General features: G+C 40.1%; 5 protein-coding genes, 1 long non-coding RNA gene and 1 other non-coding gene across 9 annotated transcripts in view; 1 reads left to right on the top strand and 6 right to left on the bottom strand.

Annotated features, from left to right (window-relative positions):
• Nucleotides 1-1000: 1000 nt before the first annotated feature.
• rhpn2 (rhophilin, Rho GTPase binding protein 2) lies at nucleotides 1001-32869 on the bottom strand. The gene is made up of 15 exons (XM_029428582.1): nucleotides 32804-32869; nucleotides 26735-26850; nucleotides 21127-21255; nucleotides 15434-15509; nucleotides 14391-14468; nucleotides 13396-13520; nucleotides 12792-12958; nucleotides 10752-10939; nucleotides 10455-10611; nucleotides 8545-8664; nucleotides 8169-8363; nucleotides 7733-7809; nucleotides 5660-5806; nucleotides 3959-4114; nucleotides 1001-3312 (listed from the first exon to the last, which is right to left on the bottom strand). The coding sequence occupies exons 1-15, from the start codon at nucleotides 32867-32869 to the stop codon at nucleotides 3046-3048; spliced, it is 2064 nt and encodes a 687-aa protein (XP_029284442.1). The 3' UTR covers nucleotides 1001-3045.
• A 15526-nt stretch (nucleotides 32870-48395) lies between these two features.
• On the top strand, nucleotides 48396-72989 carry slc7a10a (solute carrier family 7 member 10a). Its single transcript, XM_029462407.1, has 11 exons — nucleotides 48396-48568; nucleotides 54163-54367; nucleotides 56810-56961; nucleotides 64581-64706; nucleotides 65879-66032; nucleotides 66436-66559; nucleotides 67421-67524; nucleotides 68380-68476; nucleotides 68582-68731; nucleotides 70031-70208; nucleotides 70814-72989. The coding sequence occupies exons 1-11, from the start codon at nucleotides 48463-48465 to the stop codon at nucleotides 70912-70914; spliced, it is 1497 nt and encodes a 498-aa protein (XP_029318267.1). The 5' UTR covers nucleotides 48396-48462; the 3' UTR covers nucleotides 70915-72989.
• LOC115028561 (uncharacterized) lies at nucleotides 64620-67107 on the bottom strand. The gene is made up of 3 exons (XR_003834575.1): nucleotides 66976-67107; nucleotides 65826-66050; nucleotides 64620-64698 (listed from the first exon to the last, which is right to left on the bottom strand). It is a non-coding gene; the product is annotated as an uncharacterized LOC115028561 (long non-coding RNA).
• Nucleotides 72990-73781: 792 nt separating the features above from the next.
• Nucleotides 73782-91120, bottom strand: lrp3 (low density lipoprotein receptor-related protein 3). 2 transcript variants are annotated; one of them, XM_029426765.1, is made up of 7 exons: nucleotides 90882-91120; nucleotides 82667-82805; nucleotides 82339-82544; nucleotides 81340-81956; nucleotides 80327-80799; nucleotides 79987-80119; nucleotides 73782-79115 (listed from the first exon to the last, which is right to left on the bottom strand). In XM_029426765.1, the coding sequence occupies exons 1-7, from the start codon at nucleotides 90940-90942 to the stop codon at nucleotides 78255-78257; spliced, it is 2490 nt and encodes an 829-aa protein (XP_029282625.1). In that variant the 5' UTR covers nucleotides 90943-91120; the 3' UTR covers nucleotides 73782-78254. The 2 variants fall into 2 exon arrangements, with proteins under 2 accessions (XP_029282625.1, XP_029282633.1); XM_029426773.1 differs by having other exon boundaries at nucleotides 82667-82802.
• Nucleotides 91121-92118: 998 nt separating this feature from the next.
• On the bottom strand, nucleotides 92119-92192 carry trnat-agu (transfer RNA threonine (anticodon AGU)). The gene has a single exon. It is a non-coding gene; the product is annotated as a tRNA-Thr (tRNA).
• Nucleotides 92193-93398: 1206 nt separating this feature from the next.
• On the bottom strand, nucleotides 93399-102031 carry dnaja2a (DnaJ heat shock protein family (Hsp40) member A2a). Of its 2 annotated transcripts, none has more exons than XM_029426092.1 (9): nucleotides 101823-102031; nucleotides 100464-100523; nucleotides 99107-99336; nucleotides 98834-98914; nucleotides 98581-98714; nucleotides 98281-98477; nucleotides 95520-95664; nucleotides 94743-94870; nucleotides 93399-94543 (listed from the first exon to the last, which is right to left on the bottom strand). In XM_029426092.1, exons 1-9 carry the CDS (start codon nucleotides 101898-101900, stop codon nucleotides 94355-94357), a joined length of 1242 nt encoding a protein of 413 aa, XP_029281952.1. In that variant the 5' UTR covers nucleotides 101901-102031; the 3' UTR covers nucleotides 93399-94354. The 2 variants fall into 2 exon arrangements, with proteins under 2 accessions (XP_029281952.1, XP_029281953.1); XM_029426093.1 differs by lacking the exon at nucleotides 101823-102031 and adding an exon at nucleotides 101519-101593.
• A 3467-nt stretch (nucleotides 102032-105498) lies between these two features.
• Nucleotides 105499-121896, bottom strand: part of neto2a (neuropilin (NRP) and tolloid (TLL)-like 2a) — an 18866-nt gene continuing 2468 nt past the window's right edge. The window contains exons 2-10 of the mRNA XM_029428769.1: nucleotides 119051-119107; nucleotides 118641-118784; nucleotides 115683-115931; nucleotides 115135-115182; nucleotides 114469-114596; nucleotides 111695-111923; nucleotides 108418-108531; nucleotides 108121-108251; nucleotides 105499-107403 (exon numbers count right to left, since the gene is read on the bottom strand). Of these exons, the coding sequence (XP_029284629.1) occupies nucleotides 106666-107403; nucleotides 108121-108251; nucleotides 108418-108531; nucleotides 111695-111923; nucleotides 114469-114596; nucleotides 115135-115182; nucleotides 115683-115931; nucleotides 118641-118784; nucleotides 119051-119107 (1838 nt within the window). The 3' untranslated portion in view covers nucleotides 105499-106665. The remainder of the gene's footprint in view (nucleotides 107404-108120; nucleotides 108252-108417; nucleotides 108532-111694; nucleotides 111924-114468; nucleotides 114597-115134; nucleotides 115183-115682; nucleotides 115932-118640; nucleotides 118785-119050; nucleotides 119108-121896) is intronic.

Here is a 121896-nt window from a genome sequence, read left to right as displayed (position 1 = left end):
TTATTGCACTATATTTAGTATTTGGGCTCATGGGCCTACTGGTTTTTTCCTAAATTATATTAAAACATTTTATTTATTTATAAATTATACATATATAACAGTGGTCCCATCATGCGTACAAAAGACTAAATAAAAAAAACTCACTTTTCAGTGGTTTGACCAATTTTGAAAATGTCTTTAGATTTGTGCTTAGGCAAGCCTGTGCAGTTGCAAGAACAAATGGGTTCTATATAGATGCAAATCTTGGCATATAAACTAAAATAAAGACTGTTTATAGGCGCTACCTTTCAAACCTCAAACAAATATCCCCATATGTATCACAGCTGATTGATAGAAATTAGGTTTTCAAAGCATGAACAGATAGGGAAAACACATTTTAGCACAACATCCATACATCTAGTATTGTATAGATTGTAATATACTTTTTTTAAACGCATGTCATTTCAGTCCTCTTTATCTATAAATTGGCTGAGAATTTGTTTTATCAAGCCTGCCCTTTGCCCTTTGGAACGGTGGAAGTATGAATCCTATAACCATAAGTCAACATATATGGCTCCTGCTATATCAACTTTTCCTGTTAAAATAAATCTAAATACTGATGAGAATTTGACCTTAGGGGGAATTCAATCTACAAAGTTCAACGCTATGACAACAAACCATTAGCTCTTTCATTTTGGTAAAACGCCCTACCTACCACACACAGACAAGTGCCCAGATATTACACAAAGAACATGAATAGTATGGGTGAAGAAAGGCATGATGGGTAAAACTTTATCACATGGCTTTTCTTTTCCGTTTTCATGATGGCAGATTAGGATGTCATGTGATCCCAGGCTCTCAACGGTTACGCACCCATGAGTGTTGACTTAGTGTGTTGGCTCACTCAGGGCTGTGTTCAAACTTCATTCCACTCATACCCAACACAGGTAGTTGCAATCACTGACATACACAGAGCCACACATTTCAACATACATTTAAAAAATAATCATAATCAAGGAAATGATTTTTGTCCCCCTTTTATTGAGATTTGAGTTTATACATATGACACAGAGACTTACAGACACAGCTTTCACACCACAGTTGCTATGCAGCACACAATACAGAGAAAGATAGAAAGGCAACCTGAAACTTAGAACAGGAACCACAGACCTAGGCATTTAGGATCAGTGTGTAAGGTGAAATGCATGTGAAGATCTGTTAAGGCGACAACATTCTCTCTGTTAGCACTTAGTAATATTCATCGATTACTGCACATACACTTATTGTGACATCTTCCTTCATAATTAAGCACAAATGGCACTTCAGACACCACATTAGGTAAACAGAGACAGTAAAGAGCATTACATCTTCTCAGTGTTACCATTTTAAAACATTTAAAAAATATCTTTACATAGATAAAATGTACCAGTATATAAGTTCACCAAAGGATTAAGCAAGGCTAGTAAAATACATTCCTCCAAGAAACCAACCAAGAAACCAACCAAGAAACCAACCAAGAAGTCCAACGTGCAAAAATTCACAACTTGACCATTCACAAACTAGATCTAAAACCTACAAGTTTATATATATTTTTTTATTTTTGCGTATTTTTTGTTACATAAATAATTTGATTATCAAATGTGTATAATAATAATCTACTTTGTAGATAAAGAGAAAGTCCAACACTGCAAAGTGTCAGTAAAAGTGTGGGATGTGACTAGGATTAACACAGGTAGAGACAAATAGTAGAAACCTGACTGCGGGCTTTGATCAAAGTCACTGTTGGGTGACCGGCAGTTGTCCAGGTACGACGACAGGAATGTCATCGCCCTGCTCACATTCTTCCCTTCTGGAGACAAAACAACCTTTAAACTACATCAAGATTCACATTAACAGACATGCAGCTTGTGCTCTTCTTACAAATGGACAAACTGCCAGACGGCACAAGCACTGATAAAGAGGGCCAGAGCTGGGTAAGATGAGTCAGGATGGTCTACGGTACATCCTGGCATATTGGGGACATGGAGGCATTTTGGTCTTGGGGCATGGCTGGTACATTAAGTAAACCTAAAAACACCAATATTCCATTTACACTGTGTCCCAGGCATGACACTCAGCAGAAACAACAATCCTCAAAGGCTGAGGATTACAAATACAAAAGTGACAATAATACATAATCAAGGTATATATATATAACATTTGTTTAGCAGCTTATAGAACCTTGCATTCAACTCTCCCCAGACAAGAACAACAACTGCGCAGCACAATTAGTTTTCCCCTCAAATCACTGTTAAACATACTGCAACAAGGTTCATAACATCTACATATCTATTCAGAAAATGTACATATTTCCAACACCAACGCTGTTCCACTGATTGCAACAAATATTGTGGCAATGACCTAATCCTTCACATATACAGTATGAAACATGACATGATACACAGAGAACATGAATGTGCACAGCTACATCCGTACACAATGGAACTAACAAGGGATTGCTGGAGCCACAGTAAAATGACCCCCTTTGCAGTCGAGTAGAAACCGACACTGGGTGTGTTTGTACAACTTTGTTTTTCATCCTTCAATTCGTCTGGAGCCTTTCTTCAAGAAAACATACAGAGATGACAGTTTAACTTAGAGGCCTGTCTCAGTGCTGTGTGTGTGTGTATATATATATATAGACTGGCAGTTGTTTTCCCACAGTGCAGTTGTACTGTGCTGTACGCATACTGGCATGGTCTAGAATGATTTCCCATTATGTTTTGATGTGCGGCCCAGTTTACTTCAGGTACTCAACTGTTCTGGGAAAGCCCCCGTGTACCAACAAAAGGCACCTTATATACAGTGTTTGCCACAGCTACTTTCCAAGGTAGCTGGCAGAAATGTCTTGAGTACACTGGTGACATACAAGCTACATACACCACTGCTCAGTTTTCAGTTTGGAAACACCAAAGGGCACAGGTACTGTACCATAGCAGGTCCAGTATGGGTACAACACAGTACTGTAACACAGCCATATATGCATACGGCACGATGCTTGCAGACAGTAAAAAGTCTGCAGCTTGCTCAGTAGAGGGCACTGTCGTTGTTGTAGGAGCTGGAGCTGGGGAACGTAGGACAGGGTTTATTCCAGGGAAGGGCACCGGAGTGGTCCGCTGTGGGAAGGCTGAGGGTGCTGGCACTCTTCAGCCTGTTCTTCAGACCAAAGTTGAGGAAGGATGACTTCTTGGTTACTTTCCGGGACTTGGGGCTCTTGTCTTCGTCGTCATAGGCCAGACAAATCATGGAGTAGGTCTTAGGCAGGTTTCCACAGAAGGTGGCACTCTTGGTAGGCTGGCAAGAGAGAGCGACGGTGACATTCAGTCATTGTTTGTTCAATCAAAGAGTACAGTACAGAACAATCTCACTCAATATATGGGGTCAATAAGTTAGACGTTTTCTCACTGTTTTCACACAGACCACCTCCTTAAAAACATTTTCAGTCAACGGTCACATTCCAACATCAAGGGGATTGCATTTAGCTAAACATGGCTTTTACTAAAGATGCACAGGTTGCAATTCTTCAGGCCAATCCACATTTACAATTTCTGTTTTTTTAAAAGACTGACCTGCCGATTGTATATAATAAAACATTGACTATTAAACACAACAATTGTTTGGCGGCCAATCAAACAGCTTTTTCTGTCCTCAGAAACTTTAGGCTACTGGCTCCTGAACCATTTCTTACACAATCCATTATGAAATATAAAAACAAATGTGAATTTTCCATCTTATTCTCTGGTTAGGTCATCTTTTATTTAAATCATACCGCAGTAATCTGGCACTACATCAAATGATTTTTCATAAGAAACTATAAAATAATCCATTCCAACTGCTGTGTAATCATCAGATACAAAGACCAGCTTTGCTGTCAATCAAAGAAACTAGACAGATGACTTTTCTTTCTCAGCTAAAAGGAAGGAAAGAGGGCGTGGCATACCATCGGAGGGTTGTTGTCCATAATGCTGACCACCTGGATGTCAATCCCTTCCTCGTTCACATCCTTCAGCAGCCGCATCACATCGCTCACGCCCATCCATTTGCAATCTGTGTCATCCACGGCAACAATGTAGTCGCCCTCTTTTAGACCGTCGGCCTGGAAAAGACACGAGAGAGAACAGGAGTCAGAGAGGAGGGCCGAGTTCACCTACTTTCCTTCAACACCCTGAGGCGGCCGGGATCAGCAGAGAAAACACGGAGGTTTAGTGCCGAACAAAGCTTTTTTTACAGCCACACAAAAACTTGGTAGAGTGTGTGTTTACCAGCTGTGGGACTTAACTACATGAGCTCAGCTATTTCTGTCTGATAACTTGATCTGTGTTTCCCAGAGGCAGATCCAGAGAATCAGTCAGTTCCAAAATAAATCCAGTCGAATGCAGTATTAAAAGTTATAAGGAGTTTGACCTAGTTACACTTATGTAATACTATTAATCTGTTTCTCTGCATCGCCTGAAGAGTCTGCTCTTTGTCAGCACCGCTTAATGAGCTGTCAGACTGAAAAGGATTGCAGAGAGTAAATACTCTCTGATTCTTAATTAAATTAGGGGGGGGGGGGGGGGGGGGGGGGGGGGAAGCGCGCCTCCTCCAAACATTCTTCGAGTCTAAATCCTCCTTCGGTTTCTGAGAACATAAATCAAACGGTTCTCGGTGCAAGCAAGACTATGTCTTTTGAACTTATTTGATATTCAGGGAGCAAGCAAGCCTGAAACTTCAAGCTGTTAGTTCTCCCGTTGTAGACAAAGTCTAGTTAATCCTGTTGAAGGCAGTTCATAATGAGCAACCTATGCATCTGGCCTTTGTTAAAGCTTTTGTAAAGACCGTGCTGAACGTGCCTCTGACATATCTTCTGTGCTTCAAGATATCATATTTTGTTAAATATGTTTTACAGCCTGCAGATGATGTAAACTCTTCCCTTGTCCTAACTGACTCATTGGCTAATAATGATGAGAGTACGCTATGACATCAGTTTACCATCCTATTACATCCCTTTATTTCAATAACGGGATAGTTTGGATTTCTTGGAGTGGGCTTGTGTGAGGTACTTATCCATTGTCAGTGTGTGAACTACAGTAGATGTGGGTCGGCTGGGCCACAGTTTGGAGAAACAGACCAGTATGGGAGCAAAGCAATGTACTTCTGTGGCAGGGGCAGCAGCAAAACGTGTCAAAGCCACCTACACAAATCAATATTAGTTTAAGTGTGCTCGATATTTAAAATATTTTTACTGCTTTACGTTGCTGTCCTTTCCGACAGGGAACTGAAGTAAAAACATTTAGTTGGGCCTTTCTTTAAGGTGGCCATGTTTTTCTGCTGCCCCGTCCACAGCAGTGCATTGCTTTGCTCCTGTGCCTGTTTCTCCAAACTGGGGGGGTGCCAACCGTCACTATGGAGAAGAACCTCATACAACCCCACCTCAAAAAGATCCAAACTACACCTTTAACTACAAAATCCTTTAGAGAATTTTGATATAAATAAATCTGATGATGACATTCGCTGTGATGGATTACCTATCTCTAGATCATTTCAAGTCTCTGCCGATTTGTACACCACACTGATATTCATTGAAACCAAAGGCTGGCTGTAAAACAGGAGCTCTCTCTTCACGTGTTCAACCAAAATTAAGGCATATAGGTTAACTCACAGCAGCTGGGCAGAGGGGGTCCAACGACACCACCTGGACTGGTGATTCTCCTTTTAGGGTAAAGCTCAGGTCTCTGTCTTCTGGGTGAAGCTGTATTGTCCGTGGGGCTGTCCACCGCTGCTTTGCTGAGAAGACTGACAGAGGGCCCTGAGTGGAGACAGTGTGGGGATGCTGGGGTTAATATGGCTACAGCATAATATCCTCTCCTTTAAGAGTTTCAGCAATTCAAAAATGTCGGTGACAGCCTAAAGGGAAAATCCAGCATAATAATCCTTTCTTGTGTCCTTACAGGCTAGTTAAACATTTAAAGTCCACATCTGTGATCCGTTAGTACATCACTACATATACTGTATACCCCACGGAGTACATATTTAAATGATTAATTTCTCTTACACCAGCACTTTTACCAGGCCAGTCACATTTCCTTTTAAAAAGGCACACAGTCCTTAGTGTGCTCTTTAAACAAAGTGATTCATATGGAAAACATAAAAGATGACTTCTGTCTCCTTTAATGTTGGGCAGCAGACATGCAGTATCTGCCCTACTGTACAGTTATAGCTGCATGACACAACCATGGCTGTAATTATCAATTCATTCTAATTAATAAAGACATATTTTAGTATATACACAATGTAAACACTTGGGTTAAAAGATCCTGAAGTGCTCATGTTGTCAGTTAAACAGACAGCAGTACAGAACATTATTAAATGAACCATGGTTTGAAAGCAGCTTTATATAAGAAGCTGTAACCTCCATCTCTATTTGTTTACTTGTGAAATGACTCAAATTTCCTTTCTGTTGATCGTTTCATTATTAGACATAATTGTTCACAAACATGTCATACTTTAGACAAATGCCATCTCCCATTAATACCCTTCTTATCTGATGGGAAAATCTCTTTTCCACAATTAGTCCTATGCAACAGCATGATGACGCCTCCGCCCTGCTCCTTTAATGATCACGCAGTGGTTGTATGGAGAGATTGTGCTGGATTTAACTTTCCGTCTCTTTTCAGTCTCTGTGGATCCAAAAGGATTTAAACACGGCCGTACCGAATAGTTCGAAGCTTCATTCATAACGGTGACATTTAAATAGTAAATCAACATTTGAATGCTTCTTCTTTTTGCATGTCAATTCATTCTGTTTGAACCCGGTATCTTTGCACAGTTGCAGATAAGGATCAGGCTACGTACTATTTATGTATTATATACAGTGGTGGTAGGATTGTTTCTGACTCGTGTGATCTAAACATCTCCAATAACTCCAGAGCGTTGTGAAGTCCAAAAGTCTACATTCATTAAAAAAGGATATCCAATGAATACATTATGGAAATCCACCAGAATACCATTTATATAACAATAACAACAAATCTATTTTGGCTCCAACACTATTATAGTAAATTACAAAAGTCATCAGAAAAACAGACAAACCTCAATAGAAACTTCAGATGTAAACAAAAAGACATTGAGTTCAGCACAACACTGGAGTCTTGTTGCTGAGACTGTTAATGAGGAGCTAGGTTGGAAGCAGAGCGGTACTTCTCCACAGACTCCTCACACCTGCTGTCTGGTCGTCAGAGCTGACCCTTTACTTCCTCACCAATCATTTGCTTCCACGTTTGTTAGTGTTGAAACTTTTTTGTTGTTGTAGTAGTTGTAAACTGTGCTAGGTTAAAGAAATGACTTGCAAGTGAACGCCATGAGCGGAAGATTCCAGTCCCAGTGATAAAGGATGCCATTACCCCCCCCCACCCCCCCTCTCAGCCACCACCATGACAGTCAAGCCAAGGTCCGAGCACCTTTGTCCATAGTTAGTGTTAGTTTTGCATTTGTTGCTATGGATGAAAGTCCAAGAGGCTTTGCAAACAAGATAGTGCCAAAGCTTCAAGGAGACTCAGCCTTGGTTGGTTGTATTCAGAAATAACAGAAAATACTCTCTGGGTGTTAAAAAAACACTTCCAACATCTAAAAACACAAATCCAGAGCCATTTTATTGTCCTTGATGAATAAACCAACCATCATGTATGAAAGAAAAACAGCAATGTGAGTGGAAGAATATTAGTAACCCACATACCAGCCTCTGGAAGAAGTCTGTGACTTTCACCTTTGTGGTTGGGGGAACCTCCATCTCTGCTTTGTGCTCCGTTTTAGCTATGGGAAGAAAAACAAAGCGGTTATTCTACTGCTATTCTGTTTACTGTCACAACCTGGTTTCGACTGTGGCCCTGTAGAGCGGGGAGCAGGGAGTTTGCAGTGTAAACATTACATCATATGTACCTGCATATAAATGCCATATGTGATTGCAGCAGGTGTGGTACACAACACTGCAGCCTTTTTTACGAACCGTTTCCTGAGAGACAAATCAACACATTGACATTCTTTGTCATTTGTTGTGGTGACACTAAGGAGAGTTTCTATGTCAACCACATCAACACAAGCTGTCACCTCAGAGACTCAAAATAAACGTTACAATTGTTCACACTCTTCTCTTAAAAAGAGTAAAGACTCACAGATGATGTCTGGGGCCTCCGTGTAGTCAGCAAACTCCTCCTCATCTTCGTTTTCGGTACACTTGTTGAGCGAGCGCTGAAGGCTGGCTCTTAAAATGTCCTGCAGGACCTCCAGCTTGTTCAGGTGGTGGCACAAACTATAGATCCTCAGAGCCTCCTCATGACCCAGTATGGCCCGGCGAATGTGCGCCTTACCTGGGAGGGGGGGGGAGAATTTACCAAAGGAAGCAGGAGAAGAAGTGGGTAGGGGAGGAGATGAGTGAATCAGATAATAAAGAGGAGAAAAAGGGGGACAAAGTTGAACAGGGAGTCAGGTCTGGTGTTATCGGCACCCTACTGTGTTTTATTGGCTTCTTCTGCCTGTGCTCGCTCTTACCAATGCGTTCACGTTCATCTTTCCTTCTCAGGATGTCAAGAGGAGAGCGTCCCTCAGGAAGACGATCATAGACCTGTGACAAGGTCTTCTCCTGCTGGTCCTCATCGTCACGGAGGCCCACTGAACACACAGCAAACGTAATCATTGTTAAAAATCAATAGAAAACTGAATCCGTCCATGTCCCTCCGTACACTGTTGGCCAAACGCCTTAACCTACAGCAGTGGAAGTCAGCGGATAACGCTTTATCAGAGGCTCAGGGATCTGGGGATTGTGCTTCATATGCACAGACTTCACTATAGGTTTACCAACCTATCTATGATAAGCCTCGCATTTAGAATGGCACCACATGCAATTGAAAATATAACCTACGAGACTTTATGATTTAATCCAATGTATGTTTTTGTTTAGTTTGATTTCCTTTTATAACCATCATTATTATATTATATTATTGTACATTGCATGACTTGCATCTGTCCTTCAATAAAATATATATACAAAAAAACTAATGGCTAACACTCTTGTAATGCCATGATTGCCTTTGAATGTAGAACATATGAATTTGAAACACAGGCAGGACACTATATGCATACTTTGGTGTACTCTTGTAAACTGTCTCTGTCCTTCATCTCCTGGTTCAGCAGATTTTAAAGGTAAATCTAAAGCATCTTTGTTTCCCCTGACTAGTCTGCGTCTTAGATCAACTGCATAACTAAATAAACGCTTCATGCAGACGGCATGAAGCGTTTATTTAGTTATGCAGTTGATCTATTTACTCCAGCAATCTTCAATCGGTCCTGCTTCTGGGCTAAATCCTCTCTGTACAGTCCTGCAGTTAATTGCTCCATTCTCCTCATTCACACAGGAATCTGTTAATGAGCAGCCAAACTCAAAGCTGCTTCGCTCCGTTGTTCCTCTATTCAGTCCTGTCCCATTCACTGGGTGAACACTATGGCCATCCACTGTTAACTTAAAATAATCTGCTGTTTTCAGTTTAATCTCTCCTAAAATTGCGATTATTAATGTGTAGGAAGAAATAAAAAGGCTAAAAACAAGACCAAACAATGTAAAAAGACAAGACAAGCCATCAAGAGCTAAAGCAGTAGGATACTAAATTAGCACTACTGGAGGGTTTTTGTTCACTCACAAAACATCCTTCCCTTCCTCTCTCACTCGCTCTCTCACTCCGCATTAAGAGGCTACATAACCGTAATCCCCCGGCAGTCTACAGTACTGTGTGTGTGTGTGTGTGTGTGTGTGTGTGTGTGTGTGTGTGTGTGTCTCTAAATAACTGTTATGTAATAGCATTGTAGCTGGATGTGCTTCGGTCCATCTGACATGAGCAACCCAGTGGCCCATACGGCACTTTAGGAGGATCAGGTTTTCCAAGGTGTTCAACATCAGGCAGCTTAAGTCTTATAACACCAATGCCAGATTAGTTTTACACCTTAACAGCAAATCAGGCTGATACCATAGAACAAGTAGATTGAAACTTGTACAGTGGCTGGAGGTTGTTGGTGACCTGAGTGACTAAAACTTTGCTGACGTAAACTCCACCTGTGTTGTTGTTAAAGGAGAAGAGACGATATTTGATTTGACCACTACAGTTAGAAGAGTATTAAAGGACTTTGTGTTACAGTACAGTATGTCTTTGAAAAGCACACCTGTCTCTATCAGACATCGAAGGCACTACTGTACCTGGTGCAAATAAATATGCCTTGCAAAGATATAGTCCTGCTCTGACAGTTGTGCTTCTCATAAGGAGAAAACAAGTGTACATGCTTATGTAATGTAGCTTTAATCTATAGTTACTAGCAAATAATAGATGCATTTTGACATTAGCTTTAGTTTTTATAAACTCTAAATAGCTCTGTCATCTTTTACACAGCAAATATGTGTCAGTTGTTCTTACACTGGTGGTCCAGGAGCGCTGAGGCTACAAAGTAGTGTGCCATGGAGCGGTAGTGGTTGGTTTTGACTTGCGACATGGTGGACCAGAAGAACGGGACATTGTCTTTGATTGGCGTCTGGATCATGGACTGATGGACTTGGTCGTAGATTTCTGAGACCTGGCAGGAAAAGGAGGATAGAGTTACTGAGAGAGGACATTAAAAAGCACTGATCTGGATACAATCACTACGAGAAGTGAGGAAAGAATACTGTGCCTAAATGATGTGAGGACTGTGTGTGTCTGTGCTGTTTTTTTTACCTTTGCAGCCTCCTGGGCCATTTTCATCAGGGAATAGAACTGGTTTCGGATCCCAGGCAGTGCAGTCTTCTCAAACAGGCACTCCTGAGCCTGAGCAAGCATCATCCGAATCAACATACTGAGCATGGCTGGGCTCATGTCGTAGCTGGGAGTGTGGGTGAACGTCTCCTTCAGGTGGTTCAGGATACCTGGGGAAGAACAAGACATCAGCACAGCTCCAAACCAAACTATTCAAAGGACTCTTCATTTTCTATACCTAGACTTTCCCAGCTTCTCTGGCAATCTGAACTAAAGATCATTTGGCTGGTTATCACGCCTTATGTATCATGAGAGACCTTTTTTTGGATTCATAAATTGTAATGTTTTGATCATTTTGGTTGTGTTAATGCAAATGTCATTAATTTTGACAAAAGTGTGAGTTTTTTCCCACAGAATTTCCTATTCTAAGTTTATAATAAACGGTGTAGCCAAAATACAGAAAGACAGTCAGACCCTTAAGGACAAAAATATCTCCATCTGGTTTTAAATCTAGAGCCCTGGATTCTAAAATGTAGTTTTTTTCTCATGTTTGCTCTATGGGGCAAATACATGCTATTTTCCTGCAAAATCGACTACATTATCCCAGACCTGTGAAAAAGACGATTCTCCTAGCATTTAGTATACAGAACATAACTGCATTTAGCATACAGTGGTAGTTGGTACTACGAGTAGTAGTCTGATAGTATGGTAATGGTTTGGGCAACAGTGAATATTCAAATGGTCCATTTGGAAGAGGCATAGAGTTTGCTGGTTCACAAAATAACTTCAGCATGCCGATACATGAACCTTAATTACTGATACTCTCTTACATATGTTGTAAAAGCTTCCACAAGTAGAATTAAGTGATTCCGTTTGTCAGACTACTTCTTCCTTCCCTCGGGCCGGCTGCTGTCACAGTACCCAGTGCAAGCATTGAGATCAATGTCTATGTGCTTCTTTAAAGCTGAGCCAACACACAAACTCTTCTTAAATTAGTTTTTCATGTGCAATGGAAGCAATAAGACCATGTGCATTCCAACTGAGAGCGCCTCACTCTTATTTTACAGATTAATAAACTAGCAGCAGAGAGATGTAGACAACTTAATAACAGAGTACTGCCTCGCTAGTCTTCATGTAAGGTTCTGCCATTGTTGGCTGGCTCCTCCCATCCAAAACCTCCTGTGTCCCTGGCTAAAGGGCACTGCAGCAGCCCTTCTACAGACAGCATCCCTGTCTACAGTATCACCTTCCAGCTTAGTTTATTACTGCCTCTTCATACGGGTGACACTGTTCCTCATAACAACATAATAGTTTTTACTTAGTACAAGCCTAAATTATAGACATCAAAGCATAAGCACAACCACGGCCTGTTTAGAGCTGTAATTATACTGCAATACTCTTCATACTGCCAAGTCATAATTCTATCAAGGCTGGTCTGAGCTTCCTGAAACCTCAGAGGGGTTGGGAAACCAGTCCATGTGATGGGTGCTTCTCTGGAGCTCAGCCACATGACAGGAAGCCAGAGAAACATGGAGTGCATTCATTCTCTGTCACGGAGCAGAAGTCAGAGGGTGGAGGCTGGCACGTATTTTGAAAATAAGCCTGTGTTCATACCACTGCGTTTTCTTTCTGAACAGTATGTTCCTTTTTAATGTTAAGGTAATTAGGAAGGGGAAAGGAAAGTTCTCAGTTTAGATAAACCACTACAGCTGACTATTATGTGGCCGTAGTGATGGGCTGACATACATATCAAATGTTTAAATTAAACTATTAAGAGAAGGTGTATACGTCACTGTCCGTCTGTCCTATTATTTATAATAGGAGCTCTCTGGGAACGGTTTCTGTCAATGGAAGCATTTCAGAAGCTTAGATTCTCCCATTATTTCTCGTTTTAATTACTAAAACCAGATATCACACAGGAAAACAGATCTGTTTTTAACAAATACAGATGCTGCTGGAAATTACACTATAAGGTCATTTCTAGGCTGTTTCAACTAGTTCATAACTCCTAGCTCTTCCTACCTGCAGCTTTCTGGAAGGAAGAGATGGCCTCCTCCAGGCCGACTATCGTCTGTCGGTCACTACGGGTACCGATCTGAGAGTAAAGGGCGGCCATGTTGAAGAGGATGCTGGCCTTCTCCAGGGACAGGTTCTGTTGGCACACCGGCACTCCTGTGAAGGAGTCATACCTGAAGGAAAGAGGCGTAAGCTGTCACCATTTAGTTTTCAAAGCAGGAATCAAACAATCATAAAGTACCCTATAGATGAGAAAATTATGTTAAGATAAAGCCAAAAAGGATAAAAAAGAATCTAGTAATATAGAATATCGAACGTGGTATTTGGAGTTTAGAAGAAATATTCTCTGCAGGAATTAAACCGGTAAATACAGCAAGATTAAAAGCCTGTTTGCCACAATGTGTTGTAAAAACATCTAAAGGTTGTAAGGGTTAAGCCTTTAAGCTAATCTTCTTCCTCTTCTCTATCTCGGCTGCATGAATGAATAAAGTGCATTCAGCATGAAGTCAGTAGGGGGTCAGATGCTAGTACATTTACAAGGTACATTTTGATAATTGCTCTTAAAAACGGTTAATCCTTATTATTGCAATTATTTTTATTTGGTGCGTACCAGGTGAAGAAGATGCCAGTCTGACGGGTTGGGGAGAAGAATCGGCTCTCCATCAGAGGAAGATGACTGGAGTATTTTGCTATCAGTTCCACACCGGCCTCGTTTCGACTTGGTGTTCTGCAAGCCTAAGACATGGAAGTAAAGAGATCTGATACCGTGGCAATAATGGAGAACTTCTTGTAGTAAAGAAGCACAGCGCTGTTGTCAGAGGGAAACCTATTTAAAGGATTAATTCACCCAAATCACCAAAAGAAAAAAGAAATGTATAGTGGTATGTAGCTATGTTGATAGCTTCACTCCAGTGCACTGAGGTTATCAATTGGTTTATCTACCATGAACAGGGCACATTGATACACAAGTTAGCCAAGAGGCTTTTTTCATCTGTAGTCGCTGGACTGATGTTACGAAGTCTCTCACAAATCCCAGAGACCAATATCTCAAAAGCTCAGAAAATAAAACTGAAATTACCACCTCACAGTTTTTTGACTCCGCCAACCAACGGAGTTGCAGTTTATCCATGTCTGTCCAAAATTTCATCACTTCAGAATATTATCATATTAGACGTCTGTGTGAAATTGTCCTATTGAGCATATGAATTCTTTAGTTATGGCCAAAAACGTGTCTTTTTGAGGTCACAGGGACCTTGACCTGTGACCACAAAATTCTCATCAGTTGATCCTCGAGTCAAAGTGGACGTTTGAAGAAATTCTCTTTGTGCGTTCCTGAGATATCGCTATCACAAGAATAGGATAGACCACCTGATAAAAGGTGTCGCAGAGTTATAACTGCATGTATGGCTATAGAGGATGTTATTGTGATTTGCATGAACCAACCCTTTAACTCACAAAGGATCGCATGGGCCTTTGTGTGGTAGAACATTTTATGGATGTTGAGCATATTCATTTTATTATATTATTATTACAAGAGTAATAAAAAAGCCACACATTAGAAAAGATTAACACATAATGTCAGATCAGACTATGTGTGTACGCTACCTGTCGCAGGTCCATCAGGTCAGCAATCTCATCTTCAAAACTGTTCCCGTCTTCACTGTAGTGCTCCAAGATGATGTCCTGTCAGAAACACAAACGTCTCAATACAACTTCTCTCTGGCCAGTTATTGGAGGAGTGCTCTGGGGCTTCACTGTGGGACCTTTCAGTTACAGGGCGGCTTCTCTCACAACTGATCTCCTCTGTCAACTCATCCTTAACTGTACACAGAAGTTACGTCCAACTGTGCAGTGCCAAGCAGGGCGGGTGAGAGCTGTCATACTGTCAGAGCCAGAAGTCACCTGCTCATTTAGACTGAGGCGTCATTACAGTCCGTATAAACATGCTCATCAAGTCAGAAAGTCTCACAATCCCTGCACACAAACCAGAACCGGATGCTGCGCCGTGTAAATCTACTGTCAGGACATTTACGCGAGTGTTTCCCTGTGTTGGCACATACCTGAATCGTAGCTCTGCTAGTCTCATTAACTACGCTAATCTTTTTATGATGATTTATTGTTGAATGAATAAATAAACAAATAGTGAATGTACAGGGCACAGACACTGTGACCCAAATACTTCATGAAAGGACACTTTAATTTTCCAGTAACTAAATCCTACCACCGCCTACCAATATGGGTCAAATGTGTTGCATGCAAATTAGCAGCACTTCTGGATTGGATTAAATAAAAAAGCTTTTAGGATGTTTCAGACTGTTCTTGTTGACATATAAAGCTTTGTTTAACTTATGACATGCAGGTGAGAACCAATCCTTCGACCTCTTTGGAGCTCATGAGATGTCAGTTGTTGCTTTTGAAAGCCAAATGTCAAAGTGCTATCTTAGCACGAAACCTTCAAATTATTATAAAACACACTTTAGCAAAATCACATTATTATTTGCTCTCAAACGTCATGGACGCTATATCATATTTACTTTGAGGCAAATATTGAAGTGAAAATGCCTGCATTACATCACATGGACAATTCTGAAAGTCAACTATTTATAGACATTTGCTGAATGATGTAATGAAGGGCGGTAATTCTGTACCTTGAATAGACTGGAGAAGTCGATGTCTTTTGTCTCCTTCAGACCCAGAGCAATGAGGGGGATGCTGGCTGTTTCCCTGTAAGCAAAACAGAAAGTAACGTTGTATGCTTAATATAATACATAGTGTTCACAGATATGCATTTATTTATTTGACCATATTTTGTTCTACCTCATTTATTAAGGCATCGATAAGGAGGTTGCACATTTAGTCTTGTTGTGCTTGCACAATGACAATAAAGATATTCTATTCTACATTAACAATAACTCAGTAAATGCTGACAACACACGATACAGCAGGACTTTACATACAAAAGGACAATGCAGTGCATATCTTAATGTAAGTATAATGGACGCATGGCCAAACAGAAAAGCACTGATACATTAAAAGGTTAATGCTGAAGAAAAACAGGCTCTAAGGTGTGGTGCAAGATATGAAGCAACAATAGACTCCCTTTGACAACAGACCAAGCCTTGTTAGGGATATCAGATTATTAGTAAATAATGTACAGTGCCAGGATCACACCAGCGACAGCTTTGTTACTTGAGAAAGTTTACACTCAAGTCTGATCTTCATAGAGGGGAAGTCAGGATTAGACAGATGGTGCTGTATGAGGATTTAAAGGTGAATGGGGCCCCCACGTCTCCTCGTATTGTTAAGCCTCACATCTCTCTGTTGATAAATCATTCTGGAGTTGCAGCCCTGCTTAAGTAACACTAACAAATCTTTCTTCTATCCTTCGTCAAAGCAGGCTCTTTAACTTCTTTTACTTCAACCCAGTAAAAAGTAAACAGAGGCTGCCATAAAACAGCAGGTTCACCTTCCCGTCTGGTCTCAGCTGTAGCTATAAAGCTCTAGAGTTTTTCTGGTTGTATGAACCTGGAGGTCCTTGCTACTGACAGATGGAAAGCCGGTTCAGCTTGTTATCAGAGCTGAGAAATATAACCTGACACATACCGGCTGATGATCAGACAGCCTCTATGGAAAACAAAACCCTCCCCCTAATTAAAGCAGGAGAATGAGGCGTTATGAAATAAATGGCCCTTTTTAAAAAACAAACTTGGGTTGTGACTGGATTTAAGAGGCACTCGATTATTAAAAAGCAACTTCCAAAGAGGGCAACGGTACCACAGTGCTGTTTTCCCAAAGCTGTTTTAATCAGAGTGCTTTCTATCAAAGGGCTCAGACATTTGGTACAGTTTTTTCACGGCACAAGACGTCAAAACCACAGGGTTCGGAAAAACAACTCCTCACACTCATTCATCACTTGATGATAAGGCAGCATTCCTCTGGCATACTGGCTCTGTGAATCACAGAAAACCTCATTCATCAGTAACACTGACGGAGCAAGATAGAGGCTGCAGTGTAATCCATTAGTACTTGAAGATGAGATCACTCTGGGCTTTTCTCTGGTTTGGCAGAGGGAGGTGTGTGGGGGTGGGGATATCTGTTCTGCAGGAAATCTGAAATGTTAAAAGCCTCTCAGAAGCTCACTCCCCCCTCCCTGCACACGCACACGCGCACACATTGTTCAAGTGCCAGTGTGCAAGACATGGAACAGATGACCATTGCAATAGCAGTCAAGCGACGCTCTGGTTTTAGCTACAGAGAGCCCAGCCCAACTTAAGCACTTTACTAAATATCAAAACCATGCTGGGTCACACATTCAGCTCATACATACAGTAACAATCTTTTAGTTTTCTTACACTGTATACTGATATGTTATAGCTATACCTATAGCCAGCAATACTGGCTTCTTTGTCTCCTATAAGAAGCCAGGTTCCCATCCAAGTGTAACACCCATTTTAACTGATTATTCATCGGTTCATGGAGGTAAGAAGTGTGTGGTGCCAATTCTCCAGTCTGAAAATCATATGCTATACCATTGCAGAAGAAGAGGGATCAACAAGATGACGTAAATAAAAGAGCGCCAGTTGAACCTCAAACGGTGAAAAGCAATATAGGAAACTTGATGGAAATATGAAAGTTCTGTTTGTGTTAATGTGAGGAGGCTTACATCAGAGCTGTGTGGATTGATTCAGTTAGCCACAGGTTGAGTCTGTTTTAAAGGAAAAGTTACACATCTTGCGAAGTACAATTATCTGCTTTCTTGCCCATAGAAACATGAACACATCTACACCCTTCTCATGTCTTTCAATAGAAATATGGAGCTAGAGCCAGAAGACTGTTAGCTTAGATTAGCATAAAGACTGAAAGCAGTGGGAAACTAGTCTGTGAGAGCGTCTCGTCTCTCAAACGTAATCTCAGATAATAACAAGCACAAATTATTCTTTCCACGCCATCTCAGCAGGGTAGAAAAGTTAACGCCGCATCCTGCAGTGCTGATATCTTTATCTTTTCATTTGTCATCACTTTTTACACATTACACAGAGGGACTGAGGAAACATTTACTACATCACAAATCTGAGAGCACGTAACATTTTGGTACTGTGAGTGACACTGAAGGATTATCCCACTCATAGATGCATGTAGCATAATGTTCAACAAAGTGCTAATGAATAAGAATTAGTGATAAGATTGTCAAGAATACAGTTAGTAGCTGCTATGTTTTCCAACGGGTGGTTCAAGGAGGTCACTAACATTATGTACAGCACGTGCACTGCACCAGTCACATACATGTGCTTTCTGTTATGCATTACCTCATGACAGAACTAGCTGACTCTGGTCTGAATAAGAAATAACCTCAGAGGACGGTGAACTGGTAGGAAAATAAGTTTTTTGTTTCCGTGCATAAGACGGAGGTTGTATTTCAGGCTGAGGGTAGGAGACTAACTCTCCATTGTGGCTGTACAGCGTCATCCCACCTGCTCAGACTCTCAACATATCCAATATTCCTGTGTGCTTGTTACCTGTACACCTGTGTGTATGGCCTTTTTGTAGATCTGGTAATGTGACTGTGATGATGTGAACACTTTGGACTTTGCACGCATATAGTTTTCTTTTAAAACAGACACACAATGGTGGACAGATGATGGCAGTTTCCCAGCATGCCCATTGTCTGTGGATGGAGCAGGTGTTCCCATACTCGAGTCAGTCTGATCCCATGTGACAGAGAACACTTGGGCCTTCATATTGTACCGAGAGGCAGCTGTTGAATTTTGAGGACTAATTATGATTTAGTACTAAATGTCTTTTTTGTAGCTGGTATTCAAAGTCCAATAACAGAAAGTTGTTTCTTGTTTTCTTTGAGCAGGACACCTAACCCTTTACAGCTCACACATTGTAAGCATCTGTGTGTAGCAACATCACTGGGGCACCAAATACATTCAAAATAATAGTATTACTATGGGTGTTTTTTGTTTTGTATATGTATTCATATGTTTGAATCAGGGAGAGTCTTATATGTGTGCATAATGTGGCAAATGTGTAAAATCAATGAAAATACATTTCCAAAAAAACAAACGGGTTAAAGCCTCCTGGTACTTACAGCACAGAGGCCTTCTAAGCTAAACAAACCAACCTGGGTGTGCCAATGAAAGTTGTTTTTTAGGGTTTTATAACATCATCTGCAGATTTAGATCAGAATTAAAAGAAACCCCTAACTAGGTCTGGAGCTCATTAAAAATCCATAATAAGTGTTTTTTAGAATGACAAAAACAGCCTGATAGTAGCAGCTTGGTGCTTTGGAAAAAACATGCAAGATTTTTGTCAATGGCCCTTAGAACTGTTACCATAGTTACCACCATACAACACCCCATCACCCACAATCCCCCTACCTCTGTACTCTGTTGTGACTTGTTGTTATGGGCAACATGGCATCCTCTACAGAAGAGTGTGTGTGTGTGTGTGTGTGTGTGTGTTGTACAGTATTGATTATATGCATCATATGTGAATTTGTATAGTGTATGTGGAACACCCATGCCTTTGGTGTATATGTATATGCATTTTTGTTTTACCTAATGTGCACCTGTGTAAATGTATAGTGCAGGTTCAGTGTGTGTGTGTGTGTGTGTATGTGTGTGTGTGTGTGTCAGGGCAGATGGTTCATGGAGGTCTTAAGTGTACTTAATAAGAGCCTTTCAATCATCAAGTTTTGTATAAACAATACTATCTGATACTTAGAATGCTATGAATAAAAGGCCGTTGCTATGGACAGACTTCTGATCTCCAAACACAGCGGAAGCAGAAGCGATACAATTATTTTCAAACAAATGAAATCACTCTCAAATTAATATTTTTGTCAAATTATTGATTTCTTGAGGAGGTAGTTGTGTAATAAGCAGGATAATGACAGGTTTGGGTGAGATTCTCTCTGTATATTATCCCTTACAGAGGTGATAAGGGGAGACCGTGAGGCTGGATATGGGTTAGAGGTCTTGTGTTTTTCTTCAGTATGTAGGCAAGAACATTTGATGGTGAAGTTGTACAAAGAATATTATTATAAATCATTATTATTTTTATTTATTCATTAAAAAATAAGTGTTTTTCCTGTGTCTTTTGACATGTTTGTTTATATGAAAAGGAAGCTTGATAATACCATGTTTTGATATCTTTGACGATTACGCTTCACAGTAAAAACATTTGAAACATCAAGTGTAATATGTTATACGTATAGTGGGAAACCTTTATTTCCTTCAGATCATCATTTAAGTGCTGTCCTAGGTCTTAGGTTTGCTAGCGAGCTATTTAGTTGTTTTTTTATGGCATAGACAGATGCCAATTTCCATATCAATGTCATAAAGTCCTTTGTGTCTTACTAAAGGTTACTTGGCACGTGACTGAGACAACGCGTGCATCCTCATGACATACAGTATATACTGCATTTTCGTCCACACCCCATAAACTTGGCTTGACTTTGAAGAAAGAAAACACCAGAACCTATCGCTGTCACACACTCCCATACACACCCAATCATCAGACCGACGGAGGGAAGCATTGAACTCCATGCTCATCTTAGTTTGCATACAAGCTCAGCTCACAGCTTCCTTGTTGCGTTGTGACTCACAAAACAGCCGGTTCAGTTAAACAACAACAACAAACTCTTCCACTTTGTCTTCATGTTTTTCTACATGTCTTGCTCTTCCCCCATACACCCATTTTCTCTGCTCCTCTGTCATCGTGTGTCTTTCATCTGAAAGATTGCATGATGCCTTAACCACAGCGCTTCAGAGCCAGGGCAGTCTCTTGTTGACTGCCAGTCAACACTGTGTCGGTGTTCTTCTACTTCTGTATGAATAGCAGTCTGAGGTTTAGATCTCCAGATAGAGGACTTGTTTGCATACTGATATCACTTTGAACAGCCCTCCCACTGCAAGTTAACACGCAAAGTATTTCAGAGCCTCATTACAGGCAGTTAGCATGAAAGTAAACCTTTAATTAATCGGGAAAATGTACGTACGTAATTACATTCTATTGCCTGCGGGTGCACTGCTACTGACAATCAAACCGCATTCTTTTGCATGTCAATGTTGTACCAACAGCACAAAATAGCTGTGTGGCAAACACAGTATACACAATAGAAGTTGCGGCGTAACAAGATCTTACTTTATGGTTTCATTTTATGTCCATTTTACAAATTCCCTAAACGAGCCTGTATGGCAGGTGTAAGCATTTTGCGCTGCCACAACTTCACACTTCCTCCTTTTTCTGATTTTTGTAGGATAATGCTCGACAGTTAGAAGTGACATATTGCATTAGCTGTGGCATTAGTACAATCAGGAGTAATTGGACTTACTGGGTGTTCTGGTAGACCTCCACTGAGCTGTTGAGTCCTTCCAGCTGTCCCATCAGCAGCTGCAGGTTGGAGTTAACATAGCTCAGCTCCAACAGAACCATCTCTTTAACCTTGTTGTTAGATGTAGCCCTGCACATGGGGAAGATTGGAGAGAAATAAAATATTAAAAGACATAAAAATTGAGAGAAAAAGTCATAAAAACATTAAAACGGAAGAGAAGAAATATTAGCCTTGTTATTAACCACTTTGACGTAGCCAAACTTTCCTGCAGCTGATTATTAAAAGGCGAGTGCCTCCCCTGGTATTCTGGACCACAGACCTGCGTCACTGTGCCCTGCTGTGCATTTACTAACCGCTCATTCCCATGGGAAAATCATTGTATTAAATCAAAATTCTTAGTCGATTTAATCGACATGTTTGTCAGATCGTGTACACGGGGTGTACGTGTGTGTGTGTGTGCGTGTGTGTGTGTGTGTGTGTGTTTGCACAAGGGGTTAAGGGCTCACTGCACAGCAGAGATAAGGTTGTATTATTACATGCAAGTGTGTATATTAGCATACAAAGACAAAGTGGATGGATCCTTTGTAAAGCACAATTTATAATGCATTGTCAGTATGTGACAATGCAAACTGCAATTTACATGCATCCATGGTGATAAAAGGTAACACACACATCAGTGTTCTCACGTTAACCTTATCTCTTGTTTTACAGTGAACACATTCTGTCGTAACTAATGGGAGACATTACCCAAACACACGTGCACGCCCCCAAACCAAACTCCAGTCTACAGATGTTTCACTGTCCCTGTCACCTGATCTCTCTCTCTACCCTGTAATTACAGAGGATGTGACAAATTTGAGAAAGAAAAAAAAATCAGTCAAGCTGAAGGTTAAAGAGCTGAAATGAAAAAAAACTAGGTTTAACCAATAAGTGGTTTACTTCAATTTCAACATTTTCACATAAGATGTTCCAAAAGTTACAACTTTAAAAACTAAACCCTATAATGTTACCTTACATACAGTATAATGGAGCATGTCTCAACCCTTTTTAGCATTTCACTGCAAGCATATGCATCATCCAATAGTTTGCCCTTTAAGAAGGGGTTCACTCTGCTCTTCGGTCTCTATTCATGCTCTTAAATTACTGACTGTAGTTTTACTCTCCGTACAACATACTGGAACATAACAGGGAAGTCAGTCGCTGCTAAGCATCACTTCCTTTTGGCCTGCTGAGGGTTTTCTGAGGAGGTTTGGCCTGGGGAATCCATCAGGGTGGAGGAGGTGGAGGTGCTGTGGTTTGGACAGAATAGATGGCAGCTCACCAGCCCAGAGGCTGTTATTAATATCTCATTAATATCTAATATCATCCCACAGAGCGTGGGAATGGGACTGTAAACCAGCAAGTGTGGTTTCACTGAAGTTTCCCCATCTTTTCTGGAAAAGTTGTTTTTATGTTTTTGGCAGATTGACAGTTAGTTGTACTCATTATTAGTTACAACAAAGTTGTATATTGTCTTCTGTGGCTCTGAGGGAGATTTCTAAAGTTTGAAAAACACCTAAAACGCTCAGTAAAGACTCTATTGGGTTACATTATAGGAAATGTAGGATCCAAGGCTTTTGGAGCTTGACCAATACTATAGCTTGGCCTCTGCGGCTTCAATTTTGAACATTCATAGTTTTGTCCAGCTAACTTTATGGAAGTGCAATACTAAAATCTATTTAAATGTGTAATACTCATTTAAAGCACTACATATGGGTGATGATGGTTGCAGTTTTGTTTTTGTTGTATCCCTGTCAGTCTTTTTCTCTCTCTCATCACTGTTAAGAGCAGTGAGAGAAGAGGAGAAGAATAGAGGAGAAGAAGAGAAGAAGAGAAGAATAGAGAAGAGAAGAGAAGAATAGAGAAGAAGAGAAGAGAAGAGAAGAATAGAGGAGAAGAAGAGAAGAGAAGAGAAGAGAAGATAGAGGAGAAGAAGAGAAGAGAAGAGAAGAATAGAGGAGAAGAAGAGAAGAGAAGAGAAGAGAAGAAGAGGAGAAGAAGAGAAGAGAACTGGTCTGACCAGACTGACTCCACCTGTTGATAGACACAGGAATGCAGAACAAGAGAAAAGGAGAAAGAAAGTGAGGTTGGGGAATTGACGGCACCAAATGAGGGAAAAAAGCAAAACAAAAACACAGTGTCCTCAATAAAAACAAGGCTTTTGGTTCTACATGGGCAATAATGACTAACTGTGCTGCCATTTTGTAATATTCTTTCTTAAAGTGAGTGGTACATTGGCACAAGACTATATGAAATATTTGGTTTATTGATGCAAATCTGTTTTTGACATGACAATCCAGGTGTATGTCCAAATAGGTAGGATAACCATGGTAACCCTGTTATCCACACACAGATCACAGGTATGCACTACAGTCAGACTGCATGTGATTTAAGAGCAAAGAAATAAAGCTAAGAGCATACCTGCATCTCAAAAATGCACCCAGGCTGTTCTCTGGGCTGCAGCTGGTAAGGACACTTTCTCTCTCACACACACCACCCCCCCCCCCCCCCCCCCCCCCATTTGCCGCTGGCCTTGGCTGGCAGACTATGTGAAGTACTAGAGGAATGTGGGGGGCTTCTGAGGCTGACAGTAGGCTTAGACAGGACACACACACACACACACACACACACACACACACACACACACACACACACACCCTAATGCAGTCCAATACAGTGAGTCTGCAATAAACAGCACTTTGTTTTTAAGCTTATAGTTTTCCATTTCTGCTTACACTTTGAGAGCTGTTGATTCAACTTGGTAACGTAGTTTTCCCACAGGGCTTCCTGTAGATTTCATACAATTAACTACAATAAAAAGTCATAATAACATGACTTGCGGCTCCAGATGTTTTCTAACTCCTAATTTAAACATTTAAAAAGTGTTCAGAGAAACACATCATCCACCTGTCACAGCTTTGTAATGAAATAATCACCTTCATGAGACTTCATTTGAGGAAATGTGTGGAAGAAAGTGGAAAATTGATGAAGTTTTAAATTTGATTTATGGTTTGAATTTTTATCTCAAATGGAAAACAACACGCCATGTTCTCTATGTTCGAAAGTGCTAATTCCGTTGAAAAGCAATAACATTTGCTCATTTAAAATAATCAGGGTTGATCATCTGAGGGTCTTTTGCACAAATGTAAAAAACATTCATATGTTTGTCTTTCATTTTATAAGTTATATGATCGCCCTATACCCAGAAAATCAGTTGTCCCCAGACAATCTATAAATAAATATATATATATATATATATATATATATATATATATATATATATATATATATATATATATATATATATATATATATATATATATATATATATATATATATATATATATATATATATATATATATATATATATATATATATATATATATATATATATATATATATATATATATATATATATATATATATATATAAAATGAAAGAGTAGAGTCCAATATTTCTTTAAAACTAAAAGCAATGAATGTTCAAATATATTCACTTTATTTTATGGTTTCTCAAAATGTGTCCAAGGTTTTTGTCAACACCGTCAAATATTCATAAAAAAAGCAATAAAATCAGGCGACCACATGATGACCTGTTCTCCTGAGGACTCGCTGCCCACCTCCACATCTGCTAAATGCTACAAGAGCATTCAGACTCCTGTAAGTTTGATATTTTTTCAAGAATGTTTACATATTTATTGATGTTGCTACTGTCACAACCATGATGTGTCAACACTGTCTCTTTTGTATAGAAATAATTACTTTATATTATGACATAAATGTATACATATATACATGTATGCATTTGAAGTAAAGACAAGAGGCAGCTAGCAACAGAGAAAACAAGATGGCTGCTGTATACAACTCGTGCATCACATGTCAAAAAGTGAGTTTTTGTCACCACCGTCAGGTTTCTGTCTTATTCTTATTTAAAACATTGCAGTTGTACTGTAGTTTTTAATCTTGCTGTTCTCCATTGTTAATACCGTCAGATGGAACTTTCTTTGTTTTAAATGAAGACGACTACAATATGTTTGTCCAATGCAGTTGATGTATTGGAAGTAAATGTATATTTGAAATCAAAAATGTGATTTTTTTTATGTCCACAATTATTATTTTGTATATTTAATGCTAATGATGAAAGTTGCATGATACTAAGCAATGACAGGAAAAACACATCATTTATGAAAAAATGACATAATCAGGAGGTTGCCCAGAAATATTGCTCAATTGCTGAGGCCTTGTTCTATAAACACATACGTTTAGAATTCTTAACAATAAATCTTTTATTTAGTTTTTAAACCTGTTTTATCTGAATTCTCAAGAATCAGTGCTATATTGTAAAAATCTGAAAAGATGGATAATTCTGTAAAATAAAGCTCATTAGAGGAAATTAAAACTTCTGTCTACAGTTTACACAGGTCAGCACTAGGAGATAAAACACGGGGGGGTCTGTATGTTACAAAGTATTTATGAGAGTCACCTGTTGTTCTATATCCCAAGCTGAAGCATTTGCCTTAAAGGCTACAGAAGACAGTAACAACAATCATTCAAGAGGTACACGCTGCACTGTTGGTCAAGTGCCCTTAAACATTCTGTAGATACTGTGCAAACATGCATATCATTTTGTGACTGGTGGAGCAGAGCTCCAGCTTGGCTTGAAGCTGCCTGTCCGTGGTAAAAAATAAAGAAATACATTTGTTCTGTCCAATGAAAATATATCAGAAACCAAGCCTATATTTTGTTTTAACAGGTGACTGTATATCATGATATGTATTTATGAAAAGACAAGAATTTAATGTAAAAAGGCCTAAATGTATGAAGAAAAGCAGGGAACAGCATTAAGAACACAGTGAACTTCCTCATTTTTCTCTGTTGCATTGTACCTGCGGAGAAATCTGATCTTAGATTTGGCTATTCAATCCTACACGAACAGGTAATTCAGCAGGAAAGAGACATTTCTCTAAGCATTTTTTAAATCCCAGAGAAAGGAGTCTGAGAGCTGTTGACTGCGTCACATCTTCCTCACTACACACGCACACAACAGAAACTCTTCTTCTAGTCACAGAAGAAAAAGTATTTTCTGTACGGAACAAAATGTAGCAAGTGGACAACAAGTGCAACATGACAAAGATGTTTACACTTATTCTGAGGTTTTTTCTAAACCACACATCACAACAGCGCTTTGTTTTCATGGTACATGGAATGCTCCTTTTCAAGATTGTTACCTAATATCATCTACCCGCTCTTTGTTGTTAAGTCTCACTGAGAATCAACTGATGACAGAAGAATGACAACATGAAGACAAACTTGTTCCAAAATCAACAGACCAGCTGGAGTTTACTAGAGGCCACATTTACATTACTGACCAGCAATACGGACAGATGAATAATAAAGTATGAATGGCGTAAGCACAGAGAGAGAGAAACTTTCTCATATGTCATGAATGCAAATGAATAACTAAGTTTAGACCACTCTGCACTTCACACTGAAATAATCCACATTGTAGAGAATGATAAATTAAGCAGACACATATGCATGTATCATCAGACACACGTTTAGTCCTTACTTGAGCAGGTTCTCAGCTCCGGCCCTCATCCTCATCTGTTTGATGATCTGCTGGTTCAGACTGGCTCGTTTATTCTGCAGTTTGCTTCGTCCAGTCGCAGCGAACGGGTTACAACCCTAAGACAAGGAGATGAGGGAACCAACATGTCAGCAGAAGATAATATCTTGTGTAAATACGTTTTTCTTTTAACTGCATGGGCATCAAGAAAAATGTACCTACTGCAACAACAACAAAATTAGGAATATTTATTTTATGCTGCAATGATTTGGTTAATAACATCAGAAATCCTCAATTTCCTTTAATCCATGAAAACTCTGTTTTTTCTTTATCTATATGTATTAATACCAGGAAGTCCCAAGCATTATTTTCCATAGAAGATTGAAGAGCTGCAACAATTGGTCAATTGACAGAAAAATACTTTTTTTACTACTAACACTATTTTGATAATTGATAAAGTCTTAAAGTAATTTTTTATGCAATGATGATGTAATGCTGTTTCTCTGTTATCAAATCAAAGTGAATATCTTTGGGTTTTGGACTGACAAAACAAGACATTTTAGCAACAAGATTTATCGATTAATCGATAATGAAAATAATGGTTAGATTGTTGCATGAACAGTGATGGAACAAGGGTCTGTGTTCTTGATCAGAGCATTCAGAAAAAGCTTTTGTTTAAATTAGAAGAAACTGACACAGGTTTGTTCTCAAATCTTTCACCCAGATACATCTACTCACTATATGTTAATTGGACTAATGGAAATATTTTGTCAACATGATGTCGGATGTCAAAAAGAATTCTAGATTTAAAATGAATTGATGTGAATGTTTACTTTATCTTTACTCGCTGTTGTAACGGTAAGAATAAACCCAAGGGTGGTGTGGATGGAGCGGCATCTTGTTACACTGTGCTCAACTCAAACACTTCATGCTCTCACTCTCTGGTTTACACGTAGCGGCCTCTATGTGGCTGTGCTTTGTGTCCTTGTCCCTATCACAATCACAAGTGTCCCAGCCTTACTAAATCAACAGGCTGTCACTCACACCAGCACAGATACACTGGCCTGACATTCATACTGACTGACTCACAGCAGAGGTGTGGTCTGTGCGTTACTTCAAATGGCAGTGAACAGCATGATGCACAGATACCTGTCAGCTCAGTAAAACCAGTTAGTTTACAGTCCACAACTGAGGAATCATTAACATTGTATCTATTTATCTGACTAAGTCTGAGGTTAGAAGCACAATGAGCTTCAGTTTCCAAATTAGCAACAGCAAGGTAAAGAGTCAGAAGTCAACATCAATATACGTAACAATATTCCTGTTAGCGAGGAATGGCCATAGATGACACAGAATCAAAGAGTACATTTAAATGTTCATTTTTAAGATTTCTTTTAAATCAGCCTTTCACCTGACATCAGACGTTCCCGCTGATCCCCACCGCACTAGTGATGAGACAAGGATACAATCTCTAACTGGCTTCCCACATATATATATAGACACCAGAAGTATACAGATTGATTCTTATAAATGTTTGTCATAAAAAACACACTTTGTTTTGCTTCTCACGTGATCGGCAACATGTGTGCACATTAAGACCTATTGTAACAACTGGAAGATAATTGCAGTGACAAAAACAATGTCGTCATTTCTCACTATATTTAAATCTACTTAAAAATATCTACAAAACAACATACAGGATTCGTCAACTATTGATATGGGGGTGCTCCTGGCAGCCAAATGGTTAGAGGTGCATACCACATAACTGCAACATCCTACGTTTTGATCCAGCTGAGGACCTTTATTGCATTTCATTTCCCCGTCTCTCCTGTTGTTTCCTGTCTGACTCTACACTGTCAACTGTCCAATGAAAAAGAATGTTTTTATATAACAAAACAATTGCTGATAGTTGTGAGTGAGTGTTTTGCCCCTACATCAGCTGTCACATCTTTTACACTTACATCCGAGTCCTGCTGCTCGTCTAGAAATCTCCTGTAAAAGACTAACTAGCGACAGTGTCCTTCTCAAGTACAAATGTCAACATCTCAGGTCAAATAGTTGCAACATGAGTCACATTAAATCTGAATTTTGTTCCTACAACCACCTCACTGTAGTCACTTGGGTGTTCCTGTACAAACACTTCAGTGACCTGAGAGTGTAATGATTAACCATTTACACAAATGAGAGCCTTGTTGATTACACAATAGAGCCGTATCGAGGCTGCCGGGGGGGCGTGTCCCAGCCGGATGCAGCAGCAGCTATTCTTAGAATGACAGCAGGGCGAGGCCTTTAGCGTACGTCTGGAGAGGGCGTGGACTTATAGTATGTTGTCACGGCAATCATTAAATTAGAAACTGAGGTGTATGTTTGTGTTAAAGAACAAGGGAGTGGCTATTGATTGATAGTAACCATATCAGTATGTTCCGTTTCCATTTTTTATATGCAGCACACTATGAAACTTCAACCCATGCATTCCAAAGTGATGATCCTGATTCCACGTGGCAACGCCACTCTTTTCAGTGACCATTAGGTCGTGTTTCATCAGCAAGAATTACAATAAGGCTAGTCCGTAAAACTACTTCTGGTAAACTGATTATACATTATGAATTTTGTGTTTTGGATTCTCTTGGACATTGTTTTACTACTTTGTCTCCAGCTTGTCTGTCTGCTTGAAAAAAGTAATCCTTCATAGAGCTAGGCCACGATCACGATAATTACGTTATCGCACAATATATGGACATGAAATTGATCATTTTTATGTCATCAACTTATTGTACAATATATGGAGGACTGTGATTTTTGCTGACCTAGATATTGCCAGTTGTGTTTTCATTTGGCAAACATGATGCCTGAATAAATAGCAGGGTTTTCCCTAATGTTATGAGACTTAGACATTGCGCAGACATTGAACATTTTTGTTAACAGAGCCAGAGTCCATTTAGTTAATTTTTTTGGTTGTATGGTTTCATTTATTATTCCATTTAAAAAAACATTTTTTTTCCAATTTCAATGTCTGAATATTCTTCAGAATTAAAAGTTTATTGCTCTTTGAAAGGTGTATTTGCAATATTATGCTATTATGTTATAATTATGTCAGTGGCATAAAATGGTCTTAAAACGACAATAATAATGTTTATCGCAATTATTTCTTAGACAATATATCATCCAACAAAAGTAGTTTTTTGACAGGCCTTCATGGAGCTCAACTGTCAAGTGACACATGGAATTGAACCACTAGCTCTGGCTATGCTACTGCCTTGCCTAACCCACTGAACCACTCACTACTCCCTGGCAAACCCAAACAGTACAGCCTTTCTCTCTAACACAAAGACAGTCCTGTCTGTTATCATTTCCATCAAACAGCCAATCATTCTGCTGTTGTATAACCGGGGCTTCATAAAGAACATGTAGAGCAATGGTTCATGGGATACTTGCTTTATAAGACTGGCAATCGGCCAAGCAGAGTCTACAACCCCTATCCACTTTTGGCAGAAATAATGGACGCACAATTGCTTGTTCACCCTGTAAATACTCATATCATATCAATATTCACACCACTTCATGATGACGTGAATGTCAAGCTTAATTCATGTATGTTCCCAAATTGACTTCATACATTGAATCTACTCCAATTACTGAGGTGGCGCTTTGACAGATTGCTCAAAATTAAATGCAGGCGGACCTCATGATTTAGGCTTACCTTATTTAAGATTGTTTTCACTAAAATAATGTGTATTCTATCAGTAATGCAATAAAAAAACTATCTCTTTCTTAACGGTCTTTTAAATTTAAAGATGATTGGGATAATAGCGTGAATCGCATTTACTTTACTTTGGATAATCATGACGTGAAGTTTTCATATCTTTCCATGCCTATAGCTGAATCTCTCATTTGTCTTTTTCCAAAACAAAACCTGCTAAGGGAATCTAAGTGTGTTTCCAAGTTGAGGGAGCTTGTCTGGTTTCTGAACCAGGACACATGTTGTCAATTTGTGTCTGTGGTCTGGCTGAAGGACGGCCTCGGGCCAGATGCTACGTCAATGCTCTCGTTGGCCGAGGAGGATAAGGAGACGAATCATGCCGAGTCGGCTTTTTGTTCTACCATCTTTCCATCCTGCAGCCTACCAGTCGGACCTCAGCCAGCTGGAGGTGAAACAGTGGACGGCTGGGAAGGCAGCCCTGAACCACAACAGCTCCCCGGAGCATCGGCCTTGTAAATCATTAAACCCATTTTCACCCATGAGAAAGTGGGGCACAGAAAATGGGAGCAAAGATCATCTTTGGCTCCACTTGGTTAACATTTAACCAAAAAGTTTTCAAATTGCAAATCTCTTTAACATGACAAAATGAAAACTCATTGCTTCGTGGTTTCAGTGAAGTGCAGGCCTTCTTAGACTGAGAAGGGTCTCTGCAATGAGAGTAAAGACTCCTGAGTGTTCAACACTGAGAAATACAGAGGAAATGAAAATGAAAATGTAGAGAGAATGAAGGAGAAAGTAAGATGAGTTAAGTTCTAAAATGTGTGCTACAGTAGTAAAGGAAACAGTTTGTGATTGAGGTATTAGGCTCCATATTCTCCCATCATGTCCTGTGGCAGTGCCAGACTCTGGCTCCCACTGACCTTTATATAGACACAGGAAGTGCAGCACAGGGCCTAAATCCAGACAGCGTTCAGAGGGGGATTCGGGGGATTGAAAGACACAAAGGTCCTGTTCAGATGCCCATCTAAACAAGCTTGTCTATAAAAACACTCTGGTTGAGGACACTAGTACAAATGTTAAGGAATGAGACATGGACTACAGCATGGCAGACTGGGAACTCAGTAAAAACGCATTATCACTCAACCACTGCCAAGTGTTTTTCTCATAGCCTCAAACTAGACACACTCACAGCTCTTAAAAATGTAACAGTCGCAGGAACATGAAACGTAAAACTGGTTAGAGAGGTTTCTCCTGGTCCCTATTCAGTGAATGTTAATTACTTAAATAATGATAACTCATCGGTCTATTTGCATGATGAAAAAGGCGTTAACTTCAATACAAACACCGGCAGGGTGAATAGTCCTCTTATCTGATCAATCAATTTAGATAACCAGGCACTCACATTTACATTTCAATCGTTTAGCTGATTCAGTTATCCAGAGCGGCTCTCTTGTGTGCAACTGTAAGATACAGTTAATCAATAAAAAGGTGAGGGCTTTAGAGGCCTTACAATGTTCCCTTAAACACAACAGTCATTTGTTGTGATTATCTAAGGCATGAGGCTAATCTGACCTAGGTTTACCAGAGAGGCATATCCACAAAGCTTTTGAGGAATCCCTCAACCACAACACTTCCTGTTAAATGTCACTCACCATCCCACCTCTGTCACACAATCAGCAGGGCACTGATGATGTGAATTATGGGATGTTTGCAGTCTCTCTCGCTATCAGTAACTGTAGGAGATACAACTATTCTTGGAGCGATCTCTCTCTCTCTCTCTCTCTCACACACACACACACACACACACACACACACACACACACACACACAGCTGAAACCGACAGTGGTGACACCTCAGGAGCTGCAGTATTGGGCTAAATTTAAGACTAAACCATTTTTTTTTTTATAAAAGGGAACATTTCAAAGTGTATATTACTTTAAGTTTTCTCTACTTGGTGTTTTATATACACCTTCGATTTCGTTTATGTTATATTGTATTTAATACTACAAAATAAAGTTTCCCTCGTCAGTCAGTTAATGTAGCATATAGCTTGAAACTGTGATAAAATGGGTAAGCTAATGTATATCCTGTAGTTAAAAAGCAAGACAAGACCAGTAGTTAAGCAGCCAGTAAAAAATACAATATAAGTATATGATGAGGGCTCCGTTAAATGCCTTGGTCGCAGAAAAATATTAAAACATGTAAAAGCTCCAGTCAAGCCGTAACATGTCAGAAACAGTCAGCTAACAGTAAGCTAAAGTCATTATTTGACTACTTTCTACTGTAAAAATGTGCGCTGGCATCTCCCTGTAAACGTAGCCGACATGACGTAGACGGATATATTTAGTTAAACAAGAGAAACAAAACTCACCTTTCTGAAGAAGCTGCCGGCTCCTCCGCTGTCTTTGATGCCGTTTGGTAAAAGAGTGTCCGTCATCCTGAAGGCTCTCTGACTCCGAGACTCTCCGAGGAACAGCAACTTATTAAAACTGTATTTAAACCAGGCGACTGCTGCTCTACAGGTGGGTATCCTCTCTCCTCCAACAATGTGTCTGCTCTCACTCTGCTCAGACAAACAGGGACTTTTCCAGCAGGAACCAGAAACTCCGCCCAAATGGAAAAAAAGAAAGAATGGGTGGTGCGTTCACAGCCCAAAAAATCTCACCGCCAGCACCTGTGTCCTTCAGGTTATGAACTCTGCTAACGTTATAGTAGCCTACTTAAGACGGCGAGACATGACTAACAAGCTACCACATTGTTGTTCACCGATACAAATGTTATAGACGTTTTACCTCGACTTAGGTCTTGCTTACAGTCGCTAAAGTTGGACCATCTGGTGCGCCGTTTATCCCTAATAATAGTGACTGCTAAAATAACTTAGTTAAAAGACTGCTGGTTTTGTTCAAATCTTTACATTTTATATGACCTTAAGGTCTTTTTTAAATCAAAATGCTAATTTTGAAAGTAGAATACAAGAAAAACACAAACACACTGAGATAAAAGCCTAATTATAGGCTACATAATGATAATGTGTTAATGTACAGCTTTAAAAAGAATGACCTAATAAGAATGGTACTGATTTAATATTGTTATTATCCAGTGGATTTTATTTTCAATCTAGTGCTATTTCATCTTATTTTCTTTATGCATTATCTTTATTTCTTATTAATCTTTAAGTCCATTCTATATCTGTTTTCCCTTATTGTAAAGCAAACAAAAACATTGACAAGGGCACTTGCGGAGTAGTTTTCATTTATGGCATTTTTCTAATTTTGTTGAGCAAATAGCAGACGTGCCAGTTATACAAAATTATGCAAAACGGCTGCTTTCCTTGAAATCCACAAGGAAGCTCCTGGTTTTGCATCAAATCTGTCTTTCCATATTCCTGCACTCTGGCATTGAGGCTGACATTGCAGTATTTCAATATGTTGAAGAGCATGAATTTAAATATGTATGTATTTTAATACCATATCATATATTTCAAGAATATATTTCTTGGAGTTGTATGTATGAGTGGTATGACAAGATTTGCAAATATTTAGCATTGTTATGAGGCAAAGACTTAATTGAAAATAACCTACGCAGAGAATTTTTCATTCTGATAATACTTTCACTGTTCAGTGTTGAGCATGTTTTTCCTTTGCCGACAAAGGTCATACACTGACAAGGGTGTGCACATCAGCCAAATGTGGGGACAAAAACAGATGGTCGGAAAGGTAGTCACAGATCGATGCAACACCGATGACCTTTAAACTGCAGTGAAAGGATCAGTGGCTGAACTGAACTCTTCCACTGAGCTAACATTAATAATTTGCAGTGCTTTGTTTAAAGGTACCTCAACTGTGCGTTATGTTTTAAGTGTTTAGCACATCAGTTTGTTTGTGTCAGAGGTGAAACAAGAGGAGACATCTGCCTGTGTGTGGCTGGTTTTGCCAGTTGGAAAGCAGGTTACACTCCAGTTTGTGAAAGAGGTGCTTATTAATATCAGGAGAGGATTATTGATAACAACTAAACAGCGGTGGAGCCATGAGAACGAGGGTGTTGCAGTGGCTGTAAACTAGACCAAGGTTGTCTTCGTCTGGGACAGTTCTGCATCTGAAAGCCAGACATTTTTATTCCTCGCCTCATTTAACATCTGTGTGGTTGAATAGTTTTGTTTCCTTTTGACTCAAGAAACAACACAAAAGCTCATACATATTTTCTTTCACTTGAGCCTTTCAAGAACCATAGTTTAAAACTGAAAGTCAGTCATATTGGGACAATCTTAAAAGTTCATATTGAAATAATTTCTGCTTTCATATCTGAAAAAGCAGTTCATTAAATAACTATCACTTTGTTGTTAATACCACACAAGTAAATCAGTTTCAGCACAAAACCTCTGAGGTGAATCAGAACTACTGTTTTAGAGTTCAATAAAGACATTCACATTTGTACAATTACCGGTTTATACTCCTGTGCCGAGAAAACTTAATGTGTCACAATAAACATTAGGATTGGAGATGGCTCTTTTCAGGTGTGACACTTTCCGACAGTACTGAGCTAGAAAATGTCACAACCCTGTACCATACCGGTCGAGCTGGTTTTGTTTGTGACTAGCTCATGAAGACAAGTGGGGGGGTAAAACAAGCAAGAAGAGCAAGTTTGTGTCACTTAGTCAGCACATGAACCGTTTCTGTTCACAGTCAGAAAATATATCCATCAACACAAGATGTGTTGCTTGTAATGTTTGACAAATTACATTGACATCAACATGATGGTCTGAAAAATTGTACATGAAGTGACAAAGTAAGTAACACTGCCTATACTTCTAATGTGATTACAGAGGTCTGGACTTTGGTTGCACAGAAGTATAGCAAAACTAAGGTAAAAGAGTGTAGGAGTTTCAGTATCTGTGATTAGGAAAATATAGAGCCACGTAAAGAGAGTGTAACAACAATTTATGCTGTAAAGTAGTTCTGATACAATCACTATATTTAGTATAATACCATAATAATAGATCAAGAGAAAATGAATTGTGACCAGTTTTGATAATTGACATCAGGGAAAATACAAAAACATTTGCTGATTTGACCGATGGCGGTTGTTGTAGTACACACCATTGGCCAATAGATGGAAGTAGAGATTAATATTTGAGCATTGACATTGTCCATTATTTATCGTTCTACTCTTTACTGGACGATCTGCTTTCCTCTTGTGGTTTTCTGTTTGCTTTCTTCAAATAATTCAACCTAATTCCACTTTACTGTTACCAGTTCACATTTATGTATTTGTTTGACAGGCTGCCTGTTTCACCCTGTAGTGTGTTTGTGTTGAAGGAAGTGCTTTATTTGATCACATCTCCACAGTTCAAGAAGTCCAAGCTCTCTTTGAAATATAAGTTAAATGTGTTTTTTCTGTAGTTTTGTTTATAACTCTAATAACTATAGATAACTATTTATAACTCTATGCTCTAAATGTGTATGGTACTGCAAGTGTGTAGTGAATGCACACAATAAGGCTTCAGAGCATGCCACAGTATCGAAACTGCTTTGACTAAAATAATTAGTGACCTCAGACTAAACTCTGGCACAAACAAGGTCTCAATTCTTATCCTGCTAGACCTAGCATTTGACACGATCGACCATGACATCCTAATTAATCGTCTAGAAAAACTGGTTGGTCTTTCTGACTGTGTATTAAACTGGTTCAGAACATATATCAAAGGGAGAAAGTATTTTGTCAGGCTTGGAGATCATGTGTCAGAGAAGCATGATGCCCACTATGGAGTTCCACAAGGGAGCTGCCTCGGTCCATTACTGTTCTCCCTATACATGCTACCACTGGGGGACATCATTAGAGAACACAATGTGTGCTTCCATAGCTACGCGGATGATACACAACTGTACATCTCTGCTGAACCAAATAATCCATCCATCCATCCATCGTCTACCGCTTATCTGGGATCGGGTCGCGGGGGCAGCAGCTCCAGTAAGGAACCCCAAACTTCCCTTCTCCGGGCCACATCCTCCAGCTCTGACTGGGGGATCCTGAGGCGTTGCCAGGCCAGTGAGGAGATGTAATCTCTCCATGCCCGAACCACCTCAACTGGAACCTTTCAATGTAAAGGAGCAGCGGCTCTACTCCGAGTCTCTCACGGATGGCTGAGCTTCTCACCCTATCTCTAAGGGAGACGCCAACCACCCGTCTGAGAAAACCCATTTTGGCCGCTTGTACCCGTGATCTCGTTCTTTCGGTCATGACCCAGCCTTCATGACCATAGGTGAGGGTAGGAACGAAGATCGACCGGTAGATTGAGAGCTTTGCCTTCTGGCTCAGCTCTCTTTTCGTCACAACAGTGACTGTAGTACCGCCCCCGCTGCTCCGATTCTCCGGCCAATCTCTCGCTCCATCGTCCCCTCACTCGCGAACAAGACCCCGAGGTACTTAAACTCCTTCACTTGGGGTAAAGGCTCATAAGGACCACATCATCTGCAAAGAGCAACGATGAGATCCTCAGGTCACCGAACTGCAACCCCTCTCCTCCACGACTACGCCTCGATATCCTATCCATGAAAATCACGAACAGGATTGGTGATAAAGCGCAGCCTTGGCGGAGGCCAACATTCACTGGAAACGAGTCCGACTTACTGCCGAGTATCCGGACAAAACCGACCAGGACGGAATCCGCATTGTTCCTCTTCAATCAGAGGTTCGACTACCGGCCGAACCCTCCTTTCCAGTACCTTGGATTAGACTTTACCAGGGAGGCTGAGAAGTGTGATACCCCTGTAGTTGGCACACACTCTCTGGTCCCCCTTTTTAAATAGGGAGAACCAAAACCCCGGTCTGCCAACCCCTAGGCACTGTACCAGACTTCCACGCAATGTTGACGAGGCGTGTCAACCAAGACAGCCCCTCAACACCCAAAGCCTTCAGCATTTCTGGACGGATCTCATCAATCCCTGCGGCTTTGCCACTGTGGAGTTGTTTGACTACCTCAGTGACTTCCATCAGGGAAATTGACGATGATCCCCCATCAGCTTCCAGCTCTGCCTCTACCATAGAGGGCGTGTTAATTGGATTCAGGAGTTCCTCAAAGTGCTCCTTCACCGGCCGATAACCTTCTCAGTCAAAGTCAGCACGGTCCCACCCTTGCTGTACACAGCTTGGATGGTTCCTCGCTTCCCCCTCCTGAGGTGCCGGATGGTTTTCCAGAAGCACCTTGGTGCCGACCGAAAGTCCTTCTCCATAGCTTCTCCGAACTTCTCCCACACCCTGAACCAAATGATGCTACAGCTATTAACTCCATCACCACCTGTCTGTCAGCAATAAATAAATGGATGAATCATTCCTTAAAATTAAATGAGAACAAAACTGAAATCCTACTAGTAGGTCCTGTAACAAAAAGAGAGATGATGCTGAATAACATGGGGAAACTTACTCCTGAAGTCACAAGACTTGGTGTTATCATAGACTCAGATCTAAGCTTTAAATCCCACATAAAAAAGGTGACAAAAACATAATTCTTCCATCCTTAGAAATATAGCTAAAATCAGACAATTTATAAATCAAAAGGATGCTGAAAAACTAATCCATGCTTTCATCTCAAGCCGACTCGATTACTGTAATGCACTCTTTACCGGCCTTCCAAAAACAACAACGGAGAGACTTCAGCTCATCCAAAACGCTGCAGCGAGGCTGCTGACTAGAACCAAGAGGAGAGACCAGTGTTAGCCGCTCTACACTGGCTTCCAGTAACTTTTAGAATTGACTTTAAGGTCCTCCTTCTTGTATACAAAGCCCTAAACGGAACCTGCACCAAGTTACACTGCCAACTCTCTAATCAACTATGTGCCCCCAAGAACATTACGATCATCCACTACTGGTTTATTAAATGTTCCCAGAAACATCCAAAAGAAAATTGGGGATGCAGCCTTTAGCAATTATGCACCAAAGCTATGGAACACTTTACCTGCAGACATTAGGGAGGCAAGCTTCGCTCAATATCTTTAAAAGTAAGCTAAAAACATTTCTCTTTACTTTAGCCTTTTAATAGTGATACTTAATATATTTTTATCTTAGCCTTTTAATGGTGAATTATTACTGGTTTAACATTGAATGTGCAAAGGTAACTAGGATACATTTTCAGAGTGTGTATTTTTGAAAAACTTGAGATCAAATAGACTGTTTTATCATGGGAAAAAGAGGTTTCTCTGATAAATGTGTTTACATGTTCTTTACACAATTAGTGGAAAAGTGAAAGATTAAAGAATATATTGGAGAAAAACTGGCTTCAACCGATAGGTTTCATAAAACTTAACAAACAGGGGTTTGTTTATGAAGCGGGCTTTAACCAAGATTTTGCCAAAAGAATCTGGACTCACGGAGACGTCTGTGTTGTATACGTTAAAAGGTCAATAAAGAGGTTGACACTGTAAACGTAAATATAAAGACTACCAGGAATGGGTAGCAAAGGGAGTAAACCAGTTGAAGGGCCACAGGGGCCCATTGTTGATCTCATGCTTTCAAAATATGGCCCTGATAGTTTAAAACATTTACAAGAATGGTGTGCCAATGTTATTTTATACTATTTTAATTCTGCTATTTTTATAATGGTACTTCAGACTCATTTACATCAACACTGTAATGATTGTACTGTAAATGGTCTTATTCTGTCCTTGTACTAATTGTTATGTTTTTGCTGTGAAGCACAATTCTTATATGAAAGGTGCTATACAAATAAAGATAATAATAATTATTATTATTATAATAACCTCTCTTTGCACTGATAATCAGGCTGCAAGGCAGATTACACAATATTTAAACTAATCAACCTGGCAATGTGTTATGAGTAAGTAAAAACTGTGTGTGCATGTTTATACAAAAACCCACAAGGTACCTTTAAGTGTCCCAGTAAGTCATGCCACTGAGCCAGCATGCACAACATCAGGGCTCTGGGATGTACACACCAAGTAGAGTGAAGCCTTATTAATTATGAACTATTATTAAATATACCTGTGACATTATAGATTCCATTTAGAGCAGGGGTCACCAAGCTTTTTGATACTGAGAGCTACTTCAAGGGTGCTGAATAATACAAAGGGCTACTTGTTTGAGACAAACTTCCTGAATAATATAGTTGCACGGTTCACCTTTAATGATAATATTATCATTAATAATAATAATAATAATAATAATAATAATAATAATAATAATACATATTCATATATGTGAAGAGACTGTCTGATCACATGTTAATGTTAATTATTCCTCACAATGATTATTAACAATGATTTACCATGGTAGGAAACACAGATATATTTAAACGTGCAACATTATTTATTTATGTTCTCAATCTATTCAACATTTGAAAGTCAGAGTTATCACATCTGATATTTTTGTAAATATCTTTATTGACAGTTTTGTATGAATGAGCACATTTGAAGCAGTTTGTTAAAAATCACACCGGTTATATTTTAGTACAAAGTATCACTTCTGTAAAAAAAATTCAGGAAATCATTAACTGTCACATCTTCAGATCATATCCTGTTTGTTCAAACACTAACTTTGTAAAATCGGAACCTTTCTTCTCGTCTTTGAACAGTGTTTTCAATAACCATCATTGCACCTTTCAAGACCTCTCCGTCCGAAAAGACTTTCTTGTTCTTTATTTAAAATGTGCAGCTCTAAATGAAGCTTCCGTTGCTTTGTGTGACTTGTTCCCCGGCCTCGTGAAAACAGATGCTGCTGTCCAAAGCTTTAACTCACGGCTTGTTCTGCCCGCAGTGCTGCAGGTGGGGAGTTAGTTAGTTAGTTAGCATGGTAGCTTTGTGACACGTACCGAAGTGTCTCCACAATGTGCCGCTTTGCCGTTGCCCCGCAAATGAGACATACACACTTTTCTTTCACTGTTGTAAAACATAATTCTGCCTCCCAATCATTGTGAACATGGTTCATTTTCTTTCGCTTTTCTGACATGTTTAGTGTAAACAACGCACCTCGCGCCCCATCGTAGCTGCTCCCGCTAGCTGGTCTCAGCGAGGAGGGAAATGGAGATTTAGCTTTCGCGTGGAATTGAAACCCAGACAGGGTACAGAGTATACATAAACTTTTTTTTAAATTCTATATTCAATATTGTCATTTTAAAATAAAGAATAATTCAAGTGTTATTGATTTAAAAACAATTAAATACAATTTTTAGATAGAGCTTCATGGTAACTAGTGCTATTTTTAGAACATGCTCTGCTGGCGACTCACGCTGTGGAAAGGTTGGACGTATTTGGACTTTTGAGCTAATTTTCATATACCTCAGCATATGTTTCTGCCATAAGGAACTGTGTGACAGGGCCGTATGTCTGGCATGTTTGGCGTATCGTCTGCGTCCTTCAAACGATCGCAATTTACCCTTAATTTATATCAACCTATTGCAGATATTTCGTATGAGTTCAACAATGCACCACAGCGTGCTCTTAACGGATACTACTTATACCTTACCTTATATCAACGTATACCAGCGTGTTGCCGATATTTTGTATACGCCATATTTTTGTATAAGGTATGCATTTGTTGGGCATTCGTCTGATACATTTTGTATAAGTAAGTGACACTCTATCAATAGGTTAGACACGCGTATCTGTATACGTTCACTTTTCTGATCCGATGAAAGATTGGACGTATTTGGACTCAAATTTTCATATATACGTTTCTGCTATACGGATATGTGTGACAGGGCCTTAACCAAGTTTATGTGAGTTAACCCAGCAGGCGTCGGCAGTTATGGCTATAAAACCACTTTAAGCTTTTTTCCTATAATCGTAGGACTCTGCAGTGTGGTGAAAAACTGAGCGTATTTTCTATTTACAACATATTTTACTGTGTTTTTCTTCTGAAAAGGGGGGGTCCACTTCACCAACACATGCTTTAAATATTTTACAATGTTTTTTTTCCTGAAAAATGCAAACAGACACATTTAAAGGTACTGAATACTGATAGCAATGCTCAGCTATCATCACCATCATTCCAAAAAATCTAACTTTCGGCCCTCAGAGACCCATATTAGTTAAACCATATAGAGATCTCTGTGTGTTAAAGGGTGAAGTGAACTGAGGGTGCTTTGCCTTTCCGCTCATTTCTCTTCTCCTCACAACGAAGCACAAAGCTGATTGTAAGTGAACTGCTTTCCGGCTGCTTTTCTAAAGGCAGAGGGGGCACTGCAGTGAACAACAGGCACTGCCGTTCAACCCCCGGCCCAACAGGAAGTGCTGTAGGGTTGCTATGCAGCTCTACTCCCCAACAGCAAGAACTCTGGGTTTCCTGTTAACAAATGATGTGTGGTGCAGGCAGTATGACAAACCATTTGAGCAGGCACTCCAGAAGCTCTACAATAAGAATAGATCAAGGGTGTATTGAAAGAGAGAATGAGTCAGAGTGATAGTTTATCCTTGGCTGTAAAGTGGTGTTGGGTTCATGGCCTTTTCTCTTTCCTTTCTCTTTCTGCCCCTCTTTCCGCCATCCTCCTTTTATGTTTCCCTCCACCACTCCCTCTCTACCTGCTGCGGCTCTCTCATTGCTTCATCCTTTGCTTGTCTGTAGTCTCCGCCCAACATTCGACCCGCTTTCTCTTCCTTTGAAACGCTTATCTCCCCTTCCATCTTTGTTTTATTTGTCGTTTCCTCTCTCTCGCCATTTCTGCCTCTGACACTTGCTACATACTAATCAGTGTGTCAACAGTATGTATTGCTGTTTTATGAAATTGAAAGCTGTATATTTTAACTACACGTTAAAGCCCAACTAGGGACAACAGTTGAAAATGAGCTATAGCTATAAACTCTCTGTGCAGCACATCAGTTTCATGTTCTCTATTGGAACTATGTTAAATACCATCGTCCCTATCAAATACAAAAAACTTAAAATTCAAATGCATGCTGTACATCCATTGATTAGGCCATACTACAGTGGAACACAATACAAATCAACCTTCCTACCCTTTTAAAACTAATTATGGACTTCCGGTTACATCATTGCGATGATGGTTGAAGATGATGATAGTTACTGAGCTTTCCTAAATCGAAGGGAAAATGTACCCTAACAATCTGATATTAGAACGGTTAACATCAGTTTTCAAAGACATGGCCTATGACTTTTTTTTTTACCTGCTCTTAAATCGTAAACACAGGAGACAAAACTATTTAGATCTGACTTAGAACCTGGATCATCAGAAGTTTTGCCTCTTAGGGCTTCCGTAGGTAAATGTGTAGCATTGAAAAGAAAATATTGCCATAACCAAAACATATCTTCAATTGCTCAATTTGTTTGTACAAAAACAAATACATAGTAAATATCAGATTAAAAAAGACTCCTCTTTAATCTCTTTTTTATTTATGGTATAAATCATTATTTTCGCCCATATTTCCTCCTTTAGGATCTTCTTCCTCTAATGTCTACCTAAGAGCCAGCAGGTGTGTCTTTTACTGTTTTCTTTTACTTTTTCACAAACAAAGTTTACTAGTAGTAAAGCCACAAAAGCTTTATAATACCTGATATTACAGTAAACAACAGTAAATTCCCTCAAATGTAGACAAAGGACAATTTCTTGGCTGCATTTAGATTAGTCTTTAAAATGGCACAGGACTTATCAGTTCATTGAGCAGACTTTGTAGGATCCAGCCTCTTAATTGGAACACAGGTCGAGTGGGCTTTCATCAGATGATGTCAAATGCATCCAGGTCAATGGATAAACCTCTTTTCCTGGGGTCAGAAGAAGCTTCTTATCAACACACAAATAATTTGATTGATCCTCCGTTGCACCCTCCAACCCTTGCCTCTTCTTCTTCCTCCTCTCTCATTATGCTCCACTTATTTCTTCTACTCCTCTTCCTTCTGTTCTCCCTGTCCTCTAGCTTCTCCTCCACCATTCTGCTCCTTCTACACTCCTCTTCCTCCTCCTGCCACTGTACTGAAAAGCTGTGAAGTATTTGTTTACAGCACAACTCCTCCCCTTATCCCACCACAGTATTTTGGCTATTTCTCCCATCCATCCCCTTCTCTTCCTCGTCTCCTCCTGCCATCACACTGAAGCCAGTGTTTCAGCTTGCCTTCCTGTCGCCAACAAAGTATCTCCTCTCTTTGTTGGGGCCTCTTTTTGGAGAGGGAGGCGGCACTCCAACTTAATTGTGCATGTGTTAGCATTCTCCTGCCGCAACTTAACAACTTAACTCCTTAAACTGTAGATGAAGTGGTGTGGTGTGAGTGTGTGTTTTTGTGATGTTTGTTATTCTTCTCTGCTTAAGGCTGTAGACACATATAGATAGATAGATACTTTATTCATCCCGATGGAAATATATAGGGAAACGCTATCAACAATATTGAATATTGAATTGCATATTATTCTGAAGAAACAAGCGGGAAGGAAGCTCAAAGAGGTAGAATTCTTCACGTCCACACTCAAAAGAGAAGAATATTGTTTATTTATTTTCCCCATCAAGTTGTACCTGCTACTGTAAAAAGTCAAGAAAGCTTTCAGTTACCTATAAGATGAACTGGTAAGAAAGTTGAGCATGTTAGCTAGCTAATATTAGCTATTTAGCACGAAGTGCAGCTGAGGCTGTTGGCATTACTTGTGCAGGTACAGGTCACAAAGAAAAGTATTGATACATTTAAATGTTGACTTGATGGAAAGAGATCCCCAAAGTTATGAGACATTTCACTCAAAACCACGTATGTGACACTCATTGAAGAAATCTGAGGTCGCCAAAATCATAAATATATGGAAAAAATGATATTGCAATATATTTAATATTTCAATACTTTTGAGCCAGGCAAATTTTTTAAAGAATCACAGACAAACATTTCCTCTCACTTTGTGTATCTATTTTACTGTCTATGTGGCCTCAGAATTGTGGATGATTCAAAGCCGGAGTCAACAAACACAAAACCATCAAAAGAACAAAAGCCAATCATATCATCACTATTATCTTTACCATCTTAAGCTTCTATACTTTTCCTCTCTGATGTATCATCTCAACAGTCTTTACAATCTGTTACCTCTTCTTCTCTACCATTTATCATTTAACGTATCATCTATCTGGTATTTATTTATATATATATATATATATTATTTATATATATACATGTGTGTGTATATATATATATATATATATATATATATATATATATATATATATATATATATATATATATATATATATGTATGTGTATATATATATGAGCAGGGAAGGAGGTAGTGCAAAGAGATTGCAAACGCACATAAAACTCAGAAGCAACTTGTTGATATAGGACAGATCTAGGATTGTTTTTAAACCTGCAATGCACCTTGCATGTCTGGCAGTGGCTCAGTCAGTAGGGGCTTGGTCTGTGGACTGTGAACTGTAGGGTTGCTGGTTCAAGTCACTGACCAGACCTAAAAAATGGAGTGTGACTGCTACATGGAGAGGTCCCAGTTCACCTCCTGCCCTGCTGTGGTGCCCTTGAGCAAGGCACTGGACATCCCCCTTCCCCCCTCACTCCCATTGCTCCCCGGGGGCTGTCCTATGAGCTGCCCACTGCTCCTAATACTAGACTCCTGGTACTAGGATGGGTTAAAAGCAGATAACAAATTTCACTGTGTGCTGGTGACCATTAAAAAGAGGGTTTCATCCCTCCAAATCTTAAAACAGGCAATCTACTGGAAATCATTTATTTGCAAGTCTGTGCCAGTCATGCAGGTTCAGGTTATGGTTACCTTAAAGTTTACTATTGGCTTAATAAACTTTTATTAACTTACTTATTAAGTCTCCATCAGACTCTTCCTTAATAGTTCATAGAGAAGGTTTGGTTATTAAAGCCCCTTCATGTTGAATTTTTATGAAACAAAATTATTTGAATTTAACAACGCAATACATTCCTATTTCTGGTGTTTACTTTGCATGAATAGATCATGGCATATCGATGAGCGTTTCCAGTAAGTAAATACATTTAATGACTCCCAGGTACAATAAAAGAAAATAGAAATGCAAATTATATAAACAAACAAAATAATTAAATAAAATCAACAATTCAAAAATCAGGAATAAATTAATGAATAAATTAGGATCAGGAATAAATTAATGAATACCCATAAACAGTTATTGGTAGGAAGGACGCCAAAAACTATAAGAATGACACAAACATTTTCATTTTAAACTTGGTTAATTTGCATTACCAAAGCATACAGATGGGGAAATAATACAACAGTAAAGAATGCGCAGAAATGCACTCGTCTGCCATGAGTATGTGTGTTTGTGCGTGTCCCCATGGGCTCTAAAATATAAAAAACCAGGGGGCTTTATGGAAAACCAGGAAGTAATCATTGAAAACTAATTCACCAAAGGGGAATTAATTAATCATTCTGGGGTAATGTTTCACTCTCTCTGTCTGTTTGGCACATATATGCCTATTTAGCTAATTGGTATGAGTGTGAAGTTTTTCTGAGGAGGAGACCAGGCGACCTCCCCTGGGCTGCACACAAAGCAAGAGTCATGTGCTGGTAACTCCAACAACACTACTCTATCATCAAAATTTGGTTGGGAAAAGAATAGGACTCCAAGTATTACTTAATTACTCATTTTAAACTTCGACAAGACACACAAAACTATTGTTTACCTTGCATCACTAAGTGTTCCAGTAAGCCTCCCAGTGAGCCAGCGTAAACAGCACCAGGCAACTAAAATGGGCACACATAATTGTAATGCAGCCATTGTTAATATTTGTTGATTACACCTGTACCTTCCTCCTACTACATACAAATACATACGAAAAAGGCCTACTGCAGTGAGGGAAATGTGCATTGAGCAGTAGGCCTACACTCCCAACCAAATTTAAGAAGAGCTCTAATCAGACACAGTAAGTGGGGGTGTAGGGCACCCAATGGTTTGTGGATTACAGCTTTGAAGCCTCAAAGGGCCGTCGCCATCTTGTTTTTTGGAGCCAGAATTGAGCATATTTAGACGAGAAGGTGGAGCTGTTGGAGTGAGTTAAGTTACCTGCTATGTTAATGCTAGTGAGTGTTTGCTGACATTCTCACAAATGGCAGAGGCCATGGAAGTTTGTTTTTCGGTTCATAATAAGGTCATATATTTTAGTCGTATATATCAAATGCTACACTTAGATAATGAACGTATGCTCTGTCTCAATTTGCGTACTTCGGTACCTACGCTTGCTGTTTTGAGTGCATAAGTGCATTCACTGAGCTATTGGTCTCAATTTCCCAAGATCTTTTGTGTCAAGACCCTCCCTCACTTCCTGCAACCTGACGCCACCCTTTCGCACCTAAGTGGGAAAACAGCTGATGAAACTAAAACACAGACAGACAGAGTTCCATGCACACTAACCATCTTCTTAACCCGGCCCCATTATCATACACGTTACGATCTCACAATAATTTGTGAATGTGCCCTTTTGACACAGAGACAAGGACTCAAAGCTCCTTCTTCATATGTCCCCTTTGTTCTCCACACGTATGTGCACGCGTACGTAGAGCACATAGAGACTTTCACAGGACCGGACACACATTATTTTCAGCGCCCCCCCGACAGGCGCACGCACACACACACACACACACACACACACACACACACACACACACACACACACACACACACACACACACACACACACACACTCTCACATTTGTGTACATATTCCCATTTGATTGCTTAGTATTAGATATTGTGTGTTTTGACATTGTGTATTACCTTATTAATAAATGCTTTGGAATATACATGCTGGTTTGTTTAATGTTGTACAACGGTGAGTATTGCCAACCTCTACTTTCAAATAAATCCAAAATCCTTCAACCTTCACTAGCTACTGATATGGTCATTTTGTTTATAATTATAATTGCTTAATCATTATTTAGATTTCCTAATTCATGTCTAGTATATTTTATGAGAATACATTAACTGGCTTTGTTTTAAAGTTGGTGCCCCTAGAGGTGACTTTGTGTAAATTAAGTCATACTAATTAATATAATAAAATATTATATTAAATATAATAATGAATCATTTGGATAATTATTCATTCCTTCTGATAGCCATGTTAATTTATTTTTGAGCTAATACTACTACTTAATTGTAGTGCCGTTTATCATTAACCCCTATTTATGATTTCTATGAATATTAATAGTTTTATTCATATTATTATCATTAATTTGTGTTAATAACCAGACTTGCTCATAACAGAACCCCATACTTTATGGTGAGTAGCAGTGTTCCAACATAGTCCTGTTTTTTATCTATTCAAATGATATAACTCAACAACAATATTTGTTTCTGTATTCATCACACAGCCTGTCAGTGATATTTGTTGTAATTGCCTTGTTTTCTATTTTTTTCAGAAAAACAGAATGCACGTGTACAACAACACAAAGGAAAATAGTAAATAAATAAAGAGCATCTGACTGTTAACTCAATGAATTGTATAATGTGGGAAGTTTGTAGAAGAGTATACTGTTGACCCTCCACTTTATAAGAATAGACAGAGGCTGAAATGACAGCAGCCCAAGGGGGAAACAGACTACTAGGTGGCTAATACTTATGAAATTTCAAGGAAGAGTTAGATTTGTTTGTAAAGTTGGGGGAGTTTGCAAGACACGCAAGAGTTTTGTTTTTTTTATTACAAAAGAACGAAATTGAAGTAAAACATAAACTGTAGGCTTGCTAAGAAAACTACAAGTTAGTAAATACATTTGTTCTGTTAGAGATTTGGGGCACGTCCGAAAGCACGACACATAGAAAAAGAATGGATACAAAATGAATTTTTTTAATTTGTTTTACTTGGACAGTTTCCTTATGCAGCTTGATCGTATATTCATTACTTTCTCATCGTTATGTGATTGTGTTACACGGTGACGTCATCTTACCTGGGACAAGGTGGAGGCTTCAGTGGTAAGTCGTGCGCATGCGCGTGTCCTGTTCATCATATTAAAAGGGAAGCCCGGGGAGCGGAGCTTGGTTAAGGCTACAGCATCTGGACCGGACCGAGGCGGGCAGGAAGCATTCTTGCAAGGTGGAGGAGATGGGGGACAAAGAGAAAAAGAAGAAGGATAACAACTCATCCAAGAGCGACAGAGTCACTCTGAAAAAAGAAATTGGACTTTTGAGCGCTTGCGCTATTATCATCGGTGAGTGTGTGACAGCTTTTGTCTTAAATCGTGTATTTATGAGAGGGGGGTCGAAACTATGAAATCAGAGAGAAACGTGTTTGGCTGGCGGAATAACTATTGTTACTTGGCTGTACTTGGAGGATGTGCAGCATTGTTGCTAAAGTTACAATATCATGGCACACAATATGAGACATTTACAAGAGGGGTCCGATTTTGTTCAGGTCCTGATCTACTTTAAGGACTGTATGGACATTCATTTGTCTTATCGTTCAGAAATTGTTTAACAGACAGTCTGAGCACAAATAGCCTAAATACGCACAGATTGAGTCGCTTTTACGCGCGGATGGTCCACCTCTGATGTCTCGGTCCAGTTTTAGGCTTTGTGTGGAAACTGTTGCATCAGTCGGGATGATCTGACTCTGAATATGGACATGCCTACGTGGCTGGATCTCCTCAATTTGAACTTGAAAGGCTTGCGGACAAAGCACAGCCTCCATATGTTTCTGTTGGACAGTTGAGCATTACCACTGTTACACTTCCAGGGTTAGGGGATCCATTTCCCGAGTAGCGAACTGGGTAAAGCAAGGCAGTAATGTGTTCGTTGCAATGATCCTATTATTATCCGTTCATACTACAAAAGCACTCGTGCTGCCGGACAGCACATTTACACGAGAGAAAAGGCGGCACTAAGAGAAGGACTCCAATAAAACAGGAAGTTACGTTGCTGCAAACAGTTTCCTCTTAATTATGATGTACAGTGTAAATGTTCTCATTCATGAGCAGTAAACTCAACAGGTTATGCAGTATGTGCTATTATATTCTGACAGTAATGTAGAGGGTTCCCCAAGCACCAGCTGCCGGCTGATAACCAGCCTCTGGTATATATATATATATATATATATATATATATATATATATATATATATATATATATATATATATATATATATATATATATATGCCTATATTTATGGAGGCAGGGGGAGAACACAGCTATTGGCCTAATGACATGAATGCTGTCGTGTGAGACATTCTGTTCTTGGATGTTATTTTATAGGAGATACTTTTAAAGGACAGTTCACCCCAAAATAAGAAATGCATATTTTCCTTCTTACCTGTAGTGCAATTTATCAATCTAGATTGTTTGGTGTTAGTTGCCGAGTGTTTGAGATATTCGCAGTAGAGATGTCTGCTTTCTCTCCAATATAATGGAACTAGATGGCACTCGGCTTTTGTTACATTTGTTACTAAAGATAATACAATAACTTGTTGTGAACAGTTTCATGTCAGAACTATTTTCATTCTCCCATATCACCGCGCAGAAGGAAGTGCACACCTATTCATGGATGAGAGGCTTGTGACCGCGAGATGTAAACATTATTGGCGTCCTCCTCGGCTGAACTGCAACGTTAGTTATCTCAGGTGAGCTCTTGAGAGCCTCTCGTCCATGAGTAGATGCACGCTTCCTTCTGTGCTTTGATCAGTGCTATGTGGTCCATTTATTGGCACTGTGGCGCAGCCCTTCTTGCAATTCCAATTGTAAAATACATATTTCAATGAAAAAACGTTTTTGTTATTATTGTGCTGTGTATGTGTATACATTTCAGTTGTTACTCTCCACCAGATAGCGGAGTGACTATTTACGAACGCACCGCGGTAACACAAACTCAGCGCTTCAGCTAGCGTTATCTGCGTCAGGCTCGGGTCGAGTTAGACATAAAACACTGAAAGCCTGTCGGGTACGGGTTGGGTTTGGGTCTGGTTCAGGACAGACATATGCGACTTGAGCAGACACCACAAGCAGAGTGCCATCTAGTTTCCTTATTTGAGAGAAGGCAGATATCTCTACGACATATATCTCCAACACTCTGCAACACGCACCAAAACAATCTATATAGATAAATAACACTTAACACAGGTAAGAGGAAAAATGTGTGTTTTTGATTTTTGGGTAAACTGTCCCTTTGACTAACCTCTTTTTGTGTACACTACGGATCATTGACTTACATGTTTAAGAGCAGGGAAACTCTAAATGCTGGCTGGTAATCAAAATATAAATCTATAAAGACTTTAGAGTCAGATTATTATATGAACCAAGAGCATGCAGAATGAAAGGACTGGACAGATTATGAAATGATGATACATCATTTGGTAGACTGGATGAATGAGAGAGAGAAGCTGCATGTCAGGGAGAGTGAGGAATGTGCTAGTGAAAACTGACAGTACTGCCATGATGACTTATCTTACTCCCAAGTGTAGCTCTGCCGACGAGATCTCCAAATGATAAGGTCTGACACCACGAGTAGGCGGACCCCTCCAAGCAAAAGGGGTGTTTGAATGAAGATGACTGGAAGCTGAAGACACATGTTGAACATTAAATCCTGTTGAAATGTGGTTTCCACAGTAATTATGTTCTCCCTGTGCTCGCAGCTCACAGATCCTCATGTTTGATATAGCCTATTTATGGTGATAAATATGTCAATCAAATGGATAAGTATTTCGCAAATGACAAACAAATCTTTCCCATGAGATCTCAAAGGGGGGCGAAGTATGAAGCACAATCTGTGAGGAGTGTTGCATACAAAGTGCAACAAAGTGGCACTTCCAATAGCCAAGGTTACGTGTATTGTGCTTTGATAGAGACTGATACAGTCCCAGTTAATACTCATTCTTTAGCCTGCCCATTTAACTCAGTGTTTTGTTCATTTGGCAATCAGGAGCTGAACAAATCCTTTCCTAAACTTTCAAAGTACACCCACAGTTCTGATTGTGCTTTACAATATATCCAAAAGCTTCAAAGGGTTACAACTTGGTCTAATTCAATATGGCTAGTGTGAAATGAGTTCTAAAATCACTGACCACTTGCCAAGCCTTTTCTGTGAAGCACAGATGGAGTGAAGCCTGCACAGCTCGTACACACATATTACTTGAGTCATGATACTACCCACCAGATTCAGCCTACTCACATATCCAACACTAGTCTAGTAAGGCTGCTGTTTCTCTGTGTGCAACTACTTCTGCTTACACATTATTCATTATAAGTATGATAATGTGGCTTCTAAAGTTAACCACAAGTTCTTAGGTACACGTCAAATCCAGCATGAACCTGCACCTTATGTCCCCTCAGGGAAAGTCTGTTATTGTCACTCCCTGTTTCATGCTTGTTCTTACTAGAGAAAGAAAGAGTCAAGGATTGTGGTTTCTGGGTTTGGCCCAGGAGGGTGATGACAGGGATTTCTTTCTTGTCTCCACGATATGAATAAAATGGTGATTAATGTGAGCAGAACTTTTGAGAACATGTCTCAATGATATCTCAGGGAGGCCGAGAGGGTCACTAGGACTCTGAAACACACTTTCTGCTGTGGTGCCAAACTTTATGACATAACAAACACAGCACAGGCGTTATGTAACGGCTCTGCATCTCAGCACAGCCTCCACAATCAAATCTGACAGAGATAGATCCACGGTTCGGACCATCTCTCTCCCTCCGCATCATTAGGGAGCATTCAGTGCTGCTCCAACGGGGAAGCTGCAATGGAGTGCCTCACTGGGTTTTAACAGCTGAAGTGTTTACAGTGGACAGAGTCATATTTTTTTGCAGAGACTCCTTTGTCCCAAATTTCTCCAAAGAGCAGAAAAACATGGACGACAGTGCAAAACATGTTTTGCTTGGACAGCTGCTGTTTGGTTACTTTCTCATGCTTGTTAGTTTGTGTTATGTATTTTCTTCTCGTAGGGGTGAGTGCCAGGCTGCATTAGAACTCATGACATGGTAGTTTATAAGTATGTGCCTTAGCCAACTGAGCCACCAACCTCCTGTTTTGAGGGACAACTGAGCTAGATCCTTATGAGCAACGTTTTTATTACACCACAAAGGCTGAATTGGATTAGCCGGTTCTTTCAGATATAACGGTTGTGAAATTACATTCCTGGCTCTGTCACCTCTATTTTCTCTCGATGGCAAATAGATTATAAAAGCAGCCTAACTAGTTAGCCAAACCAATTCTGCTGTAGCCGTACTGATGAGTTCCTTTCCCAATTTATGTAAATACATCATAGACCGATTTTCTATTTATTCTGGTCACCAGGGAGTTAATTCAGGGTCCAGGGGTTTTCCACCCAATTTAGCTCCTTTTTAATTCATTTAGAGGAGAAAATGTTTTGGCTGGCTTGTGATCATTTAGGCATTTTTCAAAAACATAGACTATATTCCAAACCAAAAAATCCCATCTTCTCCTTCTGAGGAGTGTGATTGAATACAGGATAGTTCAGCAGTTGGAGTTGAGGAGGTTTGGTTTTGCCACAACACACAATGACTTATCATCAAATCATTTCAGTTCCTTACAGTGCAAAAACATTTTCATGCGTCCACGTCGACAACAGAGGTGTTATGTTTTTGGGTTGGCTGTCCATTCATACGGCCGTCCAATTCTCTTGAACCCGATATCTCAGGAACACCATGAGGAAATGTCCTTAAATTTGGCACAAGCGTCCACTTGGACTCAAGGATGAACCGTTTAGAATTTGTTGTGTCAAAGGTCACTGTGACCTCACACAACACGTTTTGTTTTTACAACTCAAGACATTTCCACACAAATGTCTAATAGGATAAAAAGTGATGACATTTTGGACAGACATGGATGTAAACTGTAACCTGAACCAGTTGAATCTTCTAATTTCCTATTTAAATTATTATTCAGTTATAGCTATGCGGTATAAAAACTTCTAAAAGTTTCCATCAATACATGCAGGCTGTAATGTCATAGGTAGAGCTGCCATGGGGTTCTGCATCTTTGCTCTCTCCATAGGAAAATAATGACTCACGCCAAGGCAAATTGACTGTCTTGCAGTGTAGACGAGGAACATGAACTTCTATAAAAACACTGATTGACAATTGACAATATTGACAGCCAATTTAAAGAGATAACCTTTAGCATTCGTCCTTTTCCTTACATGTGTGTAGAGGTTTCGATGTTATTACAGTTCATTCTACCTGCATCTTCTTTCTTTGCACTAGAGTTGAGTGTCATCCAATATTCAACATAATAAAGTTGCAATAACTTCTGTGGTTGCTTTGACCTCTGACCCCTTGACTTGGTTAATATAGTATAGTCAATATAGTAGTCCAAAACTTAAACCAGATCAAAACCAGTTTCAAAGTGCATGTAATAACCATAAAACAGACATGTTGATTATAAATATATATTTATATTATATATATTTATAAATAAATAAAGAGGTGTTCTTTGGAAATTGCACAAGTCATAAAATGAAACAAAAGTCACTTCAAACGAATCCTTAGGGATTTCTTGGCAGCTGTTTCTTTTCTCTATCTAAGCCGGTTGTTGTTTTCAGCCTTTGAGTTTTTTGATGTCTCAGACAAAACCGTATATGGATATCTCTAATAATTTAGTGGATGGACAAGCTTCAGAACTATTAACTTAACAAGAATACTCAGAAATAACTTGATTCTTTCTCAAATTCAAATATGATGGCTTTGTGTGTAATAGGTAGACTGGTTCTGGAGAAGTTTTTGCTCTCGGAGTACCTTCTCATTAAATATTTAAACCTTTACAGGTAAGTGTAATAACCTTCTTTGTTTTTCTCCTAAGGAAACATCATTGGCTCTGGAATATTCATCTCACCTAAAGGAGTGTTGGAGCATGCAGGCTCTGTGGGGCTTTCACTCATCGTCTGGGTTTGTGGAGGGGGGATCTGTGCCCTTGGGTCCATGTGCTATGCTGAACTGGGTGTCGCCATTCCAAAGTCTGGAGGAGACTATTCATATGTGACAGAAATATTTGGAGGGCTAGTGGGGTAAGTACGGTGTTTTTTGTCCGATCACCTTCTTATTTTACACTGCTCTTTCTACTATACAACACTTTAAGAAGTTTCATGTTGACTGTTAGTTTCCAGCATGTTTCCTTACTTGGTATGGATTATACCTCAGCAGCCCTGGGTCAGTACACAAGAGGGTTGTTGTTGAACCAATTGGCTCTGAAGATCTTGTGACCTTCATCTGGTCATGTGACATGTCAGCTGATCACAGAGCAGCTCTGTAAGATTGAGAAGGTCAAACGTACCTTCCACTGTACTAGTTAAGTCCTGTGTGGCTCATTTATTTGCACATGGGGCTGAGAACATAAAAGAACAAGAAAACAATAAATACAAAATAGGTCACAGTAAGATCAAAATACTTTTTATACTAAAACTATAATAAAATACTGGTTTCAGCAACAGTTTCCATCTGCTATATAGTGCTTTGTTCACTGTCTCCTCCGCACCAGTCTCTTATAACGGATGCCAAGATTCCCTTAAGCAAATCATCCAACCCCAACCGCTGCAGTGGAGCTGTATAGTACGGAGCCCGGGAGTGGCCATAGAGAGAAAAATATATTTATATATCGAGGCAACGATTTAGTAATTTGTGCGCACAATTTATAATTTGTGGCCTCAATTTCATTTCATTGTTCCAACATTTTGATCAATGACTGGGCATAAATTGAAAAAATAAATATATTTTTTTGTGATCCACTTTGTTATTTTTCTTTTGCTTCAAATATAAACAAAGCACAAAAACAACAACAATATGACACAAAACAAATCAAAACAAAAAGCAAAACCAGGTGGCGACCACCCCACGGTTCTTCACATAATATTTGCAGAACACAAGGATCCAAAATTTGACATGAAAGAAATTTTGTAAATCAGATCTTTCAATCCTTTGAGGGTATGTTAAATGACTCTCTATACAATATACATGTTTCAGACAAGTAAAAGAGTCCTGATTAAATGATAAAAATATTGTTTAAAATCAGGAACTGAAAGTTCACCCTCTGATTTGGGACGTTGGAGAGTTGCCAGCTTTATGCTCGGTCGTTTCCCACACAAATAGATTTGGATACCAAGGAATGAATTTTATCCCAGATATCAGTTGGGTGGTAAAGGTATCATGGAAGAGAAGAAATTCACCCTTGGTGTTATGTTGGTGTTCTCAATTGACATGCAAGTTTGTTGTCATTTTGGGAGGTAAAACCATTTATCAAGATCAGATTACATTTTATTATAGATGCCCTGAAATAATTAATTAGTTTTGGCAGTGCACAAGGCTAAATCATTCAGTCCATCCGCCACCTGCTTAAGTCACGTTGGGCACTGTATCAGTGTTGCAACCGTCACAAAACTTTACAGCAGTGTAGTTGTAATCAAAATGCAGGGTGAGTTTGTCTTACCCCCCCCTCTTTATGCCTCGTCGTGGTTTGACGTTGTGGCTATTGAGATCCCATCGCAAGGTGGTCTCTAGTTTTCACCTCGTGAGTTTGTGTGTGTGTGTCATCATGGAAAAATGTGACCCTGGAGAAACATACTTTAGCGGACACGAGCACAGAAGCAGTTGTGAGTACTTTGCCAGGTGTTTATTTTTATTTTGTGACGTGCGTTTTAACCGTGCAAGATACATTCACAACACTTTACAGATGTGTATTTGAGATCAAAATGAAGGTCGAGTTTGACGATGGGTGTGGGCCGAGCAATGGCACCAGAAGAAGGTGGGTAGGAAGTGGGGAAGGGGCCATTGCCCCCCACACTTCACGCCCCTGGCATGATTTGGTGTTGATGCTGGTGGGATCCCAGCAAAAGATGGTCTCTAGTTAAGCTTTACTTTAGCTTGGGGATGAGTTATCAAGGCATGTTGACAACACTTGCTTTGCAAGGGAGTTAGTAAAAGGCAATTACAGAGGATATTCAGAGTTTGTGGATTATAGCTTCGGCAACATGATGACTTGGAGGATGCTATCGACTTTATACTTCAAGGTTAATGATGGATATACAGTATATATTCTTGAAGCAGGTTTTGCTCTTCATGCTTCGGGGAGAAAGGCTGGTTTGTTGTGCTGGCTCTCTGTATATTCACTTATCTTGTGTGCATGAATTAATCATGTGAGAAGGATTTAATAAAATAGGGGGCACAAATTACATCTTGTGCGCACAAATTAAAAGTTGTTATTTATTTTTCTCTCTATGGCCACAGGTCTATAGTACAGAGACCAACAGCAGGACACTATGGTTGTGCTGGGAAGACTTTAGTATAAGTGTGAATGTGAAGTCAGGATAAAACTGAAAAGAGCCCCTTCCCTGTCCAAACAACAGCCACTTTGTAGCAGCAACTTCTACATATAAATCTGGAGTTTAAAAGATTTTATGGAAAGGGCTGTTTACTCTCATACAAAATCCTGTGCGTTTTGTCTCTTCTCCCCGTAGCTTCCTGTTGTTATGGAGTGCCGTCCTCATCATGTATCCGACCACGCTGGCTGTCATCGCGCTAACCTTCTCCAATTACGTCTTGCAGCCGGCCTTTCCGGACTGCCTGCCCCCATACATCGCCACCAGACTCCTCGCCACCATCTGTATCTGTGAGTCACAAACAGCACAAAGCCCACTGAAAGTCCAGAGTCAAGATTCATGAGTTCTTCTGTTGAGTCTGTTTTTGGTGCTTTGCCATGATGTTTCTAAACTGTGCTTCCCAGAGATCATCTGTATCCCAAACTCTTAGGTCTTTTCCTCCTTGTTTCGATAGGTGGCACTTTTTTCTTTCTGTTCAGCAAGGGTAAATGCTAGGGCTGTCAATCAATACAAATGTTTCATCTAATTAATTACAAGATGTGCTGATTAAATATATTTAACTTGCATATATAAATATTTGCATGGAAAAGCCCCAAAATGAAGATATTTCAACTCAGAAACATCACACTATCTACGCACGTGAGTAAACAATTGAATAGAAATAACAAAAGGGGGCACTAGAAATCAATAAATTGTTTTATTTTCATCATTTGCTGGACACGGGCAGACTTTTGCTGGGTTGTGAGCAGAGAGCTCAAGTAACACGGAGGAAAGCCAAACATTGGTAATTTGCACATACCACCCACATTTCAACGATCAACGGCAGTTAAAAAGTCGATTTAACAGGTAGTGTCAGTGCTTTCTTGTCTTTACAAAAATGAAGCGCGCTGTTCTCAGAGCCTCCGGTCGAAGGGCCGGTCTGTGTGCCTTAGCCCCTGTCAAATTGCGACAGTTAGCTTATATAGCAATATTATTCAACACAGAGCAACTTGCAGTAACATCGGACGTCACCTTATTAAAATAAACATTAAATAATGTGCATTATTTATTTTACGTATTTTTATAATAAATTATTCCAAATGAATGTGTTAATTTGACAGCCCTAGTTATTAATGCAGCTAATGCTAACTACATGGTTCTTCTGTTGATCCCAAACAAACTGAAACTTAAAACACATGAAGTCCTGTGCAGTGGATGGTTTTTCCTAGCCAAAGGCTAGCAGACACATTTCAAGTAACAAACCTTGGCACGATTCCATCCGTGTGAGGTTCCTGAAATGCCGTCAGTCATCTTGTACCACATCCACTTGGCAGTACTCACTGTAAACTATATGCAACATGTTCATTTCTTCCCAACACGCTTACATTTTAAGCCTTGCATTTCCTGAATGGGAGTAGCTGTGTCTCTGCAGAGTGTAATACAGCCTGGCAGCTGGGGAGGTCAGACCTTCCACATCAGGAATGCAGGATTAAAACAACAAATGTAAAAGCTTTCATTATTGGGTGTAGGTAAGATCACTAAAGTGTTACATCTGTGTGTGGGGGAAAAACAACAAACAATGTCAAAGATTATTTAACTCATTGATGTCTAAAAGATCAGTGAGGCTCTAATAAAGTCTAAACTGTGAGGAAGTAAAGGGCAATCCACTCTATTTATCCCAGACTGTGGACTACATGTGGTGACTGTCAATATGTCCAAGTTATCAATATTGTGGATGAGTATATATACACATAGGGCACTTTTAGTTGATCTAGTCACTAGATCAACTAAAAGTGCCCTATGTGTCTGCTAGATTCTAGTGTATAAACATTTACATTTTGTGTATCGTTGTGTACAGTATCACACTTCAGACCTCCTGTAGCTTTAGACATCCAGGTCACCTGGTGACTCCCAGTGAGATAAACTGAGAGCAAACTTACAAGCATCCCAGGGTAAAAGTTCTGAGCACACTTAAAATCCATTAAATAAATGTTGATTGAGCATTGAATGATGGTAGATCATAAATAAGTAAATTAAAGGTAAAAATGAACAATTATGGCTAACAAGTGGGAAGAGCCTCTATAAGTGTAAAGAAAGGGAAAAGCCACAGAACTACAAAGTGTCATCTCATCCCTTGAAGATATTATAAGACTGTGATAGTTCACGGCTGTCATTGTCATCGGATAATTTCTTATGAAATGCTGTGCTATATTTCCAGCTCTAATCTGACAAGGGCCTGTTGTACAGTACAGCAATCTGTATTTAAATAGCCAGAGGCAAAAGCGGACTGTGCACATATCTGATAAACAAGCTAGCCAGTACAATCTTGTTTGAACTGGATGGAGAAACTGGAGGGGGAAGATGGGAGAGGGCTGCGTATCTGTGCCTGAGAGTGCGTGCAGATTGGACTGGGGTTACCATTTACACAGCACGCGGGTGGACCGGCACTATTTCTGGCGACAGAATGTTACAACTGCAGCCTCGTTAGGTCAGGGGCCCACTCTGAGTGTGAGTGTTTTTTTGTGTTGTTCTCTTGAGTGTGGTACGGGTTTGTGTGTGTGCGTACATGTGTGTGTGTGTGTGTGTGTGTGTGTGTGTGTGTGTGTGTGAGTGTCAGTATCCGTGTCAGACTATATAATGGTGCCAGCCTTTGTGGACGCCGCTAATGAGAGGGTGTGTCCACGCCATTGTGCATTGTTTCACAGTGGTTACCGTGACGCTCCTGTCACTGAGCACCATAGAAACAGGAAATGGGCAGGACACCTTGCACGTCAAGGATGGAGGATCCCATTGGCCAGCTGACATTCTGGTTGGCTGTTTGATGTTCCTATTGGTTGCTCGGTACCGCCTCCGTCCTCCTCAGTGAGAGTGAGTCTGTGATATCTGTGATTAGCAGTTAGAAAAGCTTCAATGCTTATGTCTGAATCAGCAGGGTTCCACAGCACCCGCATATCAGATGGAGAAGATATTCCTCTGAACCCAACAAGAATGTTGGATGATAGAGAAATAAATAAACGGTTTGATAAGTCTTTCCACTACAGCTCAATCCCCTCCAACAGCAGATGCGTGGTAGTGAGACATGTCACTCCTCTAAAACTGGTGGTGTAAATAAACCTTTGGTTAGTTATCACCACCTACAGCCTTCACTGGGAGAAGAGGATGGATTGCTATTTTTATTCTGTCACACATTCTTTTAGCCTTTGTCTTGCACAACTCCGTGTACAGTGAGTCACTCAGCGGTAGTGTTCATCATAAATCCACTTCTAGACAAATTCAGGACCATAAACCATAAATTGATTGTCAATTCACACAATCTGCCCAAAGGGAATTAATAATACAGTTTTAAATTACTTTAGGAAAGAAAACGTTGAAGTATCTTGGCAGGGATACATGTTAACATTTTCCAGCGTGTTTGTCTGAAACACTGTGAGATTAACTGGATTATATGTTGTGCACTGCTGGGTCTTATTAAGGCCTGTTATGTCAACTGAACTTTAGTTAGTGACAGCTTTATGAATGTGTGTGTGTGTGTGTGTGTGTGTGCGTGTGCGTGTGCGTGCGTGCGTGCGTAAAAACCAGACAGGCCCAGTTGTGGGTTGGTAGTGTTCTTCTAAGAATAGGAGAGCTGGTTGGCCCACAGCAGTAGAGTCATGTGTCTAGTACTCCAATTTCAGAACATTTACTTTGTAACACCACTTTATTCTGTCAAGTATTGATCACTTTCACGAGATAGAAATCATCAATCTACAAAAAGTTAATTTTCCAGCAATGTATATCATTAGTTTCACATCATACTCATCCATCACTAAATGTTTTTTTATCTTCAAAGCAGGAGGAACACCCTGAGTCTCACTTAGTTTCACTGAAGAGAAACAGCAACAGAATCTTATGTTGTTCATTCCAGCACAGCACGGAGCCAATTTTGGCCACCACTTGTGTGTGTTCCACATAGTATGGTGGTGCAGCAGTGGTAGAAAGAGAAGGAGTAGTAGTATGCCTCAGCCACTCAGATGTTGAGTCTTGCCCACTGGTTTTAATGAAGGACTTTGACATAATATTCTATAAAACAAGCCCAAGAAACCCCGCCATTATTTAAATAAAATGAAAACTGCTATTTACAAAACAAAACAATAACTGAACCACTGCCAGAAGCTTAATGCCTTCACAGGCACACTGTGTTCTGTTTCAGCCCTCCATACAGTCAGAGCGATGAGAATAAATACAGACATCATGCACAAATTACACTTGAATGTGGTTGAGTGAATTCAATTTATCGCTGGCAGTGCAGACTTCCACAGGACTCCCAGGCCATGCTGGACTTGTTATATTGAATGCTGTAGGACACTAATTTAGAGCTTGATTGAGAGATCATGGTCGGTCAGCAGACTAACAGCTATAACTGCGCTGCAGATGAAAGAATATGATCATTGCAAAAGGAAGACAATGTAAAGTCTGGGGATGAGATCATTTCTCAGAGAAAACTTTGTTTTTCTCGCATTTCTCCACGGTGAACAAAGAATAACACAACTGGAGACAATTCTTGATGAATTGAAGTAAATAGGGGATGCTTTTAACAACAGCAAAACTATATCAAAGCAGCCGTTTACAAATTCTCACACAAACCGTGATATAGTTTTGATATTGGTAATCGCGGCCCCCATTTACTTGAAATCATCGTGGAGGCATGTGAGAAAAAACAGGTTTTCTGGTGAGTAATTGATATACAGTACAAATGGTCATTTTGTGAGTGAAGTATTCTTGTCTGAATGGGAGTTAAATAAAGACAAATTAACAGTGATGGCTGGGTGCAGCCTTCCTTTTATCCAGCCCTGCACTACATCACTGGATGTACTACGTTAATTGTCAGCGTGTCTTTCACTCGGACTTAATCCTGTAGATTTACTGTAGCCTGAAGGGGATTCTGGTGTCAGATACCTTGTGGTGGACAGGCAGGACTGGGGGGTTAGTGCCAGTTCAGTAACTTTTGTGACTAGATCCTGGACCAAGAGGAGGCGTTCCTGATGTTAAGACCCCCTGATAAATCTGCACCAAGTTGGGATCAGAATCCATTAAGAGTAAAAGCAGTAATAAGTTTAGTATTCTAGTGCTGAGGCGGCCTTTAATAGAAGATGTGATGGCAGGATACAGATTTACCTGCGCTGTCACATTCAAAGCCTGCTGGCACCTCCTTCCTGTCAGGGTTAAAACAGAGGGAAGTAGGGGGCGGGGGTGGTGGTGGTAGTGGGGGGTTTCACAGGAACACAGGGACGGAAATGCATGCCGTACCCCTCGGGTAACTGACTATAAAACACCACGGTGTTGTAGGGAAAAGAAAGCTCTGCCCAGTGCCACCATAAGCTCCTGCCAAAAATTCACACGTGTGTGTAAGCGGGTGTGTGCCCGCGCCAGCGGAAGCAGTTTCTTAAGATTTCTGTGGTGGGAGGGAAAGCTTGCCCCGGTGATGGATGACATGGTCAATAACACCATCCATCCATATGTGCTGGTGCACACACACGTAAATACTTCTGTGCCACTCCTGCAAGACAGTGGGCTTGTGTGTAGAAGTGAGTATGAGTGAAAGGTAAAGAATATAGAGGAAATATAGAGATTAAATAAAATAAAGACAGGAGGGAAACAAGACAAAAGACGAGATGCAGATAACTGAGACTGAGGGATGCCATTTCAAATCGACTGTTCACACTAATGTATAAGCTAGACAATCACATGACTGTATCATATGACCAACTGCTGGTCTGACTCGGCCAAACAGTGCAGTGAATTACCAAACAGTCGTTATTTGGATAAACTGACTAAATATTGGGAATCTAGTTACTTTCTTGCCTGAACACATATTAAAACTTAATAAAGTGAAATGTAAAAACCTTAACCTGGCTCAAAATACACGACATTGAGCAGTCTGAATAGCCGCAATGCATGATCATTTTGGTTGTGTTTATGTATATGGCAAGGGTGTGACGTTTTCTTGTCTTTTTCTTGAATTTTGGAAGTTTAACCCCAGCTCCTATAATAAGTCAGTATTAAACTGTGGAGCAGAGAGTCGGACCCTTAAGGAAACAAATGACACTAATAAAATCCATCAAAACTATTTTCAATGGCCATTACAGCATAAAATGATGCATTCTATAATAACAGGCTTGCGATCTTTAAAATCGTAGTTTTTAGTATGTTCTGCTCTGTTATGAAGCGCTGCAGTGTTTAATGCAATACAGCAATATTGTTTCTTATTATTGACATATTCCAGACTATTACAAAAAAATCCACCTAGCATTAAGTATACAGAAAATATCTATTTTTTATTAATTTATATTCTTTTATAAAAACAACATCTGTGGCATTATGTAAACTAAATGGCATTTAAAGGGTTACAATTCTGAAAAAGAATTAAAATTTGGTATTTATAATGAGGACTAACGTTGGTTGAAAATATTTAACTCCGTACAAGTAGAACATAATATTAATAAATCATTTAATGGCAGTTTTTTGATGCTCTACGCCAGGGCAGATGCGGGTAGATCGCGCACCGTTAAAAAATGTATATATATAATAAATATATATATATATTTATATATATATCTATATACACTACGCACATCAGAGCAACTTTTTAAAACGCCATATATGCTCCACTTTTAAATCAGGATTTATGAGACTACTTTGAAATCATGAGTACTGTTAAGGTGGTTGTAGAAATGTTCAGATTTAATTATGTACATTTAGAAAGCCATGTTTGGTTAATATTGCTCGTATCAAACACAAGGCCAGCATGTACAACTATCATCTTTATGTAACGAGGTGCACGTCTGAAAGGGGCTTCCTGCATCATAAAGTACACAGTATGTTATATAACATATGAAGTAAGGCCTGCGAGCCGGTTCAGACAGCCCAACACGACTGCGCTGCTGCACTCACGTGACACACTCATCTGACCAAAACACATACCTTACATACCTAAGTCACTTTACTCACCACCCCAGTGTCGTCACTCCCCTCTCCCTGCTGAGTTTAGCTCCATGTTTCCTTGTTGACAAGGTCAGAGCTGCTGCACATATTCTACATGTAATAATCTATTACACATGAGTTGGCTGACTGAATTGCAGTTATAGTACATTGTGTGGTATGATGTGTACAGTATTGTGCACTACATTCATATACCTAAAGCATAAAGAAATAGTAGGTAGTGGTTTGTTTTTCTCATGTGTATTTGTTTATGGGAAAATGGCTATTTTTTATTTTGCTTCAATAAAAACATCTCAAAAAAGAAAAGTACAACTACACAGAAGTCTTGTTTTCTCTCGAGGTCTTTCTTTCTCTGTGCTGGTAGCTCGACTAACACTTTTATTGGGTCTACCGCTCACTTGTAAGCCTGCACTTTAGTTTGAGGGCAACTGGAGGGCCACTTGCACTTGCTCGTATTGGTTCACTTGGAATTTGGCCAGCCCTTGTAAGGGTGGCACTTGAATAAAACGGAGGTTCAGTGAAGGTCAATAACTTAGGGCAACATGTGGGTAGCAGGGGCATACAAACACATAACAGACAGTCGATGCAAGTAGGAAAAAGGGAAGTAGAAAGTGTTTAATTCTGTAAACTTCTCTGTGTGTTGTGCTTTAGAGGGGACATATTATGCTCATTTCCAGGTTCATAATTATATTTGGGGTTTCCACTACAACATGTTTACATGCTTTATTGTAAAGATTTCCCAAAAAAGGTTACTTTTGAAAAGTGAGGTTTCGTTTTTTGCGCTCGTCTTTTAAGCCTTTGTAACGGCGCTGTAGTTCTGGTGTTCTGTTTGTGAGCTGTACTATTACACCACTAGGCCATCACCATCCTATATGTGAGAGACCCTGCATTTATGGCAAAGCCTGTGAGAAAAATTACACTTTTAAATTATTTAATGTGTGTGTTTCCACAGTATTCCTGACCTGGGTGAACTGTTCCAGTGTGCGCTGGGCGACGAGGATCCAGGATGTTTTCACTGTAGCAAAACTCCTCGCTTTGGTACTCATCATAGTGGTCGGACTCGTCCAAATCTTTAGAGGTAACACACACACACACACACACACACACACACACACACACCCTTAACATGTAATTTCTGTGATTTGGTTTGGAATTATAGATATATTACATTAATCACAAATAGTTTTTAATCTCCAATAGGAAACAGAATTGTTTAAATGACAAATACCGACAAAGTAAAGCAAAAACTATAGAAAATATATAGTTCATTACGGTCATGTGTAAAATAACAGCAGTGGAACTCACTGAGACAGCATGTTTACAATTTATAACTCAGAACAAGATAGATAAGTTTTGTTTTTTGAGAATATTAAAAATCATTTGGGTGCTGATGCATTTAGATTGAAAAAAAATCCAGAAAAAGATTAAAGAAGGGATCATGTGTACATACTGTATTTGCAGAGTAGATTTTCAGGTTTAAAATGTATAATCCTGATGATAAACCATTAAAACGCTTCTGTATGTAGACTGTAATTTCTCTCACAGCAGATTATAATGCACCGACACTGCTGACCCCTGGTCTACATAACTAGCCATAACATTTACAGTAGTTCAAGTAGAAACAAAAAGGGACAAATGAGATAAATACATTTTTGAAAGTAACTTTTAATATGTTATAGTTGTAGGCAATAATATGGTGATAATGGTAATAATGTATGGATTCCTGAACAGGCCTACCGGACACTCAAATAGACACGTACCAACCAGAAAGGTATTCAAAAGTACCACAAAGACAAATAAAACAACTACAAAAAGATGCAAAGAGACACAAAATAACTACACAAAAAGAGTCAAAACAACCAGAAAGAGACAGAAAATGACCACAAAGAAACATAAAAACGACTGCAAAAGAGCCTAAAACAACTAGAAAGAGATGCAAAACAGCTGCAATAAGACACAGAGACCACAAAGAGACTCACAAATATGAACAAAGGCAAAACAACCAGAAATACAGGGCTACAAAGTGACACAAAACAACTAGAAACAGACAAAATGACTACAAAGAGAGGCTAAACAAATATGAAGTCTATGTGGTTGAGCCTGTTGCATGTCTGAGCCTAGGGGCCCATCGTCTATTCTTCCACCTGGATTGTTGACCAACCAGTGAAAAAAGTGTGGATTTTGTAGGTGATATTACAATGGATATTTTCACGGTTTCATCCACACGTCCCCTCCTCTCCACTTCTCCAGGTCACTATGATGCCCTGAGGCCCAGCGTGGCCTTTGAATTCAGTCAGGATCCCTCAGTGGGACAGATAGCGTTGGCCTTCCTTCAGGCCTCCTTCGCCTACAGCGGCTGGAATTTCCTCAACTATGTCACAGAGGAGGTCGTGGAGCCACGCAAGTACGGCACGCACCATACCTAAAAGCAAAATAACAAGTTACCTCCAAATTCACTGGATTTTCATGTGAATTTAAAGAATATATTAAGACTCAAACGTTTTCTTATTATTTATATAATTTAAGTTTATTTATCGCAATTCTATTTTCTTAATTTATTTTAAATTCATATCGTTTCTCTGTACCTTTTATGTCGAGTACATGTCTGCATATTTGAATACTTTTTCAATAAAGATTGGAGAATAAGAAAAAAGTATGGCATGCACATTTACAGACAGCATTTCTCCAGAGGATACATTTAGACAACAGTAGACAGACTATGATTGACTAAAGTGTAACACTTGAACCTATACAGGGGAACATAAGGTCATATATATATATATACTTTTATCATTATCTTTTATTAGGAACCTGCCCCGTGCCATCTACATTTCTATCCCACTGGTGACCCTCGTCTACACTATGACCAACATTGCCTACTTCTCATCCATGACCCCAGAGGAGCTGCTGGCCTCCAACGCTGTGGCAGTGGTGAGCAGTTCTCCATGAATACGTTTCACATAGGAGCTCATGGCAGTTTATACACTGTTGAACAAGCGTCTCGGTTATCTGGAAACTTTAAGTCTGTTGAAAGCGAGAATCCTAGCGCGAGACAAACCTCAACCAACTTGTCAGTCAGTGAATAATATTAAAGTGCTTTTCATGATTACAGAGGTAAACATGTTGGAAACAGTCATGAGTTCAGTTTGTGACTACTTTCCAAACATGTTACACGCAAGCCTTATGTGTAGACGCAGTCTCATGTAGCGATGCAGAGTGTTTAAAATGCACATTGCATCTTCATATGAAGGTTGGTAATACAGTAGCGGAAACAGGAACTTCACCCAAATGCAGATAGTGGAGTAAGCAGCAGAATGATTTCAGTTATTTATTAAGAAAAGGCTTACAGAGTCCAAATAAAAGCAGGAGATGCGGCAGGCAGGCAACAGGAAAATCCAAGGACCGGAAACAAAGAAAGAACCAGGAACACAACTCACTGAGAAAACTTGAAAGACAAACTGGTACAAGCAGAGAGGGACACAAACTAAAAACACAGGAGAAGGAAGGTGATAACGAGGGACAGATGGAAACAATCGGGGCGGGAACAAGAACAAAGGCAGGAAGTGAAGTTGAGGTAAGTATCAAAATAAAACAGGAAACAATAAAGAATTAATTAAACATTAATGAATCAACATTTGTCGCCTTTATTTGACGGTAAGACATGTAACCACGGTCTCAAGGCTGGAATCCAACCCGGGACGTTGCAATTTTATGGCATGCACTGTAAGCACTCAGCTACCAAGGCGCTCTAGTGAAAGTCAATAATGTGACCAATCAGATGTTGTGTTCCAGACCTTCGGGGAAAAGCTGCTGGGGATGTTTTCCTGGGTGATGCCGATCTCTGTTGCACTGTCCACCTTCGGAGGAATCAACGGATATCTGTTCACCTCCTCCAGGTACAATACACACTCCTTGCTTTGCTGCACACCGAACCTTCATTTACATTACCTTTATGGCTGGCTAATGTGTCTTAAAAATAAGAATGGTGTCAAGAGTGACTCCTAACAAGTATAGTAATACGCATATGCAGTCTTGGGGAGTACATGGAACAGCGTTGCATAATTAGGACACAAAAAAGGTAAGTGTATTCAGTTACAGAAAAAAAAAAGATTTATCAGATTACCGATACATTTTGTAAAAATAGGGATCATTTTATGTAAAACAAATGCTTTCACTGCATGGAAGTTTCACCATTATTTTGTATGTAGTATAGCAAACTAGGGGAACAACAACACAGTACAGTGCAAGTTATTGCAAAGCAGGATTGTTTGTGAATTTTACAGTTCATCAAGATTCTTCTTTTTGTCTACACGAGGCATTCCAGCCTGATGGTTCTTAGAAAATGAGCAAACCGCTTCAAATATCTGCTCCTGCAAACAAAATACAGACTAAACCTGAACATTTGCATGTAGGTTAATTTCATTTATAAGGCTACAGCTGCTGCTGCGCCAAGATAAAATCCTGCAACACTAATGTGCCGAATGGTTTGAGTCCTTGGATGATGACTCGATTTTCCCAGCTGGAAGGCTAAACACTGTTTCCACTTTACATACTACATAATGCTGAACTGTCAGCACTCTTTTCTCCTCGTTTTGTTTTGCATATTTGGTTTTGAGGCAAAAGTAACAGAAAGTAATTAAGTTACATTACTTTAAAATGTTGATTAACTTGGATTAGGTTATAAATTATTGTATGGGAATGCATTTTTAAAAGTAACCATCCCCACCCTGCGCATATGTGTCTATTTGTAGATTGTGTTTCTCGGGAGCCAGAGAGGGTCACCTGCCCCATCTGCTGGCTATGATCCACCTAAAGAACTGCACTCCGATCCCCGCCCTGCTGGTCTGCGTGAGTGCTGCAATCAGTTGTGTCTAGCTTCAAATACTAATATGGAACTATTTTGCAATATTTTTAGTAAGTTTGATATTTATTTGACCCCCTCACCTCCCACAGTGCTTTGCCACCATAGTCATCCTGTGCATTGGAGAGACACACAACCTGATCAACTACGTGTCCTTTATCAACTATCTGTCCTATGGAGTAACCATCGCTGGCCTCCTCTACCTCCGCAAGAAGAGACCCAACCTGGTCAGACCCATCAAGGTACAAAACCCTGAGAACCACAGACCCACTGCAGAAACTAAAGTTAATTTAGGGATTTTATCACATGGCCTAATGAAGAAATAAGATAATGCTATTCAACTATCATAGCTCTCAGTGTTCTTCAAATTAACTAATTAATTAGTGAACCCGCTGCCAAAGCTCTTTGGCTACTGCTCTAATTTCAACTTGTCACCTCATTATCTGTAACTGGGTAATGTTGAAAAATATACATGTATTCTTAGCAAAAGTCCAAAGCCAATTGTACAAAACAGCAGCAGGACACAGTGAGGAATTGAACTGGAAATATCAAAACAATGTGAGAAAATATATACGTAGATTAAAAAAAACAAGTGGATCCACAGAAACAAGAAAAGAAACACAATTTGTGTATATTCTTTTTCTATATCTTCCAAATGTGCATATAGTCATTTAGATACATACAGGACTATAGGACTAGAACCAATTATTTAATTATTAATAATAACCAAATTAGCAACGATTGAAAAAAACGATGAAAATGAAATTATGAAAATGACATGGGAAGTATGAAAATCTATTTCTGTCAATTAAACTGAGGACAACACAAATATAATGTAAAGCTTCCCCCAAAGACCATTTCCTACTGGAGGAAAGACATCCCTGTTGACCACAGATGTTTTACAGGAATTGACTGGATTTGACTCAATATATGTGCACAGAAAGAGAATCAGTCTGAGTCTGTGACATCACCTTTCAACAGACGTGTTAAGGAGATTTTAAGTGGCTGCTTACCGTGTTTGAAGGTCCACAGCTTTGAATGTCTTTTCAGCACAAGTACAAAGAAAGCCCCGAAGCTTCGTCCATCCATCACTAGTAGCACATTACATTTTAAAAACGTACCACCTGAGTTGAGCTGCAGCTTGTCTCGTCACATTGCTTCAGTAGCCTCATTGAAAAGCTGAGTTGGATAATAAATTGGGTTTATCATTAAAGGTTGGTCATGGACATGGACAGGGTTCTGGCGCCCCCTGGTGCCAGAAAGGTCAACTACATGATATGCGTGTGTCCTGATACATATATCCCGAATACATGCACACACATTTGTCAAAAACATATATACAATAAATTATTTTGTCTCATAAATAGATTTTTACATGTATATATTATCCCAGCCCTCTACTTGGTTACAGTATACTGTAATATGCTTGTTTCAGATGGAAGAAATGTAAAAAGTCAAATATTAATGAATGAAATGTGGCATTCGCTCTATCGTGGCAAAAAGAAAATCCTCATGATTGTGTGTATTTTTGACCTGTGCAGGTAAGCATGTTGATCCCCATCACCTACCTGATATTCTGGGTTGTGCTGCTGTGCTTCAGTCTGTACTCTGAACCGGTGGTTTGTGGCCTGGGAATGGTCATCATGCTGACTGGGGTCCCTGTATACTTCGTGGGTGTTCATTGGAAGAACAAACCTAAATGGGTCTACAGGGTAGTTGGTGAGTTGGGCTGTGCCACTGTACAGTACATATTCAAATGATACTTTTTTAATAGATGTGTTATTTACGGATGCCCTGAGAGGCAAGTGAGAAAAACAATTCTGGCAATCCATTTTTTAAGTCTGATCTTTATTGTTTTCTCTCTTATTTTTATGATTTAAGAAAAGATAAAAAAGGTTTAACCCGGATAAGTTCCTTCAGTTTTTTTCCATCACCAAACAGGTGAAAGAAACTTGGGCAGGTGTTTGTTGTTGTAATACTAATTCCGGCCACAAGAGGCTGAAGTACACCACGAGCCCTTGTTCTAAATAAGACTAAAAACCTTCATGTTTTCTTCCAGGTGAGATTTACCAGGACATGACCCTAATGTTGTCAACACACAATACACCTTGTAGTGCAACAACTAATACTGAGAAACCTAAATCCCGACAACAACAAAAATCAGCTTCTAAAACTTTTCACCTGTTTTCAACACAGAAGAGAGAACAATTTAGATCAAACTTAGAAAATAGATTAAAAAATGTTTTACTTGCCTTTAGGGCTTCCGTAGTAGTAGCAATTAGTCCCTGTTACTAAGACTCCTTCTGTTCTCTTTTGCATTGCAGAAAAAGTAACATATGTGGGCCAGAAGGTGTGTTATGTGGTGTTTCCTCAGGAAGACTCTTCAGAGACTGAACCCCTCACTGCCTCCAAAGCCATTGACTGAGCAGTGCAGTCAACCAGGAATTTCCTTTTTGCATCGACACTTGTACATCCAGTTTTTCCATCTTCTTTCACATTGGTCAGTTTGTGGATGGTGAAGAGATGTTTTGGTGCATGTTCTTGCACAGGTGCGGCCTGAAAGGAACCTCAAAGAAGCTCCAGTATAGAAGAAGGGCATGGTTACACTTATGGCATGAGCATGTTAAGCCCTAAAGCTGTGGAATATGTTTGTATTTGTTGCTTAGTGCTGGTTCTCCATTCTCCTCACAAGTATGCCAAGTTCCCTCTTTCATACGGATCTTTATCTCACCTTCTTCTCACTCAGAGAACTTCTGCTTCCCTTCCAAGATATTCGTCTTTAGTAACTTTAACTAAATCTTTGAGCTAATGTGCCTTATGAAATGTACGTGTTGGTATAGTGTGTTGGTTTGTGCGGGTATTTTGATTATGTAATAACGTTTTTGAGGTAAATATGCAAGCAGTTTCTGCACTTAGCAATACTTCTCTATTACTGCTGCTATCTTCAGCTCTTTTTCACTAATTATTATTAAGTATTTTCCGTCTGTATCTCTGCCTTGCTACAGTATCTGCCCATTCTTGTAACTTTACACTGCACTCTCTCTTTTTTTGATTATATCACTACATTCTCCTAAGAAATAGTGTAGATGCCTTCATATTACTATTAGAGAGATTATCTACACTACACTCATCGTTCCAAGCAATTATTACAGCTCAGGAGAGACGGCAGGATGACGGGAAGTTTGCAGCTATGAGCTGGACGAATGGATGCCTCTCAGAAATAAATCAGCTGCATCATTACAACACATGTCGACAGGCTGTTCTGCTATGGAAATGTTCTCATCTTTAGGAATACCACTGTGAACTCTTTCCAGGCGCTTGACCTGCCAGGACAGTTATTAGATTTCAGATGTCTCACCTGATGTTACGATACAGTGCTTACGCTTAACATGCATGGGCCTGCTCCCACTTCCCCAAAGACACTACAAGTCACTACAATTGCCCCAGACTCACTGACCTTTATAGGTCAACTGACTTACTTTGGTACTATTGACATAATATAGTTGACTTGACTTTATGATTTTTCAGTGGTCCTCACTGGAGTTGTGATACCACTACCTTAAAGGAATATTTCACCCAAAAAAGGATCATTTGCATATCAATTACTCACCCTGTGTTACCTTGAATTCTTCATCCATGTCTCCACTGGTGAATAAAAAAAGAATTGAATTCTTGATGACTTGATGTAAATGAGGGGCCAATTTAACAACTGCAAAAATATTTAAAAACTTTAACTCCCTAAAGCCTTACTATTTAAAACACTTCTGCATTATCCGTATCACGCTTACACGCTACTCGTTCATTCAGGTACTGTTTATGCAAAAGTGTTTCAATACTAAGATCTTAGAGAAAATGCACGTGTTTGGGAAGTAATGTGCATACGACAGGATAAATGAGACATGGTGCATACTGCACAAGTTGTGTGAAAGTTTGTTAATGGATTTGATATAGTTTTTCTGTTGTTAAAGCTGCTCCTACTTTACTTTTTCTTCACAAATGCATAGTAACACAGGGTGAATTATTGACACATAAATGGTCAGTTTGGGGGTATTCCTTTAGTTTACTGTGCTCTAAGTGATCTTGGTGTTTGTATTTTAGAAGCTGGTAATGTTGTACATACAACAGAACATAGGAAGATTTTAACATGTTGTAAATCAGCATGTTGGAATTTGAATTGAACATTCGGCCCTTTTCCAGGGAAAGTCCAGGAATTTCCCCCCTGCATCAAATCCACTAAGAGACTAGCACTTCATACAACAATGTCTGTCTGCCATGTGCAGGCGCTGTGTGCTCAGTTGAGATCTGTAAATACTGTGTAAAGAAGAAAATAAACTGTTACAAATGTGCCAGGGACTTCTACAAAGATCACATTCCTCAGACATGTCGTGATACATTTACATACTGTTTACAATTGAAGGGTGCACCTCTGTGTTTTGTAAAAGAGTGTAAAGTTGTGCAAGAATAACAATGTAATTACTTATTAAATATAGCAACTTCTAAGATGCATCTTTTTTTGATAATACAAGTGGATACAAAAGCCCTGAGAGGCAAGTGAGAAAAAACAATTCTGGTGATACATTTTCTAAATAGTTTTATCTCCTGTGTTTATGACTTAAGAACAGGTGACAACAGGTGGTTTTCTTTTGTCTTTTGTCTTGTTTTAAATAGGACACAAAGCAGAGTTTTAATTTTGACATGACATTATTGTTGTCATATACTTGCTAACACACAATATATTTACATTGTGTTTCGAGGGGACAATTTAATTTTCACCTGACACCAAACATTTGTTGCCTGACCTGTATGACGGTTTCCTAGCAAAATCTTTTCCTTTTTTTTTTTACCTTTTCTGAAGTCGTTAACACAGTAGAAAAAACTATTTGGATAAGAAAATGAATCATCAGAATTGTATTTATTTCTCACCTGCCTCTCAGGGCTCCATGTGTGTTGTGTCCTCATGAGGTCAAACGCTGTCCTTTCAGCTGTGTTGTGTTTTGTGCTAATTAGCCAAGCATGCTATCTCACTAAACTAAGATGGTGACTGTGTAAACGTGTGCGCATGTTAACATTAGCAATTAGCTAAAAAGCACTGCTGTGCCTGTAAGTACAGCCTCACAGAGGCATGGCTGTAGACTCATTACAAAGGTCACCAATGACTACAACAAGTTCAGTCAAATTACTGACTAAATATTGTAAATAAATGAACCATATCCTTCCAGTTTTATGGTGGCAGTAGCACGGGCAGTAGTATTATTTTGTGCAAAAAAGACAACAATATTGCATATATTTCGTACACTGAAATAATTCAGTAAATAAACGGCTTGAAGTTTATTAATTGCAGGCACAGGAAAACAATGACAAATAATCAGCAGAAGGCATTGCAAACCCATGGTCTCTTTCAGCACAAAATAAACCAATATAGTTTTTTTTAAATAAGAGAAATGCTTTTATACAAACACAGTATACATGTTGACTTCAGCCTTTGAAGGGGAAGCTTCAAAATCAAACAGCAAGGAAAGGGAATGCTGGACAACTTGGTTCAGTAGTACTTCACTTCCTCCATCCAGTGTATTTACCTATGTGTTAAACCATTGTCCAGTCCAGTTATTAATATATTAAATATTGGAAAGGGTTTGATAATATACATTATAGTGAATAAATGCAAAGAAGAAAAAAGGGTATGGAACAGATAATAAAGCCTCACCTTAGCAGTCAATGTGACACAATCTCTGTTCACATTTCAAATGTTAATACGTTACCACATCATTCTTTACAATGGGTTGGCTGCAGTCTGAAAAACATCAAAGTAAAGCATTTCACCAACACTTTAACAGAGTATCATTTAAATAAACAGGTAAATACACTGGAATAAGGTTATTGAAAAGAAATATTTTCCTTTCCCTAACTTCCCTGCCATAATAATCCCAGAGATCCCTGATGCAGTAGTGCACTATAAATCCAGAGCAGTCAGTTGTACCAATCACATGTCATATCATAAAGCTGTGTCCAGACACAGACAAATATAATCTCTTCAAACATTAACACCACAACTGTAGGCCGTGAAACTGCCCGTGATGTTTGCAACAGCAGGGAATAACCATTAAGGCATTAACACGCTTCTGTACACCACAAAGCATTTAAGGACATACATTCTGCAGGTATGTGATTTTTTTCTAAACTAATTAACTTTAAGTTAAATGAGGACGAACAGGCTTTGAACTTAAAGAACAAGATACAAGGGTGGAACAAAGAGCCAAAATATGTAACGCTAGGAATGAGGAGACATCTCTTATGGCACATAACATGTAGCAGCTGTTTATGGAAAGGAAAAGGAAGTGCATTCAGATCACTTAAAGGGATCGCTTGGATTATTTGAAGTGGGGTTGTATGAGGATACTTTTCCATAATCAGTGTATTACCTAATTTGGTGTTTTAAAGGGTTAGTTTGGATTCACCAAAGTCACACAATAACACAAACTAACTAACCCATCGAGGCAGCGCTAGACCAGCAACGTTCTGTGAGGAAAATTACTCTTTTTGTCAACGGAGACTGGTGGCTTTGAAGAGAGCATAGATAACGGCTTCAGTTCCTCGTTGGAAAGGACTGTCTGACCGTGAAAATATTCTAAATATAGCGTACACTTAAACAGAATTTTTTTTTGTGTGACTAAAATACATTTTGCTGCTACCCCCGTCCACAGCAGTACATTATTTAGCTTCTGTGCTGTAACTCCTGTCTGCTTCTCCAAACTGGGGGCGTGCCGAACGGCATCTACAGTAGTTATACACTGACGATGGATAAGAATCTCATACAACGCCACTTCAAAATATCCAAACCATCCCTTCAAAGGAGAAAGAGCAGGAAAGACCATATATTTAGTACAGAAACCTGACACTGCAGCTGAAAAACAACCAGCATGTGGCTTCCAGAGTTGTCTCCTACTCTCCGTACTAACACAGGTTATCTGACTTCATGATCAATATCCTGCAGTAAAACAGGGAGAATGCAACGATTTCAAGAAACAATGGAAGTGATACATTCTTCAGAGGCCCAAAAGTAATTAGTAGTCGGTCACCAGGGTCACCTCAGATTGACAGGCTTTACGAAAGAGGTTCAATCAAGTTCAATGTTTGTCAAGGCAGAGAGAAATATAAAGTAAGACTAGAGGTCTCCACCGAAATCTGAAAAATAGAGGCCTTTGTTTTAACATCCTGTCATAGAAACCTCCACAGCATAGATATGAATTTCCAGTGGAATAAACCAGCAGTCCAGGCGTCAGCAGTCAGCAGGGCTGCAGAGGTACCACTGGGATGAAGAGGGCTGGACAAACAATCAATATTCTGAAAGTGAAAGTGAAGTGAAGCTTCTCGTCCCGACGCTTCCTAGACATTCACATAAAGTCTTCACTGCACTGTCAGACACTACCTCAGACACAGCCAAGTTCATTCAAGTGAGGAAAGGCTTCCTTGCGAGGACAGTGTGGGTTTGATTGAGGAGGATGAGGGGCTGAGCAGAGTTACAGGCAATGTACTTGGACTCACTACCTCAGTTTCTATCCAAGTTTGGCTTTTTAAAACAGATGATATATCAAGTTCAAAAGGTTGAATTGATAAATCAATTTGACACAATTTTCTAAAACATAATGACAACATTGTTCATGTTTAAAAGGGGTCACTGAAGTATCACTGAAGAAGAAAGGTATATGTTAAATACAAGCTGACAGAAGTTTGGCATGATTGAATGATTCAATGACACTGCACCGTTAACAGAATAGTTTATGGGGAATATGCTTATTTGCCCTTTAGAGTTAGATATGAAGATTGATACCACATATCCTTAAAAAAAACCAGCAGCCAGTTAGCATAACTTAACACAAAGACTAGAAACAGGTGGAAACAGCTAGCTGGAACACCAGCACCTTAAAAGCTCACTCACTACCAGAAAGAGCCAAGCTAGCTGTTTTATGCTAGGCTAATCGGCTAATCGGCTAATCGGCTGATAAGTGTATTCTTATATTTTAGGGACAGGTATGAGAGCAGTATCGATCTTCTCATTTAACTCTCACACAGAAAGCAAATAAGCGTATTTACCAAAATGTAAAACTTTTACAGTTCAAAGTTAAGTTAGGTCTTGCTTTATTTAATATTTTTTGTACTGTCAACAAGTCTTGTGAAAAGACCAAACCCCTCAATTTATTAAAAAGTATTTTCCGTGTAGCCGGATATAGCTTATTCCTCAGTGTCATAGAGCTCCATTGTTGTCCAAGAAATATTAAATGAGCCACACTGTTTGGTACCTCATTACCATAAGCACACACACTGAAATGTATTTTGTCTCAATCCCACACACACTATCCTGCTGCTGCAAATGTGTATTAATCCGCAGCTGAAAATAGTCTCCAACAACTGCACTATTTACTCCTGTTTGAGTGACGTTTCTTGACGTTTCAGGGTACTGAATCCTTTTTCAAAACATGAAAGTAAATACAGCGGCTGGTGAAGTAGAAAAGGATTGAGAGATGGACATACTCATTTTGGTTTTTCATATGATTTGTTGACAATATGAAAAACATAAAATATCACCAACTTTATCCTTTAATGCAACAGCCAATCTTGACCTTTTAGAAATCTCATACAATAATAATAATAATAATAATAATAATAATAATAATAATAATAATAATAATAATAATAATAACACCACCCCATTCAATAAAGTGGGAATAAGACTGACTAGATGATCATTAATCAGGTAAATTCTTTTGTGATCGCTAAACAGGCTTTTATGGTTCACAGTATATAGCGGTGCATAATGGCTCTGGGTAACGACACAAAGGCTACTTTGGCGTTGTATGAACATGTTGCCAATATTGTATTGGTATTAGTGGCCAGAATTGAGTTTGATTTGTCTGGAACAGACTCGTGACGTGTTTATGTCCAAAAATCAGGGGTGTCTATTTGCTTTCAATTGTGGGAGTCAACATTAAAGGGATAGTCAGGATCTTTTTAAGTATGAGTATTTAAAAATCTATTTCAGTTTAAGTGTACACTATATTTAGAATATTTTCCCTTTCCGACGGGGAACTGATGCTACCAGACTCCAGTTTTTGATATGTGTGACTTTGGTAAATACGAACTAACCTAACAAAACAAACTAACCGATCTAGGCAGCAGTAGACCAGCAACTCATTGTTTTTGTCAATAAAGTCTGGTGGCTTTGAAGAGAGCAGTTCCCTGTCGGAAAGGTCTGTCAGACGACAAGTAAAGCGTTACAAATATTCTAAATAAAATCAAAAAGATTTGGTGGGCCTTTCTTTTAGGTGGCGTAAATACGTTTTGCAGCTGCCCCCGTCCACAGCATTACATTGCTTTGCTTCTGTGCGGTAACTCCTGCCTGCTTCTCCAAACTGGGGGGCGTGCCGTCTACTGCAGGTAATACACCTGTGGATAAGTACCTGATACAACCCCACTTCAAAACATCCAAACAATCCCTTTAAGTCCCTGTTTGACAAATACATTTATTGTACAACACAGACCATAAGCACTACCAACGCTGGTTTTATTTATCTAAGTAAAATACTGCGATTGCCGATTTGTGCATATACACTCAAAGTGTTGAATGGACATGAGCCAATTATATTCTACTGTACCGGGCTCACCTCTGGATCTGGAAGGGACACATTTCAAGGACACTTTAGCAGAGCAAATATTGCTGACAGCAGGTCTCAACAGAGCGAGGGGAAGGACAGAATCTTTCTAAATATTTCAGCATGGCGTCGTCTCCCTCCCTGAATCTGCTCCCTCATCACTGAAGGTCCTGCTGAACCTGCAGAGCCCGCTCTTGCCCTCCCTCCTCCTCTCATCCTTGCTTCTTATTTCCCTGCTTGGCACTTCCACGGTAAAGTGGCTGTTGCTGTCCTCTGCTTTCACAGAAGAAGATGAGGGTTTGGAAGGTGACGTCACCTCCGGCCCCTGGGAGTGAGGGTGGGTTGTGGGTGTCTGGGAGCTGCTGGGAAACACAAGGGGTGAGATAGGGGACAAGGGCCCCAAGGGGGAGTATCGTCTCAAGGAAACACCCTTTAGGTTAACAGCGAGCTCCAGAACCAGTTTCCTCGATGCCCGGGTGTGACACAGGGGTACAGAGGCTTCCTGGGGAGCAGGCCCCCTTTGAGGTAAACAGTTATTCTGAACAGGGGTGGGGGGCTGAGACTGTGGAGCCCTGCTGCTCTCCCTGCTGACAGGCGACAGTTCCTCTTCCTCTGGACTGTCCACTGACTGCGAGGAGAGAGGGGATGCAGGGCTCTCTGAAGTGCAGGACTGCAGGTCCATGGCGGCTGAGCAGCAGGAGCCCACTACATCAACCTCATCCCCGAGCCCAGCTCCACTGCTGGCCCTCGCCAGGGGCCGCTGCAAACCCACTGTTCGGTAGCTGTGGAGCCCCAGTGTAATCTGTGTCGGTCCAGGGGAGTTGAGCAGGGGAACTCCTCTTGTTCGTCCGCCACTGTGGAATAGGCGAGTCCACAGATGCCCGAGACGACGACGAGATGAGGAAGAGGTGGAGCGCCGTGTCGAGTGACGTCTGATCTGTCTGCGCATCGCCAACCGCAGGTTCTGCAACACGGAGGCCTAGAGGACGGGAACACAGAGAAACTATTATTCTGTTTCTATTCAACTATCAAGTAGATAGCAAGCAAGCAAACAAGATGTAATGTGTTCATTTGGGATCTTTAGATGTGCTGGCAGGCGGATCTTGTTACCTTGTTATCCAGTATTTATGCTAAGCTATGCTAAGGTAAATGGCTACTGGCTGTAGCTTGATACTTACCAAGATATCAGAATGGCATCAGAATCTAACTCTCGACAAGAGAGAAAATAGGCTTATTTCCCAAAATGGCAACTATTCCTTTGAGAAAATAACAAAATAAAGCAAGAGATTGTAATAATGGAAACACATTTTACAATAGCTTCAATGCACAGAGGCCTTGAAGGCCCTATTGGATATGAACGGACACGGATATTGACCGCCATTAGGTATAATGCGACAAAGTGCAATTAAAAAAATGTAGCCAATAAATGATGAGGTAAATGAAGCATGTGACTTCAACGTCCACTGAGGAAAACCTTCTACATTGTTTTTCACCGTTTGAGGTTCACCTGCCGATTTCTTTAATTACGTCTTTTTGTTGCCCCCCTCTTTCCTCTGCAATGGGAGAATGCTTTTCTGTCTGGAGAATTGGCGCCACTTACTTGTTATCTCGATGAACCAACTCCTAATAATTGGGATAGTGAATGGAAAAAAGCTTTCATTCTCATTTTCTTTTGCAGATTTTCTTGAAATTTTAAGTTTAAAAGTTTACAATTTGCGATACATCTGGATGTATTGATTTCACTACCTCTGCTGGTTACCACAAATTGTAAAAATGAGTTGGTCACTCCAGTATGCTCAAATCCTGAGATTCATGAAAACGGTGAGTATTACTGTGTGTGAAAGCACTACCTGGGTGGGGTTGTACACTGGGAAATCCTCCACCGGTGGGATGAGACCCTGGGCGATTAGCTGACCATACGAAGGGGGAGCCTCTCTCTGAACAAACTCAGCCTCCATGCGAGTCATCTGGGTCTCAAACGCTCTGCAAGGGAAGTGAGTGAAAGAGACGTAGACAGAGAGTCAGCGATGTTAAGATGACCTCGGACATAAAACTTGTTGCTATGGTGAGAGATTTATTTAGAAACAAAGCAGTGAATAAATCAAAGGGATGATGAAAGAACTAGTACATAACATGCACAAGTAGTGTAAAGGGCCCAGTAATAAACTGACTGAGGTGTCGTGTCCCCACCTGTACTCTCTGCTCCTGAGAGAGTGGAGTTTGAGGGCACAGCCGAGGGCAATGACGAGCAGGAGGCTGCAGACCAGACTGCCAATCAGGGCGGCCGTGATCACTTTCCTGGGTACCGCTGCCAGGCAATCCCTCTCATCGCTCCCGTCTAAGCAGTCCTCCTGGCCGTCACACCGCCACGTCTCGAAGATGCACAGGTTCGTCCCACAGTGGAAGTTTCCAGGTTGGCAGTCGTAGCAGTTCTTCTCGTCCGACCCATCTGGGCACCTCTTCTGGTTGTTGCAGCGCTCAGAGGCTGGGTAGCACACTCCAGTACCACCCTCGCAGGGGAACTCTCCTTCTGGGCACGTCGGGCAGGCCTCCTCGTCGCGGCCAGTTGGGCAGTGCCAGTAGCCGTCGCAGCGTTGCCGTTCAGAGTAGCAGCCCTGATCGCTGCCACAGGGACGCTCGCCGGGAAAACAGTAACCTTTGACCTGAGGAGGGCGGAGGAGAAATATGTCACTGTCTGGGCAGAGAGGAATACTTGTTCTCCGCTTGATTGATTGTGTTTTATGCAACAGAACTAGAGCTACTCCATCTTTCTACCACAAGAATCTGAAAAGTATTGATTCTTAAATGGAGATAGAAATGGTGATAAGAAGTTTGAAATATTCAGTATTGACAGACAGATGGAAAAGAGGGAGAAGTTTAAAAGGGAGACCTTGATAAAAAATTCCAGTATGTTATTTCCACGGCCTACAAAAGATTTTCCCAATTCATTGTGTATGGAGCAGTTTCACACACATTTTATTATTTTAGAGTTTTTTTGCAATGTCGTTTTCGAGTTGGGAGAGAGTTGTTCATGTTGACTAATAGTTTGATGTATGAATTGTTTGGTGTAGTTCTTCTTTAATAAAGGAAGTTTAAATGAAGTATGGACAGAGGACAGATGGAGATGAATGAAGGGTTTGAATTTGGAAACAGTGGAACAAGTTTTCTGAAAAACAGGATGCAGTGTTCCCAGTTTGCAGTACCTGGTATGTGGCGTTGAATCCATGTCCAGGGCTGTGAGGCTGGGCCATGTACAAAACACTCATCTGTCCTCGGCTCGACTCCAGCAGCGCCGGGCGCCTGTTGTTATGATACGACAGCACCTGTAAGAGGTGCTCTGCCCGCTGCAGCAGACCGTCGTAGATATGCAGCGAGTCTCTGGGCCCCAGCTGCAGGTCCAGCTGCAGCACGATGGGCTTGGGGTCCTGGGTGTCCAGCGACCATGAACACCTCAGCTGCACCACGGAGCTCCTGTTAGCCCGGAAAAAATCAGGTGAAGCAAAAGAACCGTAGAAGTTCCTCAGACTTTTGCCACAGGTGGTGTCGGGGCAACCACGCTCGTCGGTGCCATCCAGACAGTCTCGGGCTCCGTTGCAGCGCAGGGCGGCGGGCAGACAGCGGGTGGACTGGGCCTCAGTGCACGGGAGGGAGCCGACGGGGCAGAGGCCAGGCAGGGTCTCAGTGGGAGGGGGGGAGCAGCTGCGTTCGTCTGTGGCATCGCCACATTCATCCTGACCGTTGCACTTCCAGGTGTGAGGAAGACACTTCCCATTACCACAGAGGAATTCATCTGACTGACAGCTGCTCTGACCCAGGTGACCTACAGAGATAAGACATTGACAGACTGCAACTCCAGCTACAAACACTAAAGAGAACACAAATCTATTTCTATGTACCTACAGACCAAATATACCAATTAATGACAATGTAACATATTGCAACATAACAAGAATAAAAATACTGCTATAATGAGACACAGTGATTGAGAAGGTATGTATTTAATAAATGACTGCAGGTAGATGTGAACATATGCTACTATAAGGCAATCACACTCAAAGCTCTGATTGTTTTGCTTCATCTTTACTGACAATTTTATTATTTATAGTTTAAATTGTTTATATTTGACACATTCTTAAACTACGCATTTGGATTTAGTCAGGTTAAGGATAAAAGATATCAATGTCCTCCCTCGCTCAGCTTACCCCTGATGTAGGAGAGGCGAAAGCCCTGGGCTTGCCCGGAGCTGTTGGCCTGAGAGTGGAAATAGAGCCAAACGCGCCCCCTGGTGGAGATGATGGGCGGAGGCAGCATGGAGCCACACAGCCTGGATTCTCCATTCTTCGTAGGAGTTAGCAGGAGCCAGTCTCCCAAACAATTTCCCGACTCGGCTATGTCAAAGTTCCGGAAACTAGAGCAGAGGATTGATGATTTCAGTGGCTTACTCCACAACGGATGTCATGTGTTTGGACAAAAGCGTCAGCTAAATTAACTGTAATGTAACGTGTATACTATATGTGCAAGGGATTGTACCTGATGGTAATGACCTCTCCCTGACCTCCCTGGATATGCCAGCTGCAGTTGACTCCAGGGGGGTAGTTTAAAGGCCATGAGGGGCTGTAGATCACACCCCTCCGCTCTGTGTGGACCTCCACTCGCTCACTGCAGCCTGCTAGGTAACAAAGGGAACACACACCTTAGTGAGGTCGGTCTCCGCAATTCTTTTGTGGATGTTAATTTGTCACCAACAACACACTGACCTGGAAGAAGTCGTTTTATTTTATAGTTAGGTATTTAAGAATAAACAGACGGCAGAATAAAAACATAGTAAATACATACAGTCGTTATGCTGAGGTCTTTTTTTTTTTTTTGGTCTGTGGGTGTTTTTCCCCTTTTTGTAGTAATTGTGCATCTCTATGTACAAACCCTAATTCCAATGAAGTTGGGACGTTGTGTAAAACGTAAACAAAAACAGAATAAAATGATTTGCAATTCCTTCTCGACCTACAGTATATTCAATTGAATACACTACAAAGACAAGATATTTAATGTTCAAACTGATAAACTTTATGTTTTATTTGCAAATATTCGCTCATTTTGATGCCTGTAACACGTTCCAAAAAAGCTGGGACAGGGGCATGTTTACCACTGTGTTACATCACCTTTCCTTTTAACTGGGAACTGAGGACACTAATTGTTGAAACTTTGTTGGTTGAATTCTTGCTTCCCATTCTTGCTTGATGTACGACTTCAGTTGCTCAACAGTCCGGGGTCTCTGTTGCCTTGTTTTGCGCTCCATAATGAGCCACACATTTTCAATGGGAGACCGGTCTGGACTGCAAGCAGGCCAGTCTAGTACCCGCACTCTTTTACTACGAACACGTGCAGAATGTGGATTGGCATTGTCTTGCTGAAATAAGCAGGGACGTCCCATTATATATATATATATATATATATATATATATATATATATATATATATATTTATAAAACGGACATGTCAAATCAAGCCATCTGATTGGTTCTTAGCCGTGGTATAATGAGCGTATATCACGGGTAGAATTGTAGTTACTTTTCACAACAAGTCAGTATCCCTCCGCGTCTGAGAAAAAGCTACAACCGTTACAGCTGTTAAATTACGTCCGTTAAGAAACAAACTTACAAAGCTTTACTCTGGAGGAGTGGATCGATCAGTGCCTATCTCCAGAGAAAACAGCCCCTAAAAGACGACATGCAGAGCTACGTGAAGAGCAGGTAGACCAAATAATCATCAACGTTGTCTGTCTAATATGTTCGCTAGCTGTTAGTGTTGTTGCATAGCAACCACCTCGCACTATGTTTTGTGCAGAAGGCAACGGAGGGACAATTTTATTTTGAACATTATTATTTAATAATAAAAACTATTTAAATTGGAGTGTGTATTTTTCTTTCATATTGCCACACTTGGTAACCGTTTTATAAAAGCAATAGCTGACGACAGGCCGTGGTATATGGTCATTATATCACAGTTAAGGGGGTTGTACCACGGCCCTTAACTGTGATATAATGACCATATACCACGGGCTGTCGTGAGCTATTGCTTGAATATATATATATAAAATGTACCAGCATTAATAGTGCCTTCACAGATGTGCAAGTTACCCATGCCATGGGCACTAACACACACCCATACCATCACAGATGCTGGCTTTTGAACTTTGCGCTGATAACAATCTGGACGGTCCTTTTTGGACTCATCAGACCACAGCACACTTTTCCACTTTGCGTCAGTCCTTCTCAGATGAGCTCTGGTCCAGAGAAGTGACGAACTGTGTTAACTGACAATGGTTTTCCGAAGTGTTCCTGAGCCCACGTGGTAATATCCTTTACAGAATGATGTTGGTTTTTAATGCAGTGCCGCCTTGAGGGATCAAAGGTCACGGGCATTCAATGTTGGTTTTTGGCCTTGCCGCTTACGTGGAGAGTTTTGTCCGGATTCTCTGAATCTTTTGATAATATTATGGACTGTAGATGATGAAAGCAACTGTACGTTGAGAAACGTTGTTCTTAAACTGTTGGACTATTTGCTCACACAGTTGTTCACAAAGTGGTGCGCCTCGCCCCATCCTTGCTTGTGAACGACTGAGCCTTTCGGGGGTGCTCCTTTTATACCAAATCATGACACTCACCTGTTTCCAATTAACTTGTTCACCTGGGGAATGTTGGAAACGGGTGTTTTTTGAGCATTCCTCCACTTTCCAAGTCTTTTGTTGCCCCTGTTCCAGCTATTTTGGAATGTGTTGCAGGCATCAAATTCAAAATGAGTGAATATTTGCAAAAAAACATCAACTTTATCAGTTTGAATATTAAATATATTGTTTTTGTAGTGTATTCAATTGAATATATGTCGAAAAGGACTTGCAAATCATTGTATTCTGTTTTTTTTATACGTTTTACACAACGTCTCAACTTTATTGGAATTTGGGTTTGTAGTTGATATGTGTCACTTTGTAATTGTTTTGGTCTTTTTGTAGTTATTTTGGGTCTGTGGTTGTTTTTCCCCTTTTAGTAGTCATGTTGCATCTCTTTGTAGTCATGTTGCATCTCGTTGCATCTCTTTGTAGTCATGTTGCATCTCGTTGCATCTCTTTGTAGTCATGTTGCATCTCTTTGTAGTCATGTTGCATCTCTTTGTAGTCATGTTGCATCTCGTTACATCTCTTTGTAGTCATGTTGCATCTCTTTGTAGTCATGTTGCATCTCTTTGTAGTCATGTTGCATCTCGTTGCATCTCTTTGTAGTCATGTTGCATCTCTTTGTAGTCATGTTGCATCTCTTTGTAGTCATGGTGCATCTCTTTGCAGTCATATTGCATCTCTTTGTAGTCATGTTGCATCTCTTTGTAGTCATGGTGCATCTCTTTGTAGTCATATTGCATCTCTTTGTAGTCATGTTGCATCTCTTTGCAGTCATGCTGCATCTCTTTGCAGTCATATTGCATCTCTTTGTAGTCATGTTGCATCTCTTTGTAGTCATGGTGCATCTCTTTGTAGTCATGTTGCATCTCTTTGTAGTCATGTTGCATCTTTTTGTAGTCATGCTGCATCTCTTTGTAGTCATGTTGCATCTCGTTGTAGTCATGTTGCATCTCTTTGCAGTCATGTTGCATCTCTTTGTAGTCATGTTGCATCTCTTTGTAGTCATGGTGCATCTCTTTGCAGTCATGCCTCTTTTTGTAGTCATGTTGCATCTCTTTGCAGTCATGTTGCATCTCGTTGTAGTCATGGTGCATCTCTTTGTAGTCATGTTGCATCTCTTTGTAGTCATGGTGCATCTCGTTGTAGTCATGGTGCATCTCTTTGTAGTCATGTTGCATCTCTTTGTAGTCATGTTGCATCTCTTTGTAGTCATGGTGCATCTCTTTGTAGTCATGTTGCATCTCTTTGTAGTCATGTTGCATCTTTTTGTAGTCATGTTGCATCTCGTTGTAGTCATGCATCTCTTTGCAGTCATGCATCTCTTTGCAGTCATGTTGCATCTCTTTGTAGTCATGTTGCATCTCTTTGCAGTCATGCATCTCTTTGCAGTCATGTTGCATCTCTTTGTAGTCATGGTGCATCTCTTTGTAGTCATGTTGCATGTCTTTGTAGTCATGTTGCATCTCTTTGTAGTCATGTTTCATCTCGTTGCATCTCTTTGTAGTCATGTTGCATCTCTTTGTAGTCATGGTGCATCTCTTTGCAGTCATGGTGCATCTCTTTGCAGTCATGTTGCATCTCTTTGTAGTCATGGTGCATCTCTTTGCAGTCATGCATCTCTTTGTAGTCATGGTGCATCTCTTTGCAGTCATGCATCTCTTTGTAGTCATGGTGCATCTCTTTGTAGTCGTTTTGGTCTTTTTGTTGTCATACTGAGCCTTTTCCTGTTTGGCACGTGGCTCATTGAGTGACATTTTGTAGGAGTGCCCAGAGACTTTGGGCCCCTAGGCCTGTGCCTGGTAGGCCTGTTTAGTAATCCTTCCATGTGTGAATGTATATTTAGTTAGTCTTTGTCTTTACCAGATACATGCATACATACGTATACCATTGGAAAACAACATGATAACTAATGATAACAGACATTGAGAACATTGCATTAACATTCAATATTTAAATATATTGGTGCTCTTATTCAGAAGAAATTAAAATGTGTGATACACTATTTTGTTTTTTAAATATTAAATCCCACAAAAAGACCCAAACCAACAATGTGTTTGTCCATCTCTAAATACTTTCTGACTTTCCCTGCCTGTCTGTTGCCTCTTACTGACATTGTTAATCATTAAAAACTACTCAAAGGCAAAGATAATTTACTTAAACAGATGAGCACTGTAGCTTTTAGCAAATTGTTACTCGAACATAGTACATAGCGTGTTCATTGGGGAGCATTTTCAGATGTTGTTAGGGAGTATTTCCGGTAGCACAATGGTGTATATGGAAATGAGTCAAAATAAACAACAGTGTGTGTGTGCTCATGGTAATGAAGGAACATGTCACTCATTGCAACAGTGTGACTCACTGATGTGATGTGTTTTTAATAGCTACATATGACAAAGAGGAAGAAGATATATCAGGCTTTACGTTAGCAGCACGGAAAATACTAGAATCAATTCATTGTTGGTTTTGGTCTTTTCAAGGGATCTGTGAACAATAAGAGAACTAACAACATACCCCATGACCATTTTATGTAACCATGAGACATCCTCATCATCCTAAATTCTTAAAAGGGAAACTCAACTACTTTTCAGGAGAGATATGGTCTGTTGCTTTATTCATGATGAATGATGAACTCAGAATGATGCATGCTCAGCAGGATCCATACTGCTACTGCCAGAATACTCTCTCTCTCTCTCTCTCTCTCTCTCTCACACACACACACACACACACACACACACACACACACACACACACACACACACACACACACACACGCACACATACACACACACACACAGTTTTTAGTTCCTTCATTCAAACTACTGCATTTGTACAAGGAACATTAACACCATATAAGGGCATAACAATTTTGCTGGGCCATTATTCAAAAATACATAATGTTTTATTAGATTCTCATATTTTGGGTCTAATCTGTGCAAAAAACATTAAAACAAAGCCTTTATAAGACAAATGTCAAGTGTCCCTTTCAGGGGAGCTCTGCGTTGATCACATGGGGGCTAAAACAGCAGCAGTATAAACTGGCAGCCAAGGCAACAGCATCGCCTGCTGCCATCGCACCATAGCTCCAGGGAACAGCGCGCGGTGTGAGGTGGCCAAGAGGGGCACCAGGAATAAGACATAGACCTCTTTGGAGTGCAGGCAAGATGTCCTATTGTTTTGTAATAAGTAAAGGCATCAGGTGTGTCCAAAAGCCCTAAGAGCCAAGTGAAACAGAACAACTCTGGTGATCAAAGTCTGAGGTCAATTGTTTTCACTCCTGTGTTTATGGCTTAAGAACATGTAAAAAACAGTGTTTGCCAGGATAAGGCAAGTTCCTTATTCATTTATTGTTTAATCTGTGAAACAGGTGGCGAACAAAAGAGTTTAGCTAAGCGTTTGTTGTTGTAATACTCATTCCGGCTACAAGAGGCTGAAGTGCATCACCACCACTTGTTGTAAATAGGACTAAAAGGATGTTTTCTTCCAGGCAGGGGGCAAAATGTACTTTTTTGTCTGGCTAGTAAATGTTCAAATTTGACCAGCCACTCAATAGATTATCATAATTTTTTGGCAGGTGAGTGATGTAAATCCACTAGCCACATGCATATTTTGCCAGCATTTGGCTGGTAAATAGTGGTCATTTTAAACCCTGCTTCCAGGTGAATTTTTCCATTTACTCTAAACATAAGGTACATAGATAGTGTGTTAGTTATGTAACATTACTGTTTTTATAAATCCTTTTCTAGCCAAAAGAAAGACAGAAAAAAATAGTAAAGGCATTTATCAAGGTTATCGTTGCAACAACTTTTTTTCACCTGTTGTTAAGTAATAAACACAGAGACATGGATCGGACTTAGAAAATGGATCACCAGAATGTTTTTCTCACTTGCCTCTCAGGGCTTTCGTAGATTTGTCTCATAGTTGTTTTAACACAGAAAGGCTTGATGTCAGAGGAGACTGACGTATTAATAGGTTGTGACGTAAATGTAACATTAATGGGAAGGATTTCATTCTTTCTTATGCTGAGAACAAGAATATAAATATCATCCCAATACTGCTTAACACCACAGCAGGAATGACACACGTGCAAGAATAAGCTGTCTGACAAGCCTCTTAATAAACCAGAACCACAGAGACAGAACATTAACAACAGACTTCTTAACAATGAATATCCAACATTGACACACAGCAGAGCATCTGCCCAGTTCTGCAGAGTGTGGGTGTTTGTTTCAGGCTTTCTTGATGAATCAGTTAAGTCAGCAGAGTGAAACAAGGGGGTGGGGGGAGGAATCATTTAGAGCTTAGTGATGGATATCGACTACCCGGACACGGCTACCTTAGCACACACACAAATACACACACACGTGAAGATGGACTGGACCAAGAAGTCTTTAGAGTAGAGCTGCACCGGGATGCTGTTTGGTGCGATAACTTGATCGGAGTTTTGACCCTGTTTGATATAATCAATAAATGTAATGAAAATATATTAATTGTGTTAATTATTATTAGTATATGTGACATTAGATTGTAAATACTTCATACATACAATCACTGCATCACTCATAGGGTTTGAGGTAAAATCTTAAACTCAAAAGCAACTAGTAAATATAAAAATAATCCTTAAATGTCTTTAATCTGTTGAATCTAAAAATATATATATTTGAAATAAACATAAAAAGTAAGATGGGGGGACATATGGGTACATGAATCTGTTCACACAGTCACCTTGTGGGGCCTTTTTTTTGGGGACACAATGCAAGTCCCCATAACGTAAATAATTACATTTTTAGGGTGAAGATTTGCTGGGTGCATGTATAACACATTTTTTAAATCCCCAATTCTTAGGACCGGCGGGGAGTCAACTGAGGCTCGGCGGACTTGCAATAAACTGGCAGAAACCCTGTGTGTGTGTGTGTGTGTGTGTGTGGGCGTGTATTACTCATTGTTGTGGTGACATACATTTTTAGGTTAAAGTGTGTGTGTGTGTGTGTGTGTGTGTGTGTGTGTGTGTGTGTGTGTGTGTGTGTGTGTGTGAGAGAGAGAGCTTTTGTTATCAAGTGTTACTTTGATTTAGTTTTAGTCCCCCTTGGTAATTAGGTTGTCATAGTGTTATTTTACAAAACTAACGCTGGTCCACACACACACACACACACACACACACACACACACACAGGTAGTGCTACTACAAAATCCACCCATTAATAATATGTTGTATGTATTCATCATTCACTGCAGAGCAAGTTAAAGGATTAAGTTACTGATTGTGAAACATCCATTTTGTGTGTGTATGTGTGTGTGTGTGTGAGAGAGAGAGAGAGAGAGAGAGAGAGAGAGAGAGAGAGAGAGAGAGAGAGAGAGAGAGAGAGAGAGAGAGAGAGAGAGAGAGAGAGAGAGAGAGAGTCTTTGATGGGATGGTGTGTGTGACTTCTTTTTCTCAAGGTTCCACATACACAAATGTGAGACCCCTGTTTGGCAGTTTGGCAGCCTTCTCCTTTTTTTCTCATGCCAATAAAGTACAGGATATGATAACAGTGAGGGGGGGGGGGGGGGGGGGGCTGGCTGCAGAGAAGCAGCAGTGATGTAATGCTGATAGCAGCATCACATTTGTGAAAGAGCATCCATGTTTCCACACTAACCCTGATCATTTACCTACCACAGATCGATAGTCCCACAGGTTTCTGCCTCATCTTCTTACTCCATCCAATCACAACAATGAAAACACTTCTTCTTCATCTATCATATAGCTTTAACATTGTGACACAGGAGGAGAGAGAGCACCAAGCACAACACATCCACTCCTATCCGGGTGTGAACATCAGGTTTATACGAGTGCTCTGCTGTAATGGTCATTGATGTTCTAAGCTTGTATCAAGTACAAGACCTTCAATGATGATAAACATGCAAACAACCACTAACAAACATAAAATCTACTCACGGGTTTTCTTAGTAATTTGAATGTAGGCTATTGCATACAACCATATAATTCCAGTAGGATTAACAGCACAGATAAACAAAATGTGTGTGAAGATTTCCATCTCAGCATTACAGCGGTGTAGATGCATTGTTGTTTCTCACCTGCACAGAACAGAGCGGAGCAGAAGCACAGCAGTCCGAGCAGCAGCTCCGTCAGTCCCATGGTCCACCCGACGGGGACTTCTGCTATTATCTCCGACACAATTTCCACGGTTTGCTCGACATTTGTGTCTTCCAGCGAAGCTCCCGCATCTGTTTTCAGCTCAGACTCACCAAAAGGTCCTCCTCATTATGGAAAAGCATTGTGTCCTTTGCAGCGGTAGCCAAGACACTAGGGTCAAGGTAACTATGGCAAACCACACGATTTCCGGTCAATGTTTTCAAAATAAAAGCCACATTTAATCGCCAAGTTGTAGCAAACAGTTACAATAAAGACTGCATTTTGAGATCATACTTGTCGGAACCCATAAACCCATATCCAGGTTTTTTTTTCGTATGAATTCCTACAATTTGTTGTAATGGGTAATATTTATATATATATATATATATATATATATATATATATATATATATATATATATATATATATATATATATATATATATACACATATATATATAAGGAAATTACATATAATAGTAGTGTTGTATATATGCTTTTTCTTTTACTACCAACGACAAAGGCTATCACTGTAGGCCCTCGACAACGGAAGGCTGTTGTTAAAGTTAAATACCTCAGTTAATCAAGATTAGGTTTCGGTGTAATGGTGGTGTAAGATGTGTTTAGACGGACTGAAGACACCGACATTTGCAGGTCTTGTTTTGAAGACATAACAATCGAAGTTCCGCTCTAGTGGTGGCTTACTCTGTGTTTAGCTTGCCGCATCCAAGGGGTCCTCATTATTCTTTGTTTATATGTCTTCTTCCCTCCTCACAGCCGGATTGAATGTCACAAACGGATAGATAGAAACTGTAGACATCGCCCTGAAGTATAGATCACCCAATAAACGGCGTTTGCTTGTTGAAATGAAAAGTGCATATAATTTACGGTTGCTTCATGATTTTCTTCACCCAATTGTACTGTGACGGATTATTGGATCAGTAGGCCTTTTCATTACCACCCCCATGTGGTCAGATGGGTGTACTACAAACCTCCCCGATTTAGTGAATGTACAGTACATTTAAATTCAATTTCGGCATTTTCACAGGAGTCACGGAGCATATTTCTAAAGAGGGAACACATAGTGTCTGTTAAACGTCTAATTGTACTGTATAGAGGGATTTGATCAGTGTGGACAACGACTGTAAGTATTTACTGGGAAAGTAGCGAGAAGAGCAAAAGGCACCGCTGGGATTCGAACCCAGGATCTCCTGTTTACTAGACAGGCGCTTTAACCATCTAAGCCACGACGCCGGTGCTTACGTCGGGTGAAACAGGCGGTTATGGACGTTGGCAGACTTTTACTACTGAAGTATATCCTCATATTTCTTACCGGTTTCTCAGGCTCATCTCGGAATACCGTTTAAAGGTTCATATTGCAAATGAAAATGTGGTCATAAAATGGGGGGAAGTTACAAGACTGGCCTTCATACGGAAAATACCCTTAAACACGACCTGGATACTGGTAGGGGTACCATGATAGCCATAAATTGACTCATACACGATGGGTTTAAAAAACACAAACTACGCTAGCAAATTTGTCCTGCCTGTAATGATGCAAGTTTAATTATGGACTCCTGACTCATATACACATTTGAGTGATTTATACATTTCAAAACAAATGGAAACTTGAAAATGTGATGACATATTTCATAATAACGAGCTGTTTTAATGATTATTTATTTCATGTTTATTTAATACTGAACATTTTTTAAATAAAGAATTATGTAAATATGTAATCTAATGATTATTTGGTCAATCAAAAAACAAGTTAATATCTATCTTTTCATATATGAAATTTGTCGATATCAGCCGATATCAGTACTCCTCTGAACTTTAGGGGAAATATAGTTAAAATGACAAGGCTATTAATCCAACCAGGTAGGTGTGGTTAAATTGCATGACTAACATGCAAGTAAATAAAACATATTTGTTGGCTCTTTCAACAGATAAAAATTTAACGTGGCAAAACAAAAAGACAGTAGAGAAATTTCAAAAATCTGCCTCTCCCAACACCGGACTTCTATCAGTCATTACAGTGCATTTTTCTGAAATTCTTTCCATTCACTCAGATTACATCGAGGATGGCGTGTGATCTCATTCACTTGTATTAGGTGACTGACTGATGATGGAAACTTTTAGTGGATCTAAAATGAGCACCAAGGCATTTTGGTCAGGTGGTATTTGCCGTCAAAAGCTATTGAGAACAGGTGGCAATCAACGCTGACGTTATCTGTGGATTAGCTGTGGTCACGACACATTGTTTCTGGAAAGGAATAGTTGATTATTTTCCAGTGTAACATTTTGAGGCTCTGAGCACCACAGAGCCAATTCTATGCAACCCTTTTGTGTATTGAAGTTGGTCTCAAACCATCAGAACCAATCTGCACGGCTAGATACAACTAGAGGTATCTTTGAGACTATTGAGAATGAAGAAAACAAGGCACCACACACAGCACATGATATTTCAACAGTTTATTCAACAACTTCATAGACATTTTCTTAAGAAGTGTGCTGCTTTATTTGATGATTTGTTTGATAAGTGCGGGAACCAAAGCTTTTTACATGCACATGGTCTCAGCACGGATACAGGCTATACGTTCTTGTCATTTTTAAAAACCACACAGCTTTGAATACAGCAGCTGATGAAACTTGCCAACAACAAGTTCAATGATATACACAATAACCAAATTTCTGTTTTAATTAAAATGTAAAGAAAAGAAAAAAACACAAGTAGAAACCTACAAAGAAAATAAAGCTGTAAAAATCTGAAACAAATCCTACGAATGGCGCTGAGTGGATGATACTATGAATACACGAGTCCCAAGGATCTGCACGTCACATTGCTCAGCTGCTTTGTCTGTATGCACATTGGTTAGTTCTTAAATTAATTATTGTAAATACTATGAAAACAAAATGCAAGTCACACACTCAGCAAACAAGAAACATTCCTTACTTTGACTGATCTGGAGTTCCTATTAGCGGAGGGGAATGGACTTTAACGGGGGCAGACAGAGAAGTAGAGGGGTGAGGGGGTTCACCTTGAACACCAGATCATAAGTCCTACGTGGCATTTACAGGGGCAACCTTTTGTTTTGATACATCTTAAATACATTATATGACTTCGACCTGAAGTTGCTGTTTAAAGTGTCTAAATCTGTTTCAGGTGCAGTGTAATAATTCTTTGGTTGCCCCAGTGCGAGTTCTTCAGACAAAGATCAAAATAATCCGAGCACACAGGTCAATAACATTAATCAACAAATTCCACGTGCCACGATTCAATATGTTGATTTGATCAGTGTCTGAGGAACTACCAAGTCTTTTCAGTTCCACCTTGTTTACTCTGCAACTCATTACATTTTCTCCCCAAGTACAACGTGGGTCATATGTGTGGATGTATGTGAGCGAGTATGGGACTACTGGTGGGCACACTGTACCCCTGGCCCGTGGTGACCACCCTCTTCGTCGGAGCTGTCGTTGTAGGCCTCTCTGCGGCTACCCGATGTCGAGCTCTGGCTGACATCATAATCCTGCAGGTCGACTTCCTCTGTGTCTGCGGTGATGATGGGTGGCTCTGACCGTGACGGCAGCATGTCCTCAAGCTCCTACACATGGAAAACATAATGAAATATCATAATGCGGCTATGACAGACAGCCTCATCATGTTTGTACTTGTATAAATTATGACAAATACACATGTTATAATCAACACTGGTAGAGTATGTATGAGTTCTAAATGTTTATGTCTTCACTATAATGAACCAAAGATGCCAAAAGATGATATTTAAAATAGTAATGTCATACCGCAAGCTTCTCAGGGCTGATCCAGTTGTTGTCTGGGAACTGGACATCAAACTTGACATACAGATCTCCCTTCTCGAAGGGGTTTCGGTACTGTGGCATGCCCTCTCCTCGCACCACCCTGACTGAGCCTGGAAAAGATGCATCATGTATTAAAAAATGAGTTTTATTCAAAACTTGCTTTTCGTAAATGTCCGACTTTCTACAGACCCCAACTTATTCATGGAACATACAATATTAGACCCGATTCCACAGATATGTAGTCCAAATGCTCTGTTAGCACTGCGAGCGACAAAGCTACAAAACGGCCAAGTCGGTGTTGACGTTTTGCTCAAGAGTTTGTTAAGTCATGTCGTCAAAGAGATACTTTGCAGATTTAAAAAAAGCTCAGTTTCACAGTAGTTGACTTGCCTCGACCCTCGCTGGATCTGCCTAGTACCTTCTAAATATGCCTCCTTGTTGTATTCAGCTCTCAGCAAGAACCAAGTGTGCAATCATTTTACTTGCATACACGTGTTAAAACAAATCTGAAAAGTCCCATTAAATATTAACACTTATCACGTGTGCGAGTAGAATTCAACGACTTCTTTGTAGTGAAGCATAGACGCAACATTACCTGCATAAACTTTTACGCAATACAGCACAAGTTAGTTTGGAGTGTGCTCAAGTGCGAAGCCATACTAATGCGACACACTCCTGCAACTAGGTCATTAGAGCTTTTACCTTATTAATATCATTTGTGTACATATTGGTGAAATAATGTTAAAAACAGATCTGAACCTGGTTCAATGACTTTGCCAGCAGGGTACTTCACAACGATCTGTCTTCCATCCAAGTGTTTAAGCATAAACTGGAAGCCGCACAGCGCCTCCACCAGCCCCAGCTTGTGGTTCATGAACAGGTCGTTACCATCTCGCCTGAATGTCTGAAAATGAAGAGGAACAGATTGTTAAAATATTGGTTGATTAACTTTTTCATACCAACATCATGGTTTATTCATCCTTTGACAATACCACAGCATCTGCTGGTGAAAAGCAGCATTGAAAGCCCCTACAGTTGTGTCCAGAGGCTTGATGTCAGAGTTGATTTTTTCCACAAGCCAAAACATTTGTTTACCTCATCTTCAGTTACTGAATGCACAGGTAAGCAAATTAACTTGCCTGTTAACACAACTACTATCATATTTTCATGGCTCAACCTTATTTCCATGTATTAATCACAAGATGTGCCATGTCAGTAACATCCAAAGTATGTGTCAGTGTTTTGCTGTAGTAACTCGTTTTGCTTCCACCATCCACTACATATACCAAGATCAATGATAGATACCTCCAGGGAGAAAGAGCCAGAGGCATTGCTGCAGCTCAGCATGCTGTTCCAGTTAAGCCCAAATCACTTTGCATTGTCAAAGGCTACCTGGCTCTAACAAGCTGGTTTTCACTGCTGAGGAAACCCAATTAAGACAGGGAGGGACGGGGCTAGCTGTGACGACAGTGTCACCCGCTTATCAGTAATCAGCTAATACTTTTAACCCATCACAGGGATTTGGCAGCAATATCTAAAAGGGTAAGGCATTTGTGGAGCTGCTCCTGAATTACTGTTCAGTTTGTCTCAAACTAATTTAATAGGATTGAGGTGTGCACATTAGGTAGACAATTGTATTAAGGTTGCCCTTTCTGTCTTCATTTCCTGCTAACAAAGAGGTGCGTCTCAGGGTGTCTCACTCAAGTACAGCCCAAACACTCAAATGGCTGGCTGTGCTGTTAGCAAGGCAACCTCAGACTCAAGCCCCAGCACTAAAGTATGAGGTGTGAAGACAACTCAGTCTGTTGGTGGATCTGCCCCATGTTGTTTCTCATTGGACAAATGCATTTGGTAGTGAAGTTAAAATACCATTACAAAAAAATGTAAATAGGGTGTGTGGTCCAACAACTGCAATAAGATAGCAAACTTTGTTGCACCCTAAAATCAAGAGAACCAGATTATTACAGGTTTGTTAGCATGGCAGGAATGCACTCGAGTAATTCATTGTCCTAAATGTGTACAATGTCAACCCTGACGGCACAGCACTGTCAGGAGAATCTGGTTATTGGCACTTTAACAGTCAAGAGGTGTGAAGCACTACCAGCTGGACCCGACTGCTGTGACTAACTCTGCAACTGTGTCACAGAAATTGTGTAACACTTATTTTTCTGACCGGCACGAGGAAAATATGATTTATCATGAAACTGGTTATGGAAACTCATTGAGTGGGAAACCAGTCTACACCTGGGTTATTCAACACATGTGAGACCATGTGTGAATGTTTGGACTCAAAGCACAGCTTCCACTAACAAAAATGGAAGAAAACCTAACAAAATCCCAAAGCTAATGTGCTGATTTACAGCAGTGCACTAACCTCTAGTTGCCCTCTAGTTAGCCAAAGGGTAAAGCCGAAGGCAGGAAAACACAGTGGACAGGTCACCCATCTGCTGTATTGTTTTAGGGTAGCTTACCTGAGCAAACATGTATGATACGTATGCAGGCTGTTAAAATTATTCTGAAGATTCTCCTGTAGCTGCTTCACAATGTGTAACAATATATTATTTTCTAGAACAACCTATCCTCCCTCATCAAAATAATTTATTTAATTAAGACACAACCTTCTTGACAGACAAGTATATCGACAGTTCTTTTGATCATTTTTAACCATCTTTGCACAAAATGCCAAATACTTTCAAAACAGATACATTGCACCAAGTAGTGCTGAGGATGGAGATTCCACAAAAAGGTTTTCTTGCAAAAATCAAAGGCAGTCCACATACGCATTTGTATAACAGCCTAAACTTGGGGGGAAAAAGAAGAAGAAAAAAAGCCAATGTCGATGCATCAAAAAGGGATAAGACAAAGCAAAAGTAAAGGGAAAAACCAGACAACACATGTCAGAGAACATGCAGTAAACATTTGAGTTTTTCCTTTACGGTGAAGCAGCTGTGAGACGTGTTGAGCTACATTCAGTAATGGTAATAAAGAATGAGCTCATATGGTTTTACATCAAGTCTGGAGTCTGTTTTACACAACACTCACTTGGCAATTCCAAATTAAAAAAAATCTTTCATTTGTATTTTGGTAGAAGTAGCCGATCAAGAAACATGATTAAACGGTTTGGACAGATTGTTGTGGATTCATTTACAGCTTCTTTTACAGCGTATGTACAAGGTTATTACCTATGCACCCACATGACTGTGTCTGATGTAGCAACTCAAAAAAACAAATGGATGTTTCCAGACATATGTTGCCAAATGCTACATTTTATACATATAGAGAGCTCTGCAGGCCTCAAAAGAATCAATCCGTAGGAAGAGTTGGCCAGGTGAGGGAAGATGACTTAGAACTAAGGCCACCTTTTCATGGACAGGATAGAATTAGTAACCGACAAAACTATGATAATAGCAAAAAAGCATCCTAAATAAATGAATTACAAATGTCTCCTAATGCATATATGGGAAATAGAGGGCAGGAAAAGATGAGTATGGCTACAGTATTGGGGGACTGGCCCTCTCACCTCATTCTCTTTTTCCTGCAGGACAAGAACTATATCCCCAGGCTCAACGCCAGGTGCCTGGTCAGCCTCCCCGCCAAAGGTAATTTTCTGGCCGTGCTTCATGCCTTTGTCCACATGTACCTCCAGAATCTTCACCTCCTTAATGACTTTCTTGCCCTCACATTTTTTACAGCGGTCTTTCTCACTGATAACTTCACCTGGAGTGGGTTAAAAGGAGACAAGGTGAGGGATGTGTGCAGGCCGAGCCACAATAATACAGACAAATTGCCTGACCACGGTTTAGGTCACTGTGCCCCTTACCTTCTCCATTACAATCAGTACACACAGACTGCATCTGTTGGACCATTCCTGGGGCCAGTTGTCTGATCATGATGCGCATGCCACGGCCCCTACATGTTGTACACTTTTGTACAGCGCCCGTCTTGCCTCCCTGCCTGCACACCCAGAGATGGATTCATTGTTAGAAACGTACAAAACATAAACACTGCATTAGACTAAATAATCAAGCAGACATCAACAAGGGCTGTAGCACCATGTTGGTTATACAACTTACCCATTACAAGTGCTACACAGTACATTCTTGCTAAGTTGTAGTTTAGTCGTTTTGCCATTGTAAACGTCCTCCAGTGTCACCCTGTAGTAAAAAGAAAAGTGTGATGTTTAGATATTGTTTAAGTGACAAAAGATAGAAGCGTTCGAGTACATTGTTGGCTTGTTCTGAACACCAAGGACTCTAAATTATTCCAACACAAAATATTTTTCACATGAGAAAGCACAAACATTAATCTCAAGTAGACTATACACCAGTGTACAAGCTTGGTCTTACTTGAGTGGATGGACCATGTCTTCTCCTCTCCTCCGACCTCCATTCCTGGTGCGACTCCCCTGGCCACCCATGAATCCAAAAAGTCCACCGCCAAAGATGTGGGAGAAAATATCGTCCATCCCCGGGCCACCCCCACCTCCTTCCCGCAAGCCTTGTTCTCCATAGCGGTCATAAAGTTCCTTCTTTTCAGGGTTGGTCAGCACCTCATAGGCAAAACTGATTTCTTTGAACTATATTTAGAGAAAACAATTTAACAAAATGTAATTTTCATACAGTAAACAGTATGACAACAGTAAATTAAACACAGCTCAGGGCCAAGTGACATTTCCATTAATCTCTCACTATCTATCTCGCACTATCCTTTCATAAAGGGTCATTCCACATCTCACATGCCCTGTCACTCAACAACCCACATAACCTTTAAAAAGGGTCCTGGACTTAGAAAACAAGTAAATCTGTTAAATAACTACATATGAATTAATATAATATTAATCAATATACTCACATATTACCAATCAGCAAACGTACAATTTGTACATCTAACACCACTTAATTTGAACTACTCGTTTCAATTTTTAAGCATTAAGGCAGAATTGGACAATCACACTACTAAATCCGAAAATTAAAAAAAATGGAGGCAATTTAATAGGGTGCCAAAGACTGCAATCAAAAACAGAACTGCAGAGTTGAGTCAGATCCCTCTCTGGCATTATCTCAACACGAGTTATGAGGCTGTGTCATTGACACGCGAAAGGATGAGCTGAGTAGAACACATTTTATTATAAAAGCAAGAGCTTTCCCCATTACAAATACTGCCTCCAGGCTAAATTGAACCCCTGCTGAGAAAATGGAACTGCTATATGTGTAATGATGGAAGAGGGGCCCTTAACTCCTAATGTTTCAACCAATTTCCCAAGAATGCTTCATTATAAGCTAATGACAATATTATGTAGAGCTGTGGGAGGTATGTGATGATAGGAGGGCTGAGGAAATGCAATTGCATGTTCAAAAACAAATTAAGCAGTGACAGAAGCTAATACCAAGGCTATAGCATAACAGGAAAGAAAAGCAGAACCAAAATGGAAAGTTATTTTAAACCACTGTCAAAACTAGAGAAAATATCCACTGTAACAATACAAAACTCCCCTGGCCCTGAAGGTTGGTTCCAATCAATCCCTCCCAACAGCAACCCCTTTAAATCCTTTTTGTTGAGACAATAATTGTTGTACATACCACTGTAATAAACATATTATTTTATTTTATGGTTGTTTCCTCCCTTTTAAATTTACATTGAAACAGTAATACTGTTAAACACAACTTTGATCGAAATGTAAACCAGATGAGACAAAACGCTTACCTTGTCACCAGCATTTGGGTTCTTGTCAGGGTGGTATTCTTTTGCCAGTTTCCGGTATGACTAGAAAACAAAAAAGAGCCTTATTAGTTCATATAATTAAAAATTGTAGACATGCGTTGTTTACTGGAATCACACACCTGCATGACTCAAACCCATGTAAAGGAACCGTATCTACGGTTTACGCAACCACACGTGATGTTAAGCACTTAAGCATTTTCTCCATGTTTCACTGAGTAACTGGCTTCCAGTTCATTTATATTACGACAGACTCACTGATTTAGACTACATTAGACCTATAACTGAATTACCATTTGTTTTCTTTAAAAAATGACAGTTCAAAATGTCGGATCATTTAATCACTAGCGTTAGGGTAAACGTGCGGATGCTATTTAGCACATCTTGCTAACAGTAACCACAAATGGCGTTACGATATCACTCTAGTGATCAGCCGTGACAAGCGTTTGTCATCCCGTCTAACGTCGACAAAGTTCAACGAGAGCCTGAAAATAAAAACGACATATGGTTAACCAACGTGAAGAATTAGAACAGGTTTAGCTCAGAAGAAGATGGGTAAAAGTACGCAATATGTAACGTTAGCTAATCAGCTAGCGTTAGCGGAGGTTTAATTTAACGTTACAAATGTAAGGTTGAATTGATCGTTAGGAGGTGCATGTCGTAACCTGACTGGAGGTGAAAAAACATTCAGGCCCCACAGCAAGTAGCAGTGCCAGTAAAAGATTACCCGTCGTATTGACAGACTCTAACCGTTAACAGTAACGTTACTGTACGGTCAAATTGACTTTCAGTAATCCAAAGACCGAAACTCAAGTCGGCTTCTTCTGATTGTTTTGTCACACTCACGAACACAAATGGGTATATGTCAGCTAGCTATCGGTTAGTAATGTCCAGCCTTTGGGAAACGTAAACTACCGTTAACGTTACGACTTTCCAGAACCTTCGACAGGCTTAACGTTAGCTACATGACAAACACATGAGCTGAAGCTAACGTGAGGTCAATCGCTTGATTCGTAACGTCACAAGCGGAGTTAACTCACCCTCGCTTTTGAATAATGTTTAACGTTACCCACGTTAACTGTCCTGTTTAAGATCATCATTATTGGCTGATGCTAAAATAAATACCCCGAGTTCACAGAACACATTATTGTTAAACGTTACAGCCGCATCGCCACATGAGCATCCAGGCCAGTTAGCTTGTTAGCAGGCTAGCCTAACCCACAGCTAACTAGCTAGCTGCGCATAGCAACGCATTTCCTGATTGTAGCACTTGTAATACTCTAAAACGCGAAACATAAACCTAATTTAACTCGGTAGTTTGTTTAGCCCTTCCTGTGTAATTACCTTCTTCAGCTCATTTTCAGTTGCCGATGGAGAAACACCGAGAATGTCGTATAGTTTTGTATCTACAACAGTCGCCATGGTGTTGCTGTGGATGTTGCTTCAGCAGGGAGGTGGGTGGACAAAGAGAAAGAGCCGGTGGAAAATGTTTTTGCTCGCCTCGTGTTTCAGTTTCCGGGAAGTTAGATGCTCCGTGTGAGCCGCTGCTGCCTCCAGGCTGCTGGTATACCAAATGACTGCTGGTCTAAAGCTCATGTCTTTAAAAAATGAAATCTTAAATCGCAACAAAAAACCCAGATGCAACACAAACTTGATCAAGTGAGAAGATTTCTCAAAATAATGACTTGTAAAAGTTGTCATTATTTTATGTTATTATTTTGGAATAGGCTACATAGTTATTATTTTCTAAGTCATTATTCTTTAGATACTTTAAAAAAATATTTTGAAGTTATTATTTTGAGATACTATGTCATTAATGTAATGTAACGTCATTATTTTGTGAACGTTTCTTATTAAAATGACTTTCTGGGGATGGGGATGATTTTCTTCCCCCATCACATTGGTTGAAATGAACTTCCATATATCACACCATATGAGAAGTGATCTCAATTATAATTTTTACATAATTTTATTAACATCAGTTAATCATCACTACCTTTACACCACATAACAATGTGGCGTTCCTCTGCTTGCTTGGCCATTGCACATTTAGCTGGGAGGTGGATGGCTTTCGGGGATTTATATTGGTTACTTTTGTGCATGTGCGGCCCAGCTGTTAAGTTTAATATGCCTCAGGTGTGCTCTGTGCACCTGCTTCTGTTTGTGCTTAGTTATGTGTTGGGGAATTTATGTAATGCTTTTGTTTTGTTTTTGCTTTATTATGAAATGCAGTGAGACGTTTGTTTTTTGATGGCATGTCAATAAATACATTTAAATTGATTTATTGATACGCGTGTATCATGTATATGATGAATTCTGAATATTTGCAATACTTTTCCCTTAAAGTTTTAGGGTAGGGAGTCTTTGAATTAATATAAAGGACATTTTGAATTTAGTTAATGAAATCAAACTATTAATGAGTATAATAAGCCAAATTTAAGATATCTTCACTTCTAACATGTCTTAACTTCAATTAAGGATACTTTTAATTTGACAAATAAAGACATTTATTTCTTTTTTTGACAAAGAATCTTGAGCTGATGTTCTGACTAGATAAAACTGAGTTTTGAATGTTATAATTTGAATTAGAAATTGTTTTTAATGTTCTTCAAACTATTTACAAAGAAGGTTTAATATCTTAAAAGGAATTCTGACAGATCTCATTCTGACTAGTGTGAAAACAGTTCTCATGTCCAGACTGTTGATTAGCTCTTCTTGTTGGTTTTCATCAGCACATAAAGACATGGAGAGTGGTCTGTCTGCAGGTGGGGCTGTACTTCTTTTTGACCACAGAGCCTCTAAGTCAGGGGTCTTCAACGTTTTTCAGGCCAAGGACTCCCAAGCTGATGGAGAGATGGAGCAGGGACCCCCTACTATATATATTGTATAACATTGTGTTTTATATTAATCTGGGCCTAGTGCCATCTATAAACATAGCTACCCTGTTATTGTGCATTCAATACTAAGCTATTCAATTAATACTAAATGTGTGTATTGCTAACTGAAAGATAACTGCTTCTGCCTTCATTTATCTGTTCACCACAATATGTTGGATTCATGTCCATGTGTATTTAAAGACATTTAAATTTGTGAAAAAAGTAATGTTTGAAAAAAGAATAATACAAAAAATAAATAAAAAAATTCTAATCGAAAAATCTGCATTTTGCAACCCCCCTGCAGTATCTCTGCGGACCACCTAGGGGTCGCAGACCCCCAGCTGAAGACCTCTGCTCTAAGTGATTGCTTTAAAACTCAGTAAAGACATCTTTTCTTTAAATTCCAAATTAACCACACGTATCTTATTATTTAATTTGCAGCTAATCATATTCATTTTACACATAAATAATAGCACAGTTCTAACAGGTGTAAGTAGTTATTGAGTGACGTATAACCTTGTATATTCAACAACTCAATTTTCAATGCTCAGGATACAATTACTTTGAATTCAAGCTATTTCTGAAAACTTTAGCCAACAAAATATGCTGCTCAGTAAATCTGACTATAATCCCAGCATAATATATTGGTTATTATCATACATCTAGACTACCTTAAGGCTACTGGAACTACATGCATCTGTGTCAAAGAGGATCACCCGAGCCTGATGCATGCAGCCATCTGAAGGTTACATATTTAAAAAGGGTGCCTTGAGCACTAGACAGAACAAACGCATCATGAAAGCAAAGGAAAGGGTGTGGAGTATGTGCGTGAGTGAGTGACAGACAAAACAATCTGCAAAGATCATTTAACTTATTTTATGGTTGGCAGTCAAGAGGACCAGCGCTATCTTTATGCATTTTGTTCAATAATCTTTGAAGCAGAACTGATCATATTTTAATCATTGTTTTAGAGTAATTTTCTTGCTGATGATACAATTGTTATGCCCCAGGCTCCACTCCAGCCCAGGGCTTGTCTCGTCTTCAGTCTCCCTTTGATTTGCTTTCCAATTATCACTCCATGATCACAGACTAGTTTTGAATGCAGAAAAGACCAAGTACATGGTAATCTCCATTTCCACCAGTGACTCTGACATTCCTGCCATTAAAACTTTAAATGGCACTCACATTACACTTGCTGAGTCATACACACACTTAGAAATTTGGCTTGACATCAGACTGACATTCAAGATTCATATTCAACATTTGACCCAAAAATGAATAATCAAACTAGGTTTCTTGTGTAGAATGAAAGGATGTAACACTATTGTGCCGCCAACCTTCATGTCTGTCCTTGACTATAGAGATCTATATTGTCTTGCTGCCCCATCAACACTTTAGCTGTTAAACCCTGTATCATTGTGCATTAGGCTTTATCACAAATGACACATTTCGGGCTTATCATTGTTCTCAGTATCAAACAGTTGGATGGATCTCATGACAGTCAAGATGAAATAGCCATCTCATGTTATTCATTTACAAAGCTTTACTGTTGAAGCTTCCAAACTACCTCGCATGTCTTCTCTTATTTAAATCTACAGCACACCATCCAGTAACTACTAACCTAAGATATCCCTCATGTACACACAGATGTTGGCACAACTGGTTTCAGGCACCTTTTACAGGATGTGAACTTCAAACTACAAACTACAGTCCTGCATTCCACTGGGAGATTTTAAAGTTGTATTTATTTATTTTATCTGATATCTTTCAAGATTCTTGTGACTGTTTTGAATTCATTGTTATTGTAGAGTTGTGTTGTTTCTGTTTGTGTTGTTGTGATTGTTTCTTGGGCTCAGGTCTGTCTTAATCTCAATGAGACTGATTTAATAAAGAGAATATTGGAACAATTGGAATTAATCAGCCTTATATCCTATACAGTATATCCAACACTAAATGACGTCTTAAGGTTCACACAGTTGAGGAAATGAATCACGCTTAAAGGATGTTTGTCTATAAATATCTATCTCAGCATTAGTGTCTGCGTGTCACAATGTGTTTCTTACCTTGTTGCAACATCTCCAGCCTATGGGCGGGGTCACTTTCATCTTTCTTGGTTATAATGAACAGAAAAGCTCACACAGGGAGGTGAGTAAGCTCTCATTTAATTCAACAGAATGAAATAATACAACCAGTGGTTAAAATCATAAATGAGTCCCATATAGGCTACATGTTTGTCTCTTCAGGGACACAGGTTGTGCTTGTTTTACACACTCAGTTCATGGGGGAATTGAGAAATGACATGTTTCTCCAGCTAAGGACGGGGGTTTGGGAGTGGGATGGTTGCTATTTTGATTCAGTCCAGGACTCACAACCTAACATTTCATATTCCATAAATGATCACTAATAGCCTGAATGCCCATATGCTATAAAGCTCACAGAGCACAAATAGACTTTAATCTCTCTATGTCCTTACCAAAATAAGTCTCTTCATGTGCTCTTCCTGAGGAGAGACTGAATGGAGTTTACCTTCTGTGTATGTGTAAGGTAACCATGAAATTTACAGAATTATTAGAGTAATATCACATCATTAACATTGTCATCATCATCAGCAGCAACTTCATCCTCGTCACCATCAACACCATAAGTCATCTTCATAAAATCATCGGAGCATCATTTGAAAAAGATTAAAGAGTTAAAAGCCAAGCATCATCATGAGGCTGGATATATACTGGTTTTAACAGTACAGTACACTGACAAAAAATGACTCAAATTATTAGAACACGCACTATATATCATATATCTGTGCATGGCAGGTGAAGACATGTAGAAACTCAGTCCGGGAAGTCTCTTCATCATTTTCTCTCCTTGTTTCTGAGTGGTTACCTGGTCACCTAGGCTACCAAACAGTGAGAAGTCTGGGTCTGCATGCGAGAACCCTCTTCTTAAAAGTGTCTTATGAACAGGAGAGATTAAATGAGTATAAGACTGCAGGACAGACAAGATGTCTCCACCCTCTCTGCACCCTACATCGTTCAGTATCCTGAATGATAGAACCAACTGTCCTGTTCTTTTCCTCTTTTTGATCCTTGATTCTTATCTGTCAAATTGCCAAACCTTCAGGCGAGAGCTTGAGAGGAGAAGATCCTTAATGTGCAATACTTTTAATACTGCTTTAAAAGCAAAGGCAGAAGTGGGAAGAGGAGTGATCAATTTAAGATTATTGTGACTCTCCTGTCTTCTCTTCTCTTTCGATGAGTGAAATACAAGCTCTTTCTGCTTTCCCGTTCTCCTTTTCTTTTTCCCTTCACCTTCTAGAAGTCCATGGACATGGAGCGCTGTTGTGGGTCAACTATGGTGGTGCTGTTACGAGCGCTGTTACCGCGGACACCGAGGGTTCCACAGGCTCCTGCCATCATCCCACCACCGATACCTCCAGCGATACCACTAGGCCCCGCCATGCCCACTCCTCCCCCCATACCCATTCCCCCTGCCATTGCCACTCCTCCTGTTATCCCCACTCCTCCTCCGATCCCTCCTCCTGCAATCCCTGATGCTCCTCCTCCTCCCATCGCTCCACCAGGGGCTCCTCCTCCAACTCCTCCTCCACCTCGCCCATAGATCTCACATGGGATCTCCTCTGAGACACGGTCCTCGATGACCTGCTGGTCGCAGTCGTGAGTCTGTGAGTGCTGCTTGTAGCCGTAGCAGCTCTTCTTGTAGCTGGCCGTGGAGTTGAAAGTCTTCATGGGTGGTGGCTTGGAGAAATCGTTGTGGTAGGACAGCTCCATGGAGCTCAGGGTGGTGCGGCTGTGCTTCATACTGCCGCCGCCAGTAGCCACCGAGGCTTGCGAGCCGCAGTGGTGCTCGTGGACGCAGCGGGACATGGTGGAGGAGCGCCGCAGCTTGTGGAAGCTGTCGAGCTCCTCAGACAGGTCGGCTAAATCTGACGATATCTCCTTGTCACGTAGGGAGAAGAGCTCGTAGTGGGGCGGGTCAAAGACCTCCTGGAAGCCTGCCTTGTTGAAAACACCGGGCCGGCGAGCTACAACCTGGAAAAGAAGAAGATCCATTCAGACAGGTCAGTTTTAGTGATCAGCAGGCCACTAGTTTTCAAACTGATATCAATATATATCAAGAGGGGGGGGGGGGGGGGGGGGGGGGCTCAGCTGGAAAAGGGGATGTCACATAATTCTGTGCAGCAATCAAATTGGCAACATTTGAATCAAAACGGTGGTGGGAGGAAAGGGACGAAAGGCAATTCCCACCCTAAAACAATCACTTCAAACACCTTGTCTTTTTACATTTGGCTATATTTGACTTTTTTTAAAGGGTAATCACCGACACAATACATGTTTGCTTGTACATTTTTTACACCTATCTGAAACATTAGCTGCTCAGTGTCAAAAAGCCAGCGGCCCTTTCTAGAGTCACCGTTTTGCAGAATGTTCAGCAATCATACAGGGAGACATCCATTAGAGAGGAGGCAGCGACACAATTCACTTACAGAAGATGTCCAGCCATGAGAGAAATGTTTTTCACAAACTTGAGTAAAAATAGGAAGGTTAATAGAAAGAGGTTTAACCAAAAAGACAATCACCTTAAGACTAAACAACACCTATGATTTACTGCATTATTCTTGATATGGTATGTAATGCTGTTTCCAGAGCTACGTGGGGCTCTACCTGGTCTAGAATCGAACCGTTGTTATCAATTATGTGTCTCTTCTTTCCTGCTGAACAAAAGGTCAACCACAAAGGATGGGTTACCTTTTTCCTTGGCTGCTTCATCTGGACAAGGATGGAGATGATAAGAAGAACCAGAACTATGCCTGACGAGACACCGATGACGGTGCCGTGGGTCTTAGTGATCTGATGAAAAAGCCCCTTAGATCGATTCTCTGGAGTGGGAGGGGGTGAGGAGAGGAGATTGAAAAATTTGAAAAAGAAAGAAAGTAATAATAAAAAATTAAAACAGATACGTACAAAAATATCAATAAAACCTACAAAAATAAATCCTAATTAACCGTAACATTTTGGAAAGGATGGCAGAAAGAAGACGGTTACCTTTGCAGTGGTTTTCATCCCAGGGGTAGACACAGTTCTGAACTCCATTGCACACCAGGGAGTTGTTAATACACATGTTGCTGTGGCAGAAGAAAGAATTGCCTGAACAGGGGGCTGCGGACAAAAGACAATAGAGAGAGAGAATAGAAAAAAAACAACATTACAAATTTCAAAAGAATACAACAGGAAAACAGTAAGACCACTAAACTGCTAAATGAACTGGAATCTATTTTGACGATAATAACAATAAAGCAAAACAACAAAAGATCGACAATATGGCTGTAGAAATGTGCAGAGGCATGTAATGATAATATATATATTGCTCTATTATTTCTTGAAACACTAGTCTGAAGACAGTCCACACAAGGCCATATATCATCATTTCCGGCAGACATCAGGAGGTGATGAGGGGAGGAGATGGCAGCTTCACTGAACTGCAGCCTTCAAGGGAGTTTGGGAAGAAGGAGAGGGAGGGAAGAGTAGTTGGGAGGCTGGATAGTTGGAAAACTGGGAATAAGGCGAAGAGAAGAAATATGGAAAAGAAGGAAAGAAAAACATGGAGACGGGTGGGGGTAGAAAAGGCTTCATGTGGTCCAAATGTTCAAGTACCGTGAGACATCCCACATTAAAGTGACTGCTGGCGTATGAAGGCTGCGATGGCAGAGACGGAGGTGACTGGTAATTGATGCTGGCTGCTATGCTCCAGAGATCGATGCACTGCCAGTCAGAAGGACGGGCTACAAGGCTTGGGGAAGATGCAGATGTCTAGGTTTTGGTGTAGAAGATTTGGTGCTGCAGGTAAAAGCTAAGAGAAAGCTAGAGGTGGCTGAAGTGAAAGGTTTACAAGCAGTGCTATAATATTTCTTATGTATGCTACAGTTTCTTTTCAACAGACCTTAGGACTTGTGTAGACAGACACAAAGTTTACCATTGATCATTAACACTGACTTCTTTTTTCTGCTTTGATATATTGGAGACCGCTCGTATAACAGGTGAAAATGCATCAGAACTTTGCCGTCAGCCATGTTTATTAGTTTGAAAAATATATTTTTTACCTCGAATATAAAGCAAATGGGTGCTAGAGGTGATACCCGAGAACATCCATCTTAAGTGCAACCCTTTGTTAGGTCCAACACACAACAAATGTTCAAGACAAAAGACAAAATCCTTTTAACACAATCCCCAGATGAAGCTAAGAGCAACACGTACGTACACTGAATTTACTCTCTCGTGTCACATGTTCACTATGTGTAACTATGTTAACAGCATTGCGCGATCAAATGAAAGGACAATGCCGTTTTGAGGTGTTGACAAACGGCAACAACATTTTAAATATAAGCCTAAAGGCTTAATAGTTTTGTCACCTCTTTTCCATTGTGTCAAATCAAGACAAGTTTATCCAATTTTATTTATAGACTATAGCTCGAAACTTTAAATGAGCCCACACAACCGTCTGTCTACTACAAAGACGGAGTGATGTCTCCTTATTTTCTTTATCAGTGTCAAACAAACGGCATTATGTCCAGTACATAATATTCCACCTGTCTCTTATGGCTTGTTCTTTTCCAATTTTCCACCTCTGGATTTTCAGCCTCTGACACACTTTCTGAGTCTTTATCACAGCTCAAACAGACTGTGGTCTGCTCCACCAGCTTCACCCACTGCTCCGAGGTCCACTGTGATGAGGGTGTGTGTGTGTGTGTGTGTGTTAGAGTGTCCACCCCATCTATCTCCCTGTCGACTGGGTCGCTCCCCTGACACTGTGATCACTTCCAAACCCATTATGCGTGTTCCTTCTCAAAATGTAGCCTCTCACACAGGGTATCAACAGCGCTTCACCCTCTGACCCCCAGCCTTCCTCCATACACACACATACTCACTGTCTATGTGTATGTGGGTGTGAGTGTATGTGTGTATTCAGGAACGTCTCAATAGGTCTGGTTTACATGTCAGAGGGGGCTCTGTCGGAGGATTGTAAGCACATTAAGGATGATGGAGTGCGGAAGTCAAAACGTATCTTGTTCTCTGAGTGACAAAGATTAATGGTTCCTCCTGACCTCCAAATAAACTTAGAGACAGTCGCTGACTCTAACCAAATAAAGTTTGGGGGTAATTCAAGAGACTTCAGACTTCTGTGAAAGGAACTGTGTGATCAGAATTGATGAGGATCCAAATGGTCTTAAGGAGTAAAAAAAGACAACACCCTTACTGAATTTAAAAGGCCATGAAGTGGCAATGGTTATGGGTTTGCAGATGAAAACACCATCAGCATTCACATAGGATTTGAGACATGTGCAGGACAATGTAGCAATTAATATCTCTATACAGACATTTAATGAAAATATTACGGTGTGCTAACAGAAAAACGGTTTCCTGCATGGCAATGTGCAACCTTTAACAGCAATTGTTTGAAAGTTTCTTGTCCTTCAAAAATGATGAAGCTTAATGTATAATTACTTCCAATATATCCATTAACCCTACTAAACTTTACTTTTCACCAAAATAGATAATATCCTATTTTCCTCTTGTAAGTGGCCTATAATAAGCACAGTATCATGCTTTGACATGCATATAAAAATATGATTTGATGCTTTCAGCTATTTAAAATACTGGATTAATTGGTTTTCTCATATCTACGCTCCAAACACGGCACAGTGTAATTAGCTTTCCATGCTGAAATGACACTTGACACACAGTGTGTGTTAGTGACTACTGATGCAGACAGAACGCAATAAATCAACTCTTCTTGTGTCTGATTCTGTGGGGGAATACAGCTGTGGGTGTTATTGTAAAGCAATGATATATGGTGCTTTTAGTCCATTACAGAGCATTACACAGAGCGTTATAACGGGAAAGGGAAACTGGAATGGAAATGTGTCTGTCCGTGATCCGAATACTTCTGAACACATTCAGACCAAACTGCAACAAGCCAGGTTGTTCTCTTTCTTTGTACTTATATCCATGTAATCATGAGCCAGGGCTGCTGTAAGGAAGTCAGGTGACGTAGTATAAAGAGAAGGATGTATCGGTTAAACAAACACAGGACTCTGTGTTTGACTCACTTCAACTCACTTTTGTTAACAAACATAGCCTACTTATTTGAACCCAAACCATAAGGAAGCAATGAAGTGCAAAGAAATAGCATAGCGTCAACCCTGTGAAAGAGTGTCGTGAATGGAAAAGATATCGCCAGGGCAAGTTGTAAGCATGACACAATTCAACAGAAATGATGGAACAAGATGGAAAAACAAGGTCATGGCTGTGATGTGGTACTTACGGTCAACAAATGAGGTGAAGAGCATGCGGAATCGGCTGAGTCGGCTCTTCTCATCCGCCCACATCCGCACGACTCCCACGCCGTTATCCAGCATCACATCATTGGCCACGGTGCTACAGAACTTGGCCTTGAGGTTCTCGATGGCACTGCTGCCATCGTACACGGCCACAAAGTTCTTCTTGCACTCATTGGAGTGTTCCATCTGGTACTCCATGAAGCGCAGGTAGATCTGCAGACAGACAGGAGATGCAAGTCAAATAAACGCCACAGCTGTCTAACCATATTCAGCAACTGTACTCCTTATAAAGGCAAATACATCGAAATATTAAAACAGTAAAGCAAAATTGGAAAGAAAGGGACAATGAATAGATTTAGTTTTTAAAGATCAGAGTAGAAAACTATGATACCTGTTCACCTGCTGGGTTAGGAACAGGACACACAGTTTACAAGGTGGACCGAAGATGCATTAATGGACAATAGAATCACACAATAACAAAGTAAATCTAATCCAAGTTGTGATGCAAGCATGCATCTTTTATACACTAATAAATGGCTACTGTGAAAAGTCTAAAGAATATCTGTCACGGTCTGCTCTATATCCTTCACTCTCCTCTTTTCTCTAGGATGTGTCTCAATTCTGAGAATGCCGCAGGGAATGAAGGCTAGTGAGGTGAACCTGCATCTCCTTCCCTACACGAGAGAGTCTGGCCTCAGAGTGCAAAACTAACGCTGTGGTCGGGTGGAGATAAAACTTGTGTTTGTGCCGGTGTCCTGTGTTTACACAGGTATTTTTCACAGCAGACATTTTGACTTGTTATAGTAAGAAAAGCACAGGCGTGGACAACATTAAAGATGACTCTGTTCTAGGGCTGCACAACATATTGTTGTTTAATCGTCATCGTGATGTCGACATGTGGGATGCCTTTAGTGTTCAGTTCAATGTTCAATTTGTTCAATAAAAGAATGATTAAACTTGATTTAGTTCAACAGGAAATGTGTTGTGTTTCAGCAGTATACTGGAAGCAGCAGGAAGTCAGAACTGAGTAACTATCAGAAGTAATATCGTTATAGCAACATTCAATGTCATCACCTATTTGTACCAGTCAGCCTTGACAGTGTGAGACAGCATGCACAATAACAACACCCTGAAAGTGACGCAGCTAAAGGGAATTCATCTTTCACTTTATTATTTACACCTGTGATATGTCAAAGAGTTTTCTGTTAAGAAGGCCTACAGAGCCTGTGGTTTGTCCAGACACCTGCCTGCAAACCAGCTTCTTATTTGCACATTGCCTGAACATATAGTAGTGTTACGATTCAACCTGCAAAGTCTTGACACCATAATGTCTTTAAATTGTTTGAATAAGTCAGCAGGATTTACGTGATAAGATCGTGGCCACAGGGGGGAAACAACTTAGATGAAACTTCAGCACATTCACCCCACAGGCACCTGTAACTACGCAGCTGAAATAGCTGCTCTTACGCTGCTGCTGAGTGTGCTGCTCTGTTCCTTCTGCTTCGATGAGCTAATATCTGGCAAGGCAACTCAGCGTTGTTGCTAAATTCAGATCCTCTTTACTGCTGCCTCACACTGCACATGTCAGAGCAATGAAATGACCGTGGAGACTAATCTGTGTGTGGAGAGATAAGTTATGTAGAGCATGTGTGTGAGTCATGCGTGAATGTTTACATGTGAAGACATAAAATATTACTTTGTATACATATGAGTATACACTGTGTATGGGTAATTGCTGACAGTACTCTATGTGACATTATGCTATGTCATTTGTGACTTTATGTGTACATCTGCTGTTTTATACTGATTCAGATATGCATGGGTTTTGTGTGCATGGTGAGTGAGAAGCACCGGAGCGTGCTGATGACTCATTTAGCCACGAGGTAGAAGCAGAGCAGCAGTGAATCAAGGCTCGGCAGGGTATGGTCGTCATTTTAATGGAGTTTAGGATATCCACTCATAAATATTAGAACTTAGGACAATACATCACTCTTGTCTTGGAAATGTACTTGAATCTCCAGGGCTGTATTATATAAATGAAATGTGTCCGCATTGCTTTTTCCCATGCTGCCTCTCTGCGTATTAGCACTGCTCCAACCCATTATGTATTAAATCACAATCACGATACAGACATACCCACTGGAGGATGTGTTCTCAATGACTGGAGAACTCAATGCTACTATGTGCATTCATACAAAATATGTAATTCAGGAAAACCACTGACAAAAAAAATCAATTACACATCCATGTTGATGCTGGAATTCTCCACTGAAACATGCACTGACATCACATTTGCTATTACAGTAAAAGAACACAAGAGAACATGCTACTAACATCTTAGTACTCAGCTACTTAGACATTCTGAGCTTTATATTCTCAACATCAGCCCCGATGTAACTCTGTTTACACTGCAAGTCTTTCTGGGATAGACTGCACCAGTGAGATGAGATATTGTATTGAAAAAAAAAGCAACTCCATGCAGTTTTTCACCATTTACACAGATTATATTCATTCATTAAGTCATTTAAAAACATTAGTGCCGTTATAAACATCCCACTTATCAAATGCACGCAGAAGGATGTGCTACAAAACATTTCAACAAGATCAGAGAAATGGTTCATGTGAAATAATCAAATGGCTAATATTGTTTTCAGTGGAGCTGGTGGCAGCGTCGCAAGTAGCAAACATGGGTTGAAGGATAGAATAGAAACAATGCATGCCATCATTCCTATTCTCTTTTATTGTCCCTTGTACTGACCTTGGACTGAGGAGGAGCCCTGATGGTCCAGATACAGTCCAGAGCATCACCAGGCTTCACCTTGTCTTCCTCCTCCACCTGGCTGGAGCGAACAATCCCATCCCATCCACTGAGTTCAAACTGACAGTCTGTACAGACACAGAGGAAATGTGGAGGAGAGAAGAAGAAAGGGAAAGAAATAAAGAGAAAGGTAAAAGACAGGAAAGGTGAGAAAGGAGTCACATGGAGGTACATGAGAAAAGCGAGACAGAAAAAAAGAGGAATAGAGAGAGGGATAAGAAAGAGCAGGAGATAAAGAGGGAAAGGGGTGGGATGAGAAGAGGAGCATGACAGACAGAGAGACAGATGAAAGGTTTTATTTAAAGAAGTAAAGGATTTAAGGTGGGATTGAAGAGAACACAGAGGATTAGGACAAAGGACAATTGGAAGACAGAGGAACAAAGATGGAGAGACAGTGAGAAAAGAGCTGTGTGTTCCTTCATGTGTTTAAATGTGTGCCTGTATGAACATCCGTTCACTTCATTTACAATTGTGTGCATGTCAAGGTACATTTGCACGTTCAGCATTCAAGTCAGAGGCAGAGATTGCCTCCGGTAAGCTTCCGAGCACAAGAGGAGCTCTTCAAAAGGGATCGAACACAAATCAGTGAAATACTGAAGAGCTTACCTGGGATGGGGTTTAGCAGTCCGCCCACGTGCAGATGGAAATCAGGGTCTAAAATGATAAGATTTGGGAGGCACATTACTCTCAATCCATCAGAAATAGATAAGCAGAGAACACAAGATAAGATCCCATTAAGGCAGGCCAGATGAAGCAGAAAGGGGTCTCTCTGAAGCTAATATCTGTCGCCTGATGGGAGACACTGATTTCAGGCATATTGGTTTTGGATTCAGGAGGCTCTGATGTTGAACGTGTGTCTGCTGTAGAGAAAGAAATGAGGGCTATGATGTTGGAGAGCCACAACCTGTGGATGTCCAGCTAGCCCATGTTAAGAGATCGTTTATGGTAATCAACACAAACAAAACCGGCATGGTATCTTCACACAGAAATTGGATTCTGCTTTAGGTTTTTGTAAAAGCAAACACAACCAGATCCAGTTCTCTACACATCTTACCCAAAACGTTTGATGTATAAAGAAATACTGTATGCTTCAATAATCTAAGGGTGTACTGTGGAATTACATTGCTGCAAATATACAGTTTGGGTGCCTCTACCTGCAATGAAGGTGTACTTAATGCGGAAGCCAAGGCCTTCCAGCTCCTCATCGCTGGTGAACTTGATCCACATGAAACGTCCCGTCGATGTAACCAGTCCCGGGTTCTTTCCCCCACAGAAGCGATCCATGAGAGGTGAGAAACCGAATGGCCCATCACGGATTTCGATGTGATCGAAGCGGCACTCGAATGATGGCTCGATGTAGTAATTCTTATCAAAAGCCAGCTGAATCCTTTGTCTAGGGAGAGCTTTAGGAAACAAGGGGGTGGGGAGAGAAAGGAAACAAAAGGGGTAAATCCACGACTGGAATAACATTGAATCTTGCATTTTGCAGGACAAAGAAAAATCTGGATGGTATCTAAAGCATAAAGTCAAATATGAGTTCTTCTGGATTTTGAAGTTGAGCACTTGGGCTGTTACTTCTAACCCCTCAGCTGACTCCTGTGAGAGCAAACTTTTCAGAAGTTGGCTAAGACTGAGGTGATGGGTACCATAAGTAAGTAAATCTTTTTTCAGACAGAGAATATGTAGCATTGCTGATATTATCTATCGGTTAAAGTGATGGCTTCTTGTCACTCTGACATAGCTAACTTTTCTGACAGGACATTTCTAGAAAAAGCCACAATGATAAGACAATATGTGGCACCTGGTGCAGGAGAGGGAGCGTGCACTGCTGAAGAACAGCATTGAGGAAAGGATCATTGTATGTCCTCTCACAGGCTGCATCCCTGGTAGGGCTGGGTATCAGTATGCTATACCTTTAAGGCATCGACCGAAATAACCCGATATCAAAACTACCTGCTTTCGATCCTTTTTGTACCCATATCTAGTAATAAATAACTATTTGTATGGTTTTGCTCGCAGCCAATCACCACAAGTATTCTTCTATTTAATGTGACTTGGGATTGACCAACAACCGCAGGAGCTACAACCCATACAGTCTGTAGTGTGGTGAAGTCGAGCGAGGTATAAATAAATAGTTTAATAATTTGAACACTTTCAAAATGTAATGCTCTAAAATGATTAGGATGGGGAGGAGTGGTGGTGGCATTTTACGCTACTGAAAGCTTCCATTCACATGATGGGTATCGAATGAGAGAAACACAACAAAGTACCTGCTCTGCTTTAACTAACAAGTAAGAGTCTGCCTAGACACTCTCCAGAAACAGCACAAGAAACACATATAACATAGATGTTTAACCCTATTAGATAACCAACACTTTGTTTATGCTTTGGCTTTTGCTTTCCAATTTTGTCTGACAGCATTATAAGCACATGTCTGCATGTATCTCACTATCATTTTCTATTATAAACACAAAGGGGCATATCCACATATGCAAGCATGCATCACACAGTTGCATGCACAATGCACACACGCACACACAAACAGACACAGCCTGACATGTCAGCATTGCTGTCTCTCAGTAAGTGAATCATTGCAACCACAGCATCAACTGTAGTTCACAAGTTTATCCGTCATGCAAATCCACAGCATGTCTTTATACTGCATGGACAGAGCCCCCCACACACACAGAGGAAGTATTTAACAAGGGTGATTAATTCCTGCCTTTGGAGATAAATCATACTAAATAAAGATGCTGGGGGTGGGAGGTGGGGCTCTGAATCATCTCTGGCATGGAGAAGCAGAGCATGACCCGATAGAGGAAAAAAAAGCGATGTCAAGGGCGGTTACATGTGTATGGTATAGTGTGCAACTGAGTTTGTGTCTCTGTTGTCTTTGATTTTGAGCGTGTTCTCCCTTTCTGCTTGAGTGAGCAGCCTGTGTGCCTTCACTTCCTGTGTGTACATTCCCTGGTGTGTTGATTCTCATTCTTCGTTTAACTTTCTATCTCCCACACGCGCGCACACACACACACACACACACACACACACACACACACACACACACACACACACACACACACACACACACGACACAGCTTGATACAGAAAGAGCAGAAGCTATAATCACTTGATGCATTGAACCGATGAACTGGGGGACATGACATAATTGATGCGTCTCACTAACCTCAAATTATGATTACAAAGCTTTCTGATTAGCGCTTGTGCCAAACGTGAGCGTTTCTCTCTCTATGAGAGGCAGAATAAAAGGCTCAACACCAGAGTTCGGATATGGATATGAATAAAGACATTCAAGACCATATAATGGCAAATGATAGGTTCCATCTGTCACTTGCAGACCCACTGCGATGTACTACTGCACACACCAGTAGGCTGCCTGGGATGGAGTCATGGCTTATTCATCAACAATAGGTCTGGGCTGGATTTGTCTACAGGGGGAGCCCTTGGGCCATGTGTAAAATCTATTCCCCACCACAGAAAAGAAAAGTACCACACACACATCTCATGAAAGGCTGTACTTCAACTTCATGGACAAACAGTTCATCAATTTAGTGTGAAAACACATCAACCACTATCCCAGACCTCATCTCCTATAGCTGCTAATGATTCCATTATGTCTCCCGTGCGGCAGGCCACTAAATTACTGATGGATGTGTTATTTCTGGTAAATACTAAATCGTTGACAAGGACACTCACAATTCAGTGATATGCCACAGAACCTCAGTTGTGTAGCAGATGTTCATTTTTTTTCATTTGATAGCGTAGTCTTCTGGCACACCCTGGCAATGGAGATGAACACAGCACTGCTCTGATTAGGCCAGAAAGTCAGGGGGTTACCCACAATGCACCACTCTCCACCACTTTCAAAGGGTTATATCTGTGGGGTGAAACAAACTCAGGATGGCTCATTCGAAAAATCTCAAACTGATTGCCCGCCAGCGAAGGAACAGAATATCAGATAGGGGCGAGGTTATATAAAACCATGTCAGTCAGACTAATGACATTCACTGAAGGAGGCAATATGCTGAAAGGCGGGAAACAGCTGCCCCGAGCAGAAGATGAAGTGTTCGGATGGAAAATGGACCCTGCTTTACCTTCTAGGATGTAAACGCACTCCTTGTTGGGCGGGTAGGTGTTGGGGTAGTTTGGCGAAGTAAACACCCCACCATTGATGTTGCGGACCCACGTGCCACAGTCGTTCTGGTTGGGGCTCTGGGCTCCATGGTCGCTTGGGGGATCTTGAAGCAGAAAGGCAGAGAACAGACAGACAGATGGGTTATTGAGTCAGGGGATCAATGAGGGAATGATTGGAAGGAGGGTTGGCGCAAGAAGAAGAAAAAAGCAGGCAGGGAATTAAGAGGGAAGAAAGGCAGAAGAGAATTAAGAAAATAACCTGTTTATCCTTCGATACGAATAGAAATAATGCCTCTCATTTCAGACTGCTTACTTTCATATAGGAGGAACAACATTAATGCAACAGAGGAACATTTGAGCTCGAGCTTACCTTTAGTTCTCTGAGCCAGAGCAAAACCCTCTTCTATTAGAAAGAAGAGTATCCACGCTGCAAAACAGAGAGACAACACACGTCAGATGACATAAAACTGTATTTATATTTTTGTGTTAAACATTTAAAACATGGAAATCCCTAAACAATATGTCTAATCTGCTGCAACATTGATTTAACCTGACCCTGATAACAAGTCAAATATAGATCAATACAAATTTCAAGTGAATCCATATTGAAATTGGTCAATTTAAAAAAGGTATTGCTGATAAAGGAGGAGGAGAGCTGTGGAAACATAATCATGAGGTATATATAGGCATGTATTTATATTACTAGGATATAATCATATATTTGTCAATACAAAGCATTGATGAAAGGGCAATGCTGGAAATATATTGCAGAGACATTTAGTGATAAATCATATTGCAAATGACGGGGCTACAAGACTCTGAAGAGATGCTGAGCTTTAAAGACGTATAGTGGCAGTTTCTGAAGTGAGTATTTCAAACTTTAAGCTACGGACAGATGGGTTGTCATAAACCTGCATGTATTAAATGCTTCAATGTTATTAATGTAACCAGTGATATTCAGCCTTCTTCTACTCAAGTTAGTGAAGTAAATGCAAACCATCAGACAGCATGTTCTTCTCAATGATCATTTATGAATTGTTATCATATATCTTTTATTTTGTTTATATCACCCTATAAATTAGAACACTTTCAACAGCCATAAAAATGGTCCATGTTTTTTGATGAATAACATGTGATATAAATCAGTCTAAGAATTAAATATGAACAAATCCCTCAGTGAAAACCTTCAGAATATAGATATGATGACTGGAAATGTTCGGTGCATGTAAGAGCTGCTGAAGAGATGTCTGGCTCAGAGTATGAGAAAAAACTCATTTTGAAAAATGGCCTTTAAAGATATGTATTGTAAAATTTAATACATTTTGCAAAACATTACAGGTGTGACATGGTAAAACATTTGAACTAATAGATATCACCATACATTTCCCCCAGTTGATTACTTACACTAAGACTTTTTCTTTTGTTATGTAGGAACAAAATGTTGCAGAATATTATAATTGGTTTCACAAAAAGGGGCAAGGCACACTAATCTTGCCTTAATCTAGCTCTCTAAAATACGCTGAAAAAGTGCGATTTATTATTTTATTGGGCTTTATTTTATTAAAGGATGAAGTTGCCAAGGAGGAATAAAAACAATATTTGTTTTGTTTTTTTCAAAGGTGCTCCCAGGTCCACAATCGTGCAGCATATGTTTAAAAAATACTTTATTTTAATTTAAATGTTAGAGCTATTGGTATTTTGTTTTAAAGGTTTTCAGAAATATGCTAATAAGGCATTATCTAGTGCTAACGTTTAGTGAATTTAGGATAAATCTACAGATGCAAATAGACAAAGTTAGTAGATTAAACACCGGAATGTGGATTTTGGTTGTTTTCTTTCCACTAGTCCGAAAGAAGACAATTTATGGAAGCAAAATAAGCCAAACTCTCAAAGTTGTCGTGTTTTGTTATTATAGTTGCTGAGGAACTTATACCTGCAGAGACACTTGCAATACAAGTAGGTTAGTCACAACTGATACAATTACTACCTGCGGTGACACAAGATTGGGTACAGGCAGAAGCATTTCTACAACCATTAGTAGACATAGCAGGAATATTGGAAGCAGCATTAGAAGTAATAGAACAGTAGCTGTGCAGTGGAGAATTGGCTGGCAGTAATAACAGTAGCAGCAAGTAGTACAGTAAAGATGTTTTAAACTATCAATTCTCAGACTGTAGCCTAGTAATCTGCAGCCTGTAGGCACCAGAAACACAACGCACTAGCAGAAAAAACAGGATTACAGCACGGAGACAGTCATTTGGGCTGAGACAATAGGTGAAATATGTTTTATTACAATGATATCTGCAGTGAGGGCGAGCATGTTACAACTTCGGACGCTGTCTCACTCTGATAAGCCACAGTAGACCTGATCCCCTCTGAGTTCATAATAGGTTGGCCCGCTCACATCGAATTAGAGAGCGAGCATGAGCCTGGCACGTTGCATAATGGCACCCAGGGTAAGAGGGATGGAGAGGAGAGAGAGAGAGAGAGAGAGAGAGAGAGAGAGAGAGAGAGAGAGAGAGAGAGAGAGAGAGAGAGAGAGAGAGAGAGAGAGAGGTCTAATGAAGAGGAATGCATGGTTAACATAAGCATTAAACACAACTGCACCAATGCATATTTGAATGGACTCGTTTTGAAATACACACAAACACACACATGGCCCCTGGCTCTGGATTTCTCATTACTTCTATCTCCATTATCTTGCAATGAAATATCTTAGGTGGGGGTAAGAACTACCACAGGCACATTTAGAGAACAGACCACCCAAACTCAGGAAGAACATAACAGAGAGATGCTGTAGGCTCTTACTGAAGATGTTTTATATTATAATCCAGTCATTAAATTGTGTAGATAGCAGGGACACTATAAAATGCTGTCATTTCAAATGCTTTGTTGATAATTAATAAAACAGACTCATTGTTTTGGGCAAAGTTATTTTACCTGTGAATTATAAACATTTCTTAAACTGCAGTGGTAGAAATGTGTATCAAGTCTATAAATATTTAAATGAACTTATTAGGCAAAAGTTGCATAATTTATGAAGGCATTTGTAAAAAAAATTGTAATATTATAAATAAATCACAAGCTAAATAGAGTTGCTGCCATAACCACTTCAACACCAAGAAAACTTGTGCATGTGTATAAAAATGGATGATAAGTGATTTACAATGACCATGAATCACGAATCCAATAACCCAAAAGCATCTCTTACTATCT

This window comes from Cottoperca gobio, chromosome 3 (assembly GCF_900634415.1).
Source record: "Cottoperca gobio chromosome 3, fCotGob3.1, whole genome shotgun sequence".
In the NCBI taxonomy this organism is placed as follows: domain Eukaryota; kingdom Metazoa; phylum Chordata; class Actinopteri; order Perciformes; family Bovichtidae; genus Cottoperca; species Cottoperca gobio.
This window is presented reverse-complemented; position numbering and strand designations above follow the sequence as displayed.

Coding starts and splice junctions, on each gene's coding strand:
- rhpn2 (XM_029428582.1), bottom strand. CDS start 32,869: ATGACGGACACTCTTTTACCAAACGGCATCAAAGACAGCGGAGGAGCC. Junction 15,510..21,126: donor GAGGTCTACCAGAACACCCA/GTAAGTCCAATT, acceptor TTTTGCTTACAG/GGAAACAGCCAGCATCCCCC. Junction 3,313..3,958: donor TGGACAACAACCCTCCGATG/GTATGCCACGCC, acceptor CTCTCTTGCCAG/CCTACCAAGAGTGCCACCTT.
- slc7a10a (XM_029462407.1), top strand. CDS start 48,463: ATGGGGGACAAAGAGAAAAAGAAGAAGGATAACAACTCATCCAAGAGC. Junction 56,962..64,580: donor CCTCGCCACCATCTGTATCT/GTGAGTCACAAA, acceptor GTGTTTCCACAG/TATTCCTGACCTGGGTGAAC. Junction 64,707..65,878: donor ACTCGTCCAAATCTTTAGAG/GTAACACACACA, acceptor CCACTTCTCCAG/GTCACTATGATGCCCTGAGG.
- lrp3 (XM_029426765.1), bottom strand. CDS start 90,942: ATGGGACTGACGGAGCTGCTGCTCGGACTGCTGTGCTTCTGCTCCGCT. Junction 82,806..90,881: donor CTCCGCTCTGTTCTGTGCAG/GTGAGAAACAAC, acceptor TTTGTTACCTAG/CAGGCTGCAGTGAGCGAGTG. Junction 79,116..79,986: donor CAGTGTACAACCCCACCCAG/GTAGTGCTTTCA, acceptor CCCGTCCTCTAG/GCCTCCGTGTTGCAGAACCT.
- dnaja2a (XM_029426092.1), bottom strand. CDS start 101,900: ATGGCGACTGTTGTAGATACAAAACTATACGACATTCTCGGTGTTTCT. Junction 98,915..99,106: donor GACATGGTCCATCCACTCAA/GTAAGACCAAGC, acceptor TTTTTACTACAG/GGTGACACTGGAGGACGTTT. Junction 98,715..98,833: donor CTGTGTAGCACTTGTAATGG/GTAAGTTGTATA, acceptor CTGGGTGTGCAG/GCAGGGAGGCAAGACGGGCG.